The 116498-nt window shown below is 41.0% G+C and overlaps 1 protein-coding gene across 10 annotated transcripts; it reads left to right on the top strand.

The window, feature by feature from the left end:
• Positions 1-4690: 4690 nt before the first annotated feature.
• On the top strand, positions 4691-102901 carry pdzd2 (PDZ domain containing 2). Of its 10 annotated transcripts, XR_006378023.1 has the most exons (28): positions 4691-5070; positions 7867-7944; positions 26621-26948; positions 29925-30403; positions 37459-37969; positions 48453-48598; positions 49400-49532; positions 50549-50701; positions 53808-53928; positions 54334-54482; positions 63949-64068; positions 65854-65968; positions 66100-66173; positions 66566-66788; positions 68409-68526; positions 68774-68906; positions 70190-70277; positions 70517-70620; positions 71301-71466; positions 72152-73083; positions 73286-73430; positions 76689-79395; positions 81552-81669; positions 81819-81920; positions 94949-95210; positions 95641-95763; positions 101454-101680; positions 102496-102901. XR_006378023.1 is itself a non-coding variant. In XM_044196125.1 (27 exons), exons 3-27 carry the CDS (start codon positions 26829-26831, stop codon positions 101612-101614), a joined length of 7479 nt encoding a protein of 2492 aa, XP_044052060.1. In that variant the 5' UTR covers positions 4691-5070; positions 7867-7944; positions 26621-26828; the 3' UTR covers positions 101615-102901. The 10 variants fall into 10 exon arrangements, 9 of the variants coding, with proteins under 9 accessions (XP_044052060.1, XP_044052058.1, XP_044052057.1 ...); XM_044196125.1 differs by having other exon boundaries at positions 53808-53907; positions 71304-71466; positions 101454-102901; XM_044196123.1 differs by having other exon boundaries at positions 53808-53907; positions 101454-102901.
• Positions 102902-116498: the final 13597 nt, after the last annotated feature.

Raw genomic sequence — 116498 nt, 5'->3', positions numbered from 1 at the left:
TTAGTTTGGATTTTCCCTACAGAAATATTAATGCTCAGTCCAGCTTTCTTCATCGACACTTTCATTATCATTATCATTACCTTTTATCCCTATTTGAGCTTGAATCCAACTAAATTTAACTGAAATGCTCAACCTCTCAATATTCAAAAGAATAGTCCTCATCTCTAGAATCAAAGTGTCCCTAACCGACTAACCATATATAAAGACCATATATAAAACTCTCCAGTACTGCCATGGAATCAGTGCATATGACTGTTGCTAGGGTTCTGATTTCTTCCACCCATCTTAATTCTACTGAATAGATTGATAGTTAATTAGCTTACTGATTATGTAACCCATTCTTCCTATTCCACAGTGACCATTTTCTGGATATTTTTAACCATTTGTATACATTTTAATATAACTATACGGAGTCGATAAATATTTTGCTGTAATTCACAAAACTTTATTGATCATTAAACACTTTTTCTCTAGTATCACTATGTTTACTTGGGGCTCTGGAAGTATCATGGGGGGAATATTTCTCATAGCTATTGCAGAACTATACTCCAATTCTTTAAAGGAGCAGTGTGTAAGATTTAGGGGGCTCTATCTGCAGAATATGGCAGAAATGGAATAATAATATTCATAAGTATGTTTTCATTAGTGTAGAATCAGCTGAAAATAAGAAATGTTGCGTTTTTTTGTTACCTTGATATCTACAGAGGGAGCAGGTCCACTTCCACAGAGTCTGCCATGTTGAACTGCCATGTTTCTACAGCAGCCCAGAACGGACAAACCAAACACTGGCTATAGATAGGGCCTTTCACATTTTTGGCGACTTTCGCGGCCACCATAGTTTCTCCTAAACACTTGGAAGGGGAGGGTGAGGCGAGCAGTATTCAAATGGTTGCAAACTGCAATTTCAATTTAGATGCCACTAAATCGTACACACTGCTCCTTTAAGCCAGAACTGATCTGGTGATCTGTCTTCCCCCAAACCCTTTTGCCTTCATGGATTGGTCCCAACACTTATGTAACTGACTTTGTTGAATGCCTTTCCACACTCCCTTGTATAATCTGACCTAATAAACTGACAACTTGACATACTTTAAATTGAGCGGGACTTCCTTTGCTTCCACTAGTGATGCATATGCGGATCGTCATAGCTCCTGTAGCAAATCTAATTGCTCTATATTGAATTCTGTTCATTTTCTCTAATGTTTTTTTGTAAGTTCCACTGTATACCATACGGTATATAATCTATTGTTGACCATATTAATATTGAGCTGTAACATGATGGAGGTAATAAGTGGGCTAATTTTGTCTGACAATAGCTCAATATCTTAAATCAGACCACTAAAACATTTGGAATATTTAATGGCAATGACTGTACGGCAGTCTCTTTCCCAATTTCAAACTCCAAAATACATCTGTGCTATGTAGTTCATTTGCTGACTACACCTGGGTCAGTTCTGTGTTTGCCTATTCTGTCTCTTACCCATATGGTTTGGCCAAGTGAGCCCCTGTATTTTCCCAATTCTGAAGCCATATACTGTACACCTATTTGTGTACTACCTAGGACCCTTGTAGTCAGCCTGTATAGGATTGATTGGGTTTGCCCATGTCTAACCTGTTTGGAAATCCAAATGGGCCCCATTTGTGTTGCCCATTCTGAGCCTATGCACTCATTTCCCATTAGTGACCCAATTATAATAATAATAATAACAAAACTTTATTTATAGAGCACTTATCAAAACAAAGTACAAAGTGCTTCACAACAAGAGATATAAAATACCACAGTGAATGATGAAATATAAAGAAATAAAATACATAAACTATAGAAAAGCAACAAAATAAACAGCCAGTTCAGGTCAAATCAGGATATGCGTTCCGATAAAAATGTGTCTTGAGAAGAGACTTAAACGAAGACACTGAGTCAGACAACCTAATTTCTTCGGGCAAGTTGTTCCAGAGCCTTGGGCCCTGATGGCAAAAGCTCTGTCCCCCTTAGCTTTCATCCTGGACTCAGCAACAGACAAAAGACCCCTGCCCGAAGAGCGCAAACTACGTGAAGGTTCATAAGGGATTACAAGGTGTAAAATATAGTCTGGAGCCAGGCCATGAAGAACCTTAAAAGTAATCAATGAGATCTTAAAATCAAGCCTAAAATAAATAGGGAGCCAATGTAAAGGGGCTAAAACGGGTGTGATGTGATCGTACTTCTTGGTCCTGGTTAACAGCTGAGCAGCTGAGTTCTGTACAGTTTGCAGTTCAGTTAACAATCACCCAAATGAATGAATTCATCTGTGGAGTCCCAACATTCTTAAACAGTCTCTGTTGCCTGAGAGAGTTTATCTAGTTTGTGGAGACCTTATAGCTGTGTGCCTTTTGATGGAGCTATGGTGCATGTTATCTGATCCCTTTAATCAGAAAAGTAGATTCTGCAGAGATAGCTGCTTTCCTCCATTACGTCATTATGTTATTAGATTCTCCTGTTAGCAGCCCAAGGAGGAACTTGCAAAGTTTTCGGTACTGAATGTTGTTCCTACATTTCAGATACAACCACAGAGGTTATGGACATGGTACATGATACAGCACAAGGTGTCAAGAATTTGCATGAGGATCATGGGTTTAGCTTTGTGAATTTCTCAGGGATGTTTGGTTCATGGCGCTCTGGCTTGATTAAATTCCTGACTACTCTTGCAGTAACAATGATCCTCCTAGTTGTCCTGTGTTCATGTTTAATCTTTGTGGTTAAACTAATCCTCCGCATAGTCAACAAGGTTGCTATTCAAGCAAGCGATTGATATAAGGTTGTCAGTGTGACATGATTAATATTAGTCATTAAAGAACATTTGGGTTTTGTCATTCGTGAGGTTTTGCCCTTCCTTATACATTAAGGATAAATTTAAGTACATTATTATATCAAGTTTTGAATATTGGGTGTTTTTAGTGATCAAATAAGTTTGGAATTTGTTTCTTTTGGGTTATTAAGAGCTGTAATTGTTTATTTGAATTGTGAAGTGTATGTGTCATTTCCACTCTGAAATGCTCTTGATGAGTCCCAAGACAGGCAAAGGGTTAGAGTAAAACGATGTGATTGCACAGCAATCAAAAGGAAATCTGTGAAGGAATTTTACTTAGGGGCCTCATATGAAGTGACGTGGGTAAAAGGTGAAAGGCAGGTCACTACAGAAGTTACGTAGGGGTCATTTGCAACCCTAGAAATGGAGTGGACCTCCATGTTCCCTAACAATAGTTCACTTCACTGTCTCCCCATCTGTCTCTCTTGTCTGGGAAGGCCGACAGCTGGGCAGGCAGATGGGGCCGTTACCAAAGCAACCCCAAGGCCACTGATAACATTCTTTGTCGCAAGTGTAGAAAGAGATACAGACTAATTCCCCTGTACAATATACCACGTTTGACCAGTTGACACTGTGGAGTCCTTTCGCTTCCTGGGCACCACCATCACCCAAGACCTCTAATGGGAGCTGATGATCAGCTCCCTCACCAAAAAAGCCCAATAGAAGATGTACTTCCTGTGGCAGCTGAAGAAATTTAACCTGCCAAAGACAATGATGGTACACCGCCATCATCGAGTCCATCCTCACCTCTTCCATCACCATCTGGTACGCTGCTGCCACTGCCAAGGACAAGGGCAGACTGCAGCGTATCATTCGCTACACCGAGAACGTGATTGGCTGCAATCTACCTTCCCTTCAGGACCAGGTCCCTGAGGCGAGCAGGAAAGATTGTGACTGACCCCTCCCACCCTGGACACAAAGTGTTTCAGACACTCCCCTCCGGCAGGAGGCTGTGGTCCACCAGGACCAAAACCTCATGCCACAAGAACAGTTTCTTCCCATTTGCAGCTGGCCTCATCAACAAGGCCCGGGACCCCCACTGACACTTACTCTCATACCCCCCCACTACAGTTTAACTTGGGTAAGTTCAGCTTTAAGCAGTGCAGGTGGTGACAGACTGAATCATGTTTTCCCTTTGGGGCTCACTGTAGTTGTATGCACTTGCTGCTGAGACGATTCAGTGCTACAAACCCATATACTCGACTCAACTCGGCTTCTGCTGGTACCAGCTTTTGTATTCGCTGCCCTCAACACTTCCCATACATGCTAAACTACTATCTTATGTTGAAGAATACCGAAAAGACCGCTCTGGGGCTTCAGAGCTCACTAGATTTTTTCATGTACCAGAGTCAGACTTGTTAGTCTGTGGCATTTGGAGAGCCTCGCTTCTGCAGTTTAGTTGATAGTTAAACTACTTTTATTGCCTGTTAGTGTTAATAATTGCTTTGCATACTAATTTAAATAATTTTATTGACTCCAGGACATTTCTGAATTCCTGCTACTGTCATGATACAAAATACATATGATTTGGTAGATTGTAGAGTTTATTTACTGTAAAAGGTCAATACAATTATTAGTAAAGTAAAAAACTTGGTGTCTTCTAAATATCTTTTAGACCTAATGGCTCAAATTATGATAAGTAATTTTTTAATGTGTGTGATGCTCAGAAAAGTGTCACCACTGTTATATGGTTGTTAATGCCAAAGCCCTTCATGTGATCATGTGTTATCCACTACGCCACATCAATGTTCACGGGGGCCTGGTCGTACAGCAGCATACAGTATGGGAGGAAGTGATGCCTGGGAGGCGGAGTTCAGGGCAAAACAGCCATTTCGACTCCGCCCTCCGCCTGCAGCCGAGACTGTATTAAAGCTTTTCCTAAAGCATATCATCCACACATGTGGAGAAAAAGAAAAGCAGCACATTAATGACTGTAATTCAAGAAATGTTTCGCTTCTTGGATGGGTTTTCCTGCTGCGGACATCTGTTGAATGGAGTTTGAAGTCTGAAGCCACTTTTTCCAGCAGAGATAAATGCAGCTCTGCGCTTCGTTCTTGCACGGATTTAACCACTAAAACGCAAATTGTGAATGTGTATTTGTGTCAACTTTGGGAGCTAACTTCAGTATCTAGTTCATTTTTTAAAAACCGTGAAAACATGGAATATTCTAACGTGTTGAACTGGATTTGAGAGCCTTCGAACTCCATGACCATGTAGTCCAAAGGTACGGTGTACTCTGCATTATATACTAATACTCACTAGTACTGTCTGAGACTTTCTGATACAGTCGGACCCTGTTGGAATATAATGGGGACAGTGATTTAACAACTGCAGCTTATTTCCTGTGAGAGGGTGTTAAAAGTGTGTTGTTTTCACGGGGAGACAGAAATTAATAACGTTAAGATACAATAAATGCAAAAAACCGAACCAACTATCACCCCGAACCACGGAGGCCTGGGGCTTCCCTTCAGCTCTGTGTGAGACTCTTTTCCTAACCAGACAGGAGCATTTGTCTGAACCCGCGAATGCATTCCTAAATGTGAGCACTGGCTGAATGGAAACGGTACTGTAGGGGACACTATGGCCACATTCTAACTTTAAAAAGCGGACACATAGCGCTGTCTTCGTCATGCCAGCCTACAGCCCTTCTCCACATCTTGCTTCATTTAAAATGCCAGCTACCAAACACCACTGCCACTAGTAATATTTTCAAGAGAAACTGCTTTTTCTTCATACATTATCTTAATTATTACAATTACAAAGCAAATAGCAGACGGTAAAACGAGGTATTGCACACCATCAACAAACCCACACAAACTAAATTGTGTAAGTGTGCTCTGTGGTGTTGGCATTGTTTTTTGAATTTAGAAATGAAGGTGAATAATCGTGCACCGATTTGACAGACATTTAAAAGTAGAAAGCACATCAGATAAATCATTTATTTCTCTCTCCTTCCTCTGTGGTGCCTACAAATGGGCCCACTGCAGCACATCTGTCTGTCAGACTGTTTGAGTTTCATCAATAAATGAGCAGTAAGTGAATTGCTTTTAGATTGGTCGGCTATACCTTCTGCAAGTCTCTGCTCTCTATAACTCGAGTCAGTGTTTTTATCACGCTCTTTTGGCTACAGCTTCAAAATGACTTCACTATGAAATAATATGATAGCTTTTACATATAGAGGCTGCTCTGATCACTCCCAGCCTACCACCTTCAGGAAGCAGACAGAAGTGATATATAGTTGAACAGAAGTTCTGCATATACAGTATGTTATGTACAGTAACATACTGCCCGGAGTAAGCGCATTTAAATATTCATAAATGTGATCATAAAAGTGGTTTAAGTCTTTCTCTTCTTTCTGACTATTCAAAGCGCTTCAACTACATATCACATTCACCCCATTCACACACAGTCATACACTTAGTCATCAGTTGGAAGACTAATCATTCACACACACTCACACACTCTGATTGTGTGAATTTGGGGTTCAGTGTCTTGCCCAAGGACACTTCGACATGTGGGCTGGGGGAAGCCGGGACCCACAGTAAGCTAAGGCACAGTCGCCCCTTGTCTCTGATGACTGTGTGAATCATGGGCTTCAGTAGGAAACAAAGAAAAAAACCATTCTGCATGCTGATCTGACACTGTAGATTATATCGGAAATGTTAAAGGGTCCGGCCATTCAGATGACAAAAAACACATTTTCTTCCTTACCTCTAGCATTATCTATCACACAGATAGTTGTGGATTATTTGCCCAGGTTTGGCAATATCTGCCATCACGAGGGAATGGGATTTTGTTTGTTATGTTCACATCAAAATGATACTTAAAAAAATTTAGTTTTCAATTTCCAATGGAACTACTCTACCAGAGAAATAGTATCATATTGGATAATGGTATTATTCTAGCTCATATCAATAGTAAATGTTGTTATTCACTGTAATAATTCTGGTCAAATCATTTCCACTTTCCACCTCTATAAGGAACTGCATTTTTTTCTTAAAGGTCCAGTGTGGAACATTTAGGAGGAGCTCTTGGCAGAAATGAAATATAATATTCATAAGGATGTTTTCATTAGTGTAGAATCGCCTGAAAATAAGAATCGATTTTTCATTACCTTAGAATCAGCCCTTTATGTCTACAGAGGGAGCGGGTCCCCTTCCACAGAGGCCGCCATGTTGCACCGCCATGTTTCTACAGTAGTCCAGAACGGACAAACCCAACACTGGCTCTAGAGAGGGCCATTCGCGTTTTTTGTGAGTTTTGCGGCCACCATAGTTTCTCCTCCACGCTTGGAAGGGGAGGATGAGGCGAAATGGTTGCAAACTGCAATTTCACCGCTAGATGCCACTAAATCCTCCACACTGGGCCTTTAAGTGCTATCCACACAAAGCGTTTTTGATGTCTGTCACTTGCCTGATTCACGGACCTGATACGCTTCCATTTGATCAAATGTATCAATCCACACTGATTTAGAGACACTTAAGTATGATGCAGGTTACTACAGGACCTACAGTACAGTATGGGCATGTAAGTATTGTTTTAAGACAGACCTGAAAAAATTCCTATTCCGTAAATCGGAGGCGTGTGCAGTAGAAAGTAGAAGTTCAGATACAACAATAATCTGCACAGACATTGGGTAGTCATGTCTGTGCAGATTATCGGTTTCACATAAACATGAGTACATGACCCACTCCAAAACAAAGCAGGCAGGAGGAAAATAAGAGAAACAGCTGGAGATGCTAGTTTTGAAATAACACTGTCTGGCCTGACACACACACACTCCACACTGTGCTAGGAGCATGTGCTGTTTGTGGCTACAAGATGCACACTACAGAAAGACTGATGTGGTCATATAGCATGAATACAGCAAGGTGAAAATTCACTACTCCAGTTCAAGACAGAATGAGCCTGCTCTGCTAAATATCTCTAATCCCTGGCATGTTCCAGTGCCCCTGTCTAGGAAAAAGAGAAGAAAGGAAAAGGCTGATTAATAACTAACTTTAACTTCATCTTGACGCAGACTCTCTTGGGTAAAGAGTGCCAGACTTACTTCAGCCTGTTTGATGTGCAGTGCTGCTTGCACTTCTCTGCGTGTTTGGTGAGTCACCTGATTTTAATTGATTTACCTTACGTTTCCCAATAGGAAACAGAGTGTTTTCTTGTTATTCCCTGACATTACAATGTGCGAACGTAAGATGTGATCAATCAATCACTGTCACTGTGATTCAGGCATATCCACGTGGCCTTTTCTGTGTGATATTGTGCCTTTGCTTTTTTCACCTGAAGGGTAATGTTACAGGTTGGTGTCAGATCAGGTCTAAAGTTATGAGTCTGTGCTGGGTGCGGTAGAACTGTAGTGGTTCACCACAAATGGCTTTTTGTTAGGGAAACAGAATAAACAACCATCATGAGGTGGCTTAATATGGCCTCATGATCATGGCAGGATTGTAAGGCCTGACTAAGGTACTAACTAATCTTTATTCATAGTCTTCTTTCATCATCATTACCTATTCATAAGCGCCTCAGGAATATCCAATTTCCTGGTTATCAGGTGGACTGAATGCTCACCAACTGCTCACATTTATCTATTTAAAAAGAAAATATAACTCAACAAACTCTTGTGTGTACAACTCTCTGCTTCTCCAAACTGGGGGTGTGCCGTCCGCTATCTACTGTAGGTAATACACTGATTATAGATAAGAACCTCATACAGCCCCACTTCAAAAAACCCAAACTATCCCTTTAACTCATTTTATAGGAAAATAACACAAAACAGCTCAGAAATTGCATCAAAACAAAGAGCCGCTAATTCACTCATTCATGGCAATAATTACATGAAAAACAATCTTCTGCTGGGAATGATATACTGTACATACTTGCAACGGTTGTTATAAAAAGGAGACAATCCAGGGGCCTGTACTACAAAAGCAGGATTTAGGATTAGCGAGGTAACTTCAGGGTTAACCCTGAGTTTTCAGTCCTACGACAGTGGTTCACTTCTTACCGGGTTAAATCGCCATGGTAACTCGTGCTGAACACCTAACCTGTTCTGGAGCGTGTTATTTTCGAGATAAGCTAGCAATGCGCATAAAAGCACCGCCTATATAGGCTACTGACCAATCACTTCTCTAGGAAAATGGCATCACCATTCATAGCAGATCCTGTGGAGCTCGGTGCGCGTAAAAAAAAAAAAAAAAAAAAGAAATCTTGGTGCTCGGGTCGTGAGAGGATCTCTTAGGAGGGCGAGGGTGTTCAAAGACCGACAAAACCCTTGTTTTAGTATACCGATATCATCCTACAACAGAGACTGATTGAAGCACTAAAGCCTTGTACTTATAATATGTGAAAGTAAGCCTACTTAACACTTTGAATTATGTTTTTATATTTATCTTTTATTTGCTCACAAGTCAGTTTCACACCACTCAGTTTGCAGCTCAAAGAATAAGGCTACAATTGTCATACATGCCATAAGAATACATCTAAGCAACACATTAATTTAATGGAATACACAAATCTTCATACCTTCCTATATTTTCTTATTACAATTTTTAGATTTATTTTAATTATTAACTATTGAGTTGCATTATACTTTATTCTTGAAGCTGCACTTAAATCTTGCCCTGCTCTATTTTAAGTTTTAATTTACCCATTGTCTTTACATTTTATCCTTGGTGTTTTATTTATGGTTTTTAATCATCCATTGTGTTTAAGTTTTAATCCTCTTTTATTCCCTATGCCTGCCTGTTTATTTATACATTACTGTGTATTTTATTGTTGTGTTTTATGTGTAAAGCACCTTGTAATGCTGGTTTTGATAAGTGCTATACAAATAAACTTTATTATTTTTATTATAAATGTAATTATAGTCAGATCTCTGCCCTAATGATGGGACAGTGATATTATAAGCCTATTAATTAATTTACACATTCACACAGTTGGCGATTTTTTTGCCAGCTGTCCTTCCTGCATTTGGCAGCTGCAGCTGTGTTGGTTAGTGAAGCCAGATAATGAAAAGAGATCCGGGTATGCTGAACTTGCTTCGTAGTATAGGCCCCTGTTATGGTGGATTTAAAATGGTTCAAAACATGTTTTGAAAGTCGGTGTCACCAGCTGTGTGTCCAGACTACAGTGGACCAGATTAGTGTTGTATCCTCCTTTTACGCTGTAACAATGTGACATTTCGGATGTACTGAAATGGGGCTTTTTTCTAATCTTTGGCCATATGGTGCCTAGCATGATGGAGGGGGAGGGATGGGATGAGACATAGTAGGTCAGCCTGAAACATAGAACAAAGAGTGGGGAACTAATCCTTGTTGTCAAACTGTAAGGTAGAGAAAAATGTTCACCCAACAGTAAAGCACCGTCTGAGTGTGCACACCTTGAGAAACATGGTGAGCCTTTGAAGTCCATGGATGGTTGTCTGTGTATTAGTGAATACAAAGAGGTGCAGTATGGTGCAACATCAAACTCAGGGAGTTCTGACATGGACCCCTCCACTATCAGTGCATTCACTGTCAGACAGCAACCCCCCCCTTTCAGACCACAACCAAATAAATGTGTTCTTTAAACTCTCAGGTCAAATGAGTGACGCAAAAAGGGAACCCAGGAAGCTGTATAAATTAATCCCTAAGTACAGATGGGCCCAAGACAGTGGAGACAAATTCATCATGGCCTTGAACTCACCTGATCTGATGAATGACATATCAGTATATAACCAATAATACCAAACCAACCAGTAACCATGTCCCTACCAGAGACGGTGTAAAAAAGTATTGATGATATCAATGATATTTCATAAGGCAGCTATTAAAGCTAACCTTATAAAACAAATATGGAAGCCTATTAAAAGCAAAATGCCGTCGAATTGTTTGATCAAGAATGCAAGACCATCAGAAAAGACTTTAAAAATAGCAAATGAAAAACATCGCCAACCAAACAACCAATAGGTACAATGACATTTTAAACAAATATAAACATACAATTAGGAACAAAAAACAAAATTATACCCATATTGAAAACGGCATTAATTAAAATCAATTCTGGGATATGTGGAACAACTTCAACACAAAGCAACAACAAGCACTACCCATTCAACATGGTGACATCTGGAGAGCACATTTTGAAAATCTGTACAAAGACATACCAATAAATCTAATTAATTCAGATCAATGTATTATAAAAGAAAAATTCCAAACATTAGAAGAAACAATTGAAGACAACCAAAACCCCTTGATTTCCCAATTACTTGGAGAAGATGAAGAATTGACCACACAGACAGAGTCTCTCCAGCCAAGAAAAGCTTGTGGTCCAGACAGCATTAAAAACGAAATGCTCAAATGCAGCACTCCAGTGATGCAGGGTGCAGTGTTGGAAAATGTTCAGTATCGTACTACAGTCAGGATGTTTTCCCAACATCTGGTGCAAAGGGCTTATTTCCCCCATTCATCAGAGTAGGGGCAAATCAGACCCTGGTAACTACCATGGCATCTGTGTCAGCAGTTGTATAGGTAAACTATTCTGTAGTATTCAAAATTTTATAATTTTCAAATTCCAATTAAAATTTGACTTAAAATATTTGATAATGTCATCCAGCTTATTGCGCTCTATGGTAGTGAAGTATGGGGTCCACTCAGTCATCACAGCTATACCTGTTGGGACAAACATCCAACAGAATCTTTACATGCAGAATTCTGCAGATGGTGCTGAGACTAACTTTTGTACTTATCTGTATATATCTTAATAGCAAATTTCTTCTGTTTATGTATGTTTTTATTTTAAACATGCTTTGGCAATGTTAACATCTGTTTCCGATGTCAATAAAGCCCAATTGAATTGAAATGAGAGAGAGATTCCGTGAGAGTAGCTGCCCCAAAGGATGAGCTCCTGAATACAACTCAAACTTGGTCCTTGGACATTTTCAAAATTACCTTCAAATAATCTTCAGAAAGTACTCTAAAGAAGAGGTAACTGCATTAATCAACAAGAACAGAAGAGGAAATATCATCTTTGGATATATTTTTTCAAATCAAAACAACTGGCTAACTGTCACGCTAGCTGCTACTGTTACGAACATTCCAAAGGAGAAATTGCACTGAACAGGTACAAGAAGAAAAATTAAAGGATCCTTGTTGGTAACATTAAGCAGCTTAAAGAGGAGCTCCAGCAGCTAAAGACAAAGTCGAGAGAGGAAGTCTGGAGGGACTCAAACAGGACAGTGTGCTCCGTACTCAGTTAGCCAAAGTGAAGGAGGATTCTGAGAATAGAGAAAGTAGCTTCACCAGGCAAGTCCAACGCCTGACAGACCAACTCTCATCAGTCCCCACAATGACAAGTACAGAGACACAGACTCTCCTTGCCAGTGTTCCACACCCCTGCCTTGTCCCACCCTCTCTGCTATGTACTCCCAACTACCCAACAACACCCTGGCACCTGCTGATACATCCACACAGCCAGCTGCCAACAGCCAGCTCTGCCCATCCCAGCTTCCTCCACTTAGCCTGAAGAGGAAGCTCCACAAGTGGTCCTGCTGGCTGGCTTATGGGAAATTCCTGGACACAAACAAACTTTTTCCTGGTAAAAAAGTGATATCTAGATGCTGCAGCACCACAGGTCAGGCAGTTCAGTTCACTTCAGTTTTATTTACTGTATATAGTGTCAATTCATAACAGAAGTAATCTCATTGCACATTTCCTATAGAGCAGGCCTAGACCATACTCTTTATAATATTATTTACAGAGACCCAACAAATCCCACCATGAGCAAGCACTTGGCGATAGTGGCAAGAAACCTCGAGCAGAACCAGACTCAGGGTGGGCGGCCATCTGCAGCTGCCGGTTAGAGAGAGAGAGAGAGAGAGAATTCCACCTAGAATTTTAAAATAATAATGTAATGGTGGTGGTAATATTAATAAAGTAGTAATGATAATAATGATAGCGATAGGAATACTAATGATAATAATAGAAATGAGACTAATAATAACAATTGTAGTAACAGTTGTTGAGCAGGAACACGGGAGCAGCAGGTGGCCCACAATCACAGATTCAGACTCTGCAGCTCTGGTGGCAGAAATGCCTGCTGAAAGCTACAGAAGGAGAGAGGAGAGATGAGAAAGCACAAAACTACGGGAGAGAGAAGATGTCGAGTTAGTAACATGCATTAATGGGATAAAAATGCTTACAGATGGAGAGGGAGAGGAGGAGAGAGGTGCATCATGGGAAGTCTCCCGGCAGTCTAGGCCTACAGCAGCATAGCTAAGGGATGTTCAGGACCATCAGAGGAAAGTCTTAAGCCTACTCTTAAATGTGGAGATGGTGTCTGCCTCCTGAACCCAAACTGGGACCTAATTCCACTGGAGAGGAGCTTGATAACTGATAACACTACTTTTGGACACACTAGGAACAACAAGTAACCCTGCATTCTGGGAGCACAGTGTTCTAATTGGGTAATAAGGTGATATGAGCTCTTTAAGATACGATGGTGACTGACCATTAAGAGCTTTGTAGATGAGGAGAAGGATTTTAAATTCTATTCTGGAGAAATATGATCTCTTTTCCTAGTTCTTGTCAGTACACATGCCGCAGCATTCTGGATCAACCAGAGAGTCTTAAGTGACTTATTCCGGCAGCCTGATAATAAGGAATTGCAATAATCCAGCCTAGAAATCACAAAAGCATGGACTAGTTCATTTTGAGATAGGATGTGCCTGATTTTTGCAATGTTACGTAGGTGAAAGAAGGAAGTCCTTGAAGTTTGTTTTAAGTGGGAGTTAAAGGATAAATCCTGATCAAAGATCAAAGAACAACTCCGAGGTTCCTTAATGTGGTGCTGGAGGCCAGGGCAATGCCATCTAGAGTAACTATATCTTTAAATAATGTGTCTTGGAGGTGTTTGGGGCCAAGTACAATAACTTCAGTTTTGTCAGAGTTTAACATCAGAAAATGGCAGGTCATCCAGGTTTTTATGTCCTTAAGGCATGCTTGAAGTTTATCTAACTGATTAGTTTCATCTGGCTTGAATGATAGATATAATTGGGTATCATCCACATAACAATGAGTTTATGGGGTGTTTCCTAATAATATTGCCTAGAGGAAGCATATATAAGGTGAATAGACCAAGTACAGAACCTTGCGGAACTCCATGACTAACTTTGGTTTGCTTGGAGGATTCATCATTAACTTGTACAAACTGAGATCGATCGGATAGATAGGATTTAAACCAGCTTAATGCGGTTCCTTTACTGCCAATTAAATGTTCCAGTCCCTGTAATAGGATGTGATGGGCAATGGTGTCGAATGCAGCAGTAAGATCTAACAAGACAAGTACAGAGACAAGTCCATTGTCTGATGCAGTTAGAAGGTAATTTGTACCAGTGCTGTCTCTGTGCTTCGCTGCACTGTAAATCCTGACTGAAAATCCTCAAATAAACTGTTGTTAAGACAAAAATCACACAACTGATTGGCAACTGCTTTCTCAAGGATCTTAGAGAGAAAGGGAAGGTTAGATATAGGTCTATAGTTGGCTAAAACTCCTGGATCAAGAGTGGGCTTTTCAAGAAGAGGTTTAATTACAGCTACTTTAAAAGACTGTGGTGCATAGCCTGTTAATAAAGACAGATTGATCATATCAAGTGAAGAAGTGCTAAGGGTAAAACTTCTTTAAGAAGGTTGATAGTAGCAAAGCAGTCTAAATATATCAGGTCTTACAGCTGTTTCTAAGCTTCCTATGTTTGAAGATAAATCGGTACCGATTTATTACGTCTTACCTATAGCAACATTCCTACACCAAGGCAGCCCCTTATGTAATTTAATTTTCAGTCCAAATAAAGTCTAATACTCTTTGTCAAAATGATATAGTGTTACCACATTAGTTGGTACAAAAGATGAAGTAGAGTGATTGCGCTCAACTTTGGGCTATCAGAAATAATCCCGGCTTCGAAGCTCCCGCTCTACCACTAAGCCACAGCCACCCCCACTTGCGTGTACTGGAGACACGGTGGTAGTGTTTGCCAGAGTTTTTCACAGTTCTGACCTTTCTAACTTTTGTCATGTTAGAAACGCAGGCATTGAGCAGCCGGACTGGAACAGGTTTCTTTTAGAAGGTTTCTTTTTCTCAGAGTTGGCTGGATGCCTCAGCATGTACAGTGCTGCTTAGAGATTCAGCTTAGTTCCGGAGATGAAAAGATGAGAGGGGACAGGCAGCTTTGAACAGACACACATGCACTCTGAGGGGATGTGAGATTTTGCATTCCAACTTATATTTTGTCTTATTACAAACTATGATCAATTCACTTAAATGTACGGCATGGGCGGCTGTGGCTTAATGGTAGAGCGGGTTGTCCCCCAATCTGAAGGTTGCTGGTTTGATCCCGGCTTCCCTCAGCCCTCATGTCGAAGTGTCCTTGGACAAGACGCTGAACCCCAAATTGCTCCCGAGGGCTGTGCCTTCAGTGTGTGTGTGAATGATTAATTAGTTTCTTTATATTAATGAGCAGTTCTGCCATCAGTGTGTGAATGGGGTGAATATGATATGTAGTGTGTGAAGCTCTTTGAGTGGTCGGAATACTAGAAAGGTGCTATACAAGTATCGACTGCGTCATGACCCTGGATCATGCAAACCAAATTTCGTACGAATCCATGCAGCTGATTATGAGATATAAACTTATTGCATTTGTAGCACCACCTAGTGACCAAATTTTTCACAAAGCCTCAGTGGCACATAGGAAAGCTTCGTGTTAATCAGGCAAACCTATATGTAGATAACTCTTACGGTGTAGTCTGCAGTACCACTTTTACCAACGGGGAAATTAAAAAATAAATAAATAAAATAAAAAGCGATTTCAATGCGTTGCATTTGTGGTTCCCAGCCCACTTGGGCTAGGACCCCCCTAATAAAATAAAAATCGGTGCGATTTTAATAGGGTGCCCAGTACCAGCGTCCCAGCCCACTCAGGCTTGGACCCCTAATAATAATTCAATTCATATCAAAATAGGATAACATATAAAATAAATAAAATAAAACAATATATACAGTTATTTATATACCTAGGCTATATACAGTGGTGTGAAAAAGTGTTTGCCCCTTTCCTGATTTCTTATTTTTTTGCATGTTTGTCACATGCTTCAGATCATCAAACAAATTTAAATATTAGTCAAAGATAACACAAAATGCAGTTTTTTAAATTAAGGTTGTTATTATTAAGGGAAAACAAAATCCAAACCTACATGGCCCTGTGTGAAATAGTGATTGCCCCCCCTGTTAAAACATAACTTAACTGTGGTTTATCACACCTGAGTTCGATTTCTCTAGCCACATCCAGGCCTGATTACTGCCACACCTGTTCTCAATCAAGAAATCACTTAAATAGGACCTGCCTGACAAAGTGAAGTAGACCAAAAGATCTCAGACATCATGCAGAGATCCAGAGAAATTCAGGAACAAATTAGAAAGAAAGTAATTGAGATCTATCAGTCTGGAAAAGGTTATAAAGCCATTTCCAAAGCTTTAGGAGTGCAGCGAACCACAGTTAGAGCCATTATCCACAAATGGCGAAAACATGGAACAGTGGTTAACCTTCCCCGGAGTGGCCGGCCGACCAAAATTACCCCAAGAGCGCAGTGAAAACTCATCCAAGAGGTCACAAAAGACCCCACAACAACATCCAAAGAGCTGCAGGCCTCACTTGCCTCAGTTAAGGTCAGTGTTCATGACTCCACCATAAGAAAGAGACTGGGCACAAATGACCTGCACGGCAGAGTTCCAAGATGAGAATCACTGCTGAGCAAAAAGAACATTAAGGCTCATCTCATTTTTGCCAGAAAACATCTTGATGATCCCCAAGACTTTTGGGAAAATACTCTGTGGACTGATGAGACAAAAATTTTACTTTTTGGAAGGTGTGTGTCCCATTACATCTGGCATAAAAGTAACACCACATTTCAGAAAAAGAACATCATACCAACAGTAAAATATGGTGGCGGTAGTGTGATGGTCTGGGGCTGTTTTGCTACTTCAGGACCTGGAAGACTTGCTGTGATAAATGGAACCATGAATTCCGCTGTCTACCAAAAACTCCTGAAGGAGAATATCCGGCCATCTGTTCGTGACCTCAAGCTGAAGCGAACCTGGGTTCTGCAGTAGGACAATGATCCAAAACACACCAGCAAGTCCACCTCTGAATGGCTGAAGAAGAACAAAACGAAGACTTTAGAGTGGCCTAATCAAAGTCCTGACCTGAGTCCTATTGAGATGCTGTGGCATGACCTTAAAAAGGCAGTTCATGCTCGAAAACCCTCCAATGTGGCTGAATTACAACAATTCTGCAAAGATGACAAAACTCCTCCACAGCGCTGTAAAAGACTCATTGCAAGTTATCGCAAACACTTGATTGCAGTTGTTGCTGCTAAGGGTGGCCCAACCAGTTATTAGGTTTAGGGTGCAATCACTTTTTCACACAGGGTCATGTAGGTTTGGATTTTGTTTTCCCTTAATAATAACAACCTTCATTTAAAAACTGCATTTTGTGTTTACTTGTGTTATCTTTGACTAATATTTAAATTTGTTTGATGATCTGAAACATTTAAGTGTGACAAACATGCAAAAAAATAAGAAATCAGGAAGGGGGCAAACACTTTTTCACACCACTGTACATACATGTAAGGACCAAGGAAATAATTCTAAAGCGCATTTTTTGAATTTGCATCTGGTGACATGTAAACAGCAGATAGAGAAAGAGATGATATATGGATATACCATCTTCACATAAAAAGTTTGACATTTGTGAGACAATGTCCATCCACGTTGTGGATGTAAACCATAGACTGTAAACACAGAGTCCTCCTCCATTCATCTTGCGTTCTGTCAGCTCAGGAACACAATCTGACCCTTGAGTGCTTGAGCCGGGATGTTGATGGACCAGGTCTCGGTAAAGATGTGGGCACAACAGTCTGATTTCCGTTGCTTGTCCAGCCTGAGTCCCATTTTGTCCAGACCGGACATTAGCCAGGAGCAGTCCAAATCCAAGCCGGGACAGCATAGCTCCTATCCGGGCTGTCTTTCCAGGATAATAGAAGGTATTTCTCTAAAAAGGTAGGAAACATTTGGTCCAATCTACATTTCTACCACTTTTTAACTACGGCGATGTTGTTTATTTACACATATCATCTTAGTTCCTGAAGCCACTAAACTCCCTATATCACAGTGCCATTTGTTTCATTTCTGGTGATAGCCATACTGTCCTTCACTGTACACGATATAAAAATGTAAACATTCTTATACCATATGCACGAGAAACACTGTATCCTTTTAATTTATAAAGCTTTGATTAAAAAGCTACCGCCATATTTCACCAACCTCCTTACGTATTAAGATTCTTTATACCTCACATGTTCATAGTGCAGTCTGCTCCTGAAAAATCCTTAGGATAAAAAACACCCTAGGGCAATCCGTTTTTAATTTCTTTGCAACCGATGTATTTGAAATGGATGATACCAGATATCAGTGATGAGCAGAGACTCCTGTGGATGACAATGGATAAGTCCTTCTATAAATCTGTATCAATATAGACTGTAGTTCTTAAATTCTTCTTACAAGAGTTAGGCAGTGAGCCAGAGATTATGTGCAGAGGGGGAAGGGCCCTATTTATAGGGATTTAGGTTGTGTCATGTTAATACTGTTGTTATTTAACTGATGTGTGCCACAGTTGATGAACTGATTCTGTTTCTGTCTCTCTCTTTCTCCTCTCTTATCTGTCTGAAGATTACAATTTAAAGCCTTTATGAAAAGGCCTCATTTATACACACTGACTGTTATTTTAATTGTGTCATATCTTGCTAGAAGTCCAGATACGATTTAAGACATTCATTCACAATTTGCCACCAATGCGTCTCTGTTGGCCAGTCCACAAACCTGTATACTGTGAGATATGAGACTATGTGTAGCAGGAAGCATGTCTCATTTCCTTTGAATTCGTGCAAGCTTGCATGACCTTCTCATCCTGATGCAAAATATGAGCAAGCATGCTGAATGCATACAGATGCACATCTGGCAAGATACTTTGCTGCAGTATCTTTCACAATTATTACATGATCACCTTGTTGGGCCTCGCCTCACCACATGTGAGAGACAAAGACAGGCCTACCTGGAAAAGCTGAAGCCTTCACCAAGAGGCTTGACTGAGAAACAAAGGACAGACAGTAGAACGGCGCCAAGTCCCTACAGCCATTAACTCACACCTAGATGTCAGACTGATGCGAGATCGACAGAGATCCACAGCTCAGGTGGGGGAATCTGTTCACAGGACAACTATTAGTCGTGCACTACACAATTCTGGTCTTTATGGAAGAGTGGCAAGAAGAAAGCCATTGTTGAAAACCATCCATAAGAAGTCTCGTTTACAGTTCGCTAGAAGTCATTTGGAGGACACAGCATACATGTGGCAGAAGGTGCTCTGGTCTGATGAGACCAAAATCGAACTTTTTGCCCTAAAAGCAAAACGCTACGTGTGGAGGAAAACTAACACTGCACATCACTCTGAACACACCATCCCCACAGTCAAACACGGTGGTGGCAGCATCATGCTGTAGTGGTGCTTTTCTTCAGCTGGAACAGGGAAGCTGGTCAGAGTTGATGGGAAGATGGATGGAGCTAAATACAGGGCAATCTTGGAAGAAAACCTGTTGGAGTCTGCAAAAGACTTGAGACTGGGGCGGAGGTTCACCGTCCAGCAGGACACCGATCCTAAACATAAAGCCAAAGCGACAATGGAATGGTTTAAAGCAAAACATATTCATGTGTTAGAATGGCCCAGTCAAAGTCCGGACCTAAATCCAATTGAGAATCTTTGGCAAGATCTGAAAACTGCAGTTCACAAACGGTCTCCATCAAATCTGACAGAGCTTGAACTGTTTTGCCAGGAAGAATGGTGGAGACATACCCCAAAAGACTTGAAGCTGTAATTGCAGCAAAAGGCATTTCCACAAAGTATTGACTTAGGGGGGCTGAATACTTTTACACGCTGCACATTTCAGTTTTGTATTTTTTTTTAAATCTGGAAAGGATGTATAATTTTCTTTCTACTTCACAATTATGTACTATTTTGTGTTACTTATTCACATAAAATGCAAATTAAAAAATATTTAAAATTTGTGGTTGTGATGTGACAATATGTGGAAAAAGTTCCAGGGGTATGAATATTTTTGCAAGCCACTGTAGTGTGAACTACAGCTCCGTCAGTCTCCAAGCTCAAGAGGATTTTCCCGGACAACCCAAACAGACTGACTTTTATAACTGTATGTTATGTCATCTAAGCTTCACTGTTGTGAATTGTAAATGGTAAATGGACTGTACTTATATTGCGCCTTTCTAGTCTTTCTGACTACTCAATGCGCTTCAACTACATATCACATTCACCCCATTCATACACAGATGGCAACTGCTCCTCAGTTGGATACTAATCATTCACACACCGAAGGCACAGCCATCGGGAGCAATTTGGGGTTCAGTGTCTTGCCCAAGGACCTTCCGATTGGTGACCCGCTCTACCACTAAGCCACAGCTGCCCTCTTGTGCTTTGCTTATTTTGGAGAGTAATGGACTGCACTGTTTTCATTGCTGTGTGTTTTTCTTTGTGTTAGCAAGTTCCATTTTGTATTGGTGCCTCGCCATTGGACCGTTTAACGTGTGTTAGCTTTAGCCGCTGTGGAAGCTAGTAACTGTGCTTTATCAGACCAAAGTCCAGTAACACGGCCGGTTGAATGAAAGTTTGCTGCCGAGTTCCTGTTTGATAAAGGGACAGCTGTTGTGCTTTGCCACAACATTTGAGTTTCCTTGTACCTTACTCTGTGTGCTTTCTTTCTCTTTCCTCTTCACTAACCCACACACCTTTACACATACATACATTTACACACACATCTTATATGCCCATATAGCGGGAGAGCATAGCTATCTAAGCTGGCCGCTATCTTGAGGACAATTAGAGCTTGTCCTCGTTTTCTTATTGTGTATAGATTAGATGGTAGTAGTTATCGACTGAAGTTGTTAGTTGTTAATCAGTGCTAAGGTTAAATAAACGCTATGCACAAGGTTCCAACGTCAGGAAAAAAACATGGAAAAAAAGTGCTGTTGGGCATGTTCTTTTGATTCAGCTCATATGAGACCATATTTCTTGCTTTCTGAAGCAAGATGATGACAAAGAGGTGCCAATAACAGGTGTCTTGAATTATAGCGGAGAGTCTCCCCTACAGTTGCAGCAGTGCGTTGGGTAAACTTATGCTGGAGATCATTTACAGACAGTCCTTTGCTCAGATTGTTTAGAATTGTTGTGCATTGTAATCAGTCCAAACAGCTGATCTGTCATGTAATATTTGCTACATCATTATTTATTTGACAAACGCGTTTCCATCTCCTATTTGTCGCATAAACTCTTTATCGACAAAAGGGGAAAAAAAACACCTCAGTTGAGTGTAGTATAATACTGAAACAAATAATGAATGACAAATAGCAATAGGTTTAGCAATTTACCTGCATCAATTACAAAATTAAAAATCCCCCAAAACTAATAGAGGGAGCTGCATCAGAGAAGGACCAAGGCGACTGCTGGAACCAGGGGCCAACAAAGCTTAATTCAGTCAGCAAGCTTAATAACTTATCATTAAATATTTAAAATGAGCAAAGGAATTAGTTTTTGCTTTTGCTTAAGTATTTTAATATCTCTTAGAATGAAGGTATACAGTGTGAAATTACGGCAAGAATGAATCTATTTTGTAGCTAGCTTCCTCCTGATCTCGCATCCATCTAATACAAGTAAATGGGTGTAAAAAAGGGCTCAGAAGACAGTGCCCTAAAACCAATGAAACAATGGGATTTATGAATGATTGGCTGAGCAGCTAATCAAGACTTTTTAGCTGCTCTATTCCACTCTTTCAATAAATAAAATATTAAATTAGGTCTAATATTTGTGTTAGCAATATGAGTGGGACACATTTTGGTACTTTATTCAGCTTCTTCCTGTTTACATCTAGCCGTTTACAGTAGCCTTGTACAACTCACCTGAGCCTTGAAGTGAGTTGTTCTTATTATACGTCTACCATTAGCACAATATTAGCTATTGCCAGCTCCATTGAGCCTGGTATTTGGTATTTGAGCTGTAGAGACTGATGGGTAATTGAAGTCAGGTGAGCCAGCGATCAGCAGCAGGCGGGAAATCAAGAAGCCGGACCAGAAGACATACACACACACACACAGACAAACATCTAGAAACGAGCCGAGGACACACAAGAGCACACAGGGACGGGGAGGATATGGTGGCTGACTATGACAGTACCCTTTGGGGTATTCTGGTGCCGTTCTCCACGGCTCTGGAGAGGCAGTGAAGATCCAGGAGCAGAGGATGGAGAAACGTATCCTGGCCCAACTCGGGTAGAGTGCTGTGTGGATCTGGACAGGCAGCGACTCCGAGGCGTGGGCGAGGCGGTGATGTGTCGGCCTGGACTGGCAGCGGGTCCGTGGTGTGGAATTAGCGGCGATGTGTAGACACGGACAGGTAGCGGATCTGAAGCGTGGGGCAAGTGATGACGTTTAGACCTGGACTGGCAGCGGATCCGTGGTGTGGCGTGGGTGGCCATGTGTAGATACGGACAGACGGCGGACCCTTGGCGTGGAGGTGGCTGGGTCCGAGAGGTCTGGTTCAGGGTTGTAGCTTACTGAGTCAGGAAGTCGGCAAGGCGGTGTGTGGCTGGCGAGGCACAGGGTAGGTAGACAGGCAGCTAGGAATCCGGAAGGAGACAGGAGCAGCGATCACCAGCACAGGAATAAACGAGGTAACTAGAAACATGTGCAAAAGTACTTAGTTTTTTAAAGTGAGGAGCCTTAACGCAGTGGTCGTACAAGTGTACAGAGACGTTCTGGCGCTGGAGATGTGGGTGAGCCTGGTATTTGAGCTGTGGAGACTGATCTGCAGTCTGATTCTGCATTAATGTTGTAATGTTGAAAGTCCAAGGTTTGTTTTGTTTTCTAGTGGATCATTCTGCTTGGTGAGAAAAGAGAAATTTAGATGAAGTAGCTGAGCTGAGCTGTTGGATGCTGTGTGTTTGCCCTCAATGCCTGTAGCCCATGACATATACCCTACGTGCTCAAGTTTGTTTACTTTGTCTCTCGTTCCCTACAGCGTAACCCCGGCACTCTGGCAGCATGCCAGCTGCTGTACCCAAATGTTTACAGTCCCCTCCGAAACTACTGGAACAGCAAGCCCAATTCTTTATTTTTGCTGTACACTGAAAACATTTCGGTTTGACATCTAAAGAGGAATATGAGACAAGAGATCAGCATTTCAGCTTTTATTTCCAGGTATTTACGTCTAGATCTGTTAAACAAGATAACACCTTTTATAACGGAACACCCAATTTTTAGGTGAGCAAAATTATTGGAACATGTGACTGACAGGTGTTTCTTGTTGCCCAGGTGTGTCCTATTACATTGATTATTCAAACAATAAATGTCTCTGAATGTCTTCTCTGTTTCATTTCATTATTGTATATTATAGATATTTAAGAAAAAAAACACATTACAATTAAAAAGGAAAGTCAAATGGATATTTTGCACGCCATGTACATGAAAACTAATAAAACAGCTGTCATGTTATCACCAACTTTTTTACAGAGTTGTGCATTAATATGCTTTGCATGTGTACTGGAGAGATGTGATAAGGCTTTTTGTACATATAGCATACAAATGGTTTCATCACTTCAGTTCAGCTCCTGTGTCTAAATCAGGCCTCCGCTGGTGGAAGCAGTTAAACATGGGAGACAAAAAGACTTCTGTTGTAAAACTTTTGCAGTCTCCCAAGAAAGGTTTTGGGTTGTCTACAGGAGCTAAGCTCTACTCATCTATGCACAGTGAGACTGTCCTCTAGAGAAAAATGACAGCATCAGGCACTTGTTCAAGCAGCTGAAAACGATCGATGTAGTTGTCAAAGGGTCTAAGGTTGGTATCAGTACCCTAACACGTTGTTGTTGCTGTTGGGGGGCACAAAGAACATACTTCTCAGGATCATGTTCAAAGGTTTTTAGGGAAAATACAAAAATCACTTTATTATCTTCCAATATTCGCTTGCTGGTAAATATTGGATATTTATGATTGATTTTGATATTTATATCTCAGTTGCGTTTATACCTTCTATATTTTTCCAGCTTTATTTAATTTATTTATTTATGTACATTTTTGCTTTAATGATAGTGAAGCGAGAGAGAGAAAAGGCAGGGCCGCGAGAGAGGGGATGACATGCAGCAAAGCGCCCGGGCCAGACTTGAACCCGGGCTGCTGCGGTAAGGACTCAGCCTTGATTCATGGTATGCGCTCTACCATGTGAGCTACCGGGGCGCCCTTTATTTGTTATATATTATATCAGTATGAGGTAGTAATGTAGTCTGTTGTAGCTCAACAGTAAGTTTATGGTAGTTTTCTCATATGGTGTAAGTTTACAGTAATTTTATAGGTATTGTTTGATTGTATATTAACACATCCTCCTGGCTTTTCTTCCAGTTTGTTTTTGTCTGTGTGTCCCTCTGCAGAGGCTCTCTAAATAAAGGGAAGGAGAATAGTTTGCCAGTTGTCTGTGGTGATGCACAAAGTTGAATACTCAGCTGAATTTTCTGAACACACCCACATGAGGATTGCCACCCCTAATGCAGCTGTAACAAACAGCAGATTTATTATTGTTCGAGTGAAAATGTGGAGACAGACACTTATCTGTTCTTGTTCTTAGTAAAAGCTTCATGTACGTGTGTACTACAAGATTTCCTCAGCTCATGCAGTCGAGATGCTTAGGAAAGTTGGACAAAATTATGGACAGTGAGAAAACAGCGGTGATCAGCTGTAATATATAATATATATTACAAGGCTATTCCAGTTATTATCTGTTATTGTCATCTATTTACTTTCAGCTGTCGAATAAAGACATCAAATATCCCAAAAAAAGAATGATTTAAAAGAAATGAATGGTCAAAATCAATGCTGATTTTTTTGGGGTCAAGCTACAAAAACACTAGGTCCTACATTTCCCATAATGCATCTCATTAGCATCCCTGTCAGATGACATCATCGGGGTTATTTTCTCAGACTTTGCAAAGCTCCTCCAGAGCCACAAAGGCTGAGGATTACTACCATGATGAGTAAACGGTTTGTTTAGCTTGTTCACACCATGTTTAGCTAAACCCAGAAAAGCCCTCATTCATCTCTCAGACTTCCTCCCTTTAATCATCTATTATGGGACTGTAACTGCCCTCTTTGCCTCCTGATATCACATTTTGAAAGCTTCTTCCTCCTGAGATTCTACTAAACCCTCAACTCCACTACTTCCTTGTAAACCTACCCCTCCTACCCCTCCTATTCCATGGTTCAGCTCAGGCCAGAACAGGGCAGGCCCTGTTTGCCTTCAGTTGGAGAGTACAGGAATAGTAGAGACAGATGGTACCGCAAAGCCCTACAGTTTATTTGAAGCCATAGCTCTGTATACTCATTAAAGTGTGGTCTCATGGTAGCCTGCATTTTTGTCTATATCTGCCACAGATGTTGCTGCACTCAGCTCTCTGTCTGTAGTTAAGCATATAGATGCAGGGTCAACCCTGATTCCTCACTTCACATAGCCCTTCATTCTAAATGGGGCCTCTGAAGGACTCTGCAGGTTTAGCATGTTTCAAACCATTAACAACAAACTTAACATTATCGTCAGCCATTTACAAAGCAGAACTTTATAAGTTATAGAAGTAAGAATAAGTTTATAGATAGATTTTTATCATCCAGGCAGTTGTTGGTTTTAATTTATTTTAGTAGGGCAAAGTGGGTTGAGATCAGGCACTTTTTTAGTTTTGGTGTATTTTAGGATGTTTTGCATTACTATAAATGAGTAAACAGCAAGAGGTATTCAGGGGCATTCTACCGTAGAGAAAAGTTTTTGCCATGGGCATCCAATTTGTTGCTTTTAACACACTCTAAAAGTTGTATCTCTGGATACAACTTTGGAAATTGTGGATGGAAATTGTAAGACATATTGTGTATACATACACATACTGGAAAATTCTGGCTGACATTCAGAATTGTGAATCATAATTGGCCTTTCATTATCTGGTATTTGATTTACTCTACAAAATCAAGTATTTCTGTTATTGTTTTCTCCTATGCTGTTATTATGAATAGCCAAAACAAGCTTTGACTACAGCTGCTTATTATTTTATTTTGAGTCATTTCTGGTTTGCGAACCATCAGTTTTGAAGGGTGCTTAACCGGTTTGGTTAGTTTCAAATGAACTCTTGTGCGTTTGCCCAGCGGGTACGGTTGGTTGGTTTAGGCTGGTGTTAAAACTTTTCAAATTTTCAAATCTGATGAATATATCCGTGTTTGAATGAAGAAATAAATTATTATTCCTTCTGGTAAGCAACTTTCTTAAGTGAACCTATTGCTTGGACTCATCAGTCATTCTGAGTGATATGACTTGTTTGGTCAGCATTTATTTTTATTTTTATGATATTAATATTATGATATCATTATGATAGCTGTGTTATATTATCTGTTGATTATTTCATTATGTGATGCAATATTGTTAATTTCCAGTGTATTGTAGAGTACCAGGTGTAATCATAATCTATTTTTACTATTTCCTGACCCTGCGAGGTCAAAACCGGTCAGTGTTTTAAAGGTAACAAAAATAACAAATGACATCTCTTAATTTTTATATACCTTTTTATCTACTACTACAATGTGATATGTTATTGTGTTCTCATTAGGTAATGGCCTGATGCTGCATACATATCCTGCCAGTACCACCCCCAGCTCATCTGGAAATCTCTGAGTAGAGTTTTCTGCACCCCCCCCCCTTTCAGAGATGAATTTGGGGCTGTCAGCAGCCCACGCTGGTTCCTGTGCCTGCACTAACTGTTGGAAGCATCAAAGTGGCTGTTGGTAAGAGGCACCCAATAGGCCCAGGATGCCAGGATGCCCATCACTCAGGACAACGCCCTCAGCATCCTTCCACTGCTGGAGGACTGGCACAGGGCTCAGACCACAAGATCAAAGCAGGACCACAACCTGAATCAGGAAAGTTCGGGCAATAAGGTACTTCACCCCCCCCCACCGATTTTGCAGGATATTGCTGCCACCATAACAAAAAAATTCTGCTCCTTTTCTCATTTTTACATGATTCTTTTCATGTTATAACAAGATATTTTTGATGTTGTTATGACATATTTTCTATTTCTATTATTACTAGATACCAAATTATTCAGTTTTTACAAGAGATTGTCCTTGTTATAAATTTATCTTGTTATATGATGCAACTTTTGTTTCTTGTTATTTCACAAAATCAATGAATCTCATTAAAGCATACTTTTCTCCTTATAACATGATAAGCTGGTAAGTTGTTACAAGACAACTTCCATAGTGTTAAAATGAAAAAAAGGTCCATCATTGCCTGAATTGAGCCTGTAGCCCAGAGCAATCTTATAGCATGATTGATAAACATATAACATGATGATGTAGACATGTGGCAGGGTGTTTTTATGTATGTAGCTTTTGTTTTGTTTGTGCACCTATGTGTAATCATTGTGAGTGGATTTGGTATCAGTGATTGTCAATGACCGGGCTATGATTCAGGACCAGTCTGTGCAGTGTTGTCATACTGGATCGTAGGTGTTAAAGTGTAGGAGTACAAAAATGGACATCTCCTACCCTCCCATGGCCACCTCCAGACACCACAATCAATACACACAAGGCCAGATACAGTAACTGCCATCAGGGATGATGGCACCAATGTGCAGTGTCCCAACCTCCGTTTAGACCTGCGTATCCTTCCTGACCTCATAATGTACCCCATCAGGCTATATGCCTATGTTTAGATGTATGTAGCAAACTTAACCTAAAACCACATATCCAACACGACCACCACCCCTCTACCAAAAGGTGATATTTACTGTTCTTCAGATAATCACTCATGTATACATCCAGGCTACATAATTAGAACTATACAGTATGTTATTATATGATGGATCTAACACTTGGGCAGACTCACAGATTCCCTGTGGCCCTGAATTAAAAGGGCCCCCTAACAGCTATAGATTTATTATCATGTTTAGATATAAAACATACAAATATGTTACTATTGTAACTCAACTATACACTGCAATAACTTACAAAATGCCCTCAAAGCGCTTCTCTCCTCGTCAACGTGCCACCCAGCTGCACACTACAGATTTATGGACTATTTCATCACTAGACGAGCCACTGCAACCACTGCACACCATTAACTTGTTGCTAAGGTCAATCCAGTTTTTAATCCTTTTTAATCCACAACATTAAACAGTGAAACAGAGTTATCACAGTAAGAATTCTAAAGAAAAAGCAAGAGGGAAAGTAAAGCATGCATTACAAAGCAAACTTTGTAAAAACAGAAGGTATTCTCTTTGCTGACGTTTCCCACTGCCCCCTTTACCCCCGACCCTTATGAAAACAGATAAAGATAATGATAATATGAAAAGAAAGCTGGATTCAAGAAAGAGGAGGAGGTAACTAGTAGCCTTTAGAAAAGAAATTGTTTTCAGGAGAGAGAAAGAGAAATGGTTACTTTGCAGATTCAGATTTTACACACAAAACATATGGTCAACAAATAAAATGTGATGCACTACTATAGATAAACTATATTAAACCATCAAGCAGTATTTAAAATAGTTAAAAATAGTTCCACCTTGAAAAGACTTTAAGGAAACATAAGTACATTTTTTGTTGTTAATACTTCTGTACTTTTAAGTTGTTGTTTTTTTAATGCAGGACTTTTAACAGTATTTCCAGTGTGGTATTAATAGTTTTACTTAATTAAAAGATCTTCTTCTGCCACTGAGGAAGCCTCAATGTTTATGATATTCATTTATGGAAAACTGACCTATTTAACAAATGCTGTCTATCTGAGAACAAAGTACAATGGCTGGACAACAGCTCTCAGTGAATTACAATGTGTGATGGATGAGGACAGGACAGAAAAGGACAGTTTCTACAGTCAACTACATTGAAAAACACTTTCCTTTACTTAATAAAAGAACATGTGTCCTCTGATCAGTAGTTTTGTGTGTTGAAATACTGTACCAGAGATGGGTAAAATTAAAGGAATTCATTAATGGAATATTCCACCAAAAATCTATTTTTTGGGTACCAAACACTCATCCCCTGTAGACTTGAAAGGGCTCAAGCTGTAGTCAGCTTGGATGCACAGTAGTTATGGATTCCAATGGGCACTATCTATTTCAATAGCACCTTTGGTGGAGAAGGAATACGGGATGACTGTGGGAAATAGGCCACTGCAGGCTCAGTACTTTAAGTGCCCAGTCAAGTGGCACAGCAAAATTCATTCGTATGTCCTGGTAAAATAAGTGGTGCTGGAAGCTGGGTGACGTAGTGACTACTTGCTCTCTTGGTCACTAACAGGGCAGCAAGTTAACAATTAATTCAACAAATATATTTGTACCATCCACTGATGACTAATTGCATTTCATGATGCAATTTATACTTCAGCAGAGCAGGGTTATATAAAGCTGGATGGTGTGACACAGCTAATATGATAGCTTCCTCCCTATTGGGCTCCCTGGCATTTCCTCTACACTGCCAAGACGGTTTGCTATAGTAAAAATTTGAACTCTATGCGAAGGTTCTGCACAGATTTACTTTGCCTTGGTGAGCAAATCCACTGTTACGCAGTTATACTTGTTAACACATGTAACTGTTGATGTAGGCAGCTGCATTCGTTAAAATGAAAACAACATCTGTACGGTCAGTCAGGCATCAGACAGACAATTGAAAAATATGGCTAAGATGTGTTCCACGTAGACACCCTGCCTAAGTGTCAACTATAAATGGTGTGAAATGAAGATATAAACAAGTGATTTTTGTGGTAAAATCAAACCATAAAGGGAAAACCATGTAATGTCTTAAAACAAGCGACCAGTACTGTATTGGAAATGAAAGTTTAGTTGTTAAAGGCTATTCATCAAATGTTTTCATCCAGCTACATTCACTGATTGGTCACTCTTCTTCTTCTTCCTCTAGCATGTGGATCAGGACTCCTACGAGAATGGGGAAGGGGATAGTGTGTGCAGTAGCAGTAGTGTTAACAGCATTAATGTGGAGGACATGTCCCTGTGTCTGGCTGCCATTCAGAAGTTGGTGGAGTACATCAAGTTCAACTTCATTGAGGGTGACACTCCTCCATCAGCCAGCCTGTCCTCCTGTAGGGAGGGGTTAGACGTTGAGGTTCATGCTGTTTCCCTCAGTAAAGATGTGGGGGATACCGCTGAGTTTGGCCTCAGTTTCGGGAACATCCCTATTTTTGGGGACCCTGAAGGAAGAAAGAAGGGAGGCCCGAGGAGGAGGAGGGACCAGGGCCCCATCATGGACGTGGGCTGCATCTGGGTGACAGAGGTGAGGAAGAGGAGCCCAGCAGCCCGCTGTAGGGGGATCAAATTGAGAGATGAACTGCTGTCACTGAACGGGCAGCTGATGGTGGGAGTAGATGTCAGTGGAGCCAGGTAAGACTGCTTTAATGAAAACTGAAACCATGAACCAATCATGTGAAGGGAAAAATGTGTGCAATAATGAACTACATTAATTCAATTTTATTTATATAGCTCCAATTCATAACAGAAGTTCTTATTGCACTTTAAACAGCAGGTCTAGACCGTACTCTTTATTATATTATTTACAGAGACCCAACAGATCCCACCATAAGCAAGCACTTGGCGACAGTGGCAAAACTTCCTTTAAGAGGCAGAAACCTCGAGCAGAACCAGACTTAGGGTGGGTGGCCATCTGCCGCTACTGGTTGGGTTGAGAGAGAAAGAGGGGGGAAAAAAGAGAGTACAGTAGCACAATGCAAATTCCACATAGAATTTTAAAATAATAAAAATTCAAGGGTAGTGGTAATAATAAAATAATAATAGTAAAAATAATGATAGGAATAATAATAAGACAAATGATAATATTTGTAGTAGTGGGTATTGAGCAGGAACATGGGGGCACACAAGAGGTCCGCAATCATAGATCCAGACTCTGTAGTTCCGGAGGTATAAATACCTGCTGAAAGCAACAGAAGGAGAGAGGAGAGAGACGAGAAAGCACAGAACTACGGGAGAGAGAAGATGTTGAGTTAGTAACATGCATTAATGGGATAAGAATGCATACAGATGGAGAGGGAGAGGAGAAGAGAGGTGCATCATGGGAAGTCTCCCAGAAGTCTAGGCCTATAGCAGCATAACTAAGGGACAGCTCTAATTATTATAAACTTCTTAATAACCTTTAAATGAACAAGCGAACAGTGAGCCGCTCAGCTCTGTTTCTGAGCGCGGTGTATGTTTGATGTTACCACTACCATTACAATATTGCTATTTTAAAATTCTAGGTGGAATTTGCATTCTCTCCCTCTTTCTGTCTCTCTCAACCCAACATGGCAGCGGTGGATGGCTGCCCACCATTGAGTCTGGTTCTGCCTGTTAAAAGGCAGTGTGCTTGCTCATGGTGGGATTTGTTGGGTCTCTGTAAATAATGTTATCTAGACCTGCTCGATAGGAAATGTGCAATGAGATAACTTCTGTTATGAAATGGAACTAAATACAAAATTGAATTGACTCACCCGAGCCAGCCCTAACTATAAGCTTGATCAAAGAGGAAAGTCTTAAGCCTACTCTTAAATGTGGAGATGGTGTCTGCCTCCTGAACTCAAACTGGGACCTGATTCCACAGCAGAGGAGCTTGATAACTGAAGGCTCTGGTTCCCATTCTACTTTTGGAGACTCTAGGAACCACAAGTAACCCTGCATTCTGGGAGAGCAGTGTTCTAATTGGGTAATAAGGTATTAAGAGCTCTTTAAGATACAGTGGTGCCTGACCATTAAGAGCTTTGTAGGTGAGGAGAAGGATTTTTAATTCTATTCTGGATTTTACAGGGAGCCAGTGCAGAGAAGCTAATATTGGAGAAATGTGATGTCATTTCCTAGTTCTTGTCAGTACACATGCCGCAGCATTCTGGATCAACCGGAGAGTCTTAAGGGACTTATTGGGGCAGACTGATAATAAGGAATTGCAATAGTCCAGCCTAGAAGTAACAAATGCATGGACTAGTTTTTCAGCATCATTTTGAGACTGGATGTGCTTGATTTTTGCAATATTATGTAGGTGAAAGAAGGCAGTCCTTGAAGTTTGTTTCATGTGGGAGTTAAAGGATAAATCCTGATCAAAGCTAACTCTGAGGTTCCTTATGGTGGTGCTGGAGGCCAGGGCAATGCCATCTAGAGTAACTATATCTTTAGATAATGTGTCTTGTAGGTGTTTGGGGCCAAGTACAATAACTCTAGTTTTGTGAGTTTTGAGTTTAACATTGCAGGTCATCCAGGTTTTTATGTCCTTAAGGCATGCTTAAAGTTTAGCTAAATGATTAATTTCCTAATGATATTGCCAAAGGGAAGCATATATAAAGGTGAATAGAATCGGTCCAAGCACAGAACCTTGTGGAACTCCGTGACTAACTTTGGCTTTCTTGGAGCATTCATTGTTAACATGTACAAACTAAGATCGATCTGATAGATAGGATTTAAACCAGCTTAGCACAGTTCCTTTAATGCCAATTAAATGTTCCAATCTCTGTAATAGGATGTGATGGTCAATGGTGTCAAATACAGCACTAAGATCTAACAAGACAAGTACAGAGACGAGCCCATTGTCTGATGCAATTAGAAGGTAGTTTGTAATTTTCACCATTGCTGTCTCTGTGCTATGATGCACTGTAAATCTAGAAAGTCACACAACTGATTGGCGACTGCTTTCTCCAGGATCTTAGAGAAAAAGGGAAGGTTAGATACAGGTCTATAGTTGGCTAAAACATGTGGATCAAAAGTGGGCTTTTTAAGAAGAGGTTTAATTACAGCTACTTTAAAAAGGACTGGTACATAGCCAGTTAATAAAGACAGATTGATCATATCCAGTAAAGAAGTGCTGGGTAAAGAAGGTTAAAACTCAGCAACCTAGTTGAAATGGGGTTTAAGAGACAGGTTGATGGCTTAGATGAAGAAATCGCTAAAGTTAGTTGGAGAAGGTTGATGGGAGAAAAGCAGTCTAAATATATATCAGGTTTTACAGCTGTTTCTAATGTTCCTGTCTTTAAGGATAAATTGTTGCTAGTTTAGGGCAGGACATGATGCATTGTCTTTAAAGAAGCTTATGAAGTCATTACTACTGAGGGCTATAGGAATACATGGCTCAATAGAGCTGTGACTCTCTGTCAGCCTGGCTACAGTGCTGAAAAGAAACCTGGGGTTGTTCTTATTTCTTATCTTATTTTCCTCTATTAATGATGAGTAGTAGGCTTCTCTGGCATTATGGAGGGCTTTCCTATGTTTTAAGACTATCTTGCTGGGCTAAATGAGAGACTAAGTTTTCACAATGTTTGCTTTTTGTTGCTGTTTGTGGGTTTGGGGGTTATACCATGGAGCTAACCTTCTTTGTTTTATTATCTTCTTTTTTAGAGGGGCGATAGAGTCAAGTGTTGTTCGCAGTGAGCCTGCAGCACTATCAACAAGATGATTGTTTTGGGAGGGACTGAAACTAGCATTGGAGTCCTATTATATTGAGACATGGCACTGAATTAAATGCCGATGGAATCACTTCATTAAATTTAGCTACAGCGCTATCAGATAGACATCTAGTGTAGGAGTTTTTGCCTAATGGCGTGTAGACCAATAATAGGAGTTCAGAAGTTATTAAATAATGGTCAGATAAAAAAGGATTCTGTGGAATTCAATTCAATTTCATTTAACAAGGTTGGGGGTGTGGTTAAAACAGTGAGTGAGTTTATGTACACTCTGGTCAGTCTCTCTGGCCAGTCGAATCTAATGAGAAACACAGTACTAACTAATGACCCAGCCAGGTTTCAGTAAGATAAATTCAATTCAGACAAAAGTCAATATGATACTCTGATATTAAATCGTTCACTAGTTCAGCTTTAGATGACAGAGATCTGATGTTGAAGAGTCCACATTCATTCTCCTATTTTTTTGTGCTATTATAGCTGTGGTAATTTTGTTTAGGTTTTTCTGTATAACTCCTCTTATGTTTACTTTTGATTTTATTAATTTAATTGGTCGGTGGGAGCAGACACCGTCACTAAGGTGTTTTGGGGGGGTAACTGCTCTGGAAGCACAGAAGCGTGTAGGACTGCAACTCTGATTTCTAGATATAAGAGCTGCTCCATCCAGACTGGGATGAATGCCATCTCCTCTAATCAGACCAATTATCTACAAAGCCCACATCACTTGCTGGGCACCACTGCGACAGAATGAATGAAGACATGCGGCTAAACATGTCATCATTATATACTGTAAGCACAGTGCAAGTGTCAGCTGGCAGACACAGGACACGGAGGTAAGTGCAGATACGAGGGAGGTTTATTGAAACAGTTGGAGTTGTACATAGGTGGAGCAAAATGGTAGACAACTTTGGAAAGAACTAGGAATGTCTATGAGAGTCTTATCTGTAGTAGAAGTCCGTTCTGTTCACTGCAAGTGACGGGGAGCAGGAGAACTAGGAGACGAGAACACATACAGGCTGAGGGGAATCCAAGGTGCATGGAGATCTTCAGTAGAGAAGTCAGTCGGTTAGAACCTCATGGTAGGGTTGAGACCAGACAGTGAGTGAACTGGGGAAGTGTTGCTTTATAATGCAGTGGGTTGATTGGTGGTAATCAGTATCAGGTGATTGGGATCTGCTGACTGTGGTGGGTGGAGCCAGTGGTGTCTGTGTCTGCTCCCTGCCAGCAAGAAGATAGTAAAACTTTATCACATCGAAGCAACAATCCAGTAAATCCAACAGTTCCATAAAGCAGTCCTACCTGTGGTGTGCTCTGTAGCGCCTACCAGAGTGGAGAAGGTGGAACAGGTTGTGTCCAGGGTGTGTTGGGTCTGCAGTGATGTTTCCTGCCTGTTTCTTGACTCTGGAGATGTAAGTCCTGAATGGAGGGCAGGTTGGCACCGATGATCTTTTCTGCAGTCCTGTCCGTCGTAGTCTGTTCCTGTCCCCAACCAGACAGTGATGAATGTGTCACCAGGCAACCAGGCAACACTTTAAGACAGAAACTCGTTCATCCGACGAGATACCCACACAACAACAGAGCAATGTAGTTTACTCAATTCAATGCAGTGAGGAAAACTGCAAAGAATGGTACACAGGTGAGACTAAACAGCCACTTCACAAAAGACTTTATCAGCACAGACAACACACTAACTCAGGATTGCAGAGCGCCGTGCATTTGCATCTAAAAGCTACAAACCACACATTTGAAGACAGTGAGGTGATGATTCTAAGTAGAGAGAAGAGTTGATTTAAAAGGGGTGTCAAAGAAGCCATTTTGTGAAAAAAGAAAAACCCTCTTTGAACAGAAATGGTGGTCTGAGATTCAATCTGCCCAAAGTTTACCACAATGTATTAGCACCTTGGTCACACCAATCATATGCTAATCGGGTACTTAACAGTGATGAGGGAGGTGCAGCCAGAAAACAATAGGCCTGATTACTGATTACTGGGCCATCATGGAAACGATTAGGTCAGTTTCAGGTGAAACTAGGCAGAGTAATCAACAGATACTCAGGTAGACTCCTTCCTGAGGGTAGGGCTTAAGTAACAGAGAATAGCTTAAATTTCTGAGTTCCCAGTCCATTTTTCACAATTGAGAATGACTTCCGGATGGGAGCCGAAACGTCTTGATTCTGAAAACAGTGTCCAGATGACTACGACTGAAACCTTTTCTACGATAGAACACTCCTGGACGAATGAGGGACTACACCGTCTTATAATGCTACAAGATACAAATTTAGCTGGGAGAGCGCTGTGACAAATTTGAAACCCCTCAGACCAAAGCAGGCAGGGTACTGAGGTGGTCTCATTGAGGTCCATGGCTTCAATGGCAAAGAATTTCAAGCCCCATATGAATGTTTTCTCAGCGTGAATTCTTGTTGAGACTGTTTGTTGTTGTAAACTGTACTTGTAAATGTACAGTGAAAGTCTTGAATGGGTTGCTCATGACCTGCTCACCTCTCATGTTTTAACTACCGACACCAAGAAGAGTGTTCAACTGGGCAGCTGGTGTTAGGGGTGGATCAAAGAGAAGGATTGGCCCAAATCAATGAATCTGTTATGAGTTTGGTGAAGTGATATGTGGTACAAATCAGGCGTGACAAACTATAACTTCAGTGCAGATTAGTGATATTTTTTCTGGTTTCCTTCTCTGTAATATCCCAGCCTTGACCAGTATGGGCATGCATGGAAAGCAGCTCTGTGGACCTGGTCCAAGCTGGAGTGTTTCCATTGAGTGGAGGAGTGGAGAGGGTTTAGAGAGCTTTTATAACTCCTAGTGGTTGAACACGATATCCTGCTCTGTCAGCTCTGTCGTGATCTGCACTTTTGCAACATTTTACAGACAAATCTATCATCTTACTACAGTTAGTTTGTCCTTGTGAATGGTGGTGCTCATCTTCAGCATCTCTCTGCGCACTGCACCATTTAAAAATGCAAGATACCTGACAAACATGATTAGCTTACAGTAATAGCAGACTTCCCAGTATGTGTGGTTTGAGAGTTCTCCAGAGACATATAGAAACTTGCTAGCGATGAATACAATGCTAACCACAATGAAGATTAGTATCCACTTCAGCTCCTACTTCAATACACTTTTGAGTTAACAAATTCACCAGGAGTGCCTTTTCATGTTTTCTGTGTTGTGGTACAGAAGTGTCTCTAACAGAAGCAGATACAGCAATCAGGCCATTGTGTCAAATGAAGAACTGACTCTTCAACAATGTTTTATAGCAGATCTGGGTCTTGTTCAGAGTTTATGCAAGTCATTAATGATGCACAGTCCACATTTGAACCATTCTAAACTACTGATTTAGAGTTCAAAAGAAAGCCACTTGCTCATGTACAGACATGACTTGTTAAAGTCCTACATGCACTAAATGCACATTTGTCAGGGACTCTTCACCACCAATTTTTTGTTTTATTATTATCAACACAAAAGACTAAAACCAATCCTGAATTTTATTGACATTGCGTATTTGTCCATACCACAGAACTGTTATTGTCCAAAAACTATTAAAACATGGCTAGTGTGTTTATTCTGAAACACCAACACAACTAAGAGTAGCTTACCAATATTTGTAATTACCATACCCAAACCTGCACTCCTGTGTTTACACTGCTTTGGTAGTTGGATGAGCTAAGAGGAATGAACGACACTCTCCATGTTGATTGCAATGAAGAAACATTTGAGGAAATTTCTAGGAGCAGATGGCAGAGCCACCAACTCAACAACTATGTAGTTACAAATTTATGTTTTTTAAGTCCTCTTTCCACTTCTCGAAAACAACATGTTATTTAATGTAAAACTTGTACAGTAGTACAATAGTGCATGAAGAGATTACCTCCACACATAGAGGTGGAAATGTGAGGAAATGTTGACCTACGGATGAATGGACTGTAGTTTTCCTTATGGTATTTGAACCTGTATGTAGTGACAGCATTATCCTGTCAATGCTTTTTATAGTTACCTGGCTGACCAGTGCTGGAATGGAGGCTGTATCTACCTGATCATGCTGCGACGAGTCAAGCGAAAGGCTCCTCCCCCTCCCTGTGATGTCAATGGCAGTGTCAGTACCCCTGTCAGCAGTGACAGCTGCGAAGACCAGCAACAGCGCAGAGCTGCCTCTGAGCCCTCTGAATACTTGGTAAACTGCAAACGCACGCGCAAGTTTGGTGTCATATCACGATCGTCCTTTAACCGAGACAACAGGGACAGTACTGACTCAGACCTCCAGAGCTGTTACAAAGGCTTCATCTCTATTCCCACTGATGCCGCAGTCAGTCCTCCAGGAGATGACTCAGGTTGCATTGTCTTTGCACATACACCCAAAGAGGAAAGCCCAGACACCTCTCCTCAGGTGAGGACTGTTCCCCAGCGTCTACACAGTGGAGGCACTGCCACCCTGCCTGCGAGATGTCACAGTCAGCTGTTAGAATGCAAAATGGATTCTTTCAGCAGTGAACTTTCAAGCCAGGTAAGACACACTGCTGACATACAGGTCTCTAATTGAATGCACAATTACAAGGGACAGGTGAGGGGTCATACTACTCACTCTTGCCACGCACATTTTTAGTCTGAAGACAAGGGATTTTATTCAGAATTGAGACAAATGATTTCAGGCCAAGAAAATAAAAATGCTGAATCACATTTTCATCAAGATTTGTTTTTAAGATAATTTCTTTGGGCCTTGCATTTGATAGTGACAGTTGCAGAGATAAAATGCAAAAGAGAGAGAATGACATGCAGCCACAGGTTGGAATCAAACCTGAGCCGCTGCGGTAAGGACTCAGCCTTAATGGTACGCTCTACGAGGTGAGCTACCGGAGCACCCCACATTTTCATAAAGTTGAACAGTAAAATGCATTCAGTCAAGATAAAGCATCAACATATAAGAGATAAGGTACATTAAATATCGGTCGATTAATTTATTTCTAGTTCAAACGTAAGCTTATTTCTTGATCAGTTCAGTGTTTTTGAGGTGATACACCTGCCATGTGTCAGAACCATGGACAGCATCAGGATGGAAGAGAGAGAGACAGAAGGAAACCAGGTGAGCGAGGAATAGAGGACATGCACATGTGGACAGGAGAGCAGTTTGAACCTAAACTTTATTTGAAAACCATGCAATGTAATTAAAAGACTGGCAGTTCGATCCCCACCTCCTCTTGTCCACATGTCAAAGTGTCCTTACTGAATGATACTGAACCCCAAGTTATTCCTGATGGTCAGGCCAGCACCTTGCATGGTAGCTTGCTGCCATCGGTGAATGAAAGGCAAATTGTAAAGTGCTTTGGATAAAAGCGCTATATAAATGCATCCATTTACCATTTTGGATACTGATATAGATACAAACATTTTAATTATCCATATCAGCGAAAAATGGAAGGTGTATCTTCATTTCTGTTTCTTTTTAGATCAATTATCTACAATTGTGGCACAACAGGATAGTAAGGTTTTCTAGGGTGAGTGACTTGACTTTGATACACAGCAGAAATTATGAGAGAGAGAGGCCGCTGAACTGAATGTTCATTTAGCACACCATCATTCCTTATGTCAGGTCATCTGGCAGTAGGTTCTTGTCAGATAACATCGTTGCGCCCCGGGCGGCAGCACTGCATGGACTGGTGGCAGATTGCTGCCTGGTCATTGAGAATCACTGATCTACATAATAAATAATGACCACTACATGCAGTGGCTGACTCTGTTGTAGGCTATTGGCACACCACTTTTGTCACAAAAGTTGGAAATTCCCACAGTGACATTGCACCAGAAACAGACTGGGGGCCTCATTTATCAGACATGTGTATGCACAGTTTTGTGCTTAAACCATGCAGACGCTCATTTCTACATACAGAATCAAATTGATCAATTTATTCTTGTCCTTGAGAATGTGCGTACATTTAGAACCACTCCTGACTGACAAACCCTTAGTGGTACACAGGTATAATCACAGACAAATTGATTCCTAAATTACAGACACGCAAACCAACTGTACTGTCAATGATGTAGTAATGGATAGGTTGTAAACTATCATTCCTGAAGATGTAGTGTTGTGCTTCCTAGCCGATACCCCCCTCCAAGCAAGGATATATTACCAGAAGACGGCTGACTAATGCCCTCTGACCTAGGTATCAGACGGGTCTCTTTATTCTACCCACGCAATTAAACATTATGTTAGAGCTTGCTTAAGAGACCTAAGTTAGCTGACAATAACCAGCTTGGTTGTATCACTTCTTTCAGGCCCAAAATGTCTTAGTAAGTGTTCAGAGACAGGAACCGAGTGTGCTGCAGTTTGTAGGATAATCTGGTGGTACCTCAGATAGCCTGAGAGAGTCTCGAGAGTGGGTTCAAGAGCCTCGCCCGGTTTAACGAGGTGGTATCAAGCCTCTTATAACCCTATCACTTTAACAAAAACTCCAATTCAATTAAAAAACTAATCCTCAGTTCACATACTAGCAACATATCAACTACAAATCAACACCTCTAGCAACCAGTCAAAGTCAAATCAATGGCTGGTTAAGGCAGTTGGTCCATTAGAGTGTCTGTTGTTCCTTGAGCATTATCAGAGGTGTCAAACAGTTCACTTCTAGTGATGAACCAAAAATATATCATGTAATTCTGCAGCTCTGCAGAGCTTTTTCACCTCTTATAACAACAATTTCACCAATCTAGGAAGTGTCTCGAATGCGGTAATATTTAAGCAACTAAAACAGTTGGTTAAGGTCCAGGAAAGATGGTGGTTTTGGTGCTTTGAGTTGTCTAAACAGAACTCTAAAACCATTCATGCCAGGAGCAGATATTGTAGGAAATGAAATGAAATACAGTGACAGTGAATATTTTGCAGATATGTTCAGTATCAACATATCCTATTACATTACTAAAAATAACGTAATCTGGGAGACATTACATTTACTAGAAAACATATTTGCTAATGTAAGTGATGTTAGTTGTGTATAGATATAGTTTTTAGTAGACACGGTTGGTATTTGTCATGTTGTTGTGATGTTTTTCTGCCCCGTAGTGGCCAGAATTAATCAGTGTAGTTCTAAACAATTCCACAAATTTTAATTAAAGAGAACTCTAACATAATGTGTTTTGCACATGCTTTTTATTATTCCCTTCTTATTTTATATCTAAAGGGGCGATCACACAGAGATGTGCCGCTAGAAACACGTCGCCAGTGAAACCATTGTTTTCCTATGGTATGGCGCGCCTGGTATGCGCTCTCTTGCATTTTTCTAGCGGTTTTTAGGCACGCTTAAAAGTTTAAATATTCTCAACTTTTCAGCGCAAGGCGCAGTCACACCACTCGTCAGTGTCAATTTGGCCCAGGCAGCCAATCAAATTAAGCAAGAGGCGGGCTTTACTACTTTGCCACTTTCTTCCTGTTGCTTGAGCAGCCAGGGGAATCTCTCTGGTGAGTATAATGCCGTTTACTATGCCTGTAAATAGGCTAACTGTTGGACAGCATTGCAGAGGCTCACGTAGCCCTGCTCCACAGGCGCACCAGCTGTTTTGGTGTTTTCGAAGCGGCTGCGACTGTAGCGGTGCGTCTCTGTGTCATCGCCCCTTAACTCTACTACCATCTAGGCAAATTGGTAATGAAGCTGATCCAGAGAGAATAGGACAAGGCATCAAAGCTTGGACACTTGGAATTGATTAGCATCAGAAAAGAGTGTTGCTCTCTGTTTTCTGTTAAGGACAGAGCTATAGTAGTCAGTAGCATTGTGGATGTAGGAGTGCAGTAGGAAATGGAGTGGGATTATGAGTACTCCATTAGCAGTGGGAGTGACAGGGACTCACACTACTCATGAACTGTAAAATCACCCCTTTTCACACTAAAAGTGACTTCCTGTTGTGGTACCAAGATCCAAAGAATTGATAACCATGTTTTTTTTTAAAATATATCTTTTAAATAATGTTTTATGTAGAATTTCATGTATTTGGTATGTCAGTTTTTTCTGTAAACTGACAAGGATGAAAAATGTATTTATCTAGTGCCAAGGAAAATAAAATGAGCTTCACAGAAAACAAAGACCACAATCACATGAAAAACAAAGCTAATCAAATGAAAGGAGACAAACAATGTAAATGTTGGAGCATATCTAATACAGCCTAGCAGAGTATTCTAGCATCTAAGAGCATAAAAAAACTTAAGCAGCATCACAAACTGTTGATTTAACAGAAAGCGAGCAGAAGGCCTGGTCAGGCCTAACGGTGCAGGCCCACTGCACGCAAACTGACTGGCGACAAAATCTGCACTCATTCATTGTCTATGGGAAGCGACTAATTAGCTGCACAAAACATGCTGGGATACCTGGTGTCGCAACCTATCTGGCAGTGTATGGAAAGCATACAGGATGGACGTGAGTTTATATGAATTGGTCGCGTGCAGTGGGCCTCCACCGTAAGAGCTCTCTTAATAGACAGGCACGTCAGAGGTACAGTACACTGTGGAGTAAAGCCACGATGGAAACAAGAAATGAACAGGTAGCTAATCGGAGATCTTGGAACTGATGTGATGTGATCAATTTGTCTCTTTCTAGTCAAACGTATGGCTGCAGCATTTTAAATAGTCTGTAACTGGCCCACAGTCTTTTATTTAGACCAGTGGTTTTCGAAGTCTGAGACTGTGGGCCTTCCCTCAGACAAAGCTTTGAAAAAGGCACCCCTCACCCCCTTAGTTTACTTTCTTGGTTTCGATCAATTCCTAGATGCCTATGGGGTCATGATTATGTTATTTGATCCCACAGACAATCAACAATTGAGCCAAGATAGCCTAATATTGTTGTTTGACATAACTTCAGACTACACCAAATACATGAAACAGGTCTGTCCTAAGGCATTTATTAGTTTCTGACTCTGGGAAAGTGGGAAAAAACTATGACTTGGCTATTAGATCACCTTTTGATAACTAATGTAATAACTATGTAATATTTTTTTCACTTCCATTCACTGAGCCTCCCTTGAAACAGTTTGGAGCCCTCATGGGAAGGCCAGCCTCCCACTTTGAAGACCATTGAGTAGGGCAATGCAATAGTCTCACCGACCGAGTGAGAGTGATAAATGGCACTTTTAGTTATATTGCTGACATGATTCTGGAATTGAAGATCAGAATCAACAAGTTTCCGACTGTGTGGTAGAGAGCACAATTCCGGATTTTGACTCTGACCACCAATAACAACAACAAGTATCTCTGTTTTGTCATTGCTGAGTTGCAGACAGTTGTGGGACATCCAATTACTTCTGTCAGAAACCAGGTTTCCAGGGGAGAGATATATTTACAACTATTATTATATATGGCATGAATATAATAACATATATTTTATCTCCAGACACTATCAAGACAACAGCTGTTTGTAATCTGACAAACTACTTCCCCTCCTAGGAAGTTACACAGTTCTCCAGCATGATAAGCTGTGTAGTTATAAATGTGAAGTCTTCCAAAATACATAATCAAAATCTGCTTAGATACATAATCAAAATCTGCTTAAAATCTGCTTAAATCTGCTTAGGAGATGCTACTGATAAATGCCTCTTGGAGCCACTTGAACTGCTGGTAATCTCACATTTATAGAGGGGTCATCATGAAAAACAATAATTGATGCGTGTCAAACCCACATCGGCAGTCTATCTGAATGGGTCAGCCAACTTTCCACTGAGATTCTACTCCTGACTAGTTTTGGACAAGAGTCGGACACTAACCAGTTTTGGTGATCAGACATCTCTGTTAGAAGAAAATTGATTTAATTATACAGTCATTTAACCGACTCCCCAAGAGTTCTCCCGCACACAGAGTACAGAAAGAGAGAGATGCAGCCTAGACACTCCAAAATCATAGGCTCCCCTTCCCATCAATTGAATTACTGTACAACAAATGCATAATTAAAAGGACAGGTAAAATTATGCCTGACTTATCCCCCACTGCTCATTATCTGTTTCAACCTCTGCCCTCTGGGAGGCTATACAGGTTTTTGTCCACCAAAACAACTCTGTTAATGAACAGCTTTTTCCTGCTGCAATAAGAACTCTGATTTCTTAATTTCTAATCCTTGCATCTTTCATTGTGACATATGCAGCTCTTCATTGTCCACCTTGGAATATTGTGATTATTATTTATTGTATAATATGTCTGCCTATATGTTGTATATGAGTGTTTTTTGTGAAGTGAAACGCTTGCACATGTGGGTAAATGAGAAAGAAGATGGATGTAATATGAGAACTGGATATCAGAAGACGGTGCCCCTTCATACAGATAAAAATTGTTCACGCAGGGCATAACGCACAGAAGTTCTCTCTATCCTCCTGCTTTGTTTATGTGTTGTGTTGCCCACTGCACATGCTGCACTGCCCAGAGCCCCTGGCTCTGCCCTTAGACCAAACACACAGACAAAGTACCACACTTAAATACAGCTTTTCTAGGCCCTGGGAAAGCTGAACAATTATTAAATCTTAATGGTTTAAAATAATTGCAATAACTGGTGTACTGCTGATATGAGAAAACCATAGAGAGTGATGGGCTAGTAGTTTAACCTGTGGGCCAGAGGATTGAGATGGACTCGCTGGTGTAATATCCCAGCATATCAGTGGGATTGTAAATGAAGAATAATGTCTGTATCCAGCATGTTTGTGCCCTAGATCAGTGTTACCCATTGTGCCTCTCTTGAGCCTCATGCGGCTTGCCAAGCTTTAATCACCGACTTTCATGGTTGCAAATAGTTATTTGATAATGCAGCCAATACACATAATTCCTAAATACTCAAAACACCAAGACTATTGTTACGGACAGACAGGCAGGGGACACCAAGAAGATAGGACAGGCGTGCAGGTATGGAGATGGGGGAGTCTATTGGAGGGAAGACTCGCTGGTGTGGAGATTGCTGGAGAGGGAGATCGCTGGAGAGGGAGATTGCTGGAGAAGGAGATCACTGGAAAGGGACATAGGGGTTATGCAGAGTAGCATGGGAAGTCCTTGTTTCAAACGAGGTCGGACAACTGGCTGAGGTGAGTGCTGGGCTTTATATGCTGGCTGTGATTAGGAGCTGATGGGGAGCAGGAGTGTGATAGGGAGCAGGTGTGCTTCATCAGCAGACGATGGAGACTGGCGTATCCGTGACAGTACCCCACCGACGTGGTGGTCGTCTTCCACCACGGGGAGCAGGTTGATCCGGGCGGACAGCCGGGGGTTGGGCATGTGCGGAGCTGGGAAGTTCGGGTGGACGACCCGGAGCCTGGACAGGTGTGGAGTTGGGAGCCTTGGATGGACGACCCAGGGCCTGGACCTGGGTGTTGCTGGGAGCCTCGGCCGGACGACCCAGGGCCTGGACCTGGGTGTTGCGGAGAACCTCAGGCAGACAACCCAAGAGCTGAACCAGGGTGGAGCTGAGGACCTCGGGTGGACGACCTGGGGACTGGCCTGGCGCGGAGCTGAGGACCTTGGGCGGACGACCCGAGGGCTGGCCTTGTGTGGATCTAACTGCATGAGGTCCGTGACAAAGATCAATGTCATCTAGAGGCCAGACGGAAAGTCGGCGGCAAAGGCTGGGACCCCTTAGAGGCCTGAGTGTGATAGCTCCCTATCACACTCAGGCCTCTAAGGCACCAGGTGTGCTTCATTAGCAGATGGTGGAGCCTGGCGTATCCGTGACAACTATTCAAATACAAGATGGCAGTATAGGCTACAAACACAAGACCTTCCCTCACTGCTGTTTTGCCAGTTTTGGCAGCCCTCTGGAGCACCGCTGTTGTTGGATAGGTAAATAAATAGTGGACTGATGTAGGATAAGTTGGGCTATTACTAAATCCCTATATATTACTACTGAATTGAAGGGGAGGAAACTGTCACCAATCTGGCAACATTCACTCGTGTGCTCATGCAACCAAACCCACTCCAGTGTTAAGTGACGTAACTCGGAGTGCCATTTCCAAATCACACACCCAAAATTGCGTTGTTTTTTATGTTTCACGGTAACAGTGGCTCTCCTATTGACTGTGCCCTGCCAGTTTGGCACCAATGAAAAAGTAGTGAAGACCACTGCCCTAGATGGAGATGACCTCTGTTATATAAATCAATCTATGCCCACAATCATAATGGCTGATAAAGCTGATAGCAGTGGCAGTGCAGATGTTAAACAAGACTAAGGGCCCTATTTTAATCGTGCAAGCGCAATGACAAGCACAACATGGTAGATCTTGGGCAAACGGTCTTTGTGGCCGTCTCCAAGCTCACCTGGTATTTTACTAGTCACATCACTGGTATCATAGCCCTGAAACAGCTGAGCCAATCACAGTGATGCATGACAACAATGGCTTAATGCTTCTTCAGGAGATCATATTGTTGTCTGAATGGTGCAGAGCGGCACAACGTGAACACACAGCATGTGTTGCGATTCACACTGGCCCACCCACGGGCCGTAAAACATGTAATTATTATTCATTACTCATTAATAAGGTGAAATTTTCAATGTTACACATTATTTGAAAGGAGAGAGTCTCGCGGGTTGTTCTAGGATCACAGCGACACAGCAAGAGCTGACACAGCTTGTGTGCAACACAGAGAACAAACCAACACAAGATGGGAGCTCCCTACCTTCAACATCGCCTGGAAGTCCAAAAACAACAGGCAGCATGGTAATCTTGGTATCCAGATCAAGGCAAGGGTCCAGCAAACAAAACTAGGCACTGCATGTAGTCATACAAACGTGCTAACTCTGGAAATTATCAATAAAACGCCCTTTGTTGACTTTGCAAGTCTCTTAAGTAGACATTGTTTATTTTTACAATTAATTCTTAAGGTGACATGAACATGTGCATCAAATTTCATGGCAAACCATCCAATAGGTGGCAAGATATTTCACTAAAAACCAAACATGATGTATAATCGTAAATATAGTCGCACCTGGATTAGTTTAACAATGAGAGCTCAATACATGTTTAATCCATGTCCAGATTTGCTCAGAATAAATGAACATGTGACTTGCTATAATACCTTAACAGTTCCTTGTCTATATTAAAGACCTTATGACTGTTGTCATAAGACATCATAATTCAATTCAATTCAATTTTATTTATATGATGCCATTTCATAACAGAAGTTATCTCATTGCACTTTTCCTATAGAGCAGGTCTAGACCGTACTCTTTATAATATTATTTCCCCAACAAATCCCACCATGAGCAAGCACTTGGCGACAGTGGAATAGGAATAGGAATAATAATGACAATAATAGTAACAAAGCCAATAACAACAACTGTAGTAGCAGTTGTTGAGCAGGAACACGGGGGCAGCAGGTAGCCCACAACCACAGATCCAGTCTCTGCAGCTCCGGAGATAGAAATACCTGCTGAAAGTGGCAGAAGGAGAGAGGAGAGAGATGAGAAAGCACAAAACTACAGGAGAGAGAAGATGTTGAATTAGTTAACATGCAGTAATGGGATAAAAATGCTTACAGATGGAGAGGGAGAGGAGGAGAGAGGAGCTCAGTGCATCCTGGGAAGTCTAAGGGATGGTTCAGGACTCACCCAAGCCAGCCCTAATTTTAAGCTTTATCAAAGAGGAAAGTCTTAAGCCTACTCTTAAATGTGGAGATGGTGTCTGCCTCCTGAACTCAAACTGGGACCTAATTCCACAGGAGAGGAGCTTGATAGCTGAAGGCTCTGGTTCCCATTCTACTTTTGGAGACTCTAGGAACCACAAGTAACCCTGCATTCTGGGAGTACAGTGTTCTAATTGGGTAATATAAGGTAATATGAGCTCTTTAAGATACAATGGTGCCTGACCATTAAGAGCTTTGTAGGTGAGGAGAAGGATTTTTAATTCTATTCTGGATTTTACAGGGAGCCAGTGCAGAGAAGCTAATATTGGAGAAATATGATCTCATTTCCTAGTTCTTGTCAGTACATGTGCCGCAGCATTCTGGATGAACCGGAGAGTCTTAAGGGACTTATTGGGGCAGCCTGATAATAAGGAATTGCAATAGTCCAGCCTAGAAGTAACAAATTCATGGACTAGTTTTTCAGCATCATTTTGAGACAGGATGTGCCTGATTTTTGCAATGTTACGTAGGTGAAAGAAGGCAGTCTTTGAAGTTTGTTTCATGTGGGAGTTAAAGGATAAATCCTGATCAAAGATAACTCCGAGGTTCCTTACGGTGCTGCTGGAGGCCAGGGCAATGCCATCTAGAGCAACTATATCTTTAGATAATGTGTCTTGGAGGTGTTTGGGACCAAGTACAATAACTTCATTTTTGTCAGAATTTAACATCAGAAAATTGCAGGTCATCCAGGTTTTTATGTCCTTAAGACATGCTTGAAGTTTAGCTAACTGGTTAGTTTCATCTGGCTTGATCGAATTGGGTATCATCAGCTTAACAATGAAAGTTTATGGAGTGTTTCCTAATAATATTGTCTAAAGGAAGCATATATAAGATGAAGATGAAGCACAGAACCTTGTGGAACTGTGGAACTGTGACTAACTTTGGCGTGCACAGAGGACTCACACGTTAACATGTGCAAACTGAGATCGATCTAATAGATAGGATTTAAACCAGCTTAGTGCGGTTCCAATTGAATGTTCCAGTCAATGCATAATGCATAATGCATTATGCAAATTTATAGCAACTCTTAAGATGCATTGCAATGCTTCATAAATGTATCAATAATGTATTACAATAATGGACTTCACAGAAAGTGTCCATGCACTGCTCAAAGCCTCTTGAGTGCTCTTCAGTAACATAGTAACGTAAAAATAAAATCATCTAAGGATCAGACTCTTTTACTTTGAAATTTGCCTACTATCCTGGATTCATAGTTTGCTAACAATCTGTTGGTTCTCATGTTAGATTTTGACGAAATAAATATGGTTGATTTGTTTTTTTTTAAGCTTCATGATCTATGTATATTATGACATTTGTATCTCAACCCTGTGATATATTGTTTGATGTTTGTTCTCTTTTGTAGCCCAGAGAGGGCAGTCACATCTGGAAGATGCATATGGTGAAGGATCAGGAGGGCCTGGGCATACAGATAACAGGGGGGCGTGGCTCCAAACGCTCTCCTCATGGCATCATTATAGCTCATGTAAAGGAGGGGGGCACCATTCACAGGTACAGTTAGTCCTAATAAAGTCAGGAAAAATGTACTTGCTTTGGTACTATTGTTTTGTAGGTGGAGCTCATATTCCATTATCTCTATCTGACCTCCCTGCAGTACAATAATATTCTGTGCTTAGTTATATTATTAAGTGTTTTCAAATTTGCTATAACATTGTTGTTTTTTCTCACTGTTTTTATATTTTCAAACCTTTACCAAAGGAAGAATTTGCTGACCACAAATACTGTTCTTCAGAAATTCCCTGCTTTGTACCCCCACACCTACAGTCGTGGGAGAACATAGCTACATATGTTTTTCCACATATGTCTTTCTAATTAAATTAAACAAATTCATCAAATTAAACTAGCTTCATTTACAGTATATTGACTCTTATATTGTCTATATACTGTATTATAATTAGCAAAAATACAGTGCCAAGCACAAATACAGAAAATAGCTCACAATTTCTATTTTATTTATTTGATGGTCCAGATTATTTTTTCCCTCACGAAGAAGCTTATGTTTTCAGTCTTGTATGTTAGTTTGTCTGTTGTTTTGATAGTGGAATATCTCAAATGTGTTAACAGATTATAATTATATTTGGTGTGAAGTCAGTTTTTGATGTTTTTTGCAATTTTTTTAGTACTTTAGCTACTGTACTTATTTATATCAAACAAATCTGGAAGATGTATCCCACGATTTTAGCATCTATTTAAATGCTAATCCAGATGCAGAAGCAGGTTAAAATTTTCAAGATGTATGTGTGTGTATATATACAGTATGTGTGTTTCTGTCTAAATGTGTCTGTGTTTCAGGGACGGCCGTCTTCATGCTGGTGATGAGTTGCTGATGATTAATGGTCAGTCTCTGGTGGGTCTCACTCATCAGGAGGCTGTTGCTATCCTCCGCTCCACTACTGGTCTGGTCCAGCTGGTGGTGGCCAGCAGGGTAAGTACACATACACACACACACACACACACACACACACACACACACACACACACACACACACACACACACAAACAGCTGCCTTTTGAAAATAAATTTGTATTTTTCTAACTAAATATTACCATAACCCTAAGGTGCGAAATAAAATACAACAACAGCAGACAAAACACAAGTGACAAACTAGAAACTCCATGAGCGTAAGATGGTTAGAGTAAAAAGAAGCAGTGTGGCTTCCTGCCAGTTTTTTTTCCTGTTTTGGTAAGATAAACTTGTTTTTACTCTTGTGCAAACTGGACATGTGGCTGTGGTGCTACAAGAACAAGACTGCTACATACATTGTTGCAAACTGATGAATGGATTTTCCAGCCTTTTGAATTTCAGACTTAAAAAACTTGTACATAAACCATCAGTCCTCGGCAGGGGATTTCAGTGCGAATGTCGGGGAACAACCAGGATAGCTCCAGAATCAGCACCCCGGACAGCGGTCAAGACAGTAATGGACTCACTGAAGATAAACAGGAACACTCCACACCTCTAGAAATAAAGGGGAAAAAAACACTCTTTGTACACAGTGTTGCAGTTCTTCCAGCTGCACCAGGCCCTAAACTGTATAAAAAATGTCTTTTGTCTTTGCTGTGGGAAGACATTTGAGTCACTTTTGATTTTTTTTGGATGCATGTTGGAAGTCACTTAGTTATATGAAAGAAAACTGCCATAAAAAGGACAACGTTAGCCAAGTTTCAGGTAAAGGTCTAACATTGGTTGGAACAAAAGTATGAACATATAGAGACTCCTGCTGTTATAACAGCCGCGTTTCATGATGAAGCTAAAGCTTTCTATACTGTTCCTGTTGGAAATGGCCAATATACAAACATAAACATGTATTTTTGCCACACACATATACAACACATCACTTTCTCTTCTCTCAGAGCTACATATCTAAAATACCAAATACTCATAAATGAAAATCACGTCACACATACACTACCTTAGTAACTTTTTTACTGTCCCTGCAGGAGGAGTCAGATGTGGGTTTCGAGTGCTTCCCATCCACCAGTCTGCCAGACCTTCTCAGGACCTGCAATTCATCATCCTCCCTATCTCAGACTGCTCCCCCTCCCTCAGCCCAGACCTCCAACTGCAGCACCAGTCTGCACAACCCCTACCTGGTACACACAGATAATATGTACTATATGTTTATGTGTCTGTTTGTGTTTGAGGAGTATGACTTTGTAGCACTTAAATTAGTCTGCTCCTATCTATAGCAGCAGCCTGCCTCACAAAGCTGAATTAGTGGCCACCTGGAGGGTAGTTAGTTAAAGGTCGTGGTGGCAGCAGACCAGGCAAATTTATTTGTATAGCAACAAGGCAATTCAAAGTGCTTTACATAAAACATAAAATGCATCAAGACAAAATGTAAAAGCAACATAAGGCAATATCAAAAGATATTTAAATGCAATTAAAACGAGTTAAATAGAAAATAAAAACAAGATAAAACAGGAGAGTTAAATTTACAGTGCAGTGTACGAAATTAAACAAAAGCCTCAAATTTGATTTAGTAAAAGGCAGCGGCAAACAGAAAAGTCTTCAGCCTTGATTTAAAAGAACTGAGAGTTGCAACAGACCTGCAGTTTTCTGGGAGTTTGTTCCAGATATGTGGTGCATGAAAACTGAATGCTGCTTCTCCATGTTTAGTTTGGACTCTGGGGACAGAAAGCAGACCTGTCCCAGATGACCTGAGAGGTCTGGATGGTTCATAATGTAGCAGAAGATCAGAAATGTACTTTGGCCCGAAACCATTCAGTGCTTTTTAAACCAACAGTAGTATTTTAAAATACATTCTTTGACAGACAGGAAGCCAGTGTAAAGACCTCAGAGCTGGAGTGATGTGATCCACTTTCTTGGTCTTAGTGAGCAGCAGCGTTCTCAATCAGCTGCAGCTGTCTGATCGATTTTTTAGAGAGACCTGTAAAGACACCGTTACAGTAGTCAAGTCTACTGAAGATAAATGCATGGACACAGTTTTCCAAATCCTGCTGAGACATAAGTCCTTTAATCCTGGATTTATTCTTCAGGTGGCTGACTTTGTAATTGTTTTAATGTGGCTGTTGAAATTCAGGTCTGAGTCCATGACTACGCCAAGATTTCTGTCTTGGTTTGTGGTTTTTAGCATTACAGATTAAAGCTGAGTGCTGACTTTTAATCATTCCTCCTCAGTTTTATCTTTGTTTAATTGAAGACAATTCTGGCACATCCAATGTTCAATACGCTTGTATTGGACCATAATCCCCTGGTGATATGGTTATGTAAATTTTTGTGTCGTCTGCATAATTATGGTAACATATTTAGTTGTTTTCCATAATCTGAACCAGTGGGAGCATGTAGATGTTAAACAGAAGAAGCCCCAGAATGGAGCCTTAAAGAACTCTGCATGTCATTTTTGTCCGCTCAGATGTGTAATTACCTATAGACACAAAGTGGTCCCTGTCCTTTAAGTAGGATTCAAACCAGTTTAATATTGTGCCAGAAAGTCCCACCCAGTTTTCCAGTCAGTCTAGTAATATGTTGCGGTTGACTGTGTCGAATGCAGCACTGAGATCAAATAATACCAAGACTGAAATTCTGCCACTGTCTGTGTTTAAGTGGATGTCATTGTAGACTTTAACAAGAGCAGTCTCAGTGCTGTGGTGTGCTCGAAAACCTGACTGGAAGACATCAAAACAGCTTAATGCCAAGAAGTTGTTCAGCTTTTGAAAAACAGCTTTTTCAGTGATTTTACTTAAAAACGGAAGGTTTGGTATGGGCCTATAATTGTTTATTAGTGACGTGTCTAGATTGTTCTTGGCTTGGATAACTGCAGTTCAGGGCCTGTGGGAAGACACCTGAGAGAAGAGACATGTTGACAATTTGTAGAAGATCTGAGGCCATGAAAAAGCCTGTTGGCAGAATATCAAGGCAGCAGGAGGAGGATTTCAGATGATATATACTGTCCTCCAAGTTTTTAGGTTTAATAGAATCAAAATGTGTCATGTTATTTGAATTGATTTTAATTGGACACAGGGACAACACGTATCCTGTACCTGATATGGAGGCACTGACTGACTGCCTGTCTAATTTTCTGAATTTTGTCCGTGAAGAAGGAAGCAAATTCATTGCAGGCCCTGATAGATAGAAGTTCAGAGGCTACTGACACAGGAGGGTTTGTTAGCCTGTCGACAGTAGCAAACAGGGCACGTGCATTATTATTGTTTTTGGCAATGATGTCAGAGAAGGACCGTCTTGCATTTCTCAGTTCTAAATTATAAATGCGAATTCTCTCTTTATAGATGTCATAATGAACCTGGAGATGTGTTATTCGCCACCTATGTTCAGCTCACTCTCTTTTTTCAATTCTTACCAGCGTGGCATTTCTCCATGGAGATCTTTTCTTTCAGAGACAGCTTCACCTTAGTGGCTGCAATGGCATCAGTAACATTTGTAATTTTCGAATTGAAGTTATCTCCAAGCTCATTGACTGAGACCAAAGAGAGGGCGGGTGTGGAACAGAAAGCCTGAATAAATACTTCACTGGTGTTTTCAGTGATATACCGTTTTGTGATTACCTCTGTAAAGCAAAGTCAATACAGACTGACTCCAGTTCAGTAAAGTCTAAAAGTTTGCACAGTATTTAGGTGGCCTGTAGATATTTAGAACTATAGCTCAAGAAGAGGAATTCAACTGAAGAGCCAAATATTCAAAAGAAGCAACATTTCCATAAGACATCTTCTTGCATTGGAGGGCAAATGGCAACTCCACCTCCTTTCTTATGCACCCAAGCTTTGCTTATAAAACTGAAGTTGGGAGGGGTAGACTCGATAAGAACAGCTGCACTATTTTCAGAAGCTCCTCCTAGAGGATCCTGAGGTGTTCCTGGGCCAGATGGGATGTATAATCCTTCCAGTGTCTCTACTCCCATTTGAATATATCCTGATTACCTCCAGATGGAGGAGCAACAAAGTGTTCATTTGGCAATAGTACAGGGCTCATACACCAAGGTCTATACAGTAAATTCAATGTTTACATATAAAGACAGTCCTTGTTAAAAGTGGAGCATGATCTGAAATAAGTCCTGTACTAATGGAAGTATAATGTTATCAAAGGAAAGGTAATCTATTTATGAAAATGGTTTATGCACTGGCAAATGAAATGAATATCAGATATCAAACAGTCCATACTGTCTGATATCTGAAGAGAGAGATATGAACTGAAAATCTTTGTGTGTTCTTTTCCTTACAGATGACTAACCTGGAGAAACTAGAAGAACAAAGTCAGGGAGAGACACCCAAAGGATCCTGCTGCAGCCCCACACCCATGAAGCTCAGCAGCCTATCCCAGGGTTGGTACTTCACAGAAACAGGTTGTTAATTAACACCAAAATGTTTTTTAGAATAGAAACAATGCATCTATTCCTGGCATGCAGCATAACCGTTTTAACAGTGTAATCTTTACACAAATAATTACATTGATACATCTATTTATGTTGATAGAAAGAATCAATAAATGAGGTGATACACTGATATTTCCACAGTGGTGCTCTAACCAGTGCAAGCAGTGCTCCCAAAGTTTGCCATTTTTCTGACCTTGATATTCACTATGCCCGTCTGCTTGGTAATTTTGTTCCCAGTACAGCGTGCATTCAATTTTAAAGTTTATGCATGCAGTATGTGTTACTTGAAGTTATTTAGGAAAAAAAATAGACAATGAAAAACTGAAATTGCTACTTCTGTGCAGAGGAATGAAATTATTCTTTTTCCTGGCTCAGGGGGGAGCAGTCGCCTGGAGTCAGTGGGTGAGGATGATGAGCTGTTTGTGAAGAATGGTATGAGTGGCTGTGAAGGAGTGGAGAAGCCTCCACCTGGTAGACGTAAACACTCCTTACCTCAACAACTAGATACTGCTGGAGTGAGACAGGTCAGTGAACACCTCACCTCATACCATGAAATAATATGGAAGAAAGATGAGTTGGGCTCAAACTTGTTACCTTAGGCCCCTTTTGAACAAATTGTTTGAGAACCTATGGAAGCACAGGAACAAAAGTTCCTTTTGAGCATTTTTTTCCGTCACATCTGAAAAACTGTGAAGATATGACAGTATATACCGTGTGACGGTAGAAATGTGTCCACCGGTAGAGATTTGGTAATATCATTCCACCGCAGGAGCTATCCCTTAGTGTTTCTGCCATATATTCGGCGCAGGCTATGTAGCAAATCAGGGATGGATTCTCGCGTGAAATCGCGATTCTCACGTGATCTTGCGAATCCAGATGCCTCACAAGGTAACATGATTCGGGCAGCAGGACTACTTACCATGTTCTCATGTGACGTGAGAGCGACAGTTGGTGGCGGTAATGCACCTCTAAGCTGGTTTGCCAACTGCCGCAGAAGAAGAGAGTGACAAAAAAAACATGGAGAAGAGTTCAGAGGCATTTTTCTACGATGGAGGAGAGTGAAATTGTAAATACAGAGCAGGAGGAGTTGTTTCTGTTTGTTTGGAAGTTCCAAATAAAAGAAGAAAATAATCAAATGTGATGAAGTACGGTACGGTGTGGTTATTTTAAACCATTTCTTAATTGAATTTACAGAACAATTACTGTATCGTGATGTAAACTGTTACAGTGATATAAAATTACATATACCACTATAGAAGAATTTGACCCCACCCCTAGTCAGATTTCACATGCGAGGAAAATAGGGTCAGTAGTATTGTAGCTGTGTATCACCATATCTGAATGTGTGAAAACATTCAAAAGTGTGAATGTGTAACAACGTCTTGATCAAATGAATTCAAATTTTTAAATGTGTAAAAAAAATATCTGACCAAATAGATTACATTTTTTAATCCATAAGGAGATCAGTTACACATCTATCTGTTTGTGGGTGAAAAAAGTTCACACAGAACTCAAAAGTATGTGTGAATACCAAGTGTACAGCTACAAATCAAATCTGCAAGTACAAATCAAACCTACAGGTACAGGTACATTTGTCCCACATTTGACGCATAAAGAAAATGGAACCATCAGGTTCTAATGTTATTGTTAAGTTGGCACTTTAGCTGAGGAGCTCAACTTATGTTGTAATCGTCTGCAAAATGGTAACGTTAGTAAAATTAAACGAGTCGTCCCAAATCCCTAACGTGAGTAACGTTATACAAGTGGAATTTGGAATAACAAGTATGCTAGCTAACGTTAGACTCCATGGAAATAATGTTAGCACCTAATGATACATCCAAATTGTGATGGCTAGCGTTTAAATCAAAACATTTCAACCTTATCAGGCTAATTAACAGTCCCAAGCTTGACATATCGTCATATATGACAATTAAGGTTATCATAATGCTACTGTAAGAGATTCTTAAGGCATGTGGGAGTCACAAACTGACCTCCCAGAGACACGTTGCTTTTTTTTTGACAACTCAGACAACTTTGACAACTCATTCCCTGTGACTCTGTCCTCGCAGACCCAGACCCCTCCCTCCAATTTCAAATACTCACAAATCACACAAATGACCTATTTTGGATTCAAAACGTCGTTTTTCAACGAGAGGTTGCACCCTGCTATTAAGCCCACCAAATCCGCTTTTCAGGCATTTTTAATATATAATGGCCCAATTTAAGTTAGAACATTTTAGTTAAAATGAAAGTCTAATGTCTCATTTGAAGTGTCAATAATTCATTTATACCAATTTCTAATGTGTAATTTGTCCAAATTTGTCAAAAGTCTGGCATGGGCTCAATGGGTACCTAATGTACCCCAATATATTCAAAAAATGCAGACATCTCTACGGCGATATCTCCAAAATTCGGCAACTCACACCAAAACAATCTACATGGATAAATTGCACATTTTTACCACAATTTTTGATTTTGTGGTGAACTTTCCCTTTAAAGGGGACATCAGTGAATTTATAGTCAAAAGATATTTTATTCTATGTACATGAAATAAAAAATACAACTAAATGAAATAAATCTATATATGGTGCACTAACATAAATTGATCATGCAGAGAAGTAATTAGCTATACTGGTCCAAGGAGATAAACATATACATGTATTGTCTTTATTTAGCAGTATAATAATATAAACTGAATACAAAAATGTAAACTATACATGCTTACCATGCTTTATGTCATTGCAATGAACCATACCATGGTCGCAAGAGAGACCTGGATGATGTTGCCTCTCCCCCTCACATAAGCCTCTCCAACCGCTACACGGCCCTGTCTGACGACACTCTGGTCCACCCGGCTGATGCTGCTACAGTTTCAGCAAAATCCTCAGCCTCCACACTTGGTTTCAGTCTGCCTGCTGTGCTCACAATATTGACTTTATTGACAATTTTAATCTGTTTTGGGATCTTGCAGCACGCTGTACAGTCCGCTGCACGTGACTGACTGGCTGCGTTTCATTGGTAGTTCCACTTCCCCTCTATCACTTTCCCACAGCCCTTATGTAGCAGCATACGTCACATGGAGAGGCCACTGGAGAAGAGAGGGAAAGTGGGCGGAAAGTGTTACTAATACTCACCCGTGTCGTGAAAGTGAACCGATGACACTGGACATCCCAAGGACTAGAATTAAGTGGCCCTTCTTTTTCCACTTGCTGGGTGTGGAGGTCGGTGGGTCATGATGTCACGCATAAACATCATGAAAATATAATAAGCATGTTGGTGACTAGTACCATTAGCTTTTCAGGACTAAGGGAGGAGGTATTGCCATAGCCTAACCTTTCACCAAAGAACACGCGCCAGCTGTAGTATTGTAGTGTGTAATTAATGTGCTGTTTACATTGACTACCAATAATTTTTTCATTGCCTGTGGGCTTACTTAATGAAACTTGTTTATGTGGTGAGCAAAATTGTATCACCTATGGTCTTTGACAGGCTATATTGCAGTAACGTTAGGCTACAGGCTCCCCTGAGTGGCTTATAGCCCTGAAAAGCGACCACTCTGGCTAGTGGCTTATGTTGTTTAGGAAAGTTAGGTTGATAAGGGATTGAAATGCTTGTGTGTTTACAACAGAAATAATTCTGCCATCACCATACTTGTGTTATGTACCGAGAGGCAGGAGACACCGATAGGGAGACAGATGTAGGTTTATTTGGATTATTGGACCTGGGTGTAACGGAGGACCTCGGGAGCTGCTGCGGCCCGGCAGAGAGTCCGGGAACGGGGAGCCGTTGCGATCCGGCAGAGAGTCCGGGAACGGGGAGCCGCTGTGCTCTGGGAACGGGGAGCCGCTGTGATCTCCGGCAGGGAGTGCTGGCTGCTGTGATCCAGCCGGGAGTGGAGGCTGCCGTGGAGCACGGACTGGAGGCCGCCACGGAGCAGGGACTGGAGGCAGCCGCGGGGCAGGGACTGGAGGTAGCTGCGGCACAGGGACTGGCAAGCAGCTGGACGGCAGTGCAGGGACTGGCGAGCAGCTGGGCGGCGGTGCAGGCGAGCAGCTGGATAGCTGGGCAGCAGTGCAGGCAAGTCGCTGGTTAGTAGGCTGATGACTTGCAGGCCGGGGTGCAGGTTGATGACGGGTAGGTTGGAGTGTCGATTGATGATTGGCAGACCAGTGTGCAATCTGGTGAGAATTGCATGGGGAGTCCTTAGATTAACGAGGTCAGACAACTGGCTGAGGTGTGTGTTGGGCTTTTATGCTGGCTGTGATTAGGTGTTGATGGGGAGCAGGAGTGTGATAGGGAGCAGGTGTGTCTGATTAACAGACAGTGGAGCCTGGGGTATCCGTGACAAACTGCCAACACTCACGTTTTTCCCGAGTTTCTCCCATATTTCAGGGCCATCTCCTGGTGCCCTCAAACTTTATTATGAATAATCGTCATGCATGGATCCAAGTTTTGGATGTTTGTCTGCTGTCACCCAAGTTGCCAGATCGTCTATGAAACACAATCTTCACACACAATCCACACACTACATTCGATTTCAACTCATCTGTCACCGCAACCTGGCAACCCACAACCCAATCCAAAGGGCGTGTGCGCAGATGCTCTCAGCGCAGGCAGACGGGCCAGATAATTTAACGTTAGCTGTTATCAAAATGTTAGGGCAGGACGGCGTTCCACCTAAAAATCTAAAAACACCTACAAATTTAAGCAGAGTTGGACTGAACAGTTTGGACTGTGTTGGCGTGATCAAAATTAAGTGCTGGCTGTTACCCAATCACTGAACGAGGAAGTGACATCCTAACTGAAGACCCGCCTTGATGAGGGGACTGACAGATTGCATTTCCATTTGAATTTTGACACCAAAAAAGCATGGTGACAAGTAAATGTAAATGCAATAGACTGGGGGTGCTGTTTCGCTGGCACATTGAATTGACAATGCCAAAATGAACTGCCATTTGAATAAAGAGACCAAAAAACCATGGCAATAAAATGCAATTGATTGAGCTTTCATTTAAATTTATTAAAATAATACAACTGAATTTATCCCCATTCAAGTTAACAGAGCTCTAAACCAGAAGTTAGTCGGCTTGGCCGGCAGCGTCTCGCCATTCATACATCCATGCCACAGGCTCACAGCAAGAAGGCTTGCCCCCCTGCGTCCGTGACTGGATAGTGTATGAAATTCCTGATAGGATAGTCAAATGATATGACAAATCTTTCAAGGTGGGTGGAGGGTGGTCCGGAGGAGGGATTCAGCAGCCAAGCAAAAGATTTCAGGCAGACAGGGGGGCAACCAGGAGGCAGGGCTGAAGGACTGAGCAAGTCCGGGGGATGACCAGACATGTGGAGCAACTCAGGAGGTTGGTGACGAAGGCGAAACTCTTCCAGACGAACGAAGCGCTCCGGAGGCCGGTGACGAAGGCGGGGATCCTCCGGGGGTTGAACAAGATGCCAGCGGTGAGGACAGAAGGGCTCTGGAGGTCTGACGGGAGGCCAGTGACACAGCCGGAGAGCTGAGCTGGAAGCCGGTGACAGAGAGACTGGCAGAGGAGCCGGTGGAGCCAGGAAACCAAGAGGCTGATGCTGAACAGAAACAGGATGTTGCTGCAGCCCAGGGCCTGGTGATTTTAGTAGCTCCAACTCCAATGACTGGTCCACAGACTGGGCGCCATGCAGAACTGATGATGGCTTTGAAGCAAAGGACAACTGAGTCTCTGAGGTGCTGGGAAGCAGTGAGGATGAGCCGCTGGGCAGCAGCGAAGCACGCTGTTGGTGGGAGCCACGCTTCCTTCTGGGGAGCTTTCCAGACGGTCGCTTCAAGACATGAACAGGCTGAAGCAGCAGGTAGCAGGCAGGCTGAAGGCTAGCAGGCTGGATGCTAGCAGGTCGAGGTGCAGACAGATGAGTAGCAGGCTGGGGGTTAGCTGGGCGGCTAGCAGGCCAGGAACCAAGCTGATGGCTGCGAGGACCTCCAAAACCCAGGTACGGGTTCAGAGCTGGGGCCAGCTCAGGGCAGGCAGGTTGCAGGCTCATGATCCTGAGCCTAATAGACCGGGGTGCAGGCTGAGGTGAAGGCTGGGGGCTAACAGGCTGGGACTCATGCTGTGGCCTCCCTCAGACCAGGCAACATCAACAATTTCCAATCTGCCAAAGAGACAATTGCCTCTTGAAAACATTGCTTGCCTTACTCCACATGTCCTGGAGGCAAATCAGATCATGAATAACCTCAAGCTCTTCCGCAGAATAGTCTGCTGGGGTCCATGATTGGTCATCGTACTGTCATGTTTAAGTGTAAAGCCGGGAAACAGGGAGAGGACCCAAATGCAGACAGCAGGCAGAGCAGGTTCAGTTCAACAGTTTTAATGAAAAGAACAAGGCTTATTCGGGTTACAGGCAGGCAGCGGTCACAACCAGGTAAGCAGTCAAAAAAAAGGCAAACAAGTCCAACAGGGAGAGCATAAATCCAAGAATCACAGAACACTAGGGTCGGGAAGCTTAACACACGTACAACGGCGATCTGTCACAGAACAGAGGAAGACACAGATACACTCAATCACTGCAATCAAAGACAGAAAGCAAAACTGAGACATGAGGGAAGGAGAATATTTCCAGAAATCATGACCCGGTTATTCAAGTTAATCCACAGATTTGTTGTGAGCATGATACTGCTCACAACAAGGTCCGCAAGGGACCTATTGTTTTTCTAAAGATTATTATGTTATTAGTGCCACAGCATCTCAATAGGATTCAGGTCAGGACTTTGACTAGGCCACTCCTGGTTGAAGAAATCAGGAAGGGGGCAAACACATTTTCACACCACTGTAGTTGTAGCAATCTTTGAACCTCAGGAATATCTTTTGTCTGTTTGCCTGTCTATACTGCCTGTCTATACTCCCACACCCCTATCCTGGGGTGTGGGAGTATCAGATTAGTTTGGCTCTGAGCAGGCCTGTTGTAAATCGTGAAATTGGCATTCAACTTTCCATTAGTGCCCTCGAGTCCGGCAAAGGTCATGGGTTAGAGGAAGTTCCTGGGGAAAGCTTATCAGTTCTCTGAACAGGGCTTGTTAATGACAAGAGGCCAACTTTCAGAAAAATCTAATTATTTTTATCAATAAAGTAAATGTAAATGGACTCGTATAGCATATCATCCGACTACTCAAAGCACTTCAGATACAAAATGTTCATCCGAATCTGTGTTGATCACACTACACTACAGAGGTAGCTAAAATGCCAGAGCCCAAATTCGCATTGCTCACTATGTCTATGTGAATTGCTTTATTTAATCCAGCTTTCAGTGTAGTTGACCTTAAAGATTAAACTGGCAATTGATTCGAACTTTCTTGAAAATATTTTCAGTGGTGACTTTCAGGTTGCTCTAGTGGGTGTAAAAACTTCCAACCAATAAGGTCATTCCAAATTTTGGATTTGAACAATCTGCCCAGCCTACCAAATCAAATGGCTATTCTCTTCATAACCAATTTGTTTACACTTGACTGACTCTTCACTGTTCAATGTCCTGGTCTAATAGTTACATGCCATTAAGGACATTGGCATAGTGATACCATTTCATGTGACCTTTAATTACCTTTCCATATGCCCTGATGGGGGTCAACCAGACCACAGGCTTGGTTAGATAAAGAAAGTGTTTTCTAAAAATAAAAAATGAAACAAAATGAAAAAAATTTATTTATTTGATTACATTTAGATGTTAAGTTTTACTGTTTCCAAAACATAAAATGTGAAATTATTTCTCAAAGCTTCTGATGCATGTATAAATTAAAGCAGAAACAGAGCTAAGGGCGAACATCCAAGTGACTTCAGTGATGCCCAAGAAACCACAATGAGCTTGAAAAGCATTTCCCATCTATCTGCATTGGTATGTTTCGGTATAGTCTTTGCTGTGTGCGCGCTTTCCTTTATGTGCATCAAAAGCTTTCATTTTTGCAGGCAAGGAGCTTCCGCGTCTTTTTAGTGTTTCTTCCTTGTTCTTCCCCACTACAATTTGCATGTGGTTGAAAATGTTAATATTGTAAGGGGTTTGCCAGAATAGAAAAATACAAAAAAAGGACAAAATGTCCATCATTTAACTGTTGTCTATGATTTTGAGAACTACAGTTAAATGTGTGTGTAACTTCAATGTTCTATTCACATTAATCGTTCGGTAGTGAAGCAGACAAATTTTCTGTGAATGCTAATCCAAATAACACAGACAGGACATTCTGTTATCAGACATATTCCATGTGTAATCCCAAATAGAGTACATTCTTCCCTTCTCTTCAGTCTTGTTTAAGTGTCACTTTTCAAGGTGCTGATACTGGTCTGATTCAACAGTAGCCTCACCATTGCGTCTCCAAAACACGCCTGGCATTATGTAGGCTAATTAAATTATTTATCTTTTATTTTAAGTATAGATGCAGCCAATTACACAGCTGTTGTCATTAACCTGTATTTATGCAAATTTTGTCATAAAACTAGAAAAGGTAAAATTTCAAAAGACATTTTAGGTGTGGTCGCACCCAGATGCCAGCCACTCCCTTCACATGTCAAGCAGATGTCCAAGGGGCACCTTTGTACTGAGTATCATAGCTGTAATGTTAATAGAAATAGAGTAATGAAAATACTTATTTTTATTGTAGAGTTGCCCAGTGTGCACATGTAACCTAAATTTTGGTTGCAATTGACCTTTCCATTAAAGAGTTATAGTAGTTTTTATAACATAGACCATGCCAACTCTGGTAAGAAATGATAGGAAAATGGTAAGGAATATCAAAAAACACATGCCACAGTTGTTTCTGGGGTGTTCCACATATGTTATGTATCAACTTTGGTGAACATTAGTTTCCCAAATGGACAGGGCAAGAAAGGGACTTCCTATGTGGTGTAATTGCTCGTCTGCTAGTATACTGTGTAAAGAAATACATTTATATTAAGAAACAAATTATGATAAAGGCAAGAAATATGACAGCACATAAAAATATCACCAGTAGGAATATTTTAGAAATATTACATTGACATTAGTGACTGAACCCTATATGTTTCAAGTTGCTGTATGGATATGATAGGAATACTATACAGGGCTTAAATCGATAAATTTAGTAAACAATGGTCCGTATTTTTTTATGTTTAATACCAGTATGTTTTTTTTTATTGTTTAATGTAACTAAAGGCTGTTTTTCAGAGTGCAGACATGGTGTTGTATTGACAGTCTTTTGTGAAAAAGATTTGATCTGGAATCAAATCAGCTTTTTGAATAAAGTAATAAGTAAAACACTGTGTAGGAAACAAACCACCAACCTCCTAATCTGCGTACAAGTGTGTTACGTGTTCGAATAATCACAATCAATGCGCATGTACAAATGTTGATGGTAAAAGATAAAGAGGCAGATGAACATAGATATACACGATGTGGTATGGGCAAGTATCACGTGTACTAAAAGTAGGCTACACCAACTAATGTAGGTGCATGTGGTATTTAAATTCTCTCATCTCACACACACACACACACGCGCGCGCGCACACAGAGCCGCACGTACACAGAGGCGGATCAAAGCCTGGTTACTCACTCTGCCTTGACTTTCATGACAACAATGTCAAGGAGAGCTGCACTAATTGCTGTGTTAATGAGATGTTAATTGAGGAAAGGAAATAAAATATTAAGGGGCAACATTTAGAATCACAGCCTCTTACTGGCTGTGTGAGTCATACACAACACAACCCCACAAACCCTACAGAGCTAAGTTAAGTCATCAAGATACACATTTTCCACCAGCAGCTACAGCATCAAACCTGAGACGGCAATACAGGGGACAAGACAGGAAAACACAGTTGTTGACCTAAAGTACTATGGAATAATGCAAATATGCCATTAGAATAAACTGGAACACAGTCAAGAGAAAAGAAAAATCTCATCACAGTATAAATAACTGTTGTTTTTCCAAGATGAATTTGTCTGACTGTTTTTTGCTTTTTATATTCATCTCCCTTTTAGGAATATCAGATAATTAAAAAATCTGCCCGCTCCCTGAGCACCATTCAAGTGGAGTCTCCATGGCGACTGGCACAGCCATCCATTATCTCCAGTATAGTGCTGATGAAAGGCCAGGGCAAGGTAAGTGCACTCCTTTGACATGTACGCATGAATAAAGCTCAGAGAATGTACTCTGAGTATGTGTATGAAAGCTCAGAAAAACAGATGCATCTGTGTGTGTTGACACAACCACAGTCTGGTATTAATGTACCCTGACATGATTTACTCACTTTGACTTCAATAATTTTTTGTGTGTGGCATTTTTGCCTTTATTAAATAGTGGACATCATATCAGGAAATGTGTGTGTGTGTGTGTGTGCGTGTGTGTGTGTGGGGGGTATGACATGCAATGAAGGTCATCTGCTGAAACAGAACCTGCCACATTGTGATTATGTGGTATGCGCCTTAACCATTCAGCTATCAGGACACCCCAGTACTATAATGTTTTGAAATTGATATGACAACATCATACCTCAAAATAATGAGACTCCTGTGTGGGATATGTGTTGTAAACATTTTTAAAAACCTATAGCATTTTGTGGCCTGATGTTTCACGGCAGTATGTGTAAAGCCGGCGGTAATGACACTGAAAAGATGGAACTAATTAAAAATGTGGGTTGCCCCTCTACCAGCCATCTAAGGTACTGATATCATGAACCTCATTACGGTTTAACAGAAGTTTACCAAATTTCAGTTCACCACTGAGATCCTCTAGACAAACTAATATTTACCTCCAGCTGCTGACCGAAATCTGATGAGAAACATTTGCTCCGTCAGCTTAAAAATATGACAAAATGGAAAGGAAAGAAAAAGATGAAAGAAAAAGCATCTTTCCTCAGGCCATCAGGATGGTGAACTCTGTCCTCTAAGCTCTGTATATCCTCGGCCTTGTCTAGCACAGTCTTCAACGAATCCTGTGGACCTTTTTTTCCTGTGACTTCATAGAGACAGTATGTGCCCAAGTAGCTGTTAATATAGCATCACCATCTATCTGACTCTTAGAATAAGGCAGTATTGGTTCAAGCCTCAGCACATAGCTGCAAAATGCAGTAGAGAATTGTCACAATCCAGAGCCAACAACTAGAATCCTCCTTCAGACTCTTACACCAGTCATCTTGAGTTTTCACCCAGATTGTTCAACCTTCTTGGTTGTTTTTTTTGATAGCTTTTTCTTCGTAGAAATTCTGAAAATAATCTCCATTCATTCAAACATCAATTGCAGTGATAATCAGTGATGTGCCTGCAGTGGCATTCTCTTTTAAGTCATATTGGATGGAGGGTCCCCGTTAGTGCTGCATGATATGGTTGAAATCATTATCGTAATATCAATAGAAATATTTTTGGATATTGATATCTATTATGATAAGACAAATGTATGCAAAATCACATACAAAATAATCAAACCACAGATCAAAGCAGTGACCTGTGTTCCACTATACAGTACATCCTCACCTTATCCTGCCTCCTGACCTTAAAATTGCCTGACTTCTCAGCAGCCTTCTCAACACTCTTGTGTCTAATATGTTGAAAAGGCTTGGACAGAACTACCAGTATGAATTTTTATTTTATTTAAGTCATGTAGCAGTACTGAGAATGGTGCTCTGTTAGTTCAAGTTAATACACTGCAGTGATATCACAGTGTTGTTAATCTCTAAGAGATGAGATACGGAGGCATTAGAAAGGCAGCATGAAAGGTGAGTTTATAGGGCATGACCTCTGTTCTTATTCCCATCTCTTTTGTGTCACCACCATCAACCATCAAACAAAATGCCCAAAATATATTCTTAAAAAAACAAAATCGATGAACACTGACTACTGTGTCTTAACTAGTCTTTTCTGATATTCATTGAGATCTAACTTTCATAGGGCCTAGGATTCAGTATTGTTGGTGGGCAGGACTCAGCACGTGGTCAGATGGGGATTTTTGTCAAAACCATTTTCCCTCATGGAGCTGCAGCAGCTGATGGACGACTGAAAGAAGGTAACTATCCCTTTTCATTTTGTTTTACTGGATTGAGAGAGTATATAGGAAAGTAAAATGTATAGTATGAGAGAAACAGTGATCCACATTTACACACCCATCTCAGTCTAATTGTATGCTTCCCTGTGTAGGAGATGAGATCCTGGAAGTAAATGGAGAGTCTCTCCAAGGACTCACACACCAACAGGCCATCCAGACCTTCAAGGTGGACTGCATGTTCACAATGGGTTTTGTCTAACAGTGTTGTTAAAAACTGTTAAATCAGACATGAAAAGCTGGAGAAATTCAGCTGTAGAATATAGAATGTCAAACTTTGAAAAAAATTTAAATATTGACAAGATTTGGTTTCTTGCCTTCTTACAAAAGATTGTCTGACTAATTTATCAAAGTTTCCTTTTATGCTCACAGTGCTGGCAAGTAATCTGACTTGATCACATTTTTTGGTGAAGAGACCAAGGACTTGTTAAAATGCACTTTTTTAATTGTTTTAGGAAAAATCTTCAGTCTCTTGTCTGAAGCTCAGTCAGAAGGTAAAACCTAAAACTATTTTCATCCCTATTTCCTTAACATTGAACCTCATGTATATTCTTCCAACAGCAACTGAAAAAGGGTGTAGTGACAATGACGATTCGGACTCGTCTGCGCAGTCCCAGCCTGACACCCTGTCCAACCCCCACCCTCCTCAGCCGCTCCAGCTCACCCAACTCCAATACCAGCGGGGGAACTCCTGTCCCCTCAGGGTTTGAAGAGACTGATGGCCACAGGGGCCCCGTTCCTGGTCCAAAAGACTGCATTATCATGGAGGTCACACTTAATAAAGGTTAGCTGACTTGCTGGAGAACCACAATATTTCAGATACCACTTGTTGGTTTCTATTTCCCTTCCTGTTTGGAGATGTCCTGCTGGTATCTTTTCCTGACACCAAGAGTTAATTTGCATTGTATTCTTGATTTAAAAGCAGTGTTGTAGAGAGCAGCAAGGAAACAGAAACACAGCTGTGTGACTGAGTGAGAAAGCAACAATAGCTTATTTTTTCTTTTATATACATATTTGTTACGTTACATGTATTTTATTTAATATTCATAGGTCAAAACAAACCATTACAAGGTTCACTTATGCAAACAGCTAAAATCAACAGTGGAAAAAAGGTGCACATCTTCGCACAAATATGCGGACAACCAAACATTCCGGCCATATGTCATAGTTGAACTTGTGATTGCGACACCATGGGCATTAATCTGCTGCTATAGCAACCTTATCACACCACTGATGCCGGCCACCACTTGCCAAGTATTAGGTCTATGCCTGCAGTGGATGACCTAATCAAATTAAAGAGTTTCCCTACGGGGATCAATAAAGTATTTCTGATTCTGATTATACTTTGCAATCGGATTTAGCAATAAGGAAATATTCATGATTTTAGCCATTTTCACCATATTATCATAAGCATCAGGACTTTATAGACATAGACGTTGGCTTGCATTTGGCCTATTCAGAAGAAAACAACATAGCGATTTGGATTTATTTCTCTTAAATTTACCACTTTCATCTTGGAAATTCTGAGTTTTTTCTGGCATTATTACCCCTCTCTTCTGGCTCCATATTTTTGGACAGGTAAAAATATATATGTAAATATGTGAATACAATTAGGATAATTCAATTATACACATGGGCTAGCTACATCTGAGAAACTGACCCATTAATCGAGAGTAACATTGAGTTAACCACAAAGATAACCTGCTCGAAGCAATTTAGAGATGCAGCGTAAATTGCCATGACACCTTTCGTAGTGTCATGGCAAGAGTTAATCGGGAAGTTAAACCCAATGTTACAAAGTTACTCCCGAAGTTACCTGGATAAGTCATTTACCTCGCTTCGTAGTACAGGCCTCTGGTCAGAACTGCTATAAATCACCTCTGTACTGTATTCCCTGTCGTCAAATGACCTCCGTCGGTCTTAGAGGCTGTGTTTGGTCCCGGTCCCGTGTTTGGCCTGCTCGCCTGGCTCCGGTTCTGGTGCTCATTCTGGCCCCGCTCCCCGACAGCATCCCTCGCTGGGTCCCCCGCCCCTGGCCTGAAAACTTCCTCCTACTGGTGGTCCAAGGCTCCCGTGCTAGCTTTGTAAACAAAACACCAAGACACCCCTGGTACTCCAAGCTTTCAGTCCTAGTCTACAGACCTGTTGACTCTGTAGGCAAACTGCAAGGGTTCCAGGAGTGGGTCTGTGAAGGTCTGAGATGGGCCAACACAAGGCACTCAAGAAACTTTATTACCACAGAGGTCAGGGCGACGGGTCTGTAGTTGTTAAGTCCTGTGGTCCTTGTTTTTTTGGGGATGGGGATGATGGTGGAGGATTTGAAGCAGGCTGTTACTGTTGCAGTGATGGCAAACTCGTTTTTTTAGAACACTTCTTTTCTGATAGTGAATGTTGATTTTGTTAGAGCCTGGTGTTGGACTTGGGATTGGAGTTTGCTGTCTGACCCTGGAGAACTCTGCTCCTGGCATCTACATCCATAGTCTGGCACTGGGATCTGTGGCCAAGATGGACAGCAGGCTCAGGTATAATCTTCAGGGTCATCTTTAAATTGGAAACTGATGGACGCAGGTGAAGTTAATATGCAGTCACACTGATACAAAGATACCAAATGAGTAGCATACTTTCATATGAGCTCAGTGATTAAAATTGTATTGATGAATCATTTATTGGCCATATAATGTGGAATGTATTTGTGTGCCTTTATATTGGGGTATGTACAAGGACAGGTCTCTGACAGTGTTGTGCTGACACCTGTGCTTCTTCGTACAGTCGTGGAGATCAGATTCTGGAGGTGGACTCAGTCAGTCTTCGTCATGCTGCTCTCAGCGAGGCCTATGCCATCCTCAGTGAATGTGGCCCTGGACTGGTCAGCCTCATTATAAGCAGGCACCCTAACCCCAAGGTAAATTTTGTCTCTATTTATATAGATTGATCCATTCTCTTTTAAGATATTCAGCATCCATGTAGTACTGAGCCCAAAAATCTGTAGAACAGCCTGAACTCTTGGGGGTCTCTTTTCAAAAACACACCAGAAAGTGTCCCACAGGGTACTTAGAGCATGTCAAAGAAATTCATGGCCTTGTTGTCTTACTGAAAAAAAGCCTCTCCCCAGTAGCAGTTTTATGTCAGACTGCACCAGGTTTTCCCTCAGGATTTAGCTGTGTTCATTTGACCCTCAACTTTCACAAGCCTTCTAGCTCCTGCTAGAGAGAATAATCAGAATCAGAATCAAAAATACTTTATTGATCCCCGAGGGGAAACTCTTTTGTTACAGCAGCTTACCTTTACGTGAGTGCACACAGGAATAGAAGTACTAGCAAAAAATATAATACACTATAATACAGGTCAGAAAATAAATTAAGTACCAAGTGGGTATAAGTATAAAATTTAAATTAAAATAAGTACAAAGTGGGTTTACCGGTTGATGATAATAATACGGTATAAAGTAATAGTGCATGAACTGTCAAGGTAAGTGTAGCTATTAAGATTATAATGAGACGGTGGATATTGCACAGCAGTAATAGAGGTATGAATAAATATCAATAAATAGGGAATAGTTGGGATGGTGGGTTTTTCATAATGAGAGGTAATTGGCCAAAGTCAAATTTTGGTCAGACCATAGCTTCTAGAGACAGTCTCTCCTTGAAGGCATGCGCTTTTTCACGTGAAAAGTGACGGAAGTAGTTATGTGAAGAGTGAAAAAGAGAGCTTGAGAGAGAAGTTCAAACCCCATCTACTTTCACACCCCAACACTGATTGTCTGTGTCTGAAAGTCACAAAAATTGTCGGATGAAGCCCCCTGTGATGTCAGAAAGGAGTTTTCAGACACCGTCAGACAATCTCACGTGCACTTTGCACACTTTATTGTGAGTATTGGCCATATTCGCAGGTGGCAAAACAGTGAGGGTTTATGTTACAGAAACAAAGACACAAACCCTCATCTGTTATTGCACACTTTTATGCTTCTACGTATTCACCATATGCCATATGAATGCATGTTCTTGTTTTTTTATAACAAGTGTCCTTTATACTTTTTATACATTTAATTCTTTTACATGCTCTACATTTTTTATGTAATATTTTCATATAATTCCTTAATTACTGTTATGTTTATTTGCCAGGGTAGTGTTGTTCCAAGTTGTTTCAGTTGTGATAATGCTCCTGCATCTCATTGTCTTTTCTCAGGTATCAGAACAGGAGATGGATCACATTATAGCTCGATCCACACACAGGGACAAAATGAGCAAAAACAGACACTCATCTCACTCCCAAGGTCTGATATCTTGACCTACATTTACATTTGAATTTGCTCTTCTTTTATTTATTCCACTACTGCAATCATTTTAAAAGGTTAACTTCGACATTTTACAGATCCATGTTACAGTACGAGCACAATATTTCAATGTGTAAAAGGAAGTTCAGCAGCATGGCTCAGATGCCCAAGTAAAATGTCTTTTATGCTCCGGGTATCTGATCTCACCTGGGTTTAACTGCCATGGTTGTAATCTGTAGGTCTGTCCTCCAAGAGCCCGTACCCAACAATGAGGGACAGGCAGGGAGAGGGCTCCCCTTCTCTCAGCTGGACCATGAAGAGATTCCTCGAGCCTGCCAGTAGAGTAAGAATTCATTCAATATTCATGTATTGTTGCTTATTTCTTACAGACACATCGCTAGGTTCTGTAACAGAATCTTAACTGGTACATTAGTATAAATCACTCACACAGGCACTTAACTTGTCATAATTCCAACAAAGCTACCTGTGACTTTAGGATGATGTATGGCATACAACATATTCCATTCTGAATGATGTTGATGTAATTTACGTTAAGTAACTGCATTTGTATTGTACCTGTTCCGTATTGTTTAAAGTATTAAAAAGTCATAAAAAAGTTTATTTACCAGACAAGTTTAAATTGAGATGTTGTTTGCTTGTTCTATGTAATCCCAAATATAGACGTTTATGGCCAAAATAATAACAGCATAAAATTTCTGAAAAAAAGGAGAAAGAATTAGAAATTTAATGTGAAGCATTACTGTTAATAAAGTTATGTTTAAATTAAGTGTTTCAATTGTTGATCAGTGAAATAGAGTAAAACCAAGGGACATCATATACCCTTTCATTTGACAGACATGAGTTGTGACCATTTTTTCTGCTTAGTTGCATATTTTAAGTTCAGCAATTAATTTGTTTGTTTACTTTTGCATAGCTTATGTGGAGAACTACTTCAAGGTGTGGTTCTGGTTTTCATCTTCCTTTCACTTGTTTTGGTCTTCTTCCATTTTCACAATTCTCTAGCAGGGGTCCCTGAGCTCAGAGACAGAGTTATCTCAATACTTCTCCCAGGACGTTTCCAACCACTCATTCCTGTCTGAATCCATGCCGATGGGCTCGAAAAGTGATGAGGCACTCCACCAGCAGAGCTGCAGTACCTCCATGGATGACAACTCATCACAGCCAAATGGTAAAATTTCACCCATTTATATGCCATGGAAGTTTAAGGCTGGTTCCCTGGGCAGAGATTAAACCTAGCTCTAGAGTAAAGTGACTTTGAAACCAGATTAACTGAAAATGGCATTCTTAGATATGGATTTAGCCAGTCTAGAATTAACTCAACAGAGACCCTGAAGGAAGATTTCAGTTACTCCAGGACTAAGGATGGGCTTAAATTAAACCTTAACCTAAAGGACACAGGTTTAACCTTTGTACACATGGATTATTTCCATGAAGAACAACAGCACCAGCCTCACAAGTGCGTACTGACAAGGGCAACTCATGCAATAGCAGTTTCTGCAACACATTTCTTGACCTGAGTATGTCCAGATGACAATAGTTTTATATCGCACAGTCTGCCTCTAAAAACTGACAGCATGAGAAAAACTTTACTCAATGATATTGTAAAATGAATTGGGATTTTTTAAAATGAGGGTAGTCCATCATAAAATGATGATCATCTGGTACCTTCATCTACCATTAGGTATACCAGAAGAATTATTAATTCAATAGCAGATGTGAACTGTCTTTAGTCTTAGTATTCTTTAGTATTCAGTGTTTGTTTCAAATAGAAATGACTGTTAATTTGTTAACTTAATTTGTAATCGTTGTTACCATATTTCTTTTTTCGATAAACCACATTATCTTATTCTCAGCATTCCCCCCCTCTCTAACAGAAGTGGAAAGTTGCCCTGTATACAACGCATCACAAGACAAAACCCCTGCCCCTCTTAATCACCATGTAGAGGCAGTTTGCCAGCCCATTGCTGTCTCTAGCCCCACCTCACTGCGGAGCCCACTTCTCCGTCAGCGACGGGTGATGTGCTTTGAGGATGAGCTCAGTGATGATGAGGACTCCGACAACGTGGCAACAAAATCTGACCCAGTTAACTTCAGTGATGCCCAAGCATCCCAAAATTCCAAAACTGATTCTGCAGTTGTCATAGCTACATCATTGTTAGATGGAGATGGAGACTGTGAAGATGGTAGGGATTTGCAGAGGTGTGGAAGCAATGATGTGACAACGCCACTCTATGGTAGTTTCTCACAGTGTGAGGAAGGTATTACCAATAAGTCTGAGTCACCTTTGATGCCTATCCGCTGCCCATTTGACGACAAAGCATGGGTGGCAAGCAGTATGAGCTCTGGGTACAGTAATTTGACCATCAATAGTGTGAACTATACAAGTCAAGATGATGGACAGTTGGAGTCAAAGCGCTCCCCCAAGCTTGAGCATAAAGCAGTGACGCGGGTCAAAAGTATGATGAGCACTGAAGCACCAAACCTGTCCCAGCAGCAAAAGTCCAAAGTTGATGAGCCCTCTCTAGGCTTGGCCCCATCCCAGCCCCCATTCCAGCCCCCAATCCATGCCACACAGTGTGGAAGAAACCCCAGGACTGCTGGTGGGTTGATACCCCTTCAGCACTGTAAGAAGGAAGATGCCAGTGAGCTTGTGGGTGTTTATACCTTTGACACTGTGACCCTTTGGAGAAGTGAGGATGAGTCATTTGGGCTTGACCTGGAGATTATGTCTTTCCCTCTGAAAGTTGTCATCGCTGGGTTACAGCCTGGAGGTGCAGCAGAAAGGGTATGTCGCATTGGTTTCATCTTTATACCAGTCCAATATGAGTGAATGGATACTTCAGACCTTATGCCAAACCTTTCAGTTTGAATTATTTCAAGAATAAAACATTCTTTGACATTTATTGGTATTTGTGGTATGAGTACTGGTGATTCTGTTGCTCATTGAAAAGCTAAATTTTATCTCTTTTGTTTAACCGTACTTTCAGGAATCTAGAGGCAAGCTGTGTCCTGGAGATGAAATTGTAAAAATTAGAGAAAAACTGGTGTGCTCCTCTAGCTACCAGGAAATCTGTGAGCTCATGCACAACCTTCCTAGGACACTGTCCTTGGAAGTTAAGAGACCAGTTTCAGGTAAGACCCTGATTTAGAATCACTTTATTCTGGAGTTATAGGTCATCCAGCATCATTGTGGATGCTGCTGTTGTGCATTTACCTTACTCAACATTTAATCTTTTCTTAGAACTGAGATGGGGTCCTTTGTGTGATTAGTTTTGCAACCCTAATGTTTAGAGCAGTACTTCCCAACTGGTGTAGCCTAAAGGTCCAGGTTTCGCTTTGGTCCGTGTTGCCATGACTGACAATAGCACTATGTCCAAAAAACACAGCCTCCTAGCACTTTCATTTTAATGAGACCACTGTGCTGGTATAGAATTTTATTCTGGCTTAGGTTTTGCCACAATGCAATATAATGTCATCTGGCAATGCACTTAGCCAATCAACATTGGCCTTATTCTAGTATAATTCTACAGTTTACTTTGCAATCTTTGTGACTGAGGAAAAAACTGAAATGAAATGAAATTGTCTTTGTTTTTGTCCAAAGACATGTGGGTTAGGTTAATTGGCAACTCTGTATTGCCTGTAAGGCGTGTATGTGAGAATGGTTGTCTCTATGTGTCAGCACTGTGATTGATGGGTGAGCTGTCCAGGGTTCACTCCGCCTCTCGCCCAGTGTCAACTGGGATTGGCTCCAGCCCCCCTGCGATCCTCAAGGATAAGTGGGTATAACTAATGGATGGATGAAATTAAATTGCATGTTTTTTAATATGCTACAGCATACATATCTTCACTTGTCCTGTGTTCGCCTTTGAAAAAAAAATCAGAAACCAAAAGGCAGAAATTTATATTTTATTTATTATTTTTATCATGATGCCTGAAAGACCTTGTCTTTGCATTAATTTGCCAGAATACCTTTAGTTCTCCATCTATATAGATGGAGAACTTGTTTCTATACAGCCAACAAAATGTCTTTAAACCATATTTGCATAAAGCATTAATGTCATTGTTCTATCGTAAACTGAGCAGACAGACACACTGACTAACAGCCAGACAGCAGCCTGCTACACAACACAAGAACCTCAGACCTCAGAAACAACAACCCACATTAGCTTTCCTGCTTAAGTCTCCTTCTTATCTAACTTACAAACATGAACACATGTCTTGTCCTGCACCTTAGCTTGTTGAATGAGCCACCCAATAAACACTCACCGGTGCAAAGTGCACTGCTAACATCAGTTTGCAGGCTACATATCCAATTAGCTGCTTAGCTGCAGCATGTAAATGTACCTACAAATATCACTTCTGTCCATTCAAATGATGGTCTGCTCCTTACTCTTCAACGCCACTGCTAACAACACACTGTCCGTCCATGACTTTTAAGCTACAGCACAAGCTTGTTTACTTTGTCTCTTGTTCCCCTGCTGGGGCTCAGCCTGCCAGCTGCTGTCAACAGACACTGACCCGCCCCTACAGCTGCTGAGAGGAAAAGGAACATTTCTGATATTTCCCCAAAGTCCTTTTTTTCTTCCTTTTAATGATGAAAAACTATTAACGTTACATTTAAAAAACATGTAGACATTATTTTTGACTGCAAAATGGATGACTAAATATAATTTCAGTTGGATTTGAATTTGTGGTTTCATGAAGTGTGCAGATGTTATTCGTTTCATCGATGCTGTTTTCCAAAGCCTTGCCAGTTGCACCTACATGTGATGTGGTGGTATATAATTACCCTTCTTTTAACTTTACAAGCCATTAGCAGCAGAATGCTACTCAGTATGCCTTTAAATAGAGCACCATGTCTTTTCCTTTTTTGCTGACCTAACATGTAGGATCAACCCTTCCTCACTTACTTCCCCAAACCAACCTGCAAGCATCTGGCTTTCTATCCATGGTGACTATCTTATGCAGTATATTTTACCTTTAGTTACACATAGTAGATTTACCCTGTAGCTTAACTCCCTGTATGCTTTGTATGTTTCATTTTAGAAATTGCTAATTTTATAGTAGAGTAGTGTACATCTTAATTTAGCGTAGCATATGTCGCTGTTTCTTGGGTACCAAAAGATTTTTATTAAGTTAAGTTTTATTCCCAAGTCTTTTTGTAAACATTTTCAACATCTACACATCAGTTATAAAATTTGGGATTGCTGGTGAAGGATTGCATTTAACTGAATAGGGATCTATTACAGTTTGATATGGTAAACGAAAACAAATAATATAATAGCAATATATCACTCATCTGAGTAACTTTTCCACAATGAAGACTAATTTTCCGTCAATTCATAATTCTGTAGTTGATAAACAGATGAGTCATTTTGTCTTCTTCTTTATGTCTTCCCCAGCTTAATCTGTAATATAATAGGCAGCAATAGAAGAACTACTCAGGTGACCTCCTGGAGCAACTACAGCAATATCTCTAATTAAGCCTTGTAATTTAGCAGCTGAATACAAATGAAAATGTGTACCTACATTTTCTGAACTAATCAATTCATTAATTTCCATCTACCCAACCAGACGTATACACCAACTTTTAGTCTTTGCTGCCATAATCTAACACCTATGATGCAACGTATAGTATGTAGTTACCGTGTTCTACTATGTTCTAATATGCCTACATGGCCACTCCTTATTTTATGAATCATCAGTGCAAATATAGAGAAGAATTGTAGGATGTTCTAAATCCATTACATGCCAATACATTTTATAATCCGATACTTCAATTTTAATAATGTAATAATTTTTTATAACTTTTCTTTGTTATATTTAGTCTTAGCTTTAGTTAACTATAGTATAGTTAGATTGCTAGGGAAAGAATATATGTTATGCCAAAGCTTTCATTTAACTTGATGTACAGTATTTCTACCTGTGATTTGAATTGTGCAGTTTGTTACTGCTCTGGTCTTGGAATATTAATTTGTTTAGAATTGAAAATTCAATTGCAATCAGCCCTCTCTCTGATCTTCCTGTTGCTTCCATTAAGGCTGTTTTGAGTTTGCCTGTGTTTGTTTGTTTATCAAGATATCTCATAGACTTTATAACCGTTTCATGGACTTTAGTAAACAGATAAAACTTGTATCAAAGAATCAATTGAAATTTGAATTAAAATTAATTTAATTTTGTGACTAATCTTAAGGTGAGCCACAACTAAATAACTATAGTATACGATATAACTACCAGATTTGGTGATTCTAAATGCTCTGGGTGTAGAATATTTCAAGTATTATTGTTTCGTGTATTGTCCCGTCATATGTCATGTCAAATGATTAACTCAACGCTTGTCTCTCTCATTCAGTCCTGACTGAACTGGTTACTTTTCATTTCTGGTCCCAGCTGTAGATCAACTGTCCAGTTTGATGTCATCAGGGAGCAGTGATGGAGTCACCAGACTGAACCCAGCCAGATCTGTTCAGGAGACATCTGATGAAGGACAAGTAATAAGTGCAAATTCAGGGAAGTCCAACCACACAACCCAAACAGACCATGACTTTCAAATACCCATCACCAACATAGATGACATTTTATCAGTGAGCCTTTGCAGTGATAAAAATACACACACCAAATCCCCCTACAAAAAACTATCTAATGAGCCTGCATCCTGCTGTTCAAGTCAACATACTGTAACCTTGTCTGAGAAAGCTGGCATTCAGGTTCCAATACAGTCCAGTTCCCTGGACTGTTCCATCTTGGATGCAGAAAATGAAAAAGATGCCATCCTCCCTGTGGAGACAACACATATGAACCAACTAAAAGAAAACAGCTCCTCTGTTTTCAATGGATCAAGTCCCGAAAGCCCTGATGCTGGTTCTATATATATGTACCCCGTAGGAGATGACAGTAATTCAAACAGTGACTCCACCACTGACAGCAGTGTAATGATCAATAAGATGACCGGCAGTGGTGGTAGTCTTCATGAGCCCTCCTCAGATGAGGAGGAAGTGGAGCTTTGTTCCTGCGATGCCCAACAACCTGCTGCTGGTGGACACTCTCATTTAACCCAGTCACCAAATGGATCTTCGTCTCTACAGCATGCCAGAAGTCAAAATACAAACCTGGATCAGACCTTTGATGTGCAGGTCTTCTCTGATGTCTCACTGACAAACAAAAAAACCTCTGTTACAATAACACAATGCTCGCAGCATTCTCAGTTATTAGGGGTCTTCCCTACAGAGCAATCATGTCAGTCTTCCAACCGTACAATACCTATGTCTTCTATAGAGTGCCACATTAATAGTGCCATTGAACCCTGTGACAAAGTTAAGGCATGTGTGGCATCTAGTTCTGGAAGCCTAAGCATTTACAGCAGCCCCTCCCCACCAGATACCCACAGTGTCACCCAGGGTTCTACTGCAAATTTACATGCAGATGCCTCACTGCCCTCAGATTTATTGAAGCATTTGAATACACAAACACCCCATTCACCATCAATGAAATCAGAGACCTCAGGTTCAAGCACTGGCAGATTGGATACAAGAGTGTCAGCATCAATGATAAACAAAGAAAAAGTCCTGGAGTGTAGAACTAATTTAAACCCCGATGCTAGATCCTTGCTTAAGAAGACCTCTGGGCTAAAGCTCCTTGTTAATTCAGACTGTCCTGTGTGGAATAGTAACTTTAAACTTCAGGTTGAAACTCAAATCAGACCAAACATTAGTGCTCCCAAACTGAAGGGCCTAAGTATTAAAAGTAAGAACAAACCACCGGCGCAGCCTCTCCATCCCAGGAGTGAAAGTCCAGTTCGTTCAAACACGTATGCAAACGCTTCCTTGAACCAGTCAACAAAATTACCATCAATGGCAACCATGTCCAGCTTTTTGAAGACCAATAACCAGCCTGATATGAACAGCTGCCTTACTTTGCCCAAAGTAAGTGACAGAAGGCAAGTTGCAGCTGAGCACAGCCCTTCAGGTGGCACATTACAAACTGTACAACTGGCCATGGAGAAGGACATCCATTTAGTCTCCAAAGCAACAGCCAAATCACACCCACCTGCCACTCAGAGAACATTTATAGAAGTTCGACTGTCTTCCTTATCTGGTTTATCATCACCAGTTATGGCACACAGTGAAACAGTTACTTCAAAAGACTCCAAACCCACTCAGAGAGGCACAGATGCAAGATTAGCACCTATGCTTTCTCCTGCCAACTCTACAATAGAAAAAACAAATGACATGATCAGTAACACAGAATTTAGTTCACTGTGTTCTACCAAAGAAACTCATTCCACCACAAGTAATAGCTCAAAACCCAGTACTATTGTGGAGACAAGTGAGACCTTGAAGTCCAATACATCCAGACTGTACATAAAGACAATGGAAAGGCAAAGCTTCTCCACGGACACTGCCTTGACTGCAGACTACAATCCCTTCTCTGTCCGACATAAGATAAAGTCCTTTGAAAACCTGGCTAACTTTGACAAGCCTGTGGCTAAAAGCAGTGATATTCAGTCCTATGGTCTGGTATATAGAGCCTCACTTAACCAAAAGATTGCTGGTTATATGGGCTTGGTTAATTCTAAGGACTGCCAGGCACAGAGTTTTAGTTCTTATGTGGAGAATCTAATCCCTACCACACCCTGCTCACCCCTTCTTGGCAAATCTCCATCCAACATTGCACCGATAAACCTTGAGCTTCCACATTCAAGTTGTATCATAGCTCCCCTGACTGAGGACAATCCTGAGGCTGAAGTTCAAAAAGCTCCAGATGGGACTGCACCACAGACCCCTCAGATGCGCCAGAGAAAACACGACAAACTTTTCCTCAGCAGGTTGCGACAGCTCAGGGCTCTCAGTATGCCTGAATTGGAAAAACTATGTACAGAGGACTTTACCAGAGGACATGGTACAGCCATAGATAAAACTGAGCCTGGCATCCATCCCAGTATACTTATGAAAGCCACAGTGACTGAGAGCTTTCCACCTTCTGCAGCCCTAACAAAAGTGAATGTGAACAGGGTGAGCCGAGGTGACCTGAGATCCACTGAAGAGACTCCTCAAGGAACCCCAGAGACCCATGGACAACAACCTGGCTGGTCCATCAGGTGGGGAGTTCAATTAAAACCTGCTCATTTTAAATCCTTATTTGAAGCACATTGAAGCCACTATGTGTAGGAATTGAAAGCGTCTGACATTGGCACCCCCAGTGGTTATATCAAGACATTGTGGCAGACTGCAATGAAGCAAAAACAGATTATAAAATGAACTTTTGGGGGCCAAAAAGTCTGAGAATTAATAATAATGATCTTGTGGTTTTACATGAAAGTCACAATGAGAATATTGTAATTTTATGAGAAAAAAGTCATAATATAATGAGAATGAATGCATAACATTTTCAGAAAAAGGTTTTCTTTTATTAGAACTGATAGTGACTAAAATAAATGTGCAATCATTTACATTTATTAATTTGTCAGACACTTTTGTCCAAAGCGACTTACAAATGAGGTACAGTCCAAGCCAGAGTAGTTCTAGTAATTCCAACCAGATATCAGGCAAGCCAACATCATCTGATAGACTTTATATTAAATTGTCAACGTGGGGGTGAAAATATTAACAATGATGAAGCCCAATCATTTAATTGTCTGTGAGCTTATGATAGTGAGGTGCTTATTGGTGAAGCCTTTAGTTAACTTTTTAGTCATACAAACACAATTCTATGCCAGAACTGTACCTCTCAATCACCTGTTGACTTTCAATTCATTCAATGAGTTGGTTATTCACAAAATATTAATATTTCCCCAAATTATTACATTTTTCTCATGACATTATGACTCTTTATCAAAAGAGTTTAACTTAATTCTTAAGACCTCCGAAAACCTATTTTCTCAATCAACTTCTTACTATGAATGATGGGGTCCTATGTGAGGACACAATTTTCTGCCAAACCTAAAAGAGTTTGGTTATTTCACATGAGAAATTTGCTCTCTTCCTACTTCAGAGTTTATCAGCATTTGAATTTAGTCCTGTTCAGTTCAGTCCTGATTAAGCAGATTTGCTGAGTTTTGAGTGTTACACTCTTAATAGATAATACCTAAGGGTGATTTTTTCACAGTCACTTTGGTTGTTGCATATTTAGCCATGAATATTTAATGCCATACAACAAAAGTCCCCGAAACCAGGTTTTCAGGGGCTTAAAAAAGTTTTATTTCCCAAAAGTGGCTATGATACTCAGACTGGAAATTCAGTCCAGGTTTCACATTTAATTATTTCATCAAATAAAGGAATTTATTTCAGTGATCATTAGAAACCAGTCTGGTACAATTAATGCAACAAGAGTATACAGTGACTAGTCTAATCTAGTGACAAAGTGAATATGCAGAGTAGCCTTTAGGGGTCTTAACTCCTTAAGCTCAGATGATTCCATCTGACGATTACTCAGTGTTAAAGCTGCTCAGTAGGTCTAAGCTGGATAAATTAAAATGATGTGCATGTATTTGAATACATTTCATTACAATCTGGGAACCAACCCCAAATCACATTCTGGAAGACGTAAGGTGAGTCCATGATAAGGAGCATTTTTCCAGCTATGTATGTCATGCAGTCTGCTAGAAGCCATTGTGGTGAACCAGATTACACAGGTAAATAATAACGGTTGTTTTTGACAGAAATGCACAAACCTTTTAATAAAACTGACACACATGCTAATTGTTAAGGCACCAGCCATTACTGGCCTTTTCTCTCCCATTTATCACTCTGAACAATCAGGCCCAATAATTTCATTCAGCACTACTTGGCGTAGACACTACAAATGTATGGAACTTGTTGCTGTTCAGGCTGTGCTGCCGATACACAAATTACAATACATAATGATGTAGTATCAACACTGCTTTGCATGACTAAAGTTGCTGCGATGTATAATACTGGTTGGGTGAAGGGCAGGCTTTTGTTTTCCAGCTGATAATCCTGAATCTTTGGCCACTGATTTTTTATATTGTCAGGATACATGCAATATTGTGTTTATTTTTTTATTTGTTTGGTTGTCTTTTCTTAATGATGAGGACTCAGATGGATTTCATAATGCAGCATTTGTAAGGAATATATTATTTTAGAAATATTGGTAAATATAAAACCAATATTAGCTATAGCTGTAGCTGCGAACATTTTGTCTGATAACACTCAAGATTGATTGTTTATTTGCTTGGGGCATCTATAAGATCGACATGACTTCAAATGTCTTCAATTTGACTCTTTTTTTCTACAGTTTAAAAGAGCTGGCTACTTCTCCTGTGAGTCAGTGTAAGCTGCAAACACTGCTGTCTTCCCTGACAATTAAATCATACATGTCGGCCCTGCTTCAGGGGGCCATGGCCCTGTCAGAGGTAACGCCATACTGCTGATACATACATTTGCAACATCCATTTCACATGTAATTTAATATCTAATGCATTCCGTAGACTATATTGTTTCAGTCCTACTTTTTGCATGTTTTTTTTTTGTCACATTGACTTTGTGTCTGAACTCTCTACAGGTTAACGATAACACTCACCTTGTTGTCCTGTATAAAGAAGAAGGCTCAGGACTTGGTTTTAGTATTGCTGGTGGCATCGACCTTGAGCAGAGAGCAATAACTGTAAGTACAGTATGTAGAGGCTCAGGAAGTCCACCAATCGGAAGGTTGGTCCTTGGGCAAGACACTGAACCCTCAAATTGCTCCCTTTGGTGTATGGGTGTGTGTGAATGATTAGTTAGTTTCTTTGGACTGATGAGCAGTTAGCATCTGCCATCAGTGTATGAATGGGGTGAATATGATGGAAGACTAGAAAGGCGCTATACAAGTAAAGTCCATTTACCGTTCAAAGTCACTGCTAAATAATGAGTAAAAATTAGAATGCAATGCAATAATCCAATTTGCATTTTCATTTCCACATACTCGTATGGGCGTTCTATGACCATATTAAAATTAAAATGGAAAAGCTGTTTGACATTTAATTTTCAAAGTCGTACACCGCTGTACAGTGGACAATATTCAAATGTTAATTCAAATTTGAAAATGCAATATAAACAATGTAACTTGATTTTCCATTTCTCATTTATGCAAGCAATATTTAAATCAATATGAAAATGAAAATAAAATTTTCTAACAATTTGGAATTGAAAATGAAAACTGCATTTGAAATTTCATTTTCAAAGACTTAACCTGCTGTACAGTGGACAGTATTCAAATGCAATAAGCGAAACAGCGCCCCTAGTCTATTACATTTACATGTCACCACACTCTTTTGGTGTCAAAATGAAAATGAAAATGCAATCTGTCAGTCCTCTCATCAAGGCGGGTCTTAGTTAGGACTTCACTTCCTCTTCAGTGACTTGGTTGGAAAGAAACTGTTTTCATGGTTTTGGTCCTGATGGACCGCAGCCTCCTGCCAGAGGGGAGTGTCTGTTTGTGTCCAGGGTGGGAAGGATCACGCGGGAAGGATCACGCCTGGAGTTAGTTTGATAATCAGCAGCTGGACATGTTTTACCCAACAGAGTCTGCATTAAGCTTAATCAGATTTTCTTATTTTTGAACGTGTCATGTTTGGAGGAGTCAGGGTTGCTTCATTGTCTGCTTACATCTGACAGTCCTTTCACAAACTTCTCCGTGCCTAGCGAGCAGTATAACACCAAAGCATCTACATGTACAGTGGTGTGAAAAAGTGTTTGCCCCCTTCCTGATTTCTTATTTTTTTGCATGTTTGTCACATTTAAATGTTTCAGATCATCAAACAAATTTAAATATTATGAAGGTTGAAGGTCCACCTCTGAATGGCTGAAGAAGAACAAAATTAAGACTTTGGAGTGGCCTAGTCAAAGTCCTGACCTGAATCTTATTGAGATGCTGTGGCATGACCTTATTGGATTCTGTTTTCCATTAATAATAACAACCTTCATTTAAAAACTGCATTTTGTGTTTACTTGTGTTATCTTTGACTAATATTTAAATTTGTTTGATGATCTGAAACATTTAAGTGTGACAAACATGCAAAAAAAATAAGAAATCAGGAAGGGGGCAAACACTTTTTCACACCACTGTATATTAAGCCTTCATCTGTGCGCCCATAAATATGGCTATTGTGACTATGGGTCATGCTAACTTTGCACTCGCCATCTTCTTTTTAGAGATTTGGGTAAACGAGGACTCTCACAACAAGGTATATCGGGGCAAGCTGTGCGAGCCTCCAAAAGCTTTCCAAATAAACAGAATTTTCATTTGAATCATTTCAGATGCTTGTCTCCTTGTCCGACCGAAAGCAAACAAAAAGTACAGCACCTGAAATGGCCATTATGGTTAACTGCATACGGATCTTGCACACGGGTTTGTTTACATGTCTCAGGCTTTGTATCACTGTCCATTTAGCATGTGAGAAGTCGTAGCAAATTAAATAAAATGGTTTGTGCCTGCAAGTTTCCAAATTGCAAGAATAAAATGACAAGAAACACACTGCAATTTTCATCGAGTACCGCTGGACGATAAAGAGAGACTTCAGTTATGGCTAATTGCTCTGAAAATTGACCCAAACACTAGGAACTCTAAGATGTCACATTCTTTTTAAATTTGGATTTTTTTTTTTTTTACCTGGGCTTACCTTATCGAACACTATTCTGATTTTTCTCTAAGCTACAGCACCCCCTCATAGTTTAAGGTGGGAGATGTGAGCAAGTGGCAAGTTCACTATGTTCCCCAAGCTCTCTTTGCTTTACTAGTCTAAAAAAATAAACAAAATAAACTCACAAAATGTCAAGAAAAAATTATCCTTACACCTATTTCCCTTATTAAACAGAAAAATACAACCGTACACCTTCTGAATTCAAGTTTAACACATCATAAAACACACTACATTCAAACTCGACAGAAACAAAATAAAACTCACCAAAACCGTCTTTGTTAGGCTTTCCACTGTTCAAACAATCACCAACTCTGGTTTGGTTGAAATAAACCCTTAATTCATAGAGTTATACATGAAAATATTCTGGCTCTGTTTGCTCTTTTACCCTGCTGCCTCTCTGTGCCCTTGCTGCCCTCTTTTTGCTACTGGGTTAGCTCGCTGAACTAGATTCTGTCGCTGAGGAGTGGCTCTCACTTGTTGTTCAGAGGCAGACCATTAAATTAGCCGATATATTTGTTCAATCGCCCAACCCTAGTGGCTGCGTAGGATTGTTTCCGACTCATGTGATCCAAACATTTCCAATAACTCCAGAGCGTTGTAAAGTCCAAAAGTCAAAATTTATTGAGAAAAGATAGATATTTGTTCCATATTTGTTTGCGTTCAGCCTTTCAAAAACAACAATTTCACTGCAGTCAAAAAACTGTTTGCTCTCCCGCTTGCTGCACATAAAGGGAGGCTGCACCTGTATTAACGGGGTGGTCTAGCAGCAATCTAACAGCACCGTAAGTGACAAGTTATATTTGTTAAAGAAAGTTGATTTAATAAAAAAAAAACGAATTTAATCCGATGAATCACTTTATTCAAATTGAAGATTTTGTTCGAGGGCATTTCTTTCTTCTTTTTTGTACGGTGATGACGTCATAAAATAAAAATGAAAAGACAGACATTCAAAGCTTCATTCGAAAATCTCAAGAAAAGCTTCACATGTAAAAAAATTACATTCGGTACAGCACTAAGTAGACTAATTGCACATTAGACACAGTATTGAAGGCTAGACAATGACATACATGCTACAATGACTTCTATCACCAGCAGCTCAGGTTTTACGTTGCCTTTTTGTTTGTTTTTTACACAAACACTGTCATATACTGTGTACCCTGGTGAAATGTCAGGAAGGTATGAAAAAACAGATACCAACCAAGCCTACTCAGCTACCATTGTATTTTTAGATTATAGTGGGTCAAGGAAAATGTAGAAAACAGGTCCCACTCTTTGCAGCAAAAGTTTTCCTACTCAGTCGGCACAGGAGACCAGTTTCCTGAGTGCCGATTCCACAGTCACTGTTATTGAATCCTCTTCCACAAGTCTTGTCTGTCTATCCTAGACTCCATTGCCCCTCTTAAGACTAGAGCTAGGAAGACCAACACAGACCCCTGGCTGAAAGAATCCACATGCTCCATTAGAAGGGACTGCCGGAAAGCTGAGTGTAAGTGGATAAAAGATAGACTGCATGTCTCCTATGAAATGTATAAGGAGCTTCTAATTAAGTATCAATCCTCTGTTAAAGATGCAAAAGCAAAATAGTCTCTCAGATATCATCAACAAGAGCAGTCATAACTCCAAGATGCTGTTAACTATAAACTATAAACTATAAACTCCGTAGTTAACCCCCCTGCTCGCTCCACTACAAATTCCTCCCCAGTCAGCTGTTAACAGTTGAAAGACTTCTTTCTAAACAAAATTGGCAACTTTAGGTCAAATATTTCACACCCTATCAAAGATTTCTCACTGGCTATTGAGGAAACTCCTGCTTTTAATAAATTCCGCCCAGTCTCTTTACACCTGCTTGGATGCATAATTGCAGGCATGAAGCCACTAGCTGTCATCTTGATATATTTCAACAAAGCTCCTAAGTGTCATTTGAAGCAGTTGGTCCTAGCATACTGATGATTTTTAACAGTTCTCTAGCCATAGGTACAGTCCCGTCTTGTTTTAAGCATGCCGTAGTTCCTCAAGAAGCCTGGTCTTGACCTGGCTATTCCAAATAATTTTAGGCCAATTTCTTTCTTTTTTGTGACATTTTTTCTTTATTTGGACAGTAGTTTACACAGTCGTCTTTCCATTAGATACCTTCACAGAGTCATCCATCGTTTCAGCTTTTTACAGTATAATTATAAAACACAAAAATAGAACATGTGGTGTTCATTTGAAGTAAATAAAAAATAATAATACTAACCTCAAATTTAGTTTCCTGGAGACTCATGGAGAAGGTGATACTTCCCATATTATTATCATCAACCGGTAAACCCACTTTGTACTTCACACTTATTTTATTTTATTTTATTTTATACTTATACCCACTTGGTACTTAATTTATTTTCTGACCTGTATTATAGTGTATTATAGTTTTTTGCTTAGTACTTCTATTCCTCTGTGCACTGATGTGATAGTGAGCTGCTGTAGCAAAAGAGTTTCCCCTCGGCGATCAAAAAAGTAATTCTGATTCTGATTACAAATAGTCCATAGATTATATCATACAATCCTCTATAGATGGGGTATCCGGCTTACGCCATTTCTTTCTAACTGCTTTTCTGGCAGCAACACTCAATATCCCAAATAAGTATTTTGTTTTAATACTTGTGGATGTTGAGTGTGGAAGCCCAAAAAGGAGTTCCCAATTGAAAGTAATGTTTGTCCCGAATATAGTCACTAATTCTGTGTGGATGTCACACCAAAAAGGCCCAAAAAATGAGGTGGTAATGATTGGCTTTCTGGGAGCCACAATTCTTCCAACAGCTGGAAGAACCCAAATGAAGGGACTTCTGAACAGGTGTGATAAAATATCTACTAAGACTCTTCCTGCCAAATGCTCTCCATGAGGCTGAGCTTGATATCTTCCATTGAAAAGCACAATACTTAATAACTGTTGGTTTCCCTTTCCCATTTTTGCTTAATGTACTGGTACTGGAAATCCCCTATATAGTCTTGAAATTACTTTAAGCCCCGGATCTATCTTATAGGCACTAATAAAAACTTTCAACAGGTTGTTTTCAAACACCTTTTGAATCTCTAACATAGAACTGTTTGTGATGGCATACCTGAAGGAATAAAAAAAAGTCATTATGTAACCCATATAGCTTTTTCAATGCCTGAAAATCATTCAGTGTCCCCAGATGAAGAAACGTACAGTATGAGGAGAGGCTCCAATTAGGTCATCCCTTGTAAGCCGCATCAGCACCTTCCAAGAATTTTTATCTCTTCAGATATTTATAATTTAATAATATTCTGCCATGTTTTCAGAGAGTTGATCCACTTATTACCTATTTCCATTAAGTTTTTAATTAGTCTGTTGTCCCCCAATCGTGCCTGAATTGGGACTATACCTGCCATGTTCTGTTTTCCATCTCGCTTGGTAATCAGAATTGCACCCACAAAAAAGAATCCTCAATTGGTCCAATATGCAGTAGTCTTTTAGCCAGGGCAGTGCAAATCCTCCCTTCTTTGCCGATTGAAGGGTTTGAAATCTTATTCACGTTTTTTTCCCTTGCCAAATGTACCGCAAAATTAATTTAACCCATTCATTAAACTGTTTATCATTTATTTCAATTTGAAGAGTCTGAAACAAATATAATACCCTGGGCAAAATATGCATTTTTTCATGCAATTTGTGACTCAAAACTTAACATTGGGATTAAATTCCATCGCTTCATGTCTTCCTTTGTCTGATTTAACAGGTTAAAATTTAAGGCATACAATTTTGTTAGATCTTTTGGGATGTTGACTCCTAGGTATCTAATGTGATCCAATTCCCAGTTTAGATGGATGTTAGAGCTTATGATCTGGCTAGGCCTGCAATTAAAACTTAGAACTTAGACGGTGTTATGGACAGAGTAGGCCAGAGACACCAAGATGAGACACAGGTAGTTTTATTTCACACGAGGTAAACAGACAGTGAGTAGATGGAACTGATACCATCCTTTGGCTAGCCAAGGTGGAGATCCGAGGTAGTAGACACACACACAGGAGACAGGAGACACACTGGACAGGAATCTGGAGCGCAGGAGAAGGGAAGACGCTTGTAATTGCGAGGTAGGAGTCCGAGCCATAGTGTTGGCAAGATACAGAGATCTGTCCTAGTTGCGAACGAGACCAGACACTGACTGAGGTGGTTATATACTGGGATGATGAACTGCAGATGAATCTCAGGTGTGTGATTAGCGACAGGTGTTTCTGATTAGTATTCTGGTGAAGGGGTGCTTTGTGTGTTGTGGAGCCAGGCGTGTCCGTGACAGTACCACCCCACAGCCCGCTCCTGAGGGCCGGGGACCCCGATGTCGTGGTGGCCGTCCTCTTCCTCGGGGTGCAGGTCAGTGTTGGATGTGCTGCGTGGAACGAGTCTCATAGTGAGGGATCGAGGATGTCGTGCCTGGGAACCCATGATCTCTCCTCTGGACCGTACCCCTCCCAGTCTATCAGGTACTCCAGAATGCCACCACGGCACCGGGAGTCCAAGATCTCATTGACTTGGTAGGCGGCTCCATCCTCCAAGATCAGCGGCAAAGGGGGTTCCGTCATAACGCCAGGCTCTGTGGAGATAGGAACAGATGGGTGGTAAGGTTTGAGCAGGGATATGTGAAAGGTGGGGTGGATCTTATATTGTGCGGGTAAATGAAGTTTATACGTGACTGCATTAATCTGCTCGAGTATGGTGAAGGGACCAATGAGTCTGGGACTGAGCTTTCTGCAGGGCAGGTGCATTTTGATGTCCCGGGTGGACAGCCAGACCTTTTGACCCGGTAGATATTCTGGAGTAGTGGATCGTCTTTGGTCAGCTGTCGCCTGCAGAGTGCTCTTTGCAGCTGGTGGTTTGCCTGCTGGAAGATGGCATGGGCTTTTGGAAATGGCACACTCTTGACATCCTTTTACGTACCTTCTCACATCCCTGGCCATACTGTGCCACCAGAAGAGTTCCCATAGCAACGAGAGGGTTTCATTGGCCCCTGGGTGACCAGTGCCCAGAGATCTGTGGGAGGTGTGGATTAGAGGAGTGCGTTGGGTTCTAGGGACATATCGATGGTTTGGAGGGCAGCCCGGCGGAGTGCTGGTGGAGGCATTGGCAGAGGGAACGGAAGTTTCTGACCACTGGATGGGATTCATGAAGATGTGCTGGGGGACAATGGGTTCTGGTTCCTCGATGGCTTCATCGGGTGTGTGTAGTTGGGATAGGGCATCTGCCTTGGTGTTCTTGGCACCGGGATGGTAGGAGATGTGAAACTGGAACCGGGTGATAAATAGAGCCCAGCGGGCCTGGCGGGGATTGAGCCGTTTGGCATTTTGGAGATATTCCAAGTTTTTGTGGTCGGTCAGTACTGTGAATGGATGTTGGGTGCCCTCCAGCCAATGCCTCCATTCCTCCAGGGCCAACTTGATAGCCAGCAGTTCGCGATTGCCATTGTCATAATTACTCTACGCCGGGCTGAGTTTCCGGGAGAAGGAAGCACATGGGTGGAGTCTGGCCGGAGTTCCCTGCAGTTGAGATAGCACCGCTCCTACCCCGTAAATAGTTGTTCCAGATCTGGATGGACGAGGAGTGGTGCACTGGTGAAGGTGTCTTTGAGGAGGGTGGCCAGGACAGAGTCTTGTGCTTGTTATGGAGCACGTCAGTCAGGGATTGTACTATTGTGCTGTAGCCTTGGATGGAGCGATGGTAAAAGTTCGCAAATCCTAGGAATCTTTGCAGTTCCTTGATGGTGTTGGGTGTTGGCCATTTCCGGATGGCGTCCACTTTCCCCTCATCCATCTGGATGCCACTGCTACTGATGTTGTAGCCAAGGAACTGCACTGAGGACTGATGGAACATACATTTTTCTGCCTTGAGGAAGAGTTGGTAGTCTCTCAGGCGTTCCAGGACCTCCGCAACATGCTGGCAATGTTCGGCCATGCTCCGGGAGTAGATCAGGATGTTGTCTTTGTAAACGATCACGGACTTGTGAAGGGGGGACATTTGCCAAGCCGTAAGGCATTACCAAGTACTCGTAGTGGCCGGTGGGTGTCACGAAAGCTGTTTTCCTTTCGTCCCTCTTGCGTATCCGGATGAGGTTATACACACCGTGGAGGTCCAGCTTCGTGTAGACAGTGGCACCGCGTAATTGTTCCAACGCTGCAGGGACGAGGGGAAGTGGATACCGGAACTTCACGGTGATGCGGTTGAGTCCTCGATAGTCTACACAAGGCCGCAAGCCTCCATCCTTTTTGGCCACAAAGAAGAAAGTGGATGCTGACGGAGATGTGGAGGGTCTAATGTAACCTTGGGCCAAGGCCTCCATGATGTACTCCCCCATGGCTTTCTGTTCGGGAATGGATAGTAGGTAAATCTTTCCACGGGGCACTGGTTCACCCGGTATGAGATCTATGGCACAGTCCCATGGCCGGTGAGTAGGCAACCGGGCGGCTCTCTTAGGGCAGAACACATCCTGGTAGGCGGCGTAACAGGGAGGAATATCCACAGACTGTTTTTCTCGCGGACTTTCAATGGAGGTGGTGTAGACAGGGAGCTGCTTCAGGCAAGGGTGCGATGGAGAGGACAAGCGAGGGAAACAGTCTGTGAAACAGGAACTACCTCACTGCAGTACCTCACCTGTGGACCAGGAAATGATGGGGTTGTGTAGTTCCAACCAGGGACGCCCCAAGATCACCACCGCGGTCGAGCCCTCCAGAACCAGCAGATGTTGTTGCTCCTCATGCAGCACTCCAACTCTGATGGTAACGGGGCCTGCGGCTCTCTGGACACGGCCGCAGCTGATGGGTTTCCCAGTTATGGCATGGATCTGGTAGCTGGCAGGCGTGAGTGCGGTCTTGAGGCAGAGCTGGCGGCAGAGGGAGTCGGAGATGAAGTTGCCAGCTGGCCCGGAGTTGATGAGGACTTGTACTGGGAGGGACAGGGTGGGGGTGACCAAAGTTATCTCAGGTGCGAGTGGTTTACGATTCTGAATGACTGGAAGAATGGCACTCACCATGGGTCGGAGCAGTCTTACTGGGCAGGTGGATATGGTGTGTCCCACAGTACAAGCACAAACCCTGGGTCAGCCGTCTCTGCCGCTCAGCTGGAGACAGCCTGTTGGAGTCTAGCTGCATGGGTTCTTGGTCTGGTTCTGGAGAGTGGCGATTCTCTGGCTGGTGGAAGGAGGGTGTGTAAGGTTGCTGGTCCTGGTGTTCTGTCAAACATGCCTGCATATGGGTGGCTACTCGGATGGCTAACTGGATGAACCGTTCGAGGCCGATGGTGTCTTCGTATGTGGCGAGTTGCAGTCTTACCCTGGGCTCCAATCCCTGACGGAAGGTGGTGATGAGAGAGTGCTCGTTTCAGCCACTGGCCGCGTCTAGGGTTCGGAACTCCAAGGCGTAGTCCTGGACGGAGGGCTGACTTTGTTTGAGTTGATAAATCTGCTCACCGGCAGATGTATCACCTGCTGACCTCCTGAACACCTCTCGGAAATGGGCTAGGAATCTGGTCAGGGATTGGGTCACGGGTCCATCCTGGGTCCAGATGGACTCTGCCCACTGCAGCGCTCACCCCTGGAGCTGAGAAATGATGAAAGCCACTCTGGAGCGCTCGGTGGGATACAGGGAAGACTGCATCTCCAGGACCAGAGAACACTGTAGAATGAAGCCCTTGCAATCCTCCTCCAAGCCAGAGAGGGGCACTGGTTTGGCCATGGGACTGGCGTTTGCCGGGGGGGAGGTGTGAACGGAGGACATTTTATGTTCTTGACCTAGCATTTTTATACCTGCAATATTATCATCCAGGGTGATCCCTTGACTAAGGGCTCCTCTAAACATTGCAAACAATAATGGGCTTATTGGACAGCCCCGTCTGGTCCCTCTTTCCAGGTCAATTGAATTTGATATGGCTCCATTTATTTTTAGTCCTGCCCTTGGGCTATTATACAATGCTTAAATTGTTTTAATAAAAGTCTAGTGAAATCCAAATTTGTGCATAAAACTATATATATATAAGAACTCCCAAGTAACACAATCAAACTCCTTTTTTGCATCAAGGCTCAATAACACTGCCTGGAGTTTATTTTCCACTGTATGTTCAATCATTTTAATTTATAAGCGAGTAGTTTTGCCGATTTTCCTTCTGCTTCAAAATATCTTTGTTTTAGAAAAACAAGCTTCTTTTTAATAGCGTTAGTGTAGACATTCAGAAATTTAACTAAAACACCCTCCTCTAGATTGGATTTCCCAGACAATTTATATTATTAGTTACTTTAGTTGACTTGATACTCTGCATTGTGTATCTCTGAGCACATTTTAAGCCAACACAAGCCTACATACGAAGCATATCCTACACCCCTGGTACTACGAAGAACAGTATCACAAACATAGTCTTTAACCAGTAACAAAATAATAAACACTGACAAATATGAAACCTGACTTACCTTAACCTCTTTTATGGCCTTATGACTCAGTTGGAATGCGAGTATAGAGGGAAAGTCTCTTCCTCTTGGCACTAAAGGAGGGCCCCCTTCAGCCTTCAAGCTGATACCTAGGTTCATGATGTCCAGTAGGAGGTGTCCTGACCCCAAATCTGTCCTCCATATGCCCATATTATTTTCCTCCCGTTAAATACAGTAGCCTATTGGGAAATGTGTTTGGTAATAAGTTCTATCTCATAACCCTGTTCTCAAAACATTTTTAAATTCCTATAAGATGAATTTATGTATTTCTGTCACAGTATTATATTTAGGAAGTGTCCTGACGCCGGAATGCCTGGAGTCGGTCCTTGAAACTCTGCTTGCTCTACCGAGCTGTAAATCACCGTACCTTCCTTATAAAACACTCTCAGTCTGGCACATAATCATGGTCCAAGTGTACCATTCTTCCAAATCCGTTTTTCTGCCAAGCTCTTTCAAGCACATCCTCCTTCAGTCTGTAGCTTGCAAACTTGACCACAATTGGTCTTGGCGGGGCTTCAGTCGGGGGTTTTGAAGCGAGCACCTGGTGCGCCCTCTCAACATTTAGCGCTGTAGAAGCAGGGAGCTCCAAACCTTTCATTAGCAAATGCTCCACGAAAGCAATCATGAATGTAATGCTTTCTTCAGCTCCTTTCACCCTGTGTATTCTGACATTGTCGCGATCATTTGATGCAATCAATTTAACCTCTCTTTAATCCTCTCTTTGCATCTGAAGCTTCACCAGCTCTGACAAAAGATCCTCCATTGACTGGATTCAGGCCTCAGCCATGTTAATTCGCTCCTCTGCTTCTTCCATTATTTTGTAAATTTTATTAATATCCTCTTTTATGCCGTTTAGTCGCTGACTGGAGTCTTTTTGAATTCTCATAGCTCTTTCAAGATTAAACCCAGGCCAGCGTTGTGGTCGGCCCTGAGTCAGTGTCTGGCTGCAAATCGTCCTCCACACCTTCCTCCTCTTCGTTGACTTTTCTTCCCTTTTTGGGCATTTTCATTTGCATGGTATATTTACACTTGCTTTAGCAAAAAGAAAACTTGAGTTATGTCGGGAAATTTTTAAGTCCTACTGCCGGGAATCTCTGCTCTATGCTGCCATCACCTAGCCAGCTTCTTATCTAAGGCTTTAGAAAAGGTTGGTTTTAAATCAGATTCTGTCCTTTTTAAACCAAAATAATATTTTTGAGAAATACCAGTCAGGGTTCCGTGAACACCACCTCACAGAGACAGCTCTCTGTGAGGTGACAAATGAAAGAGTGACAAATGAAAGAAATCTAGAAAAACCATATCCACAAGCTTGCGGAAGCTCTCGCCTTTCACAAAGCTTAACAGGAGCATATCTCCAGTCACCATTTTTGTGATGAGCTGGCTAATCTTCTCTGCCCTGGTAGCATCACAACAGCGCGTGCTAACACTGGTAGCAAATGAGGTGATGAGAGATTGCCTGTTATCTGTCTCCGCTGTTTTCTCCTTGTGCTTAATGCACAAATGGTTAATCATCGAACTAGTTGTTCTATGATATGCAAGTTTAACATTACATAGCTTGCACTGCACATTCATTTAGTTTATTTTGTCGAAATACTTCCAAACATCACCCTTACGCCTGGTCGCCATTCTGCTTGTAACATTAGATCATTCATTAGAGTGATGTCTGACTGAAAACAATGAACGTTATCTGCGGCTATGCAGATCTGTAATTTTTTGCTGTATGGATCTATGCAGATATTCATAGATAGAAAGCAAAAAAAAGCAGTTACTCTACTCTCTCTGAACAAATGCTGACATCCAAATCGAGCACTCATGTACTCATGCCCATCCCTAGTTATTTCAGGCTGCGTCACTGATGGATTTTAAACTTATTTTGCTGTTGAAGCTTTAATTAATGACGATCATGAAGCGAGGGACCTTTCCCCCCTCTCTTCTCACAGCGAGTCCACTAATACATTTTTGCATCAGTTTCATCATTTAAGTTATTAGATAGCGAATTCTGCTGTATATTTTGAACATGCACAAAAATTAAATGACAGGGTTTTAAGTTGCAACATAATTCCTGTTTGTTCACATTCTGTGCGTAAATAAAATGCATTTATTACAATGATGTTAGAAGATGGAACAAGACTGCTGTTGTGGTCTTTACGCTAATCTGATGGCATTCAATTGAGACTTGTTCCGTTTTGAAAGTGTTATGGAAATGTTACTAGGTTCCGACCTAGTAAGATTGCCATCATGACTTTTATGTAAAAGTAACCAGGGTGTTTTTTCAGACATGAGACCAACATGTTAAATTGCCGTAAGATTAATCTAAAGGGCTGCATGTCTGAAAGGGACTTGATGTTATTATAATGCCTCAGGAGACTCACCTGCTTGATAAAAATACATATAGAATGAAATATAAATGATAAATGAATGAATTATATATAAATGTTAATGTAAAAAAAATTATGCGCACACAAATGTGGCTGGTTGTGTTTTAATAGTTCTTGCCAATAGCTTTGGGCAGCGGGTGGTAATACTGTAACACGTACCTTTGTGTCCAGGTTCATCGGATCTTCAGCAAAGGTGCAGCTAGCCTCGAAGGCACAATCCAGAGAGGTGACAGCATTTTATCCATAAACGGCACAAGTCTGGAGGGTAAAACCCATGGAGAAGCTGTGTCTTGCCTTCATCAAGCCAGGCTGTCCAATCAAGCCTTAGTAGTCATTTGGAGAGAAATGGACAGTGTCTCTGACAGACATGACTCGGTTAGCAAGCCAAAGAGGATGTGTTCTGCCAGGAAGAAGTTTTTGGAAGCAGGAGCAGGTAAGGCCTAGGCTTACATCTATGATAATATTGACAAATCTGGTAGTCTTGATGCGGTTAAAGCAGTTTATCCCCTCAGCAACAGAGCTTACATCTACTGTTATGTTTAACCTTATTAACCTTTACCTTACCTGTCTTTGTTAACTTTAACCTGTTCAGTAACATTGCATTTGTGTACTTGTCACCTATGAAACTAATTTCAAAACTCTGATCTACTTGTCCTGCCAGTCCACCAGTCCAGCTCCTGTAGACCATTTTACTGTTTCAAACACAAGCATTAACCTTTTAAACAGCCCTTGCTGTTGCAGTGTTAGCTCTCATCAGCTGGAAGCAAGTTAACTTGGCTCCAATAGTAAGCAGTAGCAACTTCTAATATACTACATATGGTAATATTTCACCACTTTAATTCTGAGTGAACAATACTTCTCAGTGATGGATGTGGGTCCAGAGTGTGCTTTAACAGTGGAGCGTCACAAGTCTTATGCTGGCCTTGGCTTCAATCTGGAGGGGGGGAAATCCTCAAGCCACGGAGACAGGCCTTGTATCTTTAAAGGTGAACTTTTTTCTATATGTCTCTCAGAAAGTACATGTTAAAGCTAAATAGTATTGAATCTAATTAAGTGACATTGTTGTGGTGTGTAGGCCTATTGACAGTGGACTGGAGTGTACCTGCAGTCCTCCTACGATTTATAATGCAAAGTTTGTCTGTGTAAACTTGTGCAAATTGGCCATGTCCTTAATCTGTAAACATGTGATGATAGTGTCATGGCACAGGTAGTAGTGGTAAAATGATTTAGTCTAGGGGATTATTTACCACTAAGCCTTTTGGCTGTACCAGCTACTAACATGCCACAACATAAACTTAATGCCTTGATTACCAACACAAGAAAGGATGCAGGCCTTACCTGAACCGCAGTAAACTCGACTAACTTTCCTTAATCGCTCCACTCGTTCTCTGCAGTGTTGCTCACTCGACTGCGTGGGCCAGCCCTCTCAGGTCTGCTATGGTCTTCTCGTGTGAACATCCATGCATAGCGTTAATACCACTCAATAAAGGCAGCATCAAAAATATGTACCAAAGGCCTAAATATAAATTGATACAAAACGAAGTAGAGGGATGACACTCAACTTTGGATATCTGAAATAATCTATATTTATACTAACAGAATTTAACTCCCATTAACTTCATCTCGGGGCACCACCCTTAAAAAAGGGTTCTTGACCAAGTTCTTGACTCGTGTACAGTGACCGTAATATTTCATACACACAAATGTAGCAGATAAACCGTCTAAATGCATTAAACTGATCATATTGAATTACCTTAATTTTGGTAAGAGGAAGGAGCAGGTTTACACTCTCTTCCGGCTATCAGAATAAAATGAGTTTTCATATTAAATAAAAGAATCTAACTTATGTTAAATTCATTTTACCGGGGGCACCACTCCTTTTCAAGGAGAAAATCTTGATAGTCATTTATAATAAAATAATTACCTATCAATTTAGTTTTGATCTGAAGGTTGCTACAGAGCTCTTGTCTTGAGACAGTGACCGGAATATTCCATACACACAAACACACAATAATCAAAGTTTTATAAATGTTTATTTAACTACTAACTACCCACACAACTATAACTACTAGACTACACAAATAAACTAATAACTACTAGACACACAAATGAACGGATAAATGGAACCCTGAATGAATGATATGAACACAGCAGTGAATAATTAATAAATGGATGACTGAATGACCATTTAACACCAGATGATGCAGTGAAATATGTAACTAATATGTAACATAAAGTAACCTTAGGAATGTTTAATTGATTAATATTAAGGTTAAGACAACAAGAGATCAGTTGAAAATATTCTTGGCAATCTGTCATTAGAGTTGAAGTAAGGACTTACACTAATGAAGCTGTATCCAAAACGATCACATTATTATGGATGTCCTGAAAGAATAGTTTTGTTAATACAGAAAATGGTGATTCATAATTTGCACATCATATTAATTTCTTTATGTAAAGAACAGTTCTTGTTAACAGGGTCTATTGCTCTTTGTCGGCATCAGCATGACAACATCAAGTTCCACACTCTTCTTATACTTTCAATTAAACGTAACACATTAGTTAATACATTTTGATTCTGTATGGCAAAGTCATTTCTCTGTTCTCTCAAGTCTCAAATTTCCAGGGTTCACTGATGATGTCCAGAGCATGGTCCGTTGAGGGGTTGAGTTTCAGTTTCACTGTTAGTCAGCGAGGGTCATAAACTAATAAACTGTCTTAGCTTCACTTTCAACTGGCACTCAACATTCCTTTGTGAGTCTTGCACCATAGTGTGAATTGTATCTCACCAGGACATCAGATTAGTTTGACTTCAAGCAGACTGGCCATAATTCAAGAGATTGTCATTCAACTTTCCATTAAAAATGTGTCATTTTTTTATTACTTTTATTTGTGGCCTTGAGTCCGGCAAAGGTCATGGGACAGGTAGTTAAAAGAATCAACCAAATCGTTGGTGTTGGAGGAATCAGGAGACACATTGCCAGGAGAATTGAACAAGTACAAAATTTAGAGGCACTATGCTCATTAAGGGCATGTGTGTACTTAGAGTGGGAAAAGACAGTACTAGCAGCCTCTAATTCACAGTTAAAAACAATGCATAGGTGATCGGATACAAACATGTCCATGATTTCCACAGATGGAGTTTTCAGGCCCAGACTAAAGACTAGGTCTAAGGTGTGGCCACAGGAATGAGTTTGGCCAGACATATGTTGTTGAAAGTTGAAAAAGTTAGTGATATTTAAAAAATCAGCAGCAAGGGTATTAGAAGAGTCATCAAAATGAATATTAAAATCACCTCAAAGAACAATTCTATCATAATTTAAAACAAGACTGGATAAAAATTCAGGGAGTTCTAACAAGAAGGAGCCAGCTGGTTTAGGGGTGCGATAAATAATAGCAAATATGACTGGGAGCGGGCCACCAAGTTTAAACATGAGCACTTCAAAGGAGGAAAAATCTTTGCAAGCTATGAAGTTACACTTTAAATGCTTCCTATAGACAGTAACAATGCCCCCACCTCGACCACAAACCCTAGGGTGGCTAAAGCAGTCATAATCTGGAGGGCACAATTCAGCCAGCTGACTGTGATCACCAGGACGTAACCAGGATTCAGTTAGAAACATAAAATCAGTAGAAGAAATCATTTAAAATAAACATTTTGTTAGAGAGGGATCTTACATTGAGAAGAGCCATCTTAAGTCTGTGCTGGGTCAGACCTGAAGGTGAGACTGGAGGTAGGGTTCTTTATTAAATTATTATTATTATTATTGCTATGTCGGCTGTGTCTGTTTCGTATTAAGGACCTATGCAAAATTCCCATAGGAATTTTAAAAATAGCACTAGAGGGATCCGGGCTCCAAATACCCAGTGTAGGAATTGGACCCGAAATAACATGCTTTCCGGTGTTGTTGAGCAGGTCAAAGAGGTGGATGAAGTCTGCTTTCGTCAGCTCAGATTGCTGACAAGGGTGTCATTGGTGCCAACATGGACTATGATTTTTGTGATAGTCATTGTGCAGCCAGAAGTCCGGGGAGCTTTTCGACGATGTCGGGGGTTGTATCTCCAGGAAAGCAGTGTGTGACTGCATTAATGAAGCGGATATTCCTTACATTTATAATAGTTTCTTTCCATTTTCCCACAACCAATCCAGCCAGAGGGCGCTGTTGCTGTCCCCATTGCAGTCCCAGCCTGTTTTTTTACATGTTTGTCACACTTAAATGTTTCAGGTCATCAAACAAATTTAAATATTAGTCACAGATAACACAAGTAAACACAAAATGCAGTTTTTAAATGAAGGTTGTTATTTTTAAGGGAAAACAAAATCCAAACCTACATGGCTCTGTGTAAAATAGTGATCACCCCCCCGTTAAAACATAACTTAACTGTGGTTTGTCACACCTGAGTTCAATTTCTCTAGCCACACCCAGGCCTGATTACTGCCACACCTGTTCTCAATCAAGAAATCACTTAAATAGGACCTGCCTGACAAAGTGAAGTAGACCAAAAGATCTTCAAAAGCTAGACATCATGCCCGAGAGCCAAAGAAATTCAGCAACAAATGAGAAAGAAAGTAATTGAGATCTATCAGTCTGGAAAAGGTTATAAAGCCATTTCTAAAGCTTTGGGACTCCAGCGAACCATATTGAGAGCCATTATCCACAAATGGCGAAAACATGGAACAGTGGTGAACCTTCCCAGGAGTGGCCGGCCGACCAAAATTACCCCAAGAGCGCAGCGACGACTCATCCAAGAGGTCACAAAAGACCCCACAACAACATCCAAAGAACTGCAGGCCTTACTTGCCTCAGTTAAGGTCAGTGTTCATGACTCCACCATAAGAAAGAGACTGGGCACAAATGACCTGCATGGCAGAGTTCCAAGATGAAAACCACTGCTGAGCAAAAAGAACATTAAGGCTCATCTCATTTTTGCCAGAAAACATCTTGATGATACCCTAGACTTTTGGGAAAATACTCTGTGGACTGACGAGACAAAAGTTGAACTTTTTGGAAGGTGTGTGTCCCATTACATCTGGCGTAAAAGTAGCACCACATTTCAGAAAAAGAACATCATACCAACAGTAAAATATGGTGGTGGTAGTGTGATGGTCTGGGGCTGTTTTGCTGCTTCAGGACTTGAAAGACTTGCTGTGATAAATGGAACCATGAATTCTTCTGTCTACCAAAAACTCCTGAAGGAGAATGTCCGGCCATCTGTTCGTGACCTCAAGCTGAAGCGAACTTGGGTTCTGCAGCAGGACAATGATCCAAAACACACCAGCAAGTCCACCTCTTGTTTTCCCTTAATAATAACAACCTTCATTTAAAAACTGCATTTTGTGTTTACTTGTGTTATCTTTGACTAATATTTAAATTAGTTTGATGATCTGAAACATTTAAGTGTGACAAACATGCAAAAAAATAAGAAATCAGGAAGGGGGCAAACACTTTTGCACACCACTGTACATGTATATCTATATATATGCATAGGTATGCACAGCAAATTAAATAGTAAAATAAAATCAAAACACGTCAGCGTGAATACATGTCAGTATTCCTTGGATCCCAGGAATGTGAATTTCCTTTCTATCTCCTGAGGGATGAAAAGAGAAGGGGTGACATGCAGCCACACAGACATACATGCACTCTGAGGGGAGAGGGGAGGGGAGGTGAGATTTGGCATTCCAACTTACATTTTTTCTTATTGCAAGCTATGATCAATTAATTTGTTATGTAAATGCATGTTCAAAATCCCTTTTTCATTAGCTATTTAAAAAATACAGACATCTCATCTATATCTTTTATGGACTGGCAGATCTGTTTAAACCATTCCTGTTTGTTCAGTTTCTATTGTTCCTGTATCAAAATCAGCATGTTGACCCAAAGCTTCACTTTCTTCCTATATGGTCAGTTAAACATCACATATAAGTTAGTGTATATTAGATTTTGCATTGCAGTCAGTTCCTTTGTTCCTTGTTCCCTGTATGAGTTCTTGATGAAGTCCAGGGATCATTCTGAGCCTGGGATACTGGCCCTTAAAAGGGTCAGTGCTAGGTCAATGCCACGCACGACCCGTTATAAATTGGTCAGTTGTCACCTAACTTTCCATTAGTGTCATCCTTGAGTCCTAGCAGGGTCTGTTTGTGACCCAGAGTTGATGTGAACAGCGAAATCAGGAGAGGTTCATTCCTTTCTCAATGAAAGAGGTAAAATTGGTGTAACCATATTCGCTATAACTGAGTTAATTTAGATTAACAAACAGACGCAGACAGAAACAAGATACTTCAGGGTTTAGGGTTATCATTCATTGTCCATCACAAGCTCGAAAGAGTTGCACTCTCCGCAACTCTTTCGAGCTCTCCGCGCTACTCCACTCTGCTCTCTTCTTCCTCTACTCTTGCTTCTCTGGTGACTGCCCTCTTGCAGGCTCATACTAAGTAATTTGCACTGGCTGAGAACTGTGGAGGCTGCTGTGGCAATAATTAATAACAAGAGCTTTTATAAATTGCTATGATACAACAACTTGCAAATTCTCTTCATGTTTCATCTGAACGCACTTTCAGGCTTGCACTCTTCTGTAGCACACCCTCAAAGCAGTGTGTGGTTTTCAAGAAATTTGGGGAAAACAAAATCTGTAACTTTAAGTAAGGATGAATTTGTGTACTCCTCTTCAACAGGAGGTGCTGCAGAGCTGTCCAGGCTCATTGAAGTTGGCGATGAGGTCCTGTCTATCAATTGCTGTTCTCTGGAGGGCCTCATGCACCATGATGCCTGGAAAATCATCAAAGCCACTAACGAAGGGCCCAAGCACCTCCTCATCCGCAAGCCCAGTACCTGACTGTAATGAGCAAGGAAATAGAAACCTCCTGAGAAGGGCCAATATTAAACACCCCTCCAAAACAGGGTATGGACAGGTCAAATTGGATGGACAACTAACTGTTGTGGTGTATAATGCTGAATTATTATTTATTTCAGATGGGAAGTGCAGTTTGTTTACAATAGGTTTACTTTGGAACACTAAAGAAAATTTGGTTGTCAGTTCTTTTTTTTTTAATAAAGTCAGTATGTGAAAAGATCTATGGCTGGTCATGGTTATAGCATTCATGCTAACAATTGTTAATAACCACAAATTGGGAAAAAAGTAGCTCAACAAATTGTTATGGTCACTCTAAGTTTTGGATATGGAACTGTCCTACAAACAATTCAAAGTCCTCACCAACATTTCAAACCTTTTATTATATGGTTGTCTACTTTAGTTTTACAACATATTATCAGTTTAACTAAAGCTGAGGCCCACAGAGCCTGAGGAACAACACAGCACATATTCTTGACTTCCTTACAGTCAAGAAGAAATAGCCATCTCATGTTATTCATCTCTGAAGCTTCTACTGTTGAAGCTTCCAGACTACCTCACATCTCTTCTCTCATTTAAATCTAGTAACTACAGAACACAATCCAGTAACTATCTAACCTTAGATATCCCTCATGTACGCACTAATGTTAGCAGAACTGGTTTCAGGTATATGCACCTTTTTAAATGGAGTGAACTGCAAACTGCCCTCAAACTACAGTCTTACATTCCCCTTGGTGATTTTACAGCTTTATTATCTGATATTTTTTTATGATTCTTGTAACTGTTTTGACTAATTCCTTGTTTATTGTGTAGTTGAGTTTATTCTGTTTGCTGATTGTGTTCTTGTGAATGTTTCTTGTTCTCAGGTCTCTCCTGGAAAAGATATCTTAATCTCAATGAGACTGCCTGATTAAATAAAGATTAAATATAAAAAACAAACAAACATATTTGTGCTATTATTCTTACAATTAAACGTAAATGATCCTAAATGTTAAGACTTGGTCTCAGCTCCAAAATTATTTAAGAGGGCTCCAGTGGAAGGCTCTCTTAAGTCAGTTAGGAGTGACCAGCAGAGTGAGCAGCTGCACACTTAAAACACTCAATATGGAGTGAGTCATGGAAAAATGAGAGACATCCCGCAGATAGAAACGAATAAAAGAGCAGGGAGAGTTAATAGATCATTAGAATAGTTATAATTTGAATAAGTTCTCTTTCAAATCAAACATCTTAAGATATGAGTGGAAAGTTTTGTTCTTGCAACTGCATTTCTAACATTTTTTGACTCAAACGTAGCTTAACTATGTCATGTGATATTCTACTTATAGAACATACATATATACATATACATATTAAAACAAATATTACTGGGACCACTACAGGAAATTGCAGATGAACATTTAATATCCAGGAATTCACATTATAAACACGGCCACTGATTATCTGTGTAACAATTTGGCCACATTATAGCACATTGACCATACATGGTCCAGCCATATACTAGGTTTCAAACTAGTTTTGTTAACCTAAAAGTAACCATAACCTGACTTTTCAACTTTTTTCTCTCCAAGTTTCGAACAATCAATTCCCCTAGACTGTGGTCACTGCTAGTTGGCTTCTTTCCACTTACCAGTCATAGACAAGGTGCGGCATGCTCAGAATTTCCCACAGTCCCCTCATATCCACAACCACCTCTGTGTAGGCACCCTGACCAGCAGTCACTAGTGCAGGGACAAGGACATGGTGCCTCACCAGTTTCTTACTAGTGAAAACTGCCAGTTCAGTTTTTTAGAACACACAACCAATGTGAATGGGCCAGAGTGGCTGAGCACCACTGTGTGTCCATAGTTCTAATCAAACCCTGAGATTTACCCTAACCCAGAAGTCTAATAGATCCCTTTTACATAATCATGGGTACTGCTTACACCTATCACTGATACATTATGGTCACTTGAAAGGAATGAGTAACAAACAGCATTCTAGAAAGATCATTTACACTGTCTTCAACCTGAGCCTGAGTCTCCAAAAGGTCCCTGTTCTGTGGAAGACATCTTGCCTCGTTCCTGTGCTGAAGATGCCGCATCCCAGTGGCTCCAGGACTACAGACCCGTGGCACTGACCTCCCACATAATGAAGACCCTGGAGAGACTGGTGCTGGAACAGCTGCGGCTCATGGTCAGACCCCTCCTAGACCCCCTACAGTTCGCCTACCAGCCCCGGCTGGGAGTTGAGGATGCCATCATCTTCCTGCTTAACCGCATCCACACCCACCTGGACAAGCACGTTGAGGATCATGTTTTTTGACTTCTCCAGTGCTTTCAACACCATCCGGCCTGCCCTGCTGGGGGAGAAGCTGGCAGCGATGCAGGTGGATGCCCCCCTTGTGTCCTGGATTGTGGACTACCTGACTGGCAGACCACAGCATGTGCACCTGCAGCACTGTGTGTCGGACAGCGTGGTCAGCAGCACTGGGGCCCCTCGGGGGACTGTCCTCTCTCCCTTCCTCTTCACCATCTACACCACTGACTTCAGCTACCACACAGAGTCCTGCCACCTTCAGAAGTTTTCTGATGACTCTGCTGTGGTGGGATGTATCAGCGGTAGTGATGAGTCTGAGTACAGGGCTGTGGTGGGGAACTTTGTCTCATGGTGTGAGCAGAACCATCTGCAGCTTAATGCAACAAAGTCTAAGGAGCTGGTTGTGGATCTACGGAGGGCCAAGGCACCAGTGACCCCGGTTTCCATCCAGGGGGTCAGTGTGGACATGGTAAAGGATTACAAGTACCTGGGAGTACACATGGACAATAAACTGGACTACGCTAAGAACACTCAAGCTCTGTACAGGAAGGGCCAGAGCCGCCTCTATTTTCTGAGGAGGCTGAGGTCCTTCAACATCTGCCGGACAATGCTGAAGATGTTTTATGAGTCTGTGGTGGCCAGTGCTATCCTGTATGCTGTTGCATGCTTGGGCAGCAGGTTAAGGGTAGCAGACACCAACAGACTCAACAAACTGATCCATAAGGCCAGTGACATTGTGGGGGTGGAGCTGGACTCTCTGTCGGTGGTGGCAGAGAGGAGGATGCTGGCCAAACTACATGCCATCTTGCACAATGTCTCCCACCCGCTCCATGACATGTTGGTCAAGCAAAGGAGTACCTTCAGCAAAAGACTCATCCCCCCAAAAAGCACCACAGAGCGCCACAAGAAGTCATTCCTGCCTGTGGCCATCAAACTTTAACTCCTCCCTCTAAGTGTTAGTACGTATGACACTAGGTCAACAAACTGGACATTGATCATTACATCTCTGCCATACTTGAAATAATTGTGCAATATTCTGTGTTAATACTCCTGTGAAATATTTAGTTTTTCCTATTTATTATTCATACCTCCATTACTGCTGTTGCACTACTACTTATTACTTATATTAATACATTGTATTATTATACCGTATTATCATCATCAACCGGTAAACCCACTTGGTACTTCACACTTATTTTATTTTATACTTATACCCACTTGGTACTTAATTTATTTTCTGACCTGTTTTTATAGTTTTTATAATGTATTGTATTATATTTTTTTGCTAGTAGTTTCTCCTGTGTGCACTGACGTAAAAAGCGAGCCACTGTAACAAAGAGTTTCCCTTCGGGGATCAATAAAGTATTTCTGATTCTGATTCAGATTTAAAGGGATATTTGTATTTTATGACATAAGGTAGTATGAGTTACTCACAGGTAGTAATATGAATATGTAAATACTAAGATTTCCAGCTAGAATGAGACAATAATGAGCCAAAACTTGTAAAACAAAAACATTTCATGCCATCATGCAGTTTGCTTCCCAGGCAAAAGATGGGCTGTTCTAACCATCTGGGCCCGTATTTATCGATGTTCTAAGAATTACACTTAAGATGTTCTAAAGAAAGAGTAAGAGTTCTTCGCTGAGTGTGAAGAATAAGACACATTTATCAAGCACCTCGTTCCTACTTTCAGTAAATTGTTGGAGGAACATATGAGAGCAGCTCTCAACTGATCACATGATTAATCACATGCAGGAACAGCCAATCAGAGACAAGGATTTACATCCATATTGAGACTGATCAATATGGACTGATAATCTTACTCAGTGATATGCTATTCTACATAAACATATGCATTAAATTTAGAAAGAAGATAAAGTGGTGCAACATCCTATAGAATGTTCAAATCAAAACTACTGTACCCTGTCTTCTGAATTTTACATATTGCTTCAGCTAACGTGTTATTCATTATGACCAATGCTGTTGTCTAGAATCACTCCAAAACATGTCTCAGGTGTGTTCATCTGTTTCTGTTCTGCAGCCACTTAGGATCTAGTCTTAACCAGCTTAACCAGACTTCTCGAGCTCTCTTACATTTAAGAGCATTTTTAAGTTGTAAAATGTTTTTTCATAAATAACTTTTATTGTTAAGTTTGCAAATAGGGGTAAAAGTGGAAGATTTTTCCATTTATCTTTCACTTAATTCCAAAATTTAACTTTAAGAAGTTTAATAAATACAGGCCCTGATAGTTTGTGTTGTAAGCAGTCTGACAGGAAGCTCTGCAGGCTCTCCTCAATGGTTTAAAAAAGGTGACAATGAATAATCATAACGGGATTCATCAATTCGACAATATGGTACGAATTACCTGCTTCAAATTAGGAGTACAGATATATTAAATTTTAAGACTCCCCTGATGTGGCTTAATTCACAAATGCATTTTTTTCAACAGGGAATTATCTATGGCTCCTTCAGCCAATCATATAAGCTTAGATTCGAGGGTATGATTTAATGTGATCACATAGCATTACAACTACATAGTCTGCAATTCAAGATGTATATGTATGTGTGTACTGTGATTTTCAGCATTAATAACAGAAATTAGCACAGCATTGTGGGTCAACACAAATATTAGTTAAAGATAACACAAGTAAACACAAGATGGCATTTCATGCTCGAAAACCCTCCAATGTGGCTGAATTACAACAATTCTGCAAAGATTCTGCAAAGGGCCAAAATACCTCCACAGTGCTGTAAAAGACTCATTGCAAGTTATCACAAATGCTTGATTGCAGTTGTTGCTGCTGATGATCTGAAACATTTCAGTGTGACAAACATGCAAACACTTTTTCACACCACTGTATGCATACATACATACACACATATACACACACATACACATATATATATACACACACACTCACACACACACACACATACAGTACATACATACACACATACATACCTGTACATATTGTAGAAAAGGTTTCAGTCGTAGTCATCTGGACACTGTTTTCAGAATCAAGACGTTTCGGCTACCATCCGGAAGTCATCCTCATTTGTGAAAAAATGGGACAGGAAGATGACTACGACTGAAACCTTTTCTACGATAGAACACTCCTGGACGAATGAGGGACTACACCGTCCTACCTGTACACACACACACACATACACACACATATATACATACGTGTTTCTTTTGTAGGAGGTGGTTCAGACCTTTGATTAACATGCTGATGTGAGTAGGATAAAAGGTGGGACACAGTTCCCAGGACAGTTTTGTGAAGAAGTTAATTCTGGTACTGCAGACCTGTATGGTTGAAGATTTAATCTTTTGAATGAAATGGGCAAATGTTATAAGATAAATTGGCGAGAGGATTCGGAAGGATAGGATGAGGGTCGTGTATGGTTGGATGAAGGGGATTGATTGCATGGGGATGAGCGGGGGTCGATTAGAGTCGTGATGGGCTGAAGTGGCTAGGAACCCAGGTGGCTAGGAACCCAGGGATCGAGACTCAGGATGGGGGCACGTCTTGATGAGCTTCTGCTTCATAATCCCCCAAAATTAACTTTGTGGTATTAAGTGAGAATGAGCTCATTGAATGTTGCTGAGGTGGCTGTGGATGTAGCTGTGGTAAGCTTGGGAAGACCAGCAGCCAAGAATTTTTTTATGGTGTGGTCTAGGATTCCTAGTCTGGAAGCTGTTGAAGCAGCTCTGATGCAGAAGAAGTGACTGGAGTATAGTTCCAGAGAAATCCCTGACTTGAACAGAATTTGGTGGAGATGGTGGTGGAACCAGAAGCGCATAGTGACTGCCTGATTCGGTGCTGAAGAGCATGTCCTGTGGAGAAGCGCGTGGGCTAGTCTCTGGTTTAGGTAGGTTTGGATCGGTTCGAAAGGGCTCAGATAGAGTTTAAACAGGAGGAGGAAAATGGGGTGAAAGGCTGAGTTGGTTGGGTTTTTTGTGTCTGGGGAGAGGACAGAAATGTCAGGGAGGCTCACGTGCCGTGATGGGTCGTAGGTGGAGGTGAATTCCGAGCATTATTGTGTAGTATTCTCCTTCCCTTGTGTGTCTTGTGTTTTACTTCCTGTCTTTGTTTTCCCTCCAGTTTTGATTGTTGGTCCTTCCTTGATTGTTTGCACCTGAGTCTCGTTGTGTCACCTCCCCTAGGGTATTTAGTCTGGGTCTCTTCTTTGTTCAGTGTTGGATCATCGTTGTACACATGGTGTTGTTCCTGCTGAGCATTGTCACTGTAAGTTTGTGTTGGATTCTTTGTTCTCCCGTGGACCTTGTTTGGATTTTTGGATTTTGCCTGCTCCCTTGTGAACTGTTTTTTCCACCTTGGACTCACTCCCCTGCTTTCACCTCTGTCAGCCGATAGCTTATCTGCCTTTTGTCTATTCATTACCTGTCTGCTTACCGGTCTGCCTGTACTTGCCTGCATACCACCCCACAATAAACACGGTAGTCATCCGGCTATTTCACCCTTCCTCTTCATCTGCTTTTGGGTCCACATACCTCTATACAGCACCCCTTATGACAGCTAGGTGGATTATTGTTTATGGAAGGGGCTGGAGCTCCGGAAAGGAGTTTTATAAAGAAGTTGATACTGCTGAGGTACACTTGGGTGGTGGATGTTCTGATTTTGAGAACTTGAGTGAGATTAATTTATGAAGCTGGTTAAAGATATAATGTTGAAGGAAGGAAATGGCAGGCTGAGCGAGGTATGGAAAGTTTTGAAACTGCTCCATCCTGAATAGTACAATGCAAGGGTTTTAGGAACGAGACTATTAATGATTGCTTGTTGTGATGCGGTGGCCAGGTGGAGAAGCTGGGGGTTCAGGTGAAGATGGTGGCTGAAAATGGAGGGACCTGATGTTGGATGAGGATTCGAAGTTCTGACAGGATTTGCTGCCTGAGGGAAGATGAAATGCAGGAGGGTCGTGTGGCCAGGGCAGGGGGGGAACAGCAGAGGCCAAGGTGAAATTGCTGGTGGTCGTGGGATTAATAAGGGGTAGAGCGAGAGGGCCGGTGAGGGAGGGCACCGTAGGAACAGAAAATGCAGTGGGATGTAGTGGGATGAGGGGGGTGTTGGGGAGGGAAGGGAACAGGGATAGAACAGGAGGAAATGGAGTGGGTCCAGAAAAAGGAATGGCATGACTTGTGACTGTGGCGGTATAGATAGCAGCGTAAGTGGAGTTTGCTGCAAGAGAAAAAGGAGCTGCGGGAGCATGCGGAGCCAAAGGAGCTATGTCAGCTGAAGGAAAGGAAGAAGAAAGGAAGCCGGGATCTAGGGATGCGTGTGCAGCCTGCTGGGACAGGGATGAGAGAAAATAGGAAAACACACAAGAAAAATCAGACAGAGGGAGCAGGCACGAGGGGTGATACAATCTGGCCCTCAGAGAGGGCTGAAGCAGTTTGCTGCACCACTGTAGTGAGCTGCATGCTGCATGCACATGGTGCTGGGTCGGACCCGGAAGCGAACGGCCGGCTGGAGCGTTGGTGGAAGTGGCTGTGTAGAGCTGGAATAGCCTAGCTTTGTCAGCAGTCCAGTGGAATGGGATTTGCTGGAGACAGGCGACTGCAGTTCAAGTTTGATAACACATGCCTCATCTGATAGATGTAGTGTGTGCCCCCCCCCACACACACACACAAAGCTAGTGTAGATGCTTAATTATTTTTCAATTACTTTTCACTCAAATCCTTGAAATGGTTGTCCTCCTAATTACATACATTACATAAGTAATATCTCCTAGTATCTTCTATTCAAAGAATACATTTAAAATGTAACAATTTATTTCTGACACCGGCTGATACACACACCAATGTGAATAAGGGGAGTACGGGTACATTTTTTCCCCCCCGACTTCAAGCACTGTGCCAGATCCACTTAAGAGTTTGACAAAGATTATTAAATTAACCAAATTCTATAAACACAGCAGCTTTGTGTTCATGAGGTAGTTACACATCTGGTTGTCCCCACTATCAATGTTACATTTAGTTTACATTTTTATACAGTCTCTAATTTGAAGATATTTCCAGAAACGTATTTCATGAATTCCATAATCAAGCCAGTCTTTCCAGTTTACTTCTTTCTTGCCAAAAGATACTTTTTAGGTACACCAAAGTGATGTGTAACCCATAATTTTATCAATCCGACTCCAAAACTCCCTTACATTTGCAATGATAGGATTGCAAATATTAATCTTCCCATACTGATATGAGAGAACTTTGATAGGTTGAAAAAAATAAATCCTTTTCCATTTTTACCAAATCCAAATTAGTTTTAATTCTACCCCAATGCATTGAAAGTCAGGCTGTTTTCATAAGGGAATTTGTCCTAAACCTAATCTAATCTCTCTTAAACACACATTTAACTTACATGAATTCTCTGTCTTCACTTTTCCCATAGGAAGCTTCTAACTATATCATTATATTGCTAATATAAATAACAAGTGGAACACAAAATAACACGTTTCAGCAGACCACACACCTTTAAAAATGGTTACAATGACAGTGGCCAAGTGTAAGAAATGACCACCAGATGTCAGTAAAAGCACACAGACAGGTGAGGAACCACTAACTTGAACTGAATGTCAAGGGCAGTCAGTGTGTTACTGTTCCTGCAGTGGTACCATGACTCCCACTGTTGAATGTTAAAACCTGGAAAGGATTATTTCTCTGCCTTCATCCGTATTTGAATGGCTCATTATGCATTTTTACCTTCACTTTACACTCATTTACTACATGAAATATACTTGTACAGTATTAGTACATTTAAGTATCACCTTTATATGTATTTTACTGAGAAAGGTCATTCTTTTTTAATCATGTCCAGACAGACACTGATAAGAACACTGATGGCACAGTGATGATCGCGATGAAAATCGCTGCTAGGACCTACCTGGAATGCATGACTTACAATGTATACAATGTGTAAAAGTAAAAAAGGAAAATTGATAAAACCTGAGAGCTTAAGCTTCTAAATTAAATAACTGAATATTTGCATAAAAGATGCAAATATCACATTTCTACAGTCTAAAGGCCCATACTGACCAGTTTCACAGTTCTAGCAGTGATGACAACCAAATGTTCACTTGCAGGAATAACTAATAGTATAGTTGAATAAATCCTGTTTCTGACTGAGGACGAGGACTGAAACACAATGCTGTGAGTGGATGTAATGGAGTGTGTGCCTGTGTGTGGTCCAAGAAACAGGACCTAAGTGTAAACCTACTCTGACAGCTGGGTCCATTAACTATTTTAATGTGTGTAAATATAACGTTCTGGCTAATGTGCACATGTGCCTTCATAGAGAATACGTTTCAAAGGAGAACTTGGAGACTTCTTTGAAGATCTGTAACATTTGATAATTAATCTATACAATCATGACTTATTATCAGCAGTGTAACTTACTGCATTACATGTAATAATGTATGTTATACCATGTTCTGGGTGAATGATCATTTTGAATTGCATGTGCATAACAATTCATAACAAGTCATTTAATGCAGACTTTGTTATCACTCCGCTAAATTCATTAAAGTTTCCTGCCGACATGTCTGCACTGTTAGAAGAGAACCCTATAACTGCAAATAAGTCAACTTTTCAGGGTCTTCCCGGAAAGTTCAACAGCCTTGTTTTAACCTTTTTACGATTTCTGTAAATAACAGCTGAATTGTCAAGATAAGTGAAATCAGGCAGCTGAGGGAGGAGGACTCACAGGTGCACACACATGCACACACAAGGCAAGCAGGCAAGATAAAGGGAAATTTACTTAAGGCAATGGTCAGAAACAGGCTTACGAGTTGGCAGCAGGATGGCAGTCTGAACAGTGAAACAAATCCAAGAGGGCACGAGTGGGGAGCAGGTCAGCAACAGGCAACAGGTCAAAATACACGCACAGGTAACAAGAAAGCAGGAACAGGTACAGGTGGCTGGATGCAAAGGCTATAAGCAACATAGCAACATTGACAATCTAGCCAGAAGCAGGTGGAGATGGGCTGGTATAAATACTGTGGTGGGTAATTGGGGAATGAGGAACAGGTGAGCAGGTGGACGTACGATTCAGGTGACTGGGACCGCTGGGAAAGTCTGAGGGCATCTGGTAGATGGATGGAGAATAAAAAGTCTGCAGAGTTCCTAAGAAATGCAGGGGCTTGGGGTTGTGGGAATGAGCCTGAAGGGAGGGACAGAGAGACAGAATGTTTGATGTTGTGACATTAATATACAATTCAACAGATATGGAGGATAAACTGTCCAATTATAAAATAATATTTACTTGTGTAATTAAGTGGATCTCAATTATTTTAAGATTTTTTTGGCCTTTTTGCCTATTATTGTTGTTATACCTAGAGTGAAGAGAAACATGGGAAGAGAGGAAGGGGAATGACAACAAAGGTTCCCAGCCGGAATTGGACTGGGGATGTTGCAATGCACGGTACAGGTTTCAGCTTTCTAAAGAGCTCTTCAAATTCAGAACTGCTCATAAACTCCACCTAACTGCACTCTTTTGTGTGGAACTAGTGCATCACTTCCTGTCTCTTTCTGTCAAACTCGAAAAACTCAGTATCAATTTAACACTGAGCAACCTCCCTAATAATAGTAACATATGTACATACAGTTCAGGAACTTGTGCCGAAACTAGGCATTCAATTAAAAATGAGAAGAAATGGAAAGAAGGAGCTAAATCTCACATTTTAGAAGCTGTAACAAGCCAATGGTTGGTATTTGATTAATGAACCAAAATATTGATTATCAAAATTAGTAGTTAATTTTGTAAGCTAATAAATTAAATTGCAACTTGTTTCAGCTTAATAATGAATTTAAATTAGACTCTTAAAGCATCATACAAAGCAAAGGATGTCTACAAATATACTACATGGTTAAAAGTATGTGGACACTCCAGCCATATGTGATAGTCGAACATGTGATTACAGAAAGCATTGGTATTAATCTGCAGTGAGTTTGGAACCTGGCTGCAGGGGTTTGCTCCCGTCCAGACACAGCAGCATCAGTGAGGTCCCACACTGATGTTGGCCGATCAGGTCCGGCTCACAGTCGGCGTTCCACTTCATCCCAAAGGCGTTGGATGGGGTTGAGGTCAGGGCTCTGTGCAGGCGGGTCAAGCTCTTCTGCACCAAACTGGGAAAACCATTTCTTTATGAACCTGGCTGTACTTTGGCATTATACTTTTGGCCACATAGTGTACATGCACACTGCACTAAATATTAAAATAGTGTAGTCATTATGCCAGAAAAGAAAAAGAAAAAAACATGATTCACTTCAATTTTATTTATATAGCGCCAATTCATAACAGTTACCTCATTGCACTTTTCCTATAGAGCAGGTCTAGACCGTACTCATTATAATATTATTTACAGAGACCTAACAAATCCCACCAACATTAGTGGCCAGAAAAACCTGCACAGAGGATTGTAAAACACTCAAACAGAGCAGAGCAGGTATTGTGCAGCAGGATGGCATCTCATGTCCCGGAAAGTTCTAGCAATGATCAGAGTGAGTTCCTTTAGACGAAGCCAAATCCACAGGTAAAAGTTGTCATTACATTACAAGGTGCTGAGTTTAGCTTAATGACCATAATTGCAGAATATCTCCAAGTTGTGCTCATTGGCGTAATTTGGACATTTCAGATAAAGATAGTACAGAATTGTGCTTCACAGTCAGTATAATACTTTACCTTTTCACGTAATGATTTAATGATTTTATGTGTAACGAGAGCTGTGGAAAACATTGGCATTTACGTCAGCAAATTCCACTCCACTTTCCAGAAAACAAAATGTGTCTTCTGTGAGACTTAGTAGGTGACACATGTTAATGAGCCACGATTAAGTGCAAGGCTGCTATTTGAGCTGAGGTCTAGGTTATTTTTTCATTCTGGAATTGCAGAGAAGTCATTCACTCTGTAAGATTGAATCTTTGTGCTGTATAGAAACATTGCTGTGTTTTGTGTTCTCCAAAAAACTCCTCTCAGCATTATTCCCCATAAAGTGAGAACAACTGTTGGTACAAGACATACAAAGAGACCAGAGGTGGAGTATAACTAAGTACATTTGCTCAAGTACTATACATGAGTACAATTCTGACATACTCGTACCATTTTATGCTACTTTATACTTCTACTCCAGTACATTTCAGATAGAAATGTTGTACTTTTTTCTCCACTACATGTATTTTACAGCTGTAGTTTCTAGCTACTTTGAAGATTCAGATTTTACACACAAAACAACCTATAAAATACAATGCATTGTTATAGATTAAACTACCCAACAACAATTTACAAAGTAGTTCAAATTAGCTCCCCTCTACAATTACACTTGAACTTGCTGAAATACTTCTAGACTTTTACTTAAAGCTGCATTCATTGATTTTTGGCCACTTGGGAGCAGCATAACAAGCTGTTATTATGGCGAACATTTGAGCAAACAGTTGCCTATTTACACATCCAGCAGACATGGCACAACATTACCATTCTGTCTGAGTCTGTTTATGTCCACCTGATAAATGTAAGTCTAATCTTCACTCTCCTTTTACCTCTGGTTGGTCTCCACCAAGAAAAATATCGGTCTCTTTAGCTGCTAAAGGCTCCACCATGTTCACCAGCTGCTCTCTAACTGTGTCTGCCTGCTGTTTGCTGCTGGACACGTAGTGTACAGTGGGTTTATCAGAGCTTTTTCACTGCTGCTGTTCGAAACAAGGTTGATGAGAGAGAAGAAAGCGAAAACAATGACTTATAGGAGGCTAGCAAGCACCGCAGAGCTAAGAAGAGCTGCAGAGTTGGTGATAATTCTCTGTGATCACAGTCATCAGAGGGAACCGAAGACATGGGTGGCCTGCACAGTTGAGATCGGTGGGGTGGGAAGCTCAGGCACAGAGCAAACTGTAGATAACGACATCAATTGTTTACATTTACACTGTTAAACACGAATGTGTACTGGTTTCAAAATATCAACAGTGAGTTGGAAAGACAATTTTGGTATACGGAAACAATCATCATGTCATCAAAATATGGCTGGATCTTACTTGTGTAGAAACAGAGTATTTAGACATTTTGTAAAAGTGCGTGGAACATGGTGAGTGTACAGGTGGAAAGCAGAGAGGGGGTTCACTGTGCATGTGTGGACTGAGAACTTCTTTATGGATGTTATTTCTGTCACAAAAACTATAATAGAATCTATTTATACACCATTACCATTATAGTTGTTTTGTGGGGACATAATTTAACAGTGATTAAGTAGCAACCTACCTGCTCTTAACTGCAATGTTTTGAAAATGTCCACCCTGTGACACAGTGGTAAAAGAAGGGAACTACGCCTGCACTGTCCCTGCTCAGGTGTTCACATGGCTAAAAATAGTAGCATATATCCACATGCAACCTCAGCTCAACTTTGGCGAAAGTTGGATATGACCTGAACTATACACTACACTGCAGAGGTAATTAAATAAAGAAATTAAAGACGGTGTAGTCCCTCATTCGTCCAGGAGCGTTCTATCGTAGAAAAGGTTTCAGTCGTAGTCATCTGGACACTGTTTTCAGAATCAAGACGTTTCGGCTCCCATCCGAAGTCATTCTCAATTGTGAAAAATTCCCGTCCAATTTTTTCACAATTGAAAATGACTTCCGGATGGGAGCCGAAACGTCTTGATTCTGAAAACAGTGTCCAGATGACTACGACTGAAACCTTTTCTACGAAAGAAATTAAAGCTTAATCCTAAATATAACAGGTGGCTACTGACCTCCTGTCCTTTTCCAGTACGGGTTCCATGTGTGAAATAAGCCTTAAAGATATAATCCTTAAGATTTTCATAGATTTTTTGTTTATTTTTCTGCAATAGCCATTCAATGTATTTACATTCTGTAATTACCTTTCTATATAGTAGTTTTCATCGTTAGTGGCAGAGTCCGCCACTCCTGCCCTGGATTCAGATGCTTGGTTGCACAGTCTGTTGTATTTCTGACACAGTAGCTGCTCACAGAGAGTTGGCTGTAGTATTAAACAGCACATGCTGTTACTATGTTAACCATGGGTGTCGCCAAATCAGCTAGGACTGAAATCTAAAGGATTACAACTTAAATTGATTTTATTCAATTCATAAATGAACTAAAGTTACAATAGTACAGTACATTCATGAGTAGTCTACATTTCCCGACTCAATGTACTAACATGAAACCGTCTTTAACAAATCCAAATGTTGTTTCTCAAAAAGTACAGTTAGCTTTTAAAAATATCAGTCATCATTTGTAAAGTGACCACTGCAGAGCCTTGTGATCTCTGTGGGCTCCAAGTTCACCACGGTCTCTCCTGCTGTAGTTTTCTCCTAAACCACACAGCTTTTAATTGCAGATATAAATAAATCCCTGTGGTTTTTATTGAAAGGATAAAATGTATCTCTGGGTTTGGTACTTCTTCTGTTCATGCAGTTTTTACCCAACGTGTGTCTGGCACAGAGGAAAATATCTTATCTGATTTGTGAAACTTGCTACTATGGAAGCGTATACCGGACTATTATTGTCAAATGCAGTTGTCATTTTCATTTTGACACAAATATTGCT

This window comes from Siniperca chuatsi, linkage group LG5, assembly GCF_020085105.1.
Source record: "Siniperca chuatsi isolate FFG_IHB_CAS linkage group LG5, ASM2008510v1, whole genome shotgun sequence".
Taxonomy (NCBI): Eukaryota; Metazoa; Chordata; class Actinopteri; order Centrarchiformes; family Sinipercidae; genus Siniperca; species Siniperca chuatsi.
Note: the sequence above shows the minus strand (reverse complement) of the source record. Positions and strands in the feature narration are given on the sequence as shown.

Coding starts and splice junctions, on each gene's coding strand:
- pdzd2 (XM_044196121.1), top strand. CDS start 26,829: ATGCCCATCACTCAGGACAACGCCCTCAGCATCCTTCCACTGCTGGAG. Junction 68,907..70,189: donor GCAGGCACCCTAACCCCAAG/GTAAATTTTGTC, acceptor GTCTTTTCTCAG/GTATCAGAACAGGAGATGGA. Junction 73,431..76,688: donor AGTTAAGAGACCAGTTTCAG/GTAAGACCCTGA, acceptor TTCTGGTCCCAG/CTGTAGATCAACTGTCCAGT.